Here is a 138,265-nt window from a genome sequence, read left to right on the forward strand (position 1 = left end):
AGCTTTCACATTGAACACAGAAGGATAAATAAGATATATTTATAATGTAAATATATATATAATATATAAATATAATAATAATGCAGTGTGTGCATATTACTTTATTATAAGTGGTGAGAGCGACATCCTTGCACACATTTTTTAAATCTGATTACAATCAGATAGCGATTCCACAGGGAAGCAGAGGCGTATCGGGGGTTGTTCAAGCTCATCAATGTTGGAAAAACGTCCTCAAATGTTAAGACCAAAAAATAAGAAAATAGGCGCGTTTGATTTAAATTTGTTCTTTATTTACCGCATGGGGGCTTTGTACAAAGAAAAATAAGGAAGTATTTAAAAAATGCCCGCTGTTTGGAGGTACTTCCAAGTAACGAACGCGTACACTTTTAGCATACACGCCTTTACTTTTCGCGCAGTTCTTTAGCTGAACGCAACTTGTTCCGTAAACGTCACACTGGCGCGTAATTCCCACTCCGCATCGGAACAGCGCATGCAACAGCTTTTGCTAACTATTTGACCCTAAATCTGGCGCTGGATTATCCTGGATATAAAATTGCCGGACCCCGTTGGTAACGCAGACATGGCTACGTCATCTGTTTCAAAGGTGACGTAATATTTCGTTGCGCATTTAAACCATATGCTTCCAAAATGTGGAAAACTTAGACGGGCCAAGTGTTTTTGTTTATGTTTACAGTCACTGTAACGCACCGCCTTTGACGTTTTAGGGCTGTTTCGTCTTCGTTCCAAGTGCTAAGAAGAAAAGGACGCTCAGTTTGGGTGAGTTTTGGCCTGTTTAGTGGGAGAGTATCTTCGTTTAGTCCACGGAGCTTCGCCCTCACTGTGACGACGTGCCTCCCGCAGTGGATCGTTTCACTCACGGCTGCGAAGATGCCGAGAACAGCCAAACAAGATTTCAAATTTTCCAGGATCTATGGGACAAAATCAAAACCGATTCGGAGGTAAGAGTAGTTCAAAATGGTTCAGTAAATAAGGTATTGTTATAATCCCGATTCATTTATGTTGGCCTTGCATTTGTTTAATTAGTTTTATATTTGAATATGACTCAAAACAAAAACCTTGTGCCGCTTGTAAAAGGCTTTACAGGACGAGCTCTACAGGCACATCTTGGACAGCTTGCTGGACTTCACCAGGAAGCGCTCCCTCGCCCGTCAACGCGGCGACTGGGCCTCACAGATGAGGGCCAGTGAGATTCCCACGGCGGCTCTTGTGCTTGGTATGTGGAGAATATTTGACGTCTGCACAGATGACTCGTTACTGCCGTCAGCCTCGCGGTGTCGTGTTTCAGAAAGCCGTCCTTCCACAGTATCGTCCATCTTCCCTCAGGTGTCAACGTTCCAGATCACGACATGGCGTTTCAGAGTCTGCTTGAACTTCTCCAGCAGTCTGTTACTCCCTTTGTGACCTCCTTACAGGCCAAAGAATGTGGAGGTTAGGGATTCATTCACCCAAAGCATGTTTCTATGACGATATTTATGTTGGCATGTACCCCCCCCCCCCCCTGTGGAGATTGTCTTTTTTAAGTCTTGATATTATCTGCTTTATTCTTACAGCATTGAAGCATTTGATGAAGAGGGTCCTGGAGAGGTTAATGGGTGCTGCCGTGGATGATGACGACGATGAAGACGAAGAGGCGGTTGAGCCGAACAGAGATCAGCTCCGCAATAAGGTGTACTGCTCCCTCGCTACGCTGTGTGATTGGTACGATTCAAAAACGAAGGTAGGTGCATGAAGCTCAGTTCGGGTAGATTTTACTATTAGTAAAACTAGTGTAAAAACCTGACATCACTTTCTCTACCTTTGCAGAAATCCAAAACTGATGCTCTCGGGAAAAAACGTAGCTCCTCTTCAGATGATCAGCAGCCCCCCGTTGTCATTATTTTTAAGGATTTGGAGGCTTTCAACCCAAATGTCCTTCAGGACTTCATACTAATCTGCAGGTAACGAGAAACCGTGAGCCAGTAGATTTGGACCTGAACTTTTCATTTTCACTTCACTTTCGTTGCTTGCTCAGCTTTTTCTGAAGTTTGTCTTTCCTCTGGGTTTCATCCTTCGTTGGAGTGTTTTTATTGTTCCTTTTTTTTCCCCTCAACATTTAAGCAAAAAAAGATGGTTCAGAATGAAGTGGTGTTAGTATTTTTTTTTAAAAACGTAATTCTGTTTATTTAGTCACATTAAAAGATCGTCATCATCCCCTGTGAGCCTCTCGGATGAATTAAAATGGTTGGATTATCTGATGGAGCTGATCCAGTGCAGCAAATTGAACGTTCCCTCCTCCACAGCCGGTACCTCGAACGCCTCCCGCTGATGTTCATCTTCGGTATCGCTACGTCGCCCAGCACCATCCAACGCATGCTGCCCCACTCGGTGTCCTCCCTGCTGTGTATCGAACTCTTCCAGTCTCTGGCCTGCACTCGGCACCTGTCCACGGTCATTGACAAGGTGACAAAGACGCACCAAGCTAATTACTGCCTCACCTCAATCATCGTATACATTGATCCTATTGGATTGTTAAAATGCTTGTCTATTTTTCTAGTTTATCCTGACGCATCGCTTCCCGTTTAAGCTCAACGGTAAATTGATGCAGGTTCTGATGAGCATCTTCCTCTACCACGATTTCTCAGTGAGAAACTTCATCAAAGGCATTCAGGTAGCCTGCTCCTGGATCAAATGTGTGTGTAGCGTGTGTGTGTGCTTTTTTTTTTTAAAGCCTGTTTTATCTCGGTGCAGCTCGCTCTGCTGGAACACTTCCACTCCCAGCCGCTGAGTGTTCTGTGCTGTAATAAGCAGGAGGCTCTGCTCAATGTGATGAAGCTCAGCAACAGCAACCTGGAGACGATCAGGCATTTGCCGTCCTTCAAGAGGTAGCGCTTAGTTTAAAGAAGGTTTTCTCTTTCCTCGTTCTGATGAAACGTTTAATTCACCCATCAAGTATAAATTCAAGCCGTTAAGTCTAACCTGTGTATCCCCCCAGGTATGTAGAAAAGCAGGAATCTCAGGATCAAGTTAATCTTTGGACAAATGACGATCATTTCAAGGTGTGTGCATTTCATTTATGCCCCTGAGAAAATATTACGCGTGTATACCTGGACAGGATGCTTTAGTCTTTTTGTCTGTTTTTAGGAAGTGTGTCAGCAGCTGATAAAAGACCTTTACAAATATCACAAGAACTACTATCCGGTCCTGAGATGCCTCCACACCCTGACCTCGTCTTTACCTCGATACCCACTCGGAAAACAGGCAAGAAAATTCTGCTTTGACATTGACTAAAGCAGAATTTGAGCACACGTTGTTAGTAATAGTGTTTTTTTTTTACTGGCTTGTGACACTGAATTATCCGTGTGTAACAGCTTAGAGAGCTCCATGTAATATGTCTGGAGAAGAAGGTATGGGAGAACGACGACTACCATACAGCCATGAAGCTTCTCAAGTAAGTCTGATCATTCAACCCACGTGTCAGGAAGACGGACCAACGCAGGTCGATTATCGTTAGCGTCCAACTAAGGACTTCATCGAGCCTGACTCACAATGAAAGTCGGTTAGGATGCACCACTAGGGGGCAGCATATACGCAGCGATATGTGGAGGATAATTGCCCCTCCTGGTGACCAAATAATGGTTTAAATTGAACCAGTACTGACCAGTCCTCAGCTAATTATAGCAACACCAGTCTCTTCACTTCTCTGTTTATGTTTTTACATCCTGGATTTCCCTCCAGGATGTTGGCGAAAGATGAGCTGGTCCGTTTGCTGCAGAGCTGTGAGGGGGTTCTGCAGCTTGTCAAGTCAAAGAGGATGAAGGCGGTTGTTGTCCGACTAAAAGACTTGCTCACCAGATTCAGACAATTAGACGGTAAGTAGTGAAAACTGGAGGTAGATTATGTGCTCATGTGATTCTGTCTATAGATTATTTGCCCAATTTTATTTCCCCAAGGAATTCGCAAATATTATTCAAGATGGACGAGGCAGTGGAAATGTGGTGCAATCCTTGAATTTCTTGTTTTGGTGTTTCGTTGTCAACGGCAGTTTCTGCTGAAGTTCCATCCTGTGTGGACGACGCTATAACATCTCCAGTAAAGGATCTTCAAAAGAAAACCGATCTGTTCCAGCTGCAGAAGGTTTTTATGGGTTTATGGGAATAGTGTCATCAAAGCTGTGAGCAGATTCTTCACTTTGATTCATAAATGGTGTGTTTTCTCATGCTTTATAGACGCTGCTGGAGATGAACCGGTCTAGAAGAGCCAAAAAACTGAGCCCATTCGAGGTGCTGCGAAATGAAGCTGTGGAGTTTATAGACAATTTAGTGAAGTAAGATTTACTTATGTTTTAAATTCTGCATCTCTAATAGAGATTCCTCTGGAGCTAACATCTTTCTAACACCCAGGAGTCACCTGTCCCCCCCTGAGTCTCAGGCGCTGAATGAAGTTTGCTACTACGGTTCTTCCGCTACTGTGAGGCGCCACCTCAATGCGACACCTCGCACCTCCATCCAGGCCGCTCTCAGCAATCCCTACTATTATCTTCAGGTGCAACTTCCTAATATCGTCCATTACGAAACTACTTTTGACGTAAAAGGAAGCTGAAAGCGTGCGACTGTGCTGTGTTGCGATGCTCGAAAGATTTCGTGGGAAAATGTGAACGGACCTCTCCCTCTCGCAGAATGAGATTCTGAAGACGGACGATGGAACCGTTTCCAATGCCGCCCCTGACATCTGCATCGCATATAAACTCCACCTGGAGTGCGGCAGGCTGGTAAATCTTTTCGACTGGCTTGAAGTGAGTTTTTATGGTATATTTTGCTAATAAAACCACGTTATCCTCAACTTTTCCCTGCAAATGTTATCGGCTGGAGAATGCATTGATCCTGAAGACCGGTGAGTCACTTTGGGCCAGAGTTGACTGGACCACGTTTGTTTTCAGGCTTATTCCATTGTGGTTTCTGCTGCCGACGGTAACAATCCAGATTCTGACGCTGTCGGCAAGGTGGACGAGATCAAGCAGTATCCTTCGTTATCTGTAAACTTCTGCTTTGGTATTAATGATCAGAGGAGAATTGGGTAAGCGGTATTAGTCAGGTTTCACTGCAGTTGAGATTTTTATTAGGAAAGATTACATTTTTGACCGAAGTACAAGTCACAATTTAAAAAAGCAAACGAACTGTTATTCCTCAGTTTGATCCGTAGCGCCCGCTTCATCCAAGCCGTGTCAGAACTTGAATTTCTGGGCTTCATCAAGTCCACCAAGCAGAAGACCGACCACGTGGCTCGACTCACATGGGGAGGGTGCTGACCTGTCGGCCAGAAACAAGACTGCACTCTCTTTTTTAACACAGATCTGTGACTGCTGTCTCCATAAACTCCTAGACTTAACTTGGATTTAAATTTTGTACATTTTCCCCTCTAATAAAATATGAACAGCACGTGATATCCTTGTTTTTCTGCACAGTCGCGTTTTAAAGGAAATCTATAGGCACTGAAGGTTCCAACACTCGTATCTGTAGCGATAAGGGTATTTTAGTGAGTAAACATGTTGCTCTATTGGAGGCTCAACTACACATGCATTGTGTAAAGGTTAACTGAAAGTCAAATACTGTCATGATTATCAAGTGTTGGGCAAATATTCAAAACCAAAAAAAATTGGCAAAGTATTTCAGATGGTAATTTTTTTTTTTTTTTTCATTTACTGTGAAAAGTTTTTAAGATCAGTTCCATCACACCATTTCTGTTCTTACAACTTTATTATTTAGACCAATAGGTACATTTGTTTTAAAGTGATACCAGCAAAAAAGTTAAAATAAATAAAACGGTAAGGAGAGCAAAGTAAATCATTTAGCCCGAGCTCAATGGGAGAGACAAGGAACAGGATGAACTGCAAGAATTTTGCCTACTCGGATGTGTGTTTTAATTCCTCAGATTGACCAGCAAACTTTAAAACTGTGCCATTTTATCATATTTACATGAAACAAAAAAGGTGACAAAGCCTGGAATCATTACAAAAGTAAGATAAACTGTAGATACACATACAGCAGGAGGAACATAGGCCACTGGTAGAGATATGGTCCATTCATTTACGTTAGGAAGCACCTAGTTTACAACAGTGGTAACACCTGACAACAGCTCCATGGTAACCATTGCCCAAGGACAGAAATATGGCACAGTAACAATAGTTCCTTTAAAGTAGCTAAACAATCTCACAAGGATGAGCTTTTTTTTTCTTCTTCTCCTTTTTTGAGATATTGCATGATAGCTTGCAGCAAGGGAAGGCCGTCTTGCAAAGATGTTTGTGCCCCACTCAGGAAACATCTGGAGATGAAATAAACTAGAGACATGTAACTCCAGACTTCAAAGGGAACATGTAAAATCCAACATCTGACTATTTCTAACGCACAGCATGCCAGAAAAACGGGAATGTGCACATCATTTTGCAATAAATGAAAACTCACAGCTAGCGGGTTGCTCCCCAAATCGTCGCATTAACTGGTCATGCGTGAACTTCACAAAGGTGTCGTATTGTTCTGGAACGACAGTGCAGGAAATCAGATTTAACGTTCATTCATTCATTCCTGTTAAACCTAAACGTTATTGGAACCAGCTTCGGTTTTGTCGTCGTCGCCAGAGACTCGTCTTTGAACTAAGACACAGATCAAATATTTCACAGTATCCGTTCGTTCTAATCGTGTACCGACCTGCCAGCTTCGAAGTCATGGTCTCTTCATACTCCTCCCGCACCTTCTCCTCCCTTTCTTTCAGCAGACGTTCACAGATCATTCCAACTTGTCTGAGGGTGAATAATGGCTGTTCTTTTCTAGTAGGAGAAATGCCTCCAGGCGATGATCCTGAGTAAATATGAAAATAATAATAATCACGATTCTACTTAAACAGGGTAGTCGTCTACAGTGTCACTCAACCAACCTGGCATGCTGGAAACATTCATGGTCGACAACTGGGACGGGGACTCTGGAGAATAGCAGCAATCTGCCTGGTGGCAGCCTCCATCTAGATGCTTCCTCTTCTGAATGCGTTTGTACTCCTGCTTAATGCTGTTTAGGATTTGTTCTAGTGGGACAGAAGCAGTAAAATAAAAATAAAAATGTGGCCCTTTTAGTAGGGATAAAGCTGTTGCCGTGTCGGAGTTCACAACTAATCGCTTGTTTTACAGTTTCTGCACGCTGTTCAACGTGTTGCTAAACGGGCCGGTCATCAGACAGGCCGATTCGGTCAACATTATTAACATTACCTGCGCTGACTGTTGACGAAGACTGGCCGAATGGCGAGGGCTCCATGTTAAGATACTTCCTAGGGGACGAGGATGACGACGATGGCGATACGGGGATGCATCTTCGTCTTTTAGGGGATGCAGGACTCATCAGCGGATCGAAATCCATGGTCCTCTTCAGGGTGGCTCCACACGCCATGGCTGGAGTTTGTTAAAGGCGATGCAAAGTACCGAAACAAACACAATATTCAAACGAGTAATTAGTTATTCCAGACAACTGCTATTCATTTAGCACGATTTCTGGATTATTTCGCTGAAGCGCACTGCGCAGTGAAGAAAAATATCCGCTAGCAAGCTAGTGTTAGCCGTGCTGTCAAGCTACTCATCAAAAAGAAAACAAAGCTAACGTTAGCTTTGGCTACCATTGGTATTTGAACAGTGCGCCCCGATAAATATCTGGATTAGCCCGCTTCTTACCTTCTGAAGGAGGTTTGTCTGTCCGATAAAGTTAAACAACTCGCGGTAATCTAAAAGTTGCTTCGGAAAAGTTGCGGCGCTGAAGCGCCGGTTGCGGGCCAACTATCTGCTCTCAGACAGCAGCGCTAGCTAACGCGACTTAGCTGCGTGTTATTGATATGAGACTGTCGGCTTCTCCGGTTCCTGACGTCACCCGTGAAATGCGCCGCAGTGTACACTGGGTTATGTAGTGAAAATGTAAAACACTAGAAAGGGAAGCTTCATCCGAATTAAACGGTATGATATAAATCGTTATTATTATCTTGGTGACATAATTGCCTCGTATACAACTCGAGGAAATACAAACAATATGATCAGTTTATATGAGAATGAATAGACAATAAATGAATGGTGTCTTTTGCATCCACTAGAGGACGGTGTTACCTAATTTATACAATAACAAACGTGTCTATATTAGTGATTATGTATAATACCGCAATGTTTCAATTGTTCTAAAGTCTCTTAAAAACTTGTAATTTTGTCAAATTAAACTATTTTTAAAATTCCTGTTATTGTTGACAGCCACTTTAATACCATAGTTTGCGCCCAAAAGTGAAATAGTCATGCACATTTTCATAATTTTATACAAATAGACCTATCTGTTTTATAGTAAATTGGCTACAGGTAAAATGATGTGATGATTTGATAGGATTTCTTTTTATTGAAAATAAAAATGTAGATTTGGCAACACAACATACACACTTACATTCAAATTACTTACATTTCATATATTTATTGATGTCACAATGGCACAACGGATGCTTCACAAGTGTAGCCTCTCGCAAAATACTAAACTATATCTTAAGCACATGTGTACTAAGCAGCTATGTTGCTTTCTTGAATCACTCCAGACTCAGGTTTTGATTGAATCAAAAAGCTGTTGACATTTCTCTCAACATTTTGCTTTGCAAAATACATGTTAAACTACATTAAATAAGTTCCTGCAACATCACCATAACAGCATGATGTTATAGTTTAATGTCTGCAGCAGAAATAATGCTATTACAACTAGTTTGTGTGATTTCTACTACCGTACTGAAATGCTGAATGAAAAACATATCTAAGCTCAAAGAAAACGTGTTTATCTTCACACATTCTCATGCGGATGAATACATTACATATTTCAGTTTGAAAGCAATATAACAGTTTTCAATTTAAAGTCATTTTTGAGCACATTTCACACCAACAGAGCGGGGCACTAAGAGGGTTAGCGCTACTCTACAATATCTTCACAGCAGTCTGTCTTTTAGACCATGTCTGCAGTAGAAGACAGCCCAGCAACATTAACTTGCGCTACTTTTACGAGCATCCTTCCAGAGGCGGCTCCATCCTTTCCCTCCCCGTCCACTGCGCTTCTCACGCTCCTGCTGTTCCAGTCACTTTCAGCGCTGTGGTCCAGAGGCTTTGTCACTGCCCGACACATATTGACGAAGGCCCGGCGCAGGTCTTTGCTCCTCATGGCGTAGATCACGGGGTTTACGGTGGAGTTGAGCAGGCAGAGCATGCTGCAAAAGGCAAAAATAGTCTTGATGAAATCATTCACCTTCCCAAAGAGATCGTACACCATGATGGCAAGAAGTGGGCCCCAGCAGATAATCAGGGCTACGAGGATCAGAACCAGAGTTTTAGCCAGACGGAGGTCCATTCGGGCCTGCTCCGGCCTCACTGTCTGAACTTTCGTCCCGTCTGCTGTGTAGACTATCACACTCCTCTGGGAGCTGCGGCTCAGCATGCGGACAGCGTGGTGGTGGGACTTCCAGAGAATGAACATGTAGGCGTAAATGATGAACAGGACCAAAGCTGTCGTGATCCCAATCCATGACATCAGGTAGTTCTGGTCGATCAGAGGGAAAATATCTGAGCAGACGGACTTAAGACGTTTGCAATTCCAGCCCAACAGTGGCAGCAGCGAGAATACGATGGAGATGGTCCACATTATGCTGAAGGCAATGATCGCTTTAGTCTTTGTGACAATGCGTTTGTACGCCATGGGCCTGTGGATGGAGATGTAGCGATCGATCGCAGTTAGAAACAGACTGCCAACAGAGGCCGTGAAAGAGGCGATGACCCCAGCCAGCTTGAAGAGGAACATACTGGGGCTGTCTTTCCTGCGGAGAACATGGAAGTCAAGGAAGCTGTAGACAAAAATGATGCTGCCTATCAGATCAGCCACAGCTAAGCTGCCTATGAAGTGGTAAGAAGGCCGAGATCGAAGCGTCTGGGAGTGTAGGATCACGCACAGCACGATGAGGTTCTCCAGCACCGTAAACGTACCCAGAGTGAGGGCCAGGATGACGATCGCAAGCTGCTGACCTGGAGTTAAGATCATAAAACACTCCATGTTATCCACAAAGTCCTCCCCACACTGATCGACCCCTATGCCTGCCAACGAGCTTCCATTAACCAGCAGAAAGTCTGATGTGTTGGTTGGGAAAATGGGAGCGAGGCCATTATGGATAGCCTCCTTATTTCCAGGCGTGAGTCTGGAAGAGGCAGAAAAAGGTTTCTCAAGGTTGAATCTGCTCTTGATTTGAGTTGAATCGATAGAGAGGTCGTTGTAGCCGGCGTCATTGGAGCTGAGGTATGGGACACCTGTTGTCAATATGCTCATTGTGGTGCCTGCTATTCCATGCAAGGACAACTTCATGGCTGGTTTTGTGGTTGTGCAGTCGCTCAGTGGAGAGGTGTGCGGTTTAAGAGCGTCAGACCAATGCAAAAGGCCATCTACGAAGAAAAAAGGACATTTGTCTCCATTCAGAAAAGTATTTCATGTGTCGTAATGAATTCATTCTGCAGATGCATCCTCGATCATCTGATGACAAACCTGTTCAGCCTCAGGGGAGCTCATTGCATTAAGTATGTAGGACAGCCGGGCTTTCTTATTAGTAAAAAGGGGTCATTATGCATTAAATCGTTTTTTCAACAATCAAATGATCCATTTTATATGTGCGTCTGTAATGATGATAGTAATTATTAACCATCAATAAGAATAAGACATTTTTCAGAGCACAAGCAGCAATAATTAAACATTATGTAATTACGTTTCAGTATAACAAATTAAAAATATTTGATGCTGCTGATTTGATGGTATAATTATATATATTTTTTAAACTCATAAAAACATGAATCACGCAGGAATTAAAAAGTATCATAAAGAGGGATTTAATTAATCTAGCTTTAAAAAAAATAAATTAAAAAAAGCCAAAAGACACGTACCTACCTTGATTTCCTTCAATCCATGTCGCAAAAACGAAAACAAAACAACTAAACTGGGAGTAAACCAGTTTGTTGCTGTCCTCGCTCTCTTCAACATTTAAAGTCCACAATAGAGCTGAGCGCCGGTGTCAAATTGTAATTATTATAAGTAATGCTGTTCACATGATTTGCCAGAGGACCTGCTGCGTTGACTCCCCAGTGGAGAGACGCACAGCCGGTGGGAGCGGGCGGAGAAACGCTGCAATTTGTGCGCCTGCTGGTCACGTGATCCGAGTTGAGCGCGTCTCCTGAGCGTTATCCATATTCACCGAAAAGAAACGCTCCCAGACACGAAGACCAGTCACTCCCCATGTGCTTTGTGCTTTGACGTTCCCATCGTTCCACTCTCTGCCTTCATGTAATAATTATTAGGCTCACATTTCAATTAAAATTGTCTGTTTAAATGCGTTTTGCTCGTCAAATGAGATGATTAAAATCCAACATGTATAGGAAAAAAATCCACTATATAAATCAACATTTATGTGTACCACAATCTCTCCTGTTATCTTCTTCTTTGTTTTTGTTTGTTTGTTTGTTTGTTTTAACAAAGCAAGGACACATTACAGAACACATGGGTTGCTCTATAAAACGCAGTTTTAAACCTCATCCCAACTACACACATTAGATTAAAAAAATAATTGAGACAACAAAATAAAAAGTAGCTCAAGTGAAGTAATAAAAAGTGAATGTATATTCCTTCCAGCCAGGCCCTGAGAAGGAACCACATGGGATTGAAACATGTCTTAATCAATAAAAAGATTATTCTGACACCCTTCACTCCATGTCACCGTGCCTAGAGTAAATGTGTTAGCTTCAACATATTGCTATCCTAGATGGTGGATGTATCAAAGTCACAATATAAACAACAACAACAAGATGCTTCCATCATAATTAACCAATAATGATAATCCAGTAATATCACTTTCATTGTGCAAGTTGACCACTTTTACTGTTGATACCGGACACATATTTAGTTGCTGAACTGTTTTTTGTGCAGAACTCGTACTTATAATACAGAACTTTTACATTATAGTATTCACAGTTTCAGAGTACTCACATCACAGCATTTAGAAAATGTATATTATGGCAATCTAGCATCGATAGTACTTTACAGTGCAATTCCAGGGCAATTTGAAAGCCATGGCGGAACTGAATATCCATTGTGAATATCATCCTTATCTATTTTCTGACTGCAGTCGACTGGGTCACTATTTAGAGTCTTCTTCCTGTCCTTTGCAGCTGTGCAATTATTTCCACTATCAATCCCAGCATAGCTATAACGTAAGTTATACGTATCTGGTTGGTGAAAATACACGAGGTTTAGGGATGCAACATCATGAGAAAACAAAGAAACACCCTGCACAAGATGACAGTGCCTCCGGGTTTTGCATAGATGTCATCCAACTTATTACTGAACACTGAACACAGACTGAAGCAGACATTGATCACTGATGAACTAACATGATCATTTGCATGAAGGCAGACGCACAGACAGGGAAACAATAATTCATCTTAATAGTTAAAATTCTTCTCTAATGAATTTAGTCATGCATTTCATTTTCATTGATCTTTCTTGATACAGTTTAATTCTGACTTTATAAAGCAGCAGCTCATCTCTCAAAGGCGAGGGCAGAGTAATTCACATCCATCATTATGATTATCACCAATATCTCAGTGTAATTGCCTCCCAAGCATCACCATGACACAAAAACCTGCCTGCGATGACAAAAAACATGTGAAAGAAACAGTGAAGTGTCAGTTTTTCCACGAGGGGTATCCTGCAGTGATGAGAGGCGTCTGCTGTTGTTTCATGTCTGTGTGTCTTTGGCGATGAATAATGCAATAGCAATTTACACTGATTGGTTTTTAACAGGATTCCACATGAAAAAGCACAATAATGCATGTCATTTAAAATTGGTCCTTCCCTGTTTACAGTTACTTACTATTTGAGTGGCAGCTTGCTTTACAAAATAGACACAATCCCTGCGATGCATGTAAAAACATGTGAAGCACATCTTACACAGACACCAGGCCGTTTCAATTGACATGCCAATTATTCCGTGAAATCAGAGAGCAAGGAGCGTTTTGAGGATTGATATTTTAGTAATTACACACACAGCATGTTGCACAAGGAAGCAGAGTCGGATGCGTTTGTGTCAAAGGGTTGTAAAATGGGAGAGATTGTGGAGGATGGGAAGGAGACCATGTGAGGAGGAAAAGATGCATAAATTGCATAGAGGAGGAGACGTGTGGCTGAACACTGGCAGCTCTTTACTGTTTCCTAATTTGCCACTTTACATCTCGTGATTTAACCAATGTTGCACAGGGAGTGCAATTCAAATCAGTTCCACTAAACTAAATTACAAAATGTATCCAATATGTTACATGTCTCTGTCATCTCTTTCACACAAGAGTCAGCACCGCCCATTATCAGTCGCCACTCGCCAGCATTATTCACCTCATCAGTTAGATGGCTTCATTAAGGAAATGTTGATCCATTTTCTCAGGATGCTTAATGTAACAAACGACTCCCAGGAGCCGCCATCAGAGAAATTAACAAGAAGACGTAAATCACCAAAAATGCATAATAACAATAAATGGAAAGTTGGTTTATTGTTCCAGCAAGCAGAATTAATGAAATGATGAATATGATTCAACAAACTTATTTTATTTCAGTTAATTAATTCAAGCCTGATCAAGCAGTGCATGCAGAAATGGTGGCTTCTGCATACTGGACAGAATGGCGTAATGGTCAGTGGGCGGAGTTCCCTTCATGCACCATTTAGTCATATAAAGACCTTTTTTATCTCAGCAGAACACGGTGGTAATCACGAGGATTTAGCGAGTGGTTCAGTGGATGCCCACTCGTGCACGCACCGTGTAAATGTGCGCTGCTGGCTCGGCTGTTTTCCTCTGGCAGCAGTGTGGAGATTCACAGCTCAAATGAACTTCCTGGATTTCAGGTGACACAGAGTCTCCAGCAGCATCAGAGCAGACTGCAGCCCAGAATAGTGGTGATCTGGAATGGCCGTGTCATTCACTGACTCAGAGCCAGGTAATAATTCATTTGCTCAACACCCAGCTGCTCGCTCTAATAGACAACGAGACCTCAAATGGACCCGACTGCCATGAGACCGACTGTCACCTCCAATCACGATTCTTTTTTCTACCAGAAATGACAGGAGCTGTGAAATGTGATGTACTTTTAGCTGTTTGTCTATTTATATATATATAGAACTTTGTGCTTTAGTGTTGTCATTATGCCAAATTGTTGCATTAAAAAAATAAATCTGCTTTCATTCCGAGTCATGTCTCCATCTCTGCAACAAATTTCAGCCTTGGCTGCATGCTGATGGACAGTCATGTGTTTGTGAACAACATTTCATAATTGTCTGACCCTTAATGGATAACCCTTAAAACCAACAAAGGAAAAGATAAAGGACTACCACGAACACAACTGCATATTCTTGAAAAACAGCTTTTTCATAACCAACAGAGTACTCAACCATCCTCATTCTCCTCACTGCATTATATGTATGCACCCATTTCCCACAAATGCATCCAGTAAGCAATTTCAGAGTGCTCTCACTAGCCCATCACAGCCTCAGCTTTTAGCTTTATCACAGGATTAAGAGGCATTAAGGAAGAAACAGCTTAAAAGTGTCTTGAGATTTGCTTTCTTGCATTTCTTGATCAATGCAGAGTTTTATATCACTAGTATCAAGTCCCAGTATTGCATTAATTCAAATTTACCCTGTTGCTTTTAGTGCAGTGACAAGAGCTGAGATGTGAGGTCAACGTTTTGTCACATGAAAGGGTGTGAAATGTGCTTTTTCAGTTGTACGGGCATATATTTCTTTGCTTATTGCAGGATAAACAAGCCAATTAGAGTCTCGCAGTGTCCATCATTCAACCCCATTTGTGGTAAACAGTAAAGAGCGTTTTGATGCAGCTTGGCCCATTCTTCATTCTTGATGGAAATTACATGTCATGCATTCGTAATGACTGTTGTAATGCGTGTAAACTGTTAAGGGTTAAGAGATGAGAATCTGTTTTACAACTCTTCTTTCATGTTTGGCATTTCCCCTTCTGTCCCTTCCTCTCCACTTTCATGCATATATGTAAAATCATATTTTCACCTCCTACAGCAATCAGAACCATCTGGGCTGGGAAATAGATTGATAGCGACAGAGCAACAGAGCAAAGGCAACGCCTGCTGGCAGGCTTGACAAACAGAGAAGAGTTCTTCACTTTAAACCTATAAATCCCAGCTTGTGGCTTAATTTAATTAACTTTTAATCATCACATAATTATAGAACACTATTACAGAACAAATGTCAATATATGATATAAAACAGAAAGACTAATTCCATCTCCTTTGCACTATTTTTCTATAGGAAAATTATCTTATATTTTTGCCTAAGTAGCTCAAAAGTCCAGAAAAGCTTTTTATTGCATCTTTTGTATTATTTCAGGTGCATCACCATGGAAACTCTTGTGCACTTCAACTACACAAGGTCACCTGTGTGCTTCTGTGTATTCAACTGCAGAGATTGTGAGATGGGTAAAAAGCACTCTTCAGTTGGTTTGATGATGTAATTTCCCTTTCTGCTTATTATTCAGGACTGCTGTCACGTCTGCGTGCCAATCTGTCTTCCCTCCCTCTCTTTCCCTCGGCATCGTGCCGAGTCAGACGCTGCTGATCAAACCCTTCTCTCATCAGTGTGACTGATTACTACAGGATTGTTGTGTATTTCCACTAACATTGTTCATTTTTGACTGATTTGTTTGCAACACCTACCCGGTATTTGAATTTCTGCCTGTGGATCCTTTGGGCGTTTTTTTTTTTATTCCCCAGATTATAATTCCTCTCAAGAGAGAAACAGATTACCGGTAAATCATTAGCTGCCCAAGGTCATGGCGACTCACTGTATTAAAGACTTGCAAGCAAATAAATGTGTCCATATTTCTCTTTCATCCAACTGTTTTATGCATGTTAGATGGTCTTTACATCACCTCTCCTTTAACAGCACAAAGCCTGCTTCTCAAAATATTAATAGGGTTAAACGCCATTCCTTTGGGGCCAGCTGGTTCTCCGGCTTGCTTCAGTCTTATCAGAATACGAGAAGTTGAGTACTGTGAGGAGCAACATCAGCATCAGCTCAGCAGCTTTAACCCAGTTTTGGGTTCACGTGGGTGTCAAAGGCGTGTTTTACGGATGGGGTCAGAGGCTACGACCGCTAGAATCAGGAGAACATTGCTGCGTTTCAGTTGATAAATGACGTGTCACGCAATAACACCTGTTCTTCTGAGGAAATGGAATATTATCTGATTTACTTTCTAATCAACTCTCTAAGATTTGCTGAATGTGAGGCTTCTGTGCGTTTCACAGTTGGCTTTGCCGCTTGTGCTCATCAGTGTAAGTGTGTGAATGTGTGAGAGACTCTTAGTACAAAGAGATCTGTGGCATCGGAAAAGGTGTCTACATTATTTTTTTGATGCATGAGCTCTGAGAGCTTTATTATACATTAATAATGAAGGCAGGTTTTTGCTATAATTGGTATAAAATAAATATATGTGATGTCCTAATGGGTGCTCTAAACCTGTTAGAAATTATTTGTTTTTCACCTCATCTTAGCATTTCATTGACGTCCAAACAGTCAGTTGATTCTGTTTTACAATCCTTAAAGTCTAACAGCCTTCACATACAAAGGATAAATGACATATTTCATTTAGAAAGAATAGAAAAATAATCATTTTATCTGCAAAAAAGACCTTCAAGTATGTTAGTTCCTTTTTAATGATGACGTGGCATTCTGGGCGGTCATCACATTTAGGGAGACGTTGACAGATAATGAAAACAAGATGGCATGTCATTAAAGGTTCTCAAGTGGGCTTGCAAAAACATAAATACAAATATGAAACCAACACTACGCAGATCAGAGGAAAATTCCTCTCAAGAGGACATGCATTTCCATTTAACCTAGTGACAGGGTAACCACCGCAGACAAATAACATATTACTCTGTCTGTTGTAGCCCAGTTCTTTCATTTGTGACATCTGAGGTGCAGTTTTTTTGGTTGATTAAATATGCAGAGTCTGAAAAGAATATTAAGTGTATTCATTATTCAGGAGAAGCTATGAATCCGAGGCAGCCGTGACAATCACATTAGCAGACAAACACAAAGGACGTGGAAGACGCCTGCGAGTTCCCGTGGGAGAGCTTCCAATTAACACTCGTAGATTTCTCCATCACATGAAGGATGGCTTGGAAATGTGATTAGATGGAACAAGAGAGACACAGTGCTCAGACACATAGAGAGAATCTATTAGGTATTATTTTTGAGTTGGATTTGTGGACACTGTGTGAGTTCACTACAGAATATTAAAAGGCACTAGATATCAACAAGCTTTAATTTATCTACAGCCTCAGAAATTAATTAAATCATTAAAAAGCTACTCTTTTCCTGCCTGTAACAAAACGTGTTGCAGGCATTTATCCTTGTCTCCAGCATTTTCGTTATGAGAAAACCACTGATCCCTACTTGATCCCTCTGCACGCATTCAGCCCCCCCATTCATACCCCATATTCTATGTTTTATTTAAACGGTTTCTGCTCCTGGTAATTATCAGACCTGGGAATCATCTGACGATTAGAAAGAGGTGTTACTTCCCTGAAGCGGAGTAGAACACTTAAATTAATCCTGACCCTATGGAACTGGGTAAATATAGAAGAAAACAAGTGAAGCTTGGGGTGTGGTGTCGAGAGCAAATGGAATACACGTAGGCAGAATCAAAACTGGGCTACGATCTGGTCCATTTGGGCATTTAATGTTTCATGTGGCAAATCACAGCTACATGAAAGTTACTGATGTGCAAATAAATTCAAATAAATTCTTCTGTTCCCACATTCTGTCCAAAAAGGTTGATGTTATTGAGGTAGACAGCGGCCTTTTCAGCGCTTTGAAAGAAAATACCCTGCTACAGTAGCACTAACGCCACAGCAGCGAGGTCGAGTATGAGCATAAACATGAAAATATGACTCGTAGAAATGTCTTCTATTCAAAGAGGAAGCTGGGATTTGCATTTTTCTGTTTTCTGCATTCACTGCTGGAATGCTCACATAACTTTCTTTCTGATATGTGCTCCTTATTTTTCCTTCCATCCATTCCAAGCAAATCACTTAACTTCTGTTGCAACTTCATGATGAGAAAATGTAGGACAGGTCCGCCGGGGGCATATTTTCTTTCAAAACTTTTAATTAACTAGAAACAAGTTTAATTTGTAATCAAATCTCAAATATCAATTTAAACCCAGACAAAATGTTTAGATGCTGTGGATGATGTTCCATCATTAAAACAACAACACACAGAGAGTATAATCCCGCCCTAGGAAGAGGCAAGATGACTCAATTAAACAAGGTGTTAATGTAATCCAGCTTCCAGAACTCACCGTCTGTGCTGTGGAGAAATTAATGACAGAAATGGGATTGCCAATTTACATATTTACCCACATATGAACGCTCACATTTCAGTTGCCCACGGGTTGATATTTTCAAAGCAGTTGGGTGAGTGAAATTGAAATGTTGTTGCTGGATTTCCAGGGGTCTATTTTAAGGGTGCCTTTTTTTTTTTTTTTTTTTATCAATAGCGACGCTGACAGGACACGCTCGACTGGCACTGTCAGTTTCCTTCAGTCAGACGGAACCTCTTAAAAATGTAGCATGTCAAGGTCATATTTATGTGTTGGAGAGAACATGAGATAAAATTAAGATTTGTCACCTCAAACATACGGGATCAGATGAAGTTATTTACACATGAAAATTATACCTTTATTTTGTTATATGCTTCGTTAAGATTTTTAGAATTTAAGTTCACTTGGGTATTTAACTTTTTGGGTGTGATTTTTCTATGCAGTTTTCATATTTATTCCAGGCAGATGGGACTCGTGGCCTGCGGTGACAACTGTTCTGTCCCTTCTCCTAACAAGGACAGTGTCCACTTGTGGCCTAATATATCCACTTGGTTGTCATTGTAACAAGGCAATTGCCTCAAATGCCATAGGTAGTAATGTTTTCAGTGTTGTCGGTGATATTGCTCTATAAATAACAGTTTGTGGGTCACAGCCCTGAATGCTCCCTTCAGCACGACGAGCACTTTGGTTTTCACATGCACATCTTCTTGTGCTCCTTTTTCTCAATGTTATGGTACATTACCACTTTTAAGATTTAGAGTAGAATGTGTCTCAAAATAAATATTTACTACTATGAAGGACAAAAATATCATCTATTTATTTTAATGGATTGTGCAGTATCTTTAAAAGCCACAGTTTATTACTGCAAATGCCCCATTTACTGTCCATATACCATAAAACTGAATTATCATCATCATTTTTATCTCTATCGTGATTTTCTTTAACTTGTGAGTAGAGGCTTACAAAGCCCACATTAATATGTGGACCACATTCTAGCTGCGAAAAACACATCCAAGCAGTTTGCTGTTTCATTTCTCATTTCAAAGACATGCTGTCATCGGGAGCGCATCAACTCACTGCAGCCATCACACCAGCCTTCCTTTGGGGCATCCTGCTGTTGTGGTGCCTGCTTGCATACATCATAAGTCATGCGTGACTTCAGCAGGGTGTGATGACTAGTGGGCTCAACCTTAAATAAACATGCTGCCAAAATGTGGCGTGCTTGATATTGCATGCGTGTGCTCGTGTGTCGCAGCGGCAGACAAGAGGCTTTATTTGCTGCATCACTCAGAGGATGCAATCACTTTGTTTCCCGTGCAGTTGGTTGTCTCCTCCCCCCCCCCCCAAAACTGATTTGGGTTTCATGCAGGAGCACCTGTATTTCATCATTGAACTCTCAGTGTGACGCATTGTATGAAATTTACTAAAAGACACATTCAAAGAATAAAAAAAAAAAAACTCAAGGTGTTGGTGGTTTGAAAAACATGAACTGGTGAGAAATTAAAAACATGCTCCCATGGCCAATCCGTGACAAAACGCTGAAGCGACACATGGCTGCCGCCCTGCGATGTCGCTTAATTGATACACGATGGTGAGTGTCAGCATGACTACCGGGGCGTAAAGTAAGCCGACAGACAGGCCCTGTCAAGAGGCAGTGTTGATGTCAGCTTGCTGAGCAGTGACTGACAACTGCCCCCAATTAACCTACGACTCAAAAACAGAAAGAAAGCACATATGTGGACACCTGCTCTCTTCCACTCACACAGCAGGGGGGGGGGACGACTTCATATTTATTCATTCAGTGCTAAGTGACCTTGTTTTCTTTGTTTGCAGCATGTGCACAGTCATCAGAGCAGCTTCAGGTAAATTAACAGAAAGTTATCCCCTGTATAGTTATGAAGGTCTATTGCCCTGAAGGCTTTTCATTCCAGGTAACTGCATTATGATTTTAGAAAATGAAAACAGTGCTTTGTGCAGAAGGTGCATTTGATCAAATATCACTCTGGGTCCCTCTAGTGTAATTTCACGCAGATGAATAAAGGATTTTAATATGCTCTCTCTCTCTCCAGTTATTTGTTATAGTAAGACACAAAGGCTGACAGCGGGCATATCATTAATTGTCATATAAGTAAAAGCATCCCTTTATTAAAGGTACCGGTGCATTGGTTTGTCTTGGGCTGCTTTTTTTTTAAGCTTTGTGATGATTCTATGAAAAGGTGATTTCTAATCAAGGTTACAGATCTTTTTTTTATTTTTATTTTTAAATAGAGTTTGATAGAATTAGTTCCAGGCTACTATTTTAACCAGTTTGACTAATAGTGTTGTAGTCATAGAGCGATTACCGCCGGCAGATGGCACTCTAACTTCAAAGAGACTCAGCTGCTCAACGCGCGGACGGCTCCGCCCACTTCTACGTCAGATATTGGACCTAGGGGCCCCAACTTCACGCCTGTCAGCGCATTTTCTGTGCGCCCACCAAACAAAGCGACATGGAGAGGTCGCAGCGCATGAAAGACGCACTCCAGTCGTGCGTCGACGCACGCAAACAGGATCTGCACACTCTGAGTCAGGACATATGGAGCCGCCCCGAACTCTCCAGTGAAGAAGCGCAGGCGCACGACGCGCTGGTCGGCTTCTTCTCCCGGGAGAAGGCGTGGACGGTGGAGGGTCACTACAAACTCCCCACCGCCTTCCGAGCCACCTGGGGGCCGGTCGGCGCCGTGAACGGAGAGCCGGTGTTGAACGTGGCGTTCCTGTGCGAGTACGACGCGCTGCCCGGTATCGGGCACGCCTGCGGGCATAACCTGATCGCCGAGGTGGGGGCCGCGGCCGCGCTGGGGCTGCAGGCTGCTCTGGACGGGCAGGCCGAGCTCCCCGCACCGGTGAAGGTATCCGCCGGGGGGGTTTTTATCAAACATCTGGAACGTCCACAAGAATGAGATGCAATAGAAAATTACAAATAAATAAATGGCAATAGTAAAATGTTCAAACGTATTGAATAAAAGTCTGTTCGTCAGCTAAACAGTGTTAATGAATGAAGCTGGGCAGCATGGTGGCGCAGTGGGTAGTGCTGTTGGTTCGAGTGAATGTGCAACCTTCTGTTGCAGCAAGATGCTTTTACGTTCTGCCCCCGTTTCTGTATGGATTCTCACCAAAACCGTGCAAAACTGTCCTTGGGTGAGTCTTTCGTGTGGCCCTACGATGAGCTGGCGTCTCATCCAGGGTGCGCATGAGCTGATAACTAAGCCAGATGACTAATTTAAACGGTTTATATATCAGATAACCGTTCTGGGAACTCCTGCAGAGGAACGAGGAGGAGGAAAAGTTGACCTGATGAAGGCGGGGGCCTTCGATGATATCGACCTGGTCTTCATGGCTCACCCCACCCAGGAGGACTCTCCGTTCCAGCCTTTCATTGCAATCCAGTCGTAAGTGTCTGGAGACATCACACATCCGTGTCTCGGCTGTCTCCTCCTTAACACAAATAATCCTTGACCCGCTTTGTTTCCGTCACGCAGAGTGACGGTGAAGTACCATGGGAAGGCGTGTCACGCGTCTGCGTATCCCTGGGAGGGGGTGAATGCCCTGGATGCCGCTGTGCTCGCCTACAACAACCTGTCTGTCCTCAGACAGCAGCTCAGCCCGGAGTGGCGGCTTCACGGTGAGGACGGACAGACAAAATGTCCTCAAAGATTACATGGATGAGAAGAATCTCATGTCCTCCAATTAACATGTATGACATCTGCTGATATTATCCAGCCCTGGGTCCTTAAAGCTTTGGCAGAAAAGTGGATTAACAAAGACATTTTGCATGATAGTGCATCGGACCCTGTTATGACTGTGAATTGAATGCATATTTTACAACACATTTTTTAAGCCTCCATCATAAGTAAATTGAAAAAAATCTGTATTTTCTTTTGGATCACTCTCAAAATGTAATTGAATCTAAGTTAGACCATGACCCGTCCTCAGATTTTTCCGTAGTCCTGCTAACAAACTATCTTGGCATATAAACCTGCTTTTATTATCTGTTCAGTTACAGTGCTAGTTATTCGTGTCCCGTCTTCAGTTGTGTCCTTTTGTCTCCATTACAGGGATTATCAAACATGGCGGGGAGATGCCCAACATCATCCCAGCCTACACTGAGCTCGAGTTTTATTTGCGTACACCAAAGGCAATGGATCTTTGTGACCTGAAAGCCAAAGCTGAGGCTTGTTTCAGGGCAGCTGCTGTTGCCACTGGCTGCAGAGTAAGCTTACCACCCCCCCCCCCACCCCCCCAAGGCTGGGCGCACATTATAACCCTGATATTAAAGTTGACTCAGCGTTATGTAGCATTTCCACTGTGAATATATTCCCTTAATTACGCTTTGAGTGCTTTACGACTGTTTTGTAATTCCCTGTCGTCTTCTCTCCTGTATTTGAACTTGCTTTCGGCATGTTTTGCTGACTTTACAGACCATGCGTGGAATTCCATGAATGTTAATCTAAATTAGTCATCTCTGTGTGCCGTCACCTCAAATGAGAATATGCTTGTGTTTATTATAGGAGGAGATACTCTTTTCAGAAAATGCCTACTATGACATTATGCCTAATGCCACACTATCAAGCCTCTATGAAATTAATGGAGAAGACTTGGGAATAGAGTTTCCAGAGATGCCAGTCAAAGTCTCAGGTGTGTAAAAATGAAAATGTCCTCGAGGCAGACATCACAGTTTAGTAAAAAAAAATTAGCACACTGTTTGTTGTTCAAGAGATCAATAAAAAAATGATCACAGAGAATTTATAATTACCTGGCAGGTTCTACTGACTTTGGAAACTTATCATACGTCATCCCTGGCATCCATCCTCTCTTCTACATCGGCACAGATGCTCTCAACCACACTGAGGAATACACCAAAGCAGCAGGTACGGCAGAACGTCGGTGCTGGGAACAGATGTCTTCTTGTGAAACCGAACTGCATGAGACAATCAGACTATTTCAGACGTCGTGTCTTTGCGGGTCGCTTGGTTTATCGGTTTCATCTTTATTTACTCGATGCTTTATTTTCCTCCTTTGCTTATTGATCATTTGCCAGGAGCTGAAAAGGCCCAGTTGTTCACCCTGAGGGTAGCCAAGGCTCTGGCTATGACAGCTGTGGATGTCGTTTGCTGCCCTGCTCTGCTGAAGCAAGTGAAAGAAGATTTCAGGCTGGCCAACTTGAAACAGAAGAAATGAAATCAAGGCTGTGATTTCAGAATATCTTTATATTTTAATAGTTAATTTTCACTGAGAATTAAACATCCATATACTAATGGTTGGAAATCTCAGATGCTTTTTGCCCATGAAGCTGTAGTTGAATATTGACCCAGAGAGCAAATTAATAAAGCAATACAAAACGAATTCATTAAATGCTATTGCTGACAAGGTCGTCGTGTTGTGTTGGGCTTCAGCTCAAGAGCGTGTTTGCATACAGCAATTCCAACGATTCACAAGGTTACCTTTTGAAGGACAAGCACTACAACTCGGTTTCAACATGGGTGCATGGAAATGAATATAATGAGATTTTTCATGACTAACTAATTCCAAAGGAGATGTCAAACAGTGACTGAGAAGGATTATTTGATCTTTGGAGTGGAACTGAAAATGTCCTCTTAGGGATAACCAAAGTGTTATCTTGTATTTCTTTTAAGTCTTTCTGTCCACCTGTCTATCCATGCATAGATAGATACATACCATTATGGTATCTGGATTAGTGATCTTGGCTTTCATGATCTAATTTATAATGTTAAGTTATTCTAACAAAAAAAATCAATGCGAAAACAATCACTGATGAATAATCGACACATGTTTGTCTGGCGGTGGGCAGGCGACATGACATCATGGATGGGATGAAATATCTGAACCACTTGGCAGAAGGCTTTGCCAAAATATGAGGCCAACTTGAAGAAGGGATAAAGCACAGAAAGATAATTTTTGCCTTCAACTGTTGGATTGTCGGCATTAAGATGTTCCATCCTCCCAATTCTAGAGCTGCCTTTTAAATTCGGGTAATTCTGTTGAAGCTCATTTCCAACCAATCTCTGTTTTCTGTCTACGCAATTTTGGGCTTATGATTTGATGAATAAATTATTCTATTTCCAAACATGACCTGCTACCTTTGGGAGGTCTCAGTTGGAGAGGGATGTCACGTTGCATCTTTTTGATGCTTTATCTTTGGCATGTTTCTGCTGCACTGATGTTTAATGTAACAAAAGACTATGATTTGGATAACAGTATAGAAACATAGCACACACACACACACACACACACATAATGGTATTATAGAATATGCATTTTGTATGATTTGGACGATTTCCTATGAATGCTTGTTAGTAATCAGACATGTGCCAATGACACTCTGCTACTGGTAGCGATCCAGCTTGTCCTCCAGCATGTTCACATACACTGAATGAGAGTGCAGGAAAACAGGATGGGAAAAGACAGATTTTAGATGTAATACCAGAAAAATGTCAAATGATTTTAATATTCTGCCATGCTTCTCAATCCATTGCCATTTGTACAAACTAAATGCATTACATGGTGGATATTTAAAACTGCACAGCATTTTGATTGTGTTATTTTCAGAAATTAAAACATTTATTGAACATTTCCCATATCCATTTCTTAAGTTAAATTTAATATCTGTATTTTTGTTCATTCATTTGCAATAAACAACCAAATAGTTTTTTAAAAATACATAATATGCTGAAAAAGACAAAAGTAGCAATGAAGAGATTGCAATGCCTCACAACAACAAACAGATAAAATAAACTTCAGTTGTACTAAAAAGGTAATGTCATGATTTTGGGATTTACAAAACATATGGCTTTAAATTTGACTTTCAAAAAACTGCATGACTTTGCTTTTTTATATTATCTCTGTGAAATCACACAAACACAATGCAGCAAGTAGTTTGACAGCAAAGTAAAGGCATTGATACAAAGAGCACAAATAAAGTAGGATAATGAATTGTATTTTTGTGCTGCAAGCCAAAATAAAGCCACAAATAATAATGAAAATAATTATATTAAGTTTTTAATCGTCTCGGTCCATATATTGGGATCTATTCCATTGCTTTCTCAAATCAAATGCATTATATATCCCAATCCTATGTCTATGTATAGAAAGTAAGAGTCAAATGTCAGGAAATAGTTGGCTATGCAAAGCAAAGTTGACTGGAATTAGGGCAAAGGTTAGCCTGTGACCCAAATGTAATATCTGTCTACAATATATTCACCAAGTAAAACTAAATGTTTTGGCTTTACCATGGGTTACCTCTAGATTTCATGCTTTTTGGGCTCTTAACCATAATAAAACACAAAATGTAATGTTTTTGTTATTATAATATGATTTATATTTGTAAATTATAGAGCTGCTTAAAGCCTAGGCTAACTGTTTCCCCCTGTTCACGGTGTTTGCGCTATGCTAAAGGAACTGACTGGACAGAGTGGATCTTCTAATCTGACTTTCTACCAGAAAGCAAATAAAAGAAAACACATTTTTAAAGTTTTGCCACTTGTCATTGATTGTCTTGTTATGAGCAAGCTGTAAGTGTATTTTATAAGCAAAGAAGAAGAATGCTTATCCATACAGTAGCAGCGTCTGATGTCTGTTTTCCCTTCACATATTTAACGTGGAAAATTAAAGAGCCAACTGCAGCCAGAACTGAAATGTCCATGTTTTTCCATCTCTCCATGCACGGAGTCCTCAGTCTGAAAGCAAAGTCCAAATCTTTTATCAACAGCACTATAGTTACAACATGAAATCACGTAAATCTGATTAAACCAGCGACGGTGACTGTCCTTTTTGTTGTTGTTACACTCTCCAGTTTCAAGAGGCTCGGTCTAAAAGGCAGTGCTCCCCCAGATCTTATCTGCAGTTTCAGTTTCAGTGTCTCTTTTCTGCATTTTCACGGAACGAATCATGGATGACTCTCTGCTTCCATGTCCTGCGTTATGAGTAGATGGACCAGTAGATGATGTTAAAGAGGACGTACGCTCCGGGAAACAGAACCCTCGAGTACTTGTCTATAGCATGGGTGTCTATCCAGATGTTGACGTAACCTCTGGATGGCTTCACTTGACTTGCAATCTGTGGGTCACTCAGCGCTACCCGGGCCAACATTCGCTCCTGGCGGCCCCCATTCTCTGGCATCCCATAATTCCCTGTGATGTTCATATCCATGGACCCGTAGCCAGTGATCTGGGGGTCGATCATCATCTCATCGGGGTGGCCAATGCCACAGGTACACGGCAGCTACGGAAGGAACGAAAACTCTTTCTGAGAAATGTGTGAAATCTCCTTATTCTAAACATTACTTTCTGCAAAGTCATAAAACAAACACTCACTCGCACTCAAGGCATTTAAATAACTTGGGTATGGAACATTTATAGAGGGATGTTTGTGCTGGAAATTATCCTCAGGGTACGTGGGCCATTTGGCTCCATATGCTGCAGCATTTGGCAGCTGAAGAATAGCGATATAGCACGCACGCTGTAATCCAGAAATAATTTACCACAGCCTCAGAGCCAAATCAGAACATTTAATCTGTTTATTGGAAATTCACATAACTTGCCGAATCATATTTCTTCCAGTTTAGGCATATTTAATGCTGCAAAATATTTTAATGTAGAATCAGGTCGGCAATGCATTCGCGTAATTGCTTTTAGCAATTATGCGATGCAAGAACTAGAATTTTATCTACCACCATTTATGTGTATTCCCTTTAATATTTATGATGTTTAACTACACCCGTAGTGCTTTAGAATTATAGCAAGCTTCATAGAAAGCTTGAGATTTATTTTATTATTTTTATTTTACTTATTAATAATTGAGGTATCTAATATAGTATGACCTCTGCACCACTTATGAGACAATAGTAAAATATATAATAGCATCAAACAAGAAACAGTCAATTAATTAAATACTCCATGCAAAACCAGAAATAGTATTTGATCATGACAAATTATGGTTTATTTACACTTAGAATGTCAAGAATCAAACTCATGTAGCTGCAACGTTGTGGCAATACAACGTTATTTTGTAATGTTGTCAAAGTCCCATCTTTATTGGAACACTGTGGTCAAAATTTCGCCAAAACATTATGCAACATGAGTTTTTTCTGTTTCTGGTAGTGTAGTTAAAGCAGACGAATGATTGCACTGGTTTGGTAAAACATAATCATTACAAAAGCAACACAAATACAGGAAACAATCTCAAGAAAGAACACTTACTCGCTCCCTCAGTTTCCTCTCTTTCCTCTCCTGTACAGTGGAGAGATAGTTGACCGCTGCGTACTCTATCACCGACAGGAAGACAAAGACAAAACTGACCCAGAGGTAAATGTCCACTGCCTTGATGTAGGAGACCCGCGGCATGGAGGCGTTGACCCCGGTGATGATAGTGGACATGGTCAACACTGTAGTGATGCCTGGAGCAAAACACAGCAACAGTTTAGTCACGTTCTTTTCTGTTTGGGTTTGGATGCTAAAACTAATCACTAAATATTATGTAAAGACTGAAGTATTTATATATTTATATATTATATGTTTGTGGCATTATTATGCAGTTCCTAACAAGGTCATGTAAATTTATCTAAGCAGAAAAGGGCATGACATAAATTAATGGCATATTTATTCTGCGGATTTATTTCAACATGTTTCTGAAGTATTAATTTTATTATTGTGTAATTAGAGGTTAAAAAAAAAAAAACCTTGCCAAAAGATGAATTAGATTATCGATTGTCACATGTCTATAAAGAAAATATTAGCCTATAATCTATGACCGATTAGTTTAGATCAGGAACAAAATCTGCCTATTAGCACATTAATTACATTCTCATCCCTTTAATCTTTGCAAAAATCAAAAAGACACATGATTTTATGAGGAGCTCATATGCTAGCTGTCTTCACTTGTGTACTGTCTCTAATAATAATGTAACCAGATGACTCCATCTCCTCATCTCACACTTGGCAAAGAAGTAGCACATACCATACACAAATGTTTGGGTCACAAATAGGAAACAGTCACTACGGTACCCGTGTTTTATTTAAACGATCTTGATGGAGCAAGTCCCGTCTTTGATGAGACCGTGCCCTGACAAGGAGACCTTACCCAGTGGCACCCTGGCAGGGACGGCCCTGCGATCAATCCAGAAGGACACCCAGGAGAGCATGACCATGAGAGTGGCAGGGAAGTAGGTCTGCAGCAGGAAGAAGAAAATGTGGCGCCTCAGTGTGAAGTGGATGTACAAACGATTGTACCAGCCTGGAAGGAGGAAATGTCAACATTAACACACGCTGTTATACATTTGCTGCTGATCTACCAAAAAGCACTTGAAGCACAGATCCCAGCTATTGCAGCAAGAAGCGATAAGAAACACAATCTTTTTTATACTGTTTGAGGTTATGGAAAGCTGCACAGATTGTAAGCCCAGCAGCAGACAATGGATGGCAGAGTTAGATGAACAGAAGTTGTAATTCAATTATGATCTAATTACTGCACGAGGATGAACATTAGCATAAGCAATTCTGTTACCTGTGCATTTTTAAAGTTATTTTTATTTTTTTGCTGTGGATTTCGTTACCTGTGCTGCTGTAAAAAGCCAGCTTGGTTGTGGTGTGAAATTTCTGGATGAGGAACTGCGACAGAGATATTCTGTCATCCGTGTTCAGGGATTCGTTGCCTTTCTTCCAGTATAACATCAAGTCGTCATCTGTGTACGCATCTGTCAGGAAGAGAAAGAAATATTCATACATATGTATCCTGTTCATATGAAAAAAGACAAGAAAAAAAATCCTTTCTAAAATGTTTGTATTCTAAACTTTGATTTTGTGAGTCGCATTAATAGAGAAGCTGAGGGGGGTATGAATTAATTTCATATGAGGTTAGTGTATTCTAACTGAAGCTTCAAAAAGAGCATGAGAGTTTTGTTTGGTGAAGAAAAGGTGCAAAAAAATTCCGAGCTGATGGTGGCGCCTAACAGAAAGTCTGATTCTATTCTCTCCTGAAACTGTCTGAATGACATTGAAGTTTGACATCAAAGTATTTAGAGATAGATTACTCAATTAAGCAATATTCTAACAGTGCATCTGTCTTGATTAGATATTTGTCCTTGTCCTTAATATATCCACTCACAACTCTCGATCTCCAGAGAGCAGGTTTGGGTGTCCAGAGGAAAGCGGCTGAGGTCCATGTTGCACATGGAAGTGACGGTGACTCTGCAGAGGGAAGCAGCAGTGGCATCAAGAGGAACGCACACACATTTTATCTCAATGTTCTCAAGTTGCAATCTGGACAATTTAGTGTAACCAATTCACCTAATTTTTATGTTTTTGTTGGTGGGAGGAACCCGGAGAACCCAGAGAGAATATATATATATATGGTTCTATAATTATTTTTTTTATATACAAAATCCATTCAGACACATTTTCTAAAGGCTGGGTCTTCTACAGTATTTTGAATTAGTCCTTAGTTAGCTTTTTGAAACTGTAGAGACAGACCTGAGACTGTAGAGGACGTTGCCATCGGGGTAAACTCTCAGCATGACGTTATCAGTCGTGGTGTCGTGGATAAAAGAGCGCTTAGAGTGGACGAAGAACATATCAGGGACCCAGATCTTCTTCACCAGACGGCTGTCAAAGGTCATGCTCTGGTTGTTGGTACTCGGAAAGGACAGCCGCTCGTCCTTCCAGTAGTGGCGCAGATACAGAGTCATGGTGAAGTCCTTCAGGTTGGGAAGTGAACGGTGCAAAAAAGGTGAACAAAGTACTACAATGGTTGGATTTTATGACATGATAGAAGTATTATCAGTTACTTAAAACAACCCATGTCAATGAACTATTACAGATTTTTTCATTTTCATTCATTTCAGCATTTTTTTTGTCATTCTGACAATTATTCTGTAGTGTGTCAATAAAGAAGGCACAAAAAATATTATTTAAAACATAAATAATTAGGAACCTCTGGATTTGCTTTGAGTCAAATATTGTATTATTAAAAGCTATTTCATATTTACCATGTCCACCTCAGAGATTGTGTCCAGACTTTCAACCTGGACATCCACTCCAACAGGAATTGGAGGGCCTGAAAGAAAATGGATAGTACAGCAAATCTAGAAGTGTTATTTTCAGGACTGGATTAATGCTTTTTCCTTTTGGGAATCAGAAATACAATGAATCTCACAATATAGAGCAACTGCTTGCGTCACGGCTGTGTTGATCTGGCTGGGATTCTGCTTATGACCCTGTTTTGGCCTTTTCTCCTGCATCATCATCCTCCAATAGTATACAAATATAAGTAGGTCACAGAAAGGCGATGCAGGCATGGAGCCAATCCTGCACTGCTTTACACATCAAATGAAGCGCACGCCAGTGGAAATCAGATGTACGAAGAGTGATGTGATCAAAACTGAAAAACTGCACTTTTCTCTCCTTAAATTTTTAGGTTAGATGCAGTTGCTTGTGAATGTTTCTTTTGAAAGACAAATAGAAATTTAAAGATGGTTAAAAAGATTTGAAACACGTATGTTCTTTTGTCAAGGATGGTGCCATTAAGAGCTGTAAGAGCATAGCGTACGTAATGACACATGCACACGGATCGTTTTCCAATTTATCTAACCCTACAGCATCCTGACATAAAATCTGAAGTATCTTTAATTCACAAACCTCCAAATGCTGGTCTCATGGTGAAATCGTGGTCGTCTATTCTCAGGAGCTGCTCAGACTTTGTCATCAGGGTTTTTGTCATATCAGGACTGCGTTTGTAAATTGGGCTGAACCATACACAAAAAAAAAAAGAAAGAAAGAGATGAGTTAGTCATCGTGGATGTGCCGTTTTTCATTCTCTGGCAAAGTTTGGATAGCTTAATAAAACTCACCCTCCGGATTTGGGGCCTCCGCCTCCATCCATTCTGGTCTCTCGTCGCATCCTGATGTTAACAAATGATGGAGATGCACATTTAGATGGGCAGATGGGTATGTGAGCTGATAACACAAGTATTTTTGATGTGAACTGAGAAAATAGCCAGAATAATTTGAGTTGTTAGGTTTGTTGTCCATTTCAAAATTTAAAACGACACGGTATGAAGAATAAGTTTGCAGTTTGCAGTTTGCAGTTTTGATGCCTCTCACTTTTTGCGAAGAACATCCTGTTACATCACACACACTTTATCCACAAAGGGCGAAATAGCACTTCCTCATCACGTTCACATTCTTCCCTGGTGCGTTCCTCTTAATACTTGTTTTTAAGCAGTCTTTGTGTACCATGAGTCATAGGGAGTGAAAAATAAAAGAATTCCAAAAACCCTAAAAGGCATTAGAGCATGATGTGACAGACAGTACCAAATCCCCATGACAACCAAAGACAAAGGAAGAGATAGGGGAAGTTAATTAAACCACTGCAATAAATAAATAAACCATAAAAAAACACAAGACCAAGAGGGTTTCACCGGATGCTAGATGCAGTGCTCCGGTGAGCAATGGGTGCTGCACGTCTGCATCCATCCAGCAGCTGGTTCTTAATCCTCTTGGCAGAAATGCCTCTCCAATCCCCCCTTTCTGCCTGCCTACACTACACAGCACACTGCTGCCTGTCTGTGCACTGCTGTGGCCCAGCATTGTTTTATAGACCTACATGCATGAATTGGAGCAGAGACAGACATTTCTGCAGAACTCTTCTGGACACATTAATGAATTTCGGCTGGCTCTGTACTGTAACAGATGAATAAATCACATTATTTTGAAATTCATAGTTAAATTCAATTTCTTTAACTGTGCGATTTGTCATTGGATTTTTAGCCATCTTAAGTCGTGACCCTAGACCAGTGAAGCCGTACAACCCCGCCATGTTCCAACCTTTAACAGGAATTTACTAATGACATATTTAAAATATATTGCAAAATAAACATGAACATGTTTGTCTAAATATCTAAGGCAGCTAGTTAATGTATTTTGACCTTGACAGTATGCTGAATAAATGGATAATAAATGATAAATAATAAATAAAAAGAATCCAGCAACCTATTGATTGTGTATTCTTCACCCCTCGTAGATGTTTTTTTCCCCTCAGATGTTTTGCTTCAGAGGAGCTCTGCAGTCCTACACAAATCCCTCTACCACTCCTCCTTCTCAAGGCACTGAGCAGCAAAAAAAAAAAAAAAACCCTCAACATCTAAGCAAAATAATGAGAACTCCCACAACCCGCTCCGGCAGCATCCAGATGCTTCAACAATTTTACACTCAGGAGAGGAGAAGTGGAGTGATGGAAAACAAGAAGAAGATCTTGACTTGAAAGATCTTTCCTCCATACTGAAAGAGGAATGACAGATTTACATTTCATTTGTATTCTTAGACTGTATGTCAGTAGAGAGGAGACAGATGTGAGAGGACTCCTAACTATCTGGGAAAAAAAAAACATTGGGTGAAGCCCAGATTTGACAGCAAGCCGACATTGGTGTTCTGAAATTGCAGCGCAGCTTTGAGCTACTTGTGCTTTCTGTATTCTGAACATTTTCCGCAGATGATTATAGCTGCGCTCCTCATCCTTATACGTAATTATCATAATAATCCCTTTAGGACTGAGATGATCACTGAATGTAATTTCATAGATTGTCTGGATTTAAAAAAAAACAGCTCCAACCTCACATTGTTTGACATAAACGGTGGGCTCATCCTCATACTCTGAAAGTTTGCCTTATTGAAGAAGCAGCAAAGTCGACCCATGTGAAGAGACAGACTGCTGTTTGAAGTCCTCTGTGATCTATAAATAATACTTATAGTGCGAACAGCGATACTGTATCTAAAAGCAGAGGGATTATAATTGTTGAATATATTAAGTGGTTGCAAATCATTCAATGCCGATAGCATTATTAAGCATACAGCACTCCGTAAAACCGTATCATCAGAGATTATTGCAGGGACAGTTTGTGACTGAGAGCCTCGAGCAAACAGTTCAAATCTGCACTGACATTTCTGCAAGAGAATATGTTGTATTTATAGATATAAATGCTGGAAAAGAGTGCGTTTGGGATTATTGAAGTCACAGTCATCACTACTGTCACTTAAAGACATACGATGATAACCAAACGATAAAGTGATTGGTCAAGAAAATAAACTTCAACTGATTGATTCATAAAAAGAATAATCAATGCAGTGATAGTTTATTATTCTCCGCTCACTGAGCTAACATGGCTCTTGACGCTGTCTTAAATTCATTTCGGACAAATTCAAATGAAGATACACGATGAAGCTGCGCCTCATCACGGATGCCTGCAATTAACAGCAACGGCTTTGCCTATTCTTATTAAACTACATTGCTCTTTTGAGTTTTTATGTAAAATGTTGTTAAATCTGAATATATATTTTTTTTGTCTTGCATGGTGTTGAACTGATTCTCTTTGATATTTGAACTTTTGTTCAGATCGAAATGAAGCAACCATCACCACTCGTTCTGACAGCTTGCAATGTTGTATTTGCTTCAGTTGGCACATTTTATAAATCAATGGATAAATAAAAATAAATTAATGTTGTTGTTTTTTTAAACTCCAGGTATATTACTCTCAAAATTAAATTTCTACTGATAAATCTATGGTGCATGCAAATTTCATAAATAACTGCGTGAAAAAAAAAATCAGGCGATGCCGTGCTTCTTCATGCCACATTAACTGTATTATCACAAGCAGTCAAGTCACAAATGTCCTATTGCTTATTCAAACTGAGTCGAAAGGCTTCACTGGAAGAATGTCAAGTTTTTTTCAAAATGAATATTAAATATTCTGTTGGTCTTTTCTATGTAAATTACTTCTGCTCTCACATTTAGGCCAATCAATAATATGCAGAATTGAGGACGCTTTATCGATTCTGTGGTCCAGTTCAGTCCAGTGGATGCATTAACAAGGCAGCAATTAGCCTAAATAATCACCTGAAAGGGGATATCGACAACTCCTGCCTTGAGGGAAAACATCTCTTTACTGGCCTGCAGCAGTTGAGGGGCAAGAAATCACAAAATTTACCAATAGTACAAAAATAGATGTGGGGATTTAGGTCTCCCTCTCTATCCACTCACCAATCTGCTGTCTGAATAAGTCTTTTTTTTTCAGAGGGGTGGGGTGGTTGGGGGCATGACAAGTGAGACAAGAAACAACATTCTCCTCCCAAAAAAAAACAAAAAAAACCCCTCAGAACATAAGGAGGCTTGCGGATTTTGCATTAAAATCTATTACAACCCTCTTATAAATCCTGCTCAGGCAATAAACGCATGCATAACAGTCGTTGTCTCTGATTTATTTAGGGTGTTACCTGCTCGGTTTGTACTTCTCCAGCTTGTTGCCCCTCGACTGGGGCATCCTCCCAGCTGCACCTGCGAGCCAAACACAGACGAGCACAAGAAGAGCATCCACCTGCATGGTTCACATTCCCCAGAGGACGGACCTCTCTTTTCAGTCAGAATATATTCCCCTCCAGGGTTTGGAGCTCTCTGCCTTCCTGAGACATTTTATTGTCCATCGCCAGAGCAAACAGGAGAGGGAAAATCAGCAACAGTTGCATCAGCAGCTGCACATGAGCTATTGTACAGCCCGAGATGAAAACATCCTACGGTGCTTAATCTCCACAGTGGGAAAAGCAATTTTGACTAAACCCGTAAATCCTTGAGCGTCAGATGGTACAGATTTGATCCCTCCAGCGGCGGATGTGCCTTCCTCTCTGTGGTCTGCTGTGCTCAGATATCCTCCTGCACTCTGATGTGCTCTACTCTACTTTGCACCGCCCAGAAACAGCAATCCTCACAATGATGCGGCGTGCTCATTTGTAAGGTCAACGGTTACAGACAGACTCACTGAGTCTGAGAGGAAGCTGTCGGTGTGTGTGTGTGTGTGTGTGTGTCTGATATGAAAGGTTTCTCAGCTCCCTCTGATGCTGCAGTCTCCTGTCTGTCATGTTTGTGCTCTAATCTACATTTCTGCTTGCTGATTTTTGCATAATTTCAACTCATTTTAATGCAGGTTTCATGATTGCAGTGATATTTTCTCAATGCCAGCAATGCAGGTTTTCTCAATTTTAATCTCGGGGATTCGGGTGTGGGAATATTTTCAGTGAAAAAAATACTAAATAGGTTGATGTAGCTGCAGATCCAGTAGAAATGAGACAAGGAGAGGTTTTAATGACCTGTCCATCATTTGGAAGAGCATGATAAGCAACATAAAGCAAATACATTATAAAATATGAATTTGTTTTATTATCATACATGTAGACATTTGTATAACAATAATTAGAATTAATAATGTGTGCATTATTTAGAAATACAGGAGGGGCTGCATCACCGTTTGTCTGTTTGATATGTCATCCATGTGAATAAGCCAATGAGAGCGAGCCACGGCTGTGATGTCACCCTCGCACTGGCCACGTGTCACACCCTCTCCCTCACTGCCCTTCTTTTTAGCAGACTGAACAGTTGGATTATAAGATCATGAATTTGGGTTAGCTCCACGGACGTCACTCCAAAATGGTGTAAGTAATGTTAAGCATCATTTGCTTTTCAGATTTGTGGGACCTTTGTTTTGCCAATGCCAATGGCCTATAAACATATCCGCTACATCACATCGAGCAAATGTCTTTTCTCTTCTTTGGTGTATATAAATAAATATTTAAACTCACTTCTAGTAGTCAGTGCACTGAATTGCAGTGTTGTCCTAATATAACTGCAGATTCACATGAAAGCCATATGAGAGTTAATTAAGTTTACTCCAACCAATCGGAGACTTTAGTTAAAGTTTACATAGAAGATCAGTCAGTTTTACTTTATTTTAGTTCCAGGGGTTTTGAGGTGATGAAGTGTACATGCAAGAATAACTAATACCTAAAAAACGAAATCCTACAGAATTCCTTGTTGAAGACTCTAAATATGATTACTAGAGTCATTGGATCTAGAATAGATCAAAAAAGTTACAAGATAAAATATATGTGGGAATCATGTCGTACCACACTTGCAAAAGGAAACCAGTCTATAGGATTATCTGAAGTTATTCTTTGACCAGTATGAATAATTGAAAATGTAAATACCCTAGAATGACATAACATTGATTGTTGACATCGTATCAGTCATCATCATCATTAGAGGAATCTCCTTTATCTACCTTTTTAACTTCACTGAAGGTTAATTCAGTCCAGTGTAGCAAAAATAAGCAGCCAAATGCCAATATTCAAAATTGCATCGTGGGGTATTACCTAGTGAGTGCATTATAAATATGTGCTGCTGATAATATCGATTTCCAATAAACTCATCATATTTAGTATAAATAGTATGCCAGCGTGAGATTTAGAACACATCCCCCCTATCTTAATCTAGTAGTTTTAATCACATGTTATTGCACTGTTGTATTGTTCTATGGAGGACGTCACACCGCCTCCACGTCTAAATACGTCATGCTTTGGCATGAGCCAATGAATGATCAGTATTTTTACACATCTGAAATAATACCCCGAGTTGGGTCTGTCAGACAAACGGGCGCTTTCAGTTTTTGCAAGACATGCAAAAACTGAAAGCGCCCGTGTGACTGCAAAACTAAACTACATGCTTTGCAGTCTTTCACGCACGATAATATGTGCAGGAATAAATGTGGACTCCTGAACGTGGCAGGCTTGCTGCCTGACAGGCTGTACTCAGGGTATAACTCCCCCCTAATACAATACGGTGCTCCCATTGGTTTACGCGTTAGTGGCGGGGCATTGTGAAGCAGGGACTGGAGGGCTGATTTGCTAAAACAAAAACATTGACTGTAGCCACCAGCTAGCTTTACTTAATCAATGAGACGCATCACCCGATCGGATCCGGATGACAGCGAGAACATCAACAGACCAGTAAATACGAGCGTCGCTGAAAACGAAGTAGACTATTGTTCGCTTGCTGCTATCAGCTGTAAGCTACCGCTAGCTGGTACCTAGCATAGGCCCAGAGCTGGGTCAAAAATGAGCTCTTCCCGGGAGATTAAACGTAAGTATCGGTTTCTTCTCCGACCTTCGGGAAGCTGTCGGGGCGGCTCATTTGTTTCAACTGTCCCGCACGGTGTTTTTTTTTTTTTTTTTTTACATTTTTGATCCATTCTGCAGAACTACAGAAAGCAAAGAGCAAAGCGGAGAACAGCAGCAACTTAAGAGAGGAAGCCACCATCTGCAATCAGCTGGGAGAGCTGCTGTCCAGGAGCGGTAAGCAGGTCATCGTGAGCCGCAGGATCAACGCAGATAGTTTACTTCTGAACCAAAAAAGTATTTATTTGGACTAGAATAGGAACACTTAGATCTGGAAAGTCCAACCCTTAAACCCAGTGAAAAGTAGGAACAAGAGGAATTACATGTAGACTAAATGTTCAAATTCATTCAAGCAGAATTTTAAATAAACACAGTGGCCCATTTGCAAAACTCTTAAATGTACATTTGCTTTCATGATTATTATTTTTTTTTTTTATAGGTGATTATGAGGCTGCCATCAGGGAGCACCAGCAGGAATTGTCTCTCTCTGAGGTGCTCAATGATGTGATCGGACGAGCCGTAGCTAATCGTAAGATCGGAGAGTGCTACGCGGAGATGGGCAACATTGAGGCTGCGTTGAAAGTGAGTAGATCGGCTTCTCACACCAAGTGAAGAGGTTGAATACATCCACTCGTTAATTGGCCGATGCCTTTTTCGTTACTTTAATAGTTCATGCAAAGGTTGTGTGTCATTTTCCTCTTCAGCACCAGCGGTGCCACCTGGAGTTGGCTCGCTCCGTCAGAGACCATGCTGAGGAGCAACGGGCACTGGCAACCATTGGTCGCACCTACCTCTTCCGCTATGAATCCGACCAATCGAGGAACAGTTTAGAGCAAGCGGAGGACGCCTTCAGGAGGAGCCTGGCCGTTGTGGATGACTGTCTAGGAGGTCTGCTTGTTTGCATCCTCAGGCATTTTATGGAGCCTAGTAAAACATCTGGTGCATAGTTTTTGATCTGCATTTCTATCCGACTTTTTTTTCCATTTATTTCACCTCCAGGGACTGTGTCGGGTCGAGAAATTAGCGAGATGAAGGCTCGTCTCTTCCTCAATCTCGGTCTGGTCTGTGATCATCTTGGGGAGCCAAAACGTTGCAGCGAATTCATCCGACGAAGCGTCTTCATTGCAGAGTCGGTGCATTCTGTCAAGCACGTGTAGAAACGGTTTGATTTATCCGCCAGCCAATACTGATTATTGCTCCTTCTCTGTTTCTGTCCTGTAAAGAAAGAGCCAGCTGCTTGAGGATCTATACCGTGCAAACTTTAACCTGGGCAACATCTTCTTCCGTAACGGTCAGAAATCAAATGCCGTGCGCTGCCTTGAACAGGCCAAAGAGTGCGCGAGGAAGATCAAGGATAAGTTCAGCGAGAGCGAGTGCTTTCACTGCATCGGCAAGGTTTGAAAACTGATTCTAGAGAGATCTGTAGCAAAGCCACTAACTAAATACTGAACATAAGCAACAGATGTGTTTTAATCATTTGTGTGTCTCCATTCATTCCGCAGGTGCAGCTCTCTCTGGGGGATTTCGTAGCGGCAAGACGATCTCTAAAGAAAGCTCTCTTGCTGGGTTCCCAGCAGCCACTGGACAGGCAGGCAGTGAAGAAAGCGTTCAAACACGGTGACGGAGCTATTTTTATTTAGCCACCTTTTGTCTGTTTCTTGCCCTTCTTGTGTGTTAAATAAAACTAAGTTGATGGAATTCCTTGTTTGAAATTCCACAGCGGATCAGGGCTGTAAGTTGGAGGAAGAGCTGGGGGAGGATCAGGCCAAACGGATAAACTCCCATCAGGCTGTGGGCCTAGCGGAGCAGCTGGGGGACCTTTACTGTAAGGTTAGCTGCTACAGCAAAGCGCTGGATGCGTATCACGCTCAGGTAGGCAGCATTTTAACGCTTTCATTGGCGTCAACCATTGTGCCAGCATTTCATACTAAATGACACGAAGCCTCTTTGTCTTTGCGGTGTAGCTAAAGGGCGCCGAGGTGCTGGGAAAGCCTGCGAGGGAGCTGGCTGTCATCCACGTGTCCCTGGCTGCGACCTACACAGACCTGACGCAGCACAGTAAGGCCGTGGAGCACTACAAACAGGAGCTGGCTTTACGACAGGGCAGCCTTACTGAGGTACTTTACCCTAACCCTAAAGGGTTAATCAGCCGAGTCACCCCTGGGAGAAGAACAGACTCAATAATTACATGAAATATGATTGACTAATATATGCAATCATCTGGATGTGTCTCAATCAGGAGTGTAGCACGTGGTTGAGCCTCGCATCAGCTCAGGAGGAGAGCGGCTGCTCCTCTGAGGATGCCGACAGCAGCTACAGTAAAGCATCAAACTGTGCTCTACGATCTGGCCAGGCCAGACTACAGGTGAGATGGGATTAGCCGATGCTTTACGCGCCATGCAAAGACTTGAAGCTGGAAATCGGGCGCGATGAAAGCTCGCTTCCTCTCCGTCAGAAACGTGTGCTGAGGCTCTGGCTGGCGTCCCAGAAACGTCTGGGTTCATCGAACGCTGACAATACGGAGTCCAGGCTGCAGGAGCTGTGTGCCGCTGAGGGCTGGAGCCTGGACGGGAGCGACGGTGAGGAGGATGAAGAGGAGATGGACAACAGTGAACCTCTGGATGATAGCGATGTTGTGCTCTCAGACTCAGGTGGCCCGTCGCATTCGTTCATTCGTTCATTTATACATTGCAACAAACTGGATTCTAAGATTCAAACTGATTTTTGCTTTCCAGATGATGACTTGGACGGTTATGACAGGATGGTGTCAGGAAGGAGGAAGGCAGGACGAGTGAGTTGTCACTTTGCACAAGCAATCGTCTTATCTGTGCATTCTCATTTTTGTGCAAACCTCTGGCCTTTTTTCGTCCATGTTGTTTTTCTTCTTTAGTGGAACAAGAGGAATGAGAAGGGTGAGACGTCTCTGCACAGAGCTTGTATTGATGGAAACCTGAAGCAGATCCAGTATCTGGTTGAGCAGGTGAGACGAGCAAAATACAAATAAGAATCGACATGCATTTAAATTGTAAATGTGCAAAATTGACACACAAAACACAATGAAAGTCACACAGATGAGAAAACAATGTATTCTGTCCACAAGCCGGCCAGAAACAAAGTCGGAGATAATAAAAATGAAGTAAACATTTTAGTCGCTGCGTGGATCGTTTAGAAGGAAAGGGATTGACTGCAGGCAAACTGTAGCACCCGTTGACATGCACTAATGATTTACTTTTTGTGTCAGGGTCACCCGGTGAACCCGAGAGACTACTGTGGCTGGACTCCCCTTCATGAGGCCAGCAACCATGGTCACTATGGTAACTAATTTCTGCGGTTAATTGCATTTAAATGGAGAACATTGTCTATGAAAATGCCCCCCCCCCCCCCCCCCTATTTTTATCTCCTCTCCAGACGTCGTAGCACTGCTATTGGAGCGAGGCGCGAACATCAACGATCCTGGCGGCCCTTTATGCGAGGGCGTGACGCCGCTCCACGATGCCCTCGCTTGTGGCAATTTTAAAGTTGCGAGACTCTTAGTGGAGCGAGGAGCATCTGTTACTCTAAGCAACTCCAAGGTGTGTGTGTGTGTGTGTGTGTGTGTGTAAAAATCTCTCGTGGTGAATGCGACTTGCTGCAGCAGAGGTTTTGTATTCATGCTTGCTTGCTTGTTTGTTTGTTTGTCCGAGAGCAAAGTAGAACTCGGGTTCTGATGAATTTTTTATCGGGATGGATCTTGTGTTGTAAATTCTGGATGAGTTCTTCACCTCCCTCAACAGTATCATAAAAAAATAATCGACAAATCCAAATTCAGCTACCCAGGCCTTGTATCTGGAATATATCATATAGAACTAGTTTTTCCATTTTTCAACTAATCTTGACTTTTATTGTAGCTTAAATGTAATTTGCTCTGTGACTGGATTTAATGTTGTTATATGTCAAACCTTCAAGTTTTCCTTTAAATAGAATATCATTTTGCTCTCGTTTCTATGAACAGTTGACAACTCAAATGCAATTTAATCTGGATCTAGTAATATTTCAAGTCACATCCCCTCCACGGAAATGAATACATGAAGTGTGCCGCTAGTTCTCACTGTCTTCTTTCAGGGTGACGCAGCTTTAGACACCCTGCGTCACTGGCAGAGGACGTACAGCCGAGAGCTGGACCAGGAAACCAAGCAGGAGAGCCTTGCTACAGAGAGGCTGCTGAGGAAGGCCCTCGCAGGAGGAGGTGCCGCCATTTTGTGTCCGCCTACAACACTTTTCCGACACTGTCTTTACCCACTCGTGTCTTTCTGACCCAGTGACTGCCGCTCCGGCCCCGGCCAGGCCGTTCGAGGCTCTGCAGGACAGCCAGCTGTTTGATGCAGAGAACTCTGAGCCGCTGTCGTATTCCAGCGAGGACTGGCCCCCAACTAACAGGAGCTCTGAGGTGAAGGTGGCACCTGGCAGCCCCAAACGGTGCCAGAGTAACGGTCCAACACAGCGCAGCAGGTCCAGAGGAACGGATGCTGCTGTCCTGTATGGGGTAAAGGACAAGTATTCATTCATAGGTGGATTAAAGTACCTAAATCTGCGTTATTTCTTTCAATACATCTTTGAGATTATGCTCATTTCATTCATAGGAGTCTTTGAGTTTGTGTAAATCTGTGTATCCTGTAGGACGACAGTAGCTCCGACTCTGACTGCCCAGTCAGTCCTCTTCGGCCCGTTCGCCCCAGACAAAGTTTCCCTGCAACCCAGAATCAAAAGGAGGCTCCCCCAAGCAAAGGTGCCAACCCGCTCCCCAACTTGGGTCGCGAGCGTGTCGGAGAGGCTCCCGCGCCATCTGTCTTCACTCGCGAGGAGTACCACGACGCCATCCGAGGCTTAGGCAGCGCCAAATCTCGACTCCAGGGTCTGCCGCAGCCTCCGTTTTTGAGCACGCCGGCTGTTTCATCCAGAAACAAATCAGCGCTGATTCCCGAAGACGAGTACTTTGCTGATGACTGGCTGGAGGACGATTTGGGGGAAATCCAGCCAAAGAAAAAGAGGAGGATTCAAGTGGAACCGAACGGGATTAGGGAGGATGATGCCGCTTTGCCTTCATCAGCAGGCGGTCGAAGCAAGCGTTTAAACTCTGATGCTGCCTGTAGAGGTAATGATTTCACGTTTGTTTTTGTTTTAAATTCTCATTCAACTCAACGTTTGTTCCTTCATCCTACCTTAATGTCTCTCCTCTGTTAGAGTCTGCGGCTCGCTTCTCCTCCAGCAGGAGCGTGTCTCAGAGGAAGAACGGCTCCCTGAAGCCTCAACAGGTGAAAATGACTCAGATGCCAGGCATGGTTAGGCTGGGCCGACGAGAGGTCGGCAGGTCACCGAGCCCCACGGTTACGGACGATGTCGAGGCGAGGCCACAGACTCCGCCCCTGCCACAAATACACACACAGGTAAGGATTAATCTACACTCAAACATTTACACAATACACACAACTTGATTACCTTCATACTGGAATTAATGTGGTGCTGCTGCTTCTTCTTCTTCTTCCAAACTGTCCAAAATGATCAAAAGAGAAACCCGGTTAGGACGGCAACATTCACAGGCTCGTGTTGGACGGCTGAATAAATTGACTGTGTTGTGCGGCACCAATATTTGACACTGCAGCTTGGAAAAACTAGCCTCAAGCAGAAATGAGGAGCGGCTTACAGAGAATTGCTGAGCTCCTGCAGAGTTCTTTTTTTTTAACAGGTCGATGTATTTTCAGTGCTCAGCCTTCCCCGTGTCGCTGCCTCCACCAATCAGAATGAGGGTCCGGGTTCAGGAAGACATCTTCCTAATCCCAGTTCCACAAAGGTTTGTGCCTCTTTCATTTTAGTTGTGTAAATGAATGAATGGCGTTTTTACTTTTGTTTGAAATACATCATGCTTTCGATTGATTGATTCATTCCGCTTTTGCAATTCAAGTAAAACAAATTTAAGTAAAAACGCAATTTCAAATTGAAAACGAGCATTTCATCAACAATCAAGCCCACGTTATAAAATCCTTTTTTAGCCTGTTATTTCTAAAAAAAAAAACAACCCATTTGAGCTAATGAGGTGTAACATTAAATGTACTGAATGTCAAATAGGATTAGCATGATTTCACAGTTTTTCATGTGGATCTTAGAGGCTCCTGCAGCACCAGTGATTTTTACGCTTTTAACATGTTGATATTTTTGACTCTACTGCTGTTTCGCATATTGTCTGTTTTTTCCTCCTCCAGCGAGGCCGACTCCTGCACCGTGTCGTGGCTGTGTGAGCAGGCCGCTCAGCGTTACTACCAGAAGTGTGGCCTCCTGCCGCGCCTCTCCCTGCAGAAGGAAGGAGCTCTGCTTTCCCCTCAGGACCTGCTGCTGGCCGTCCTGCACACCAATGAAGAGGTGAGAAGAACGTCGCACAAAGACCATTTTAATCTGGAGGGGATTTACAATCCCGTTTGCGTTGAAGGTTCTGGCTGAGGTTTGCTCCTGGGATCTTCCTCCTCTCCCTGAGCGCTACAAGAAGGCCTGTCGAAGCCTGGCAGTGGGTGAGCAACACACATACATAGACATGTACAAGCACGCGCGCGCAATTTAACAACCCATTCCGGAGCACGCCATCTCTTTGTCCCCCCCTGCAGACGAGAACAAGCGTGTCACCCGGCTGTGTGAGGTGCAGGACGGGAGCTCCTCTCTGTCGGTGTGTGGCCTCAGTCTGGCCTCCTCTTCTTTCAGGCCGCTCCTCCGCGCCCTGAAGCTTCAGGCCAGCCTCGCCGAGCTGCACATCTCTGGCAACCGCCTCCACGATGATCTCCTCCCCGAGCTGGTTGCCACCGCAATCACCCTGCCTCGTCTTCGGCTGCTGGATGTTTCCGCCTGTCACATTACAGGGGAAGGTTTGGAGAAAGCTGTAAATGCTTTAAAGGCACAGAGCCATCCGGCTTTTCCGGTAAAGATCCCAGCTGGACATTCCCGTCTTTATTTCTCTCTCCCTCGTCACAAGTCTTTCTTTTGATTTCATGCAGCTCACCAGCTTTTGAAAAGAATGTGGTCGCTGCAGTTTATTCTATCCTTAAATTCAGAGATATGAGTATTTTTATGTTTGTATTTCATGTTGACTGGTGTCTTGCTGAATTCAAACAATGTTATACTACTTGTAAATGTTTAATCAGATGAAAGCCAAACTTGATTCAGTCTTAGGTTTAACAGTTTCCCCTCACAGCTTCACACTGTTGACAGTTTCAGTGATGATTACTGGTTACTACTTTCGTACTTCGTTTTTACTCATCACGCAGTTTTTATTTGTTTTGCCGCTGTTGGAGGTGAAGTGTAAACACAGCCCCCCTCCCACAAGTGACAAACCACGGTGTTAACCCCCCCCCCGCCCCCCCCATAGACAAACATTTGTTCCGTCAGAAGTGAGCGTGACAGATAAAATAAATGTAGGACCATGATTCCTGAGGTTCTCCACGTGCTTTTCTAGTTGCTCGTGGTTTTTATCTTGCAGTGCCTGGAGGATCTCAACCTCAGCATGAACCCACTGGGTGACGGCGTGTCCGAGTCCCTGTCCTGTCTGCTGTCCCGCTGCCCCCTGTTAGCCAGGCTATCCCTGCAGGCCTGTGGCCTCACTGCCCGATTCCTGCAGCAGCACCGACTGCTGCTGGCCGGCGCTCTGACAGGTGACTCCACCCAAACGCCACAGGATGTTTAGATTCAGTAGTTACTGGGCTGGTTGAAGTTATCGTTGCTTCGGATTTGAAGTGCAGGTAAAAAGATGAGCGCAATCAATACAGCTGTCGGTGCCGGTGGCGTCCATGGAATCTGTTACCAATTAAGAAAAAGGTGTTTTAAGGGGTGGAGAAGTGATTAAATGAATGTCTGTTGATCTTCCAGGCACAGGCCACCTTAAATCGGTGTGTCTATCCCACAATGCACTGGGCTCCACCGGCTTTGAGCTGGTGTTGAAGACTCTGCCTCTCAACGGTCTCACACAACTGGACCTGTCGGCGGTACGCGGGGGTTCGGCTGAACACTTACCGCTGCAGCACCTCACCAACATCCTGTCACAGGTAGGCCTGCCTAAATCCTGACATTTGCACGCACAAATCTTTACACACACACACACAAAAACGAACTGCTCCTGCAGGACACATGAATTAAACGATATCTTCTCGTAGGATGAGTGTTCGCTGACGCACCTGAGTCTGGCAGCCAACGGGTTGACGGACAGCAGCGTAGCCACCTTGTCCGGGTGTGTGCACATTTTGAGTGACGGGATTCATGCTGTGATCTCGTGAAGGAATAAATCACTAGCTCCTTTTTTTAAAGGCTATTCATTTGAGATTTCAGGACCTTACTTCGTCATCTTTTATTATTGTTTGGAAATTCAGGTGTCTTCCATCGTGCCCGACTCTGGTGAGCCTGAACCTTTCTGCGAACCCTTCTGTCACGTCGGCAGGACTCCACAGCCTCCTCGTCTCCCTCAGGGAGGCGTGTCGCTCTTTGACCCTTCTGAACCTTCAAGGTACGTATACAATTGCGCATGAGTCAGAAAATTAGTGATAGATGGCGTTCACTGTTTTGCACTGCAGCACATCTGAGTACCTTCTATACAAGACAGTCATACTCTTGACCTTTATCGGCTCAGAAATATGAAAACTTATTATTAGCATGATTTGGAGCCTAAAAGTCAGACATGGTTCATTGCATGTTTTTCTACTGAAGTGTAAGGAGAGAGGTCAAGGTTCACTGTCTGACCTACAGGTTGTCAGGTGTCTGGACCCTGGGATGGTGCAGATTTGGACGGGTTGTCAGCGCTGGTCCAGGACCTCCGTCTTTGCTCTCAGGGACTCAACAAGCTGGACCGGCAGGCTTTAAAGCTGAGCTTGGTCAGCAGCCATTCACATGGGCGCTTCATTGATCGGAACAGCAAATGCCTGGTCTCTGCTGCAGCCTCCTCATGATGAGGGAATAATGAAATCGTCAGTTCTAAAATCACTGATCATGACTGAAACATATGGGATCCGTTGTAAACTCTTTATAATAAGACATTATTATTTTAAGGCTTTAGCTCGTAAATAATCTCTTTAAAGGGAGAAAGCTGCAGTAAAACGAAAGTGATGCAGAATCCTTGATGTTCTGTGTTACAGGCTGTAATATCTTTATTTATCTTTGTGTGTCTGTGAAAGTGGATAGATGTTCTGTCACCATTCAATCTAGTGAATTATTAAAAAGAAAACAAAGTGACTTGTGTACTGTGGCCAGTTTTACATCTACAGGAAATATTTTCTTTCTTTTGCTCTTGGTCTCTCAGCTTGCGGTTGTTAGGTGGGTGGAACGAGGTGCAGGCTGAGATCTGTCATCGGATTAGCTCTTTTCTGTATCCAAAAAAGTATGAAAGAAAGTGTGCAGCTTCATATAAATGTGTCTCCCTGCAGTATAGGTCCAGGGCCGCCAACATTAAATTCTAATAATTTAAAGTGACATTTCTTTGAAAAATTTATTTCCTTATTCTAGAAAGCAAATATACATGCTGAGAAATAGTGATATTTCCTGCGCTATTAACAATAATAGAAAAACAAACTTGAAAGGAAATATTCATTTTTATTAAAAGCAGACCTTAACTTTCCTTTGAAATTTCAAATTGCAGGCTTTGAATTTCACACCTCTGCTACAAATGCATCATTGATTTATTTTTTATTTTTTTAAAAGAAGGTACAGTGTTTCATTATTTGATACAAATATCAAAATGAAGCTACAGAACAAAGTGAAATGCAGTTATGAACAGAAAACATATTCTTTATTGTATGCTTTTAATGCACGGGCTGTGCACAGCTTTAGGGATATTTGTTGATTTCAATGTGGGTCTCTTTGCCGTTGTAGAAAAGCATGTTCAAGAACTCTTTTTCCCTAAAGAAAGCAGAGAAGGGAAGATTGTAATCATGCAGGATGTATGGAGGTTATTTAAGTAAACAATCAAGTAACATATCCTCTACATATATACTAATAATAAATGACTGGATTAGCATTATTGTATGAGAATTTAACATCTGACAGGTCTTGATGAACTCACTTGCAGGCTCTGACGTTGACGCAGATCGTTCTCACGTCATCGGTGGTGGAGATCTCCTCGATTAATTCTGCAAGGTGTCCCGATACAAATTTGCGGCACATGGATTTCAAGAAGCCAATCTGGTCGCAGACAGACTTAAGCTTTGACGATATGGTCTGTGAAAGAAAATAAAGAATCAGGCATTATTGGTCCATCCGCGACAAGATAAAATATATTTGAGCGTTTTTATTTTACCGCTGCAGTGCCGTTAGCGCCAATGGACTTCTTCACCTTGTTTATGGCCCACTTACAAGCCCAGCACACACCTGGAAGCTGTAGGGCAAAGTGATTTTCAATAAAATCCTTCTTAGTTATTACCAGTACTAAAAATATGAATAACTAATTGTTTATTACATATTTATAATGCTTCACAGTTCATACTATGCCCCACTGTGTTTCAGGGCATCTTTATACTTTTAATTTAACATTACTACTTTAACACATTTTACACAAGCTTATAAAGTAAAATACATCAGAAGCGATGAAACCAGTTGAATATATTTTTAATATTTTTGCCTCATGACAACCTTACAGAAAATAATTATCTTCCTGTCAAAGGACTTTGATCGTTTTAATTTGAACCCAAGATAGGTTTTCTGATCAAATTTGAGTATTCTTATATTATTTTATATTTTACAGCATTGGATTTTCCATTTTCCACCAGAGCTGCCCTTCTGGGGTGTCTAAAGCTGTGACATTACCATGCCGGCTTCCACGGAGGTCTCCACATGGTCCTGGTCACCAATGTCCACCGTTAAGGTTCTCCCCTGGACTGTCCAGACTATTAAGATAAAAAAAAGAATGAATATTCAAACAAGAGATTGTCATAGATGCAGATTCCACATTCTGCAGCTCACCTGAACAGGTTACCAGTATGCACACGAGGAGAACTGAGGAGGTTTCCATCATTGATGGTGCACGGCGTTCGTGTACACCTTTTATACGCAGCAGACGTTGGGGGGGGGGGGGGGGGGGGCTGCATGCAACATTCGTGCAAGGCCTTCAGAAACAAATTCAAACCACAAGTGCATAAATTCACACCTTGTGGTAGCACCGTCACATTCTTCACACGACCCACTCTTCTAGATACCATTTAGTCAATGAAGAGGAAATTATGTGTTGGAGCCTGTTTATTTGTCATCTATGTGTCGGATCCAGTTTTAAATGATCCAAACTACACTACATAGATTTTAGATTTAATAGCCTGGGGAGGTGTTCCAGGCACGTCCCACTGGAAGGAGGCCTTGGGGAGGACCTAGGACACGCTGGAAGAGTGTCCTAGGTCTGGAAGAGCTGGATGAGGTGGCTGGGGAGAGGGAAATCTGGAAATCACCTCGGGATTAGAAGAAATACCAGAAGATAAAAAAAGTGAAGGGCTGTTCAAATCTCTTCGCTGATCTAACTGGTCAAACACTCCCTTAATACATCCATGGAGCTGTTGGTCGGATTGAATTTTCCATCCCTGAAGCCATACTGTTAGATTTAATTATTATGGACACCAATAGATTTCCCTCAAACATTTCAGGCAGAATAACACTATTCAGAGAGAGAGCGAATCAAGCGCCTGCGAGTCATCTGTGCCTTTCCGGCTTCACACCTTCTGAAACCACTAACACTCACACTCGGTGGTTCGTGTCTTCAAAAACCAGACAAGCATTGCCAGTTGCTGTTTTCAGATGCGTCTGGGGTGTCATATTGATAATGTGAAGTAACAGAAGCCAAGCATGTCTACCGGCAGTGTTCTAATTAAACAGTTTTAATAAATCAATATGTGATGTTATTGCTGGGGTTGTTTTTTAATGGAAATACCTGCTGGAGCATCACATATATTCCCTTTATGTGCCAGCTTCTTTCGTACGACGCATGGCCGTTTGATCCATTTAAACATACTGACTAGTGTCACTTCAAAGCCTTGCTGCTGGGGACCGAGATCCGTGCTCATCTTTTTTGTGATTTCAGAAACAAAATGTTATAGATCATTCATTCATTCATTTATAAGTAAAGAAGGAAACAACGCGGTGAAAAAAAGTCAAATTCTGCTGGTCTGTCACTGTTGGTGTTAATCATGATCCAACAGGTGGCGCCAGAGTTAAATATCTGGAACTAAAGTGACAAATAAAACAGTGATTGATTGTCTCAGTATGAATAGACAGCCTGCACGTCCTGCAACAGTCTTAACATTGAGTATGCGAGACAGAAGATGCTTCATCTCAATCAGTTATTTTCACTGCCAGCTAAATATGTGCAACTTGCACTTTATGAGTGGTGGATAACTTATGAGCACGAGGGGGGAGAAGAAGCAGAGCTTCGATAAATGGGGGGAGATAAACCGGCTGCATTTTCAATCCAACAGTTGATCTATGTGAAGTGGATTCTACTTCATTGGGAAAGACAGACAACAATCATGATGGCATTGTGATAAAGAAGGAATTTTAATCTGGCATGTACAGTATGTACAATGTAGAATTCTTGAGTATTCAATAAAGCCAAGTTTCAGTGCAGAACAGCCTTTAAGAGATATACTATATCTAATATGATGCAATACCTTTCTATAAATGCACCTCGCTAGATTCTGAACAAAGTGTGCACTCTGTGACACGCTTCATCACATGCAGCTCTGCATGTTCACATTCCCAGCAGACCACAGGAGCTCTGAATGAATTATTAATATCAGGCCAGAGCCGTACCTTCTCTTTCAGCCTTTTATAGCGACATGGCAGCATATGAGAGGAAATGTAATCAAAGAGTAGACCAGAAAAGGCCTTAAACGGTAGATTATGCAACATGGAAATAAAGCAAAATGTTATGTTTGATAAATAACTATACCCCCATTAACACTGAGTTAAATTCTTAATTTGAATTGATGAGACACTTTAGTGAGGGGGACAGCAGAGAATATCTAGCCTTTGATTGTGTCTAACTCCTCTGAAAATACTCGCCCACATCTATTTGTTGTGTTTGATGTGCTCTGTTGTTTTTAGTTTAGTCATGGTTGACTAAGGATTGAATTTTAAAGTAGATCTGAAGCTTCAACGAAGATAAACATACATGGTTTTCCCCTCCTTCTATTTTTCATCGCTAAAAAATCTGACAGATTAAAGCCTAGTAAAGTACAAACTACATCCTTTGTATAAAAAGCACTGAAGCATTGAGCAATAATACATGTAATGCTGTTTTCTTTGGCTTAAACGGCCAGTTGGCAGTTCTCCGTCAATGTGAAATAAAACTAAAAGAAGGGCAAAAACCCCACAAACATTAGCTCTATATATTAGACAAATCCAGTGAAACACAGATCTCCTCTCTGTCAGGCCAGCGTTTCTCTCTGAGGAGTCCAGTTTTCGTCCTAACTAGTTCCCTGTGTTGGAGGCTCTACATCCGGCTCCTCTGACCTCCAGGTGACTGATCCTCCCTGCCGTCTCTTCCTCTCTCTTGGTCTTGGTCATTGGTCTCAGATGATTTCCAGAACATCACAGGGAACGTATCCTCCCTTCTTTCCACTCGCCACTCTGATGAAGCCGCAGCGTTCGCACTCGTTACTCACACAGATCTGAGGGAGAAGAGGAAGGCTGCTTTAGTTTGGAAACTTGAAATTTTACCAAATGATTCAATATATGTTTGTAATTTGGCTAATATTCTAAAATAGTTTAATAAATGCATGCATTTTCCAATAAATGTTTCCTTTCTTTTCATCTTTCCTTAGTCATTCAGAAAATATGTTTGCGTGTGTGTTCTCCAGAGAATCTTTCCACTCTGAATGACTGGAAAACAAAAGCATTGAGTCATTGAGGTTGTTCACTTCACGTCCCCACATACCCTTGAAAACATTTCAAGGTTTGAATTTATGAATTATTACTCAGATGCACTGGTAGTCTATTTGGTTTATTTGAATTACTAAAGCTAAGAAAGAAAATAACAATAAATGAATACATTTAAGAATAGATGGACTGAAAAGGAAAATTATTAGAAAGATTCGGGGGGGGGGGATTTATACAGGTAGTTACTTCCCAAACTCGTGATGACTGGATCATCCTGTTACTGTTTGCTCTAAATGAATCTTTAGCTTTGAGGCGCCAAGGGCTTCAATTAAGCCAAATAAATATCAAGTAGACTAAACACCTGTCCCTCCTTCAGGGTGATCTGGCCTTGCTCCTTGCAGCCAATGAACGTCCTGTTACACCTGAAGACTCGGTCACCAGCCTGTAGCAGATGAGCAAAGGCTGCTGGGAAGAAACCGATCCTGTCCTCAATTACCCCCTGAAAAAAAATGAAAAATAAAAATAAAAACATTATGAGTGGCGAAGTCCACAAAGGCAGTAGGGAAAATACAAAATGTTTCTGTTCTGACCTCTATAAAGTCATGTGGTCACATGCATTGTTTAGGTAGCCATCGCTCAAAGACCAAATATGCCAGATGTCTTTGTTTATGTTCAACCCGTTAACAACAATTGTGGCATTAAAATGCATAACGGGTTTCTTCAGGGTCTGGTGGCAGCTGATTACGTAGTCCCATTTTGGCCATCTTGGCCCCCTAAATGATCAGTCATATATTTGTGTCCCGAGGTGTCCCTGCTCCTATAATTTACATCTTAGCTTCCTGCCATTTATGAGTTTTTATGTGGGTATTTTATGGACGTTGTGATAAACACACAACAAACCAGCAGCATTATCTTTAAGTGCACCTTGAAAGGTTAATTATACTTATATAAGTAATACTTCAGTGCACTATTGTGCTTTCCCTACCTTCCACCAGTCATCATTGGAGTCATCAGCCAGTAAGATTCTGTCTCCAGCTCTGAAAGATGGCGAAAAATAAATAACATTAAATAAAATCACCCTTAAATTTTAGCCATGGGCAGTATAAAACATTTACCTAATCTCTGTGACACTGCATCAGATTTGTGAAGAGATAATGTGACATTTAGTGTAGCCTCTGTGACCCGGCTCAGCCTGATAGCCAGCGGCCAGCCTCCGAGGTTCCCATGTAGCACCAAGGCAAGAGAAGAACCAGCCAGCATGCATGCTTTCCGAACTGCAGACTGTAGTTAATGCAAAAGCCTTCGGTGATTTTGGTTTATTAGGATGACAACTAAAGGGACGTAATGGAAACACAGCAGTCATAGGCCCTGGGTCACACTGAAGCAGGTGTGGTTTCATTCATTGTAAGCTGGAAACACAAAACACACAGACTGTCAAGGTTTAGTTTTTTCTTCATGTTCAGACTTTGGGGATGAGGCTTTAATAAAAATAAAAAAAATGTTTTTTTTATATTATATGAGGATGCGGATGGACCTAAATCCTGTTTTCTGTAAGTAATTCTTCTTCATTCAGGAAACGCATGAATCATTTTACCCCATTGCCACATGTGTGTAATGGCTAACATCTGTTCTCGGGTATTGGCTAAACCTGACCAATAAAAGTCAACAACAGCGCAGCTGAGGTAAATGTTGGTTCTTTCTCTTGTGGTTCGGTTCCAACCCTGGCCGTGATTTGATTGGGACTTCCCACCTTGACTCGTGAAACGCCAGGTGTCGCAGGTGTAAAACTGCATAGCGCCCAACGCTTCGTGAAAACAGACAATAACAACGGCAAAAAGGACAGTGAGCTTTAAAAACGCAGAGCTCGTCAGTAACACAATCACCACATAGAAGGCGATAATGCAATCAGAACATGTAGTGGCAGTGGAAACTGATCACAAACCTGATTTTCTCGCTAGATAAATGGAAATTGAATCTTTTGATGACAAATTTTATTCCCCCTTGTGGTTTCTTTAAGTTTTGGTGCTTGGTGTATTGATTACTGAATCTTGAGAGCGCATTCAGATTAGACATTTGAAACAAAGCCTGGTAATCTTTGTCCTGCATAGCCGGAAATGTGTGTGTGTGGATCCTCATAGGCTCAAATCCTTGTAGCATTTTTTTGAACTCCAGGAGCATGCTGATGATGCATGATGTCCTATCAATGGTGGTTAAAGCACAGGATACAAATGTAGCCTCGCAGCCTCTTTCTCGAATCCAATATTCTCTCCAATTATCTTGTCTGCTAAACGCTACACTATGTTCACCAGTTAGTAGCTGCCCGCCCGGCCTCAGGCAACGGTCCGTCACCGCACCGTTAACACAAGCATGAGAAATGAATTCCTGCTCTGATGATTTTCAAATGTTCATCTTTAAAACAAAACAAAAACAAACATGCAAACTGATTCAGGACACCTGAAACTGCAGCTGCTCCCACCATCACAGACAGACAGATCAATTGGGTCACAGCAAGTGTTTTCATTTAATTGCCAGATTGAAAACACCTGCTGTGACAAAACTAATTAGCGCATGTTAAGAACTGCAACACGTTCAGAGTTCACGCCAAAGACTGCATAAAACATGGATGTAGCTCCTGCAACTGCTGTACGGTGACTCTCCACAGACTGAGTTGCTTTCAGGATAACTGAAAGAAAGAATGAGATTGAGTGATATTAATAGACCTTTAATACACACAGGTGCCGCTAATGAGGCCACATGGAAATAAATCTTAGAGGACCATCTTCTAAAAGAAGGAAGCTAATTAGTTCCTATAGCAGATTTATCATTTTGTACTTTGACGTCTAGTGCTCTGAACACAGTGATTATACAAGATGAAGGAAAGTACTCATCAGATTGACGGGTTATAGTATTTCCAAACATAAAGTGAACACCTTGATTGCATGCCTTGGTCATGGTATATGGTATATAAGATAACATGTTAACATCAAGAACATGCAGGATGCATTTCTTTTGATGTCCGTCGAGGAGTTTATTTTTCCCCTGGTTTCTCTTTGTCCGTGTGTTGCCGGCATGCAAATAACTGTTGAACAGATTGTCATTAAACCGAGTGGGAGGGTTGGGAATGTGGCAGGAAAGATCCCATTAAAGAGTCAGACAACGGGGTGGATAAAAGATGTTTAAAAAAAAGTTGCATCACAGATTAAAAAAACTATTTCACATAATGTTTCCTAATGATAGTTATTGTTGTGGTTATGATGCACATTTCACATTTACCGAAAGCAAACTGTATTCAAAGTATAAAATGTTTTCAATGAATATGAATTCATATTTTCCTACTTCTGTTAATGCAAATCACTGTAAATTGTTCTCTGTATATCTACTGCGTGTGTTGTAACTCTTAACGCTTTAGGTCAGGGCAGACTTGTAAAGGAAACTTTAAATCTGACCAACATTTTTCCTGGGTTAAATAATTAAACATTAGCTAAACTGGACTAGAACGACTGCCTCGGAGGAGGCTTGTGCTCTATTGAGTGCCCTCTTAGTTTGTTTGTGTGTTTGTTTTTTGAGCATGCATTGTGTGTGCTGCTAAACATTTTTGGAGCAGCTATAATGAGAAAAATAAATGTATCATTATTTCTACTGACAAACAGTGGCAGGGGTCACTTCGGGATTCCTTTTCTGTCACTGGCCGTGCAGGCATCTGCAACCAATCAGCCTCTTTGGACTTTAGAGTAAATTAAAAACAAGAGAGAACAAACCACGTTTATTAAAAATGATGTTGAAATAAACAGCACATCCTCATTAAATTCTATATCATTCTCGACAAGAAGACTTTGGAGAAATATGATGAATTAATCAGGCGTGGATTGAATCTATTTGGTCCTGGGGGGCAAACATGAGTCGTGTTCCCAATGAATTTGTAATTGCGATGTCTTTTTTCAAGCACTTCTTGGGCCGAGCGGTGTCAGTGAGTGCTGCAGCGGGATCTCTTCTTAATAGTGACAAGTGTGCGTGAGTTCACCTCATCTCCAGGTCGTGGCTCTCCTGAGGAGAGAAGCTGTGCAAGGCCACGTAGGTGTTGAGCTTGAGGACGTCTTTCTGCAGCTCCAACTAGACACCAAACACACACATGGCTAACAACTTAAACAAGCTCACAAACACGCAAAAACAACACAACACCATATCCCTCTTTCTCAGTTTTCTCACAGTCGTAATAGAAAGCAGCCTGTTGGCTTTAACATCGGTGGTGGGATCCCTGCTGATAGTCCACAGAGATGCTTAAGTCGTCGTGCAATCTGTTCTTTCTAATCCACTGTCAACATGAGTGGGAGAATTCGTGAATGCAAAGGAAGTTAAAACGGGACAAGGGTGTGGGTGGAGAGGAAGTGGCTGGGGAAGTGTTGACACATTCAGCACGGAGAATCGCCGGAGTTTTTAACACCTGCTCAGAAAACTGCCGTTTGCTTCCTTGCATCATCACCTATTCTGAATCTGAATCCTGATAATACATCTCGGAAATGCCTCGCCCTATTCCTGCACAATGCCTGCACGCATGTCTCGCTAAATACAAGGGATCGACCTCTTAGGGGTCAAACTTAAGGCCATTTCTGCAAGACAGCAGGGGGCATTTGGCATTTCCCAAGTGGACCGGCAACATAACTGATGAATGAGTTGAGTTAACTGTAGCCACAAAGAAAACTGCCTCTCTGTCCACAGGATGAAAACTGCATCAAGCATTGGCAATCCATTACAGCTCAGCCTTGAGAGGCTCTTGATGCTGTGGAAGTGTGAAACATCAAATGAGAGGCCAGGGACTGCCAAGACAACAGCCTCCTTTGTGATGGAGCTATTACAGAAGAGTTGGTGACTTGAGTAACAATTTTCTAAAGGAAAAATGGAAGAGAAATGGAGGATCAAGGGTCAATTTTTGTTTTCTGCCTCTTGGGGCTGCAAACATGACATGGTTTCAATTACATAAATTGATTGTGAAGGTCTAAGGCAGCAGTTGTCATCCGCGTTCAGTGGTTGGTGTTTATCATACGATGTTTTATCAGAGATATCTCTTAGCTGCCTGCTGCAGACGAAAACCAGCCCTGCAACAAAGCAGTAATCTAAAACAATAATCCACAAAGAAGAGAGGAGCTGCAGTCAAATTGTGATTCACAGATTTGCCACTGTGTTTATGTTACACGTCTATTGCTTTATAAAAATGATTATTTATTAATTCAGACCGACTAACCGACAACTGATTCTTGGTGCTCTTAAGTGGGAAGGTGTGAACAGGTGTGGGGTCCTGCGTGCATCTTTGAGCATGAACCTCTCATCTCTAAAAGAAGGCTCTCTCTCTGCAAGCTCCCCCCCCCCCCCACACCCATTATCTTTCCATCTGTCTGTCCATATCTTGCCTGAAATGGACATCAAAACTGCAGCATCATACTGGAGATAATAGTCAAGTGTGTTCATACATCAGCTTGTTTTTTTTTCCTTGTATGGTAAATTGTTCGTTCTTACATTTATTCTAGTATCACTGTTCTTTTTCCACTGCTTACAATGGAGAACCCCCCCCCCCCCAAAAAAAAGTTAAAGTAAACAGGATGGTTGGCTGCACACATGAAAATATGTGTAAAAAAAAAAAAAAAATGCTGATACTGAACTGTATCTCCCACAAATCCCACCACGGAAGTTGAAAAAAGTGGAAAATAGAAATTTTGGAATCTGGCCATGAAATATTCATCATTACTCTGCAGGGGATGGACAGAGATTCAAAGAGGTTAATCCTTTTTCTTCCTCCGGTGTGAAATTTGCACCATCAGCACTGCATCCATACCGCAGAGAATTAAAAACAACAGCTCAGACCGCAGAGCTGCAGATCCAGATAATACTGGACTGTCGAGCCTGCTCCCAGTCTGCCCTCGCCAGCGGTCATGTCAGCTCGAGTTTGATTCGGTACAGCAGGAAGAGAAGTTTTCCATCAAGTCCTGGGAATTTCAGCAGTAACGATTGTAGGCAGGGGGCCAAAGTGCTGCATGCTAAATAGACGAGGAATGGACTGGCTGCTTCTCAATTCTCAGAGTAACTATGCAGATTTCAGACACTGGTCAGTAAACAAGTGGATCCGCGTCTCACCGGGAACTCTTCAGGGTTTCTCTCTGGTTGGTAGTAATGTTCCATCCCGTTCTCAATGGCCGTGAAAACTGAAGAAAAAAAAAACTTAACTTACAACCATTGTTTCAGTTAAGAAGGATGACGACCACATGACTGCTGGAAGGACATTAAATATGTAATAGTTATGAGAATACATTTCCCCTGAGTCAGGTGCCAACTCAAATTATGTGCTCAAAGTATTTCATTCAGATTCAGTTTCCTGTTGTGACAGGAAGTGATGGAAGCATCTTCAAAGACCCAAGGACTGCAGCGCCTCTGCATCCTTTTAGTTCTTCTCTCACTGCTTGTCTGTGAAAGGTCAGCGCCTTGGCCCTGACTATAGAGGCTGTTGTGCAGCTGAAAGAACCCGACCAGTAATTCTATAACAGGGCCAAGGTGATGACAGCAACATGTGTTAGGAGCCTTAATCCAGAATCCAGGGTTGCAACCACTTTGGATTCTCGTAGGACAAACGACAGCAGTGTTTTTTCCTCGCCACATGGTTTTGATCCAAAATCACAATTTGCACCACAATACATACTCACCGTCGTCACTGTCTTTTCTCGTTAGCTCCTGCTTGCTGCTGTGAGCCACCAGTTCCTCTGGAACGTTATCCAAGTCATTGGTCTGCAGAGATTAGACAGAACCGATTAGATTAGACACAAGTGGAGACATAATTAAAAGGATAAAGGCCAAAGAGTAACTTCTGAGGAAAGGACCGGCTCATGCTCAGCTGCAGCCGTGGCCTCGCAAACATACTGTTTTTCACTCGTGTATTTGGAAACAATTATCATAACCCCCGCTGAGATCACATTGTCTCTGTGAGCCTCCACTGACACAAACAGAGACACACCCATTCACTAACAGCTGCACAGGACAGAACAGGATGGCCCAGCAGCGTTTAGATGTCATCACAAGGAGGCATGTTTCCAGACTGCAAGTAAATCTTTGCATACATTACAAGTGAAAAGCAATGAAAGACAGATTTCCTTGCATATTCTGTTTAGCGATGGAAAGCTGGACAGGGAGTGCAGAGCCCAAATCGACCCAGTCCATCTCCTGTAGCTGTAGCATCAGTGTATGCACTGGCATTTCCCTTCATCACACCGCCTGGATCAGACTGCCTTTACTGGTGCGATGGTAATCTATTTGGACCATCGGCTACACTAGGTCTGTTTCAGTGCAACAAGGATAAAGCAACTCTGGAATAATCTGCGTGTGTATGCAGTTTATATACGTTTGGCTTTGAGTGCAGAAATCAAAGGCATGTATTGTAAAGAGGGTAAAAAGGAGCACAAGTTACAACCGGACATGACAAATTATTCTTACCGAGTTTCTGTGTGGAGACTCAGATCCGCTGGCCCTCTTCGCTTTTTGGGCCAGCGACGTCCCAAACCGTAAGGCCTCATATACTGGGTCCACTTTATTACCACAGGCTTTAAGACATGACAGAAGCTAATGGTAAACCAATGTAAAGATAGCAGGGCAGATCATCTAAAACAACTCTAAGGTAGGCAGGAGATTAAAGATGCTCACCGATTGGCATGACCTCCTTAATGCAGCCATACTGTTCCTGGATTAGTAACGGAGAGCTGTAGTACCGCCGGAAGCCTTTGGGCTGAGGAGAGATTGAAGAAAAAAATAGAGGTGACAGATATCAGAGACAAATATCAGCAGCCTGACGTTGAAACATAATCCTGTTTAGTCGGACATCTCTGACACAATGACGTCACTGATAGTTCAAGATGTTTGAATTCAAAGACCTGCATGTTAAATTCCACTTGTATTAAGTTTTTTTTATTCTTGTCATGTTTTTTCCGGCTAAAGGTCTTGGTTCCATGAAAAACAAGTATGGCTGTAGTAGTGTACAAGTTTGGTGTAAGCTGAGTTTAGAGCTGCAGCACACTGGGGAAACGTCCCTTTTTATGCTTGACCTCTCGACCTCATTTTCCACTCCAGAGATCCGCTCTTATCTCCCAGCCTCATCTCTCGGCCCTTTGGTGGAGCGATATCTCCAGAGAAAAAGGCTGCTCCCCCCCACTGTCCGCACTACCTCGGCCTCATCCCCAAACGAGGACGCTTTTTTCTAGCCCTCTTTCTTCAGCTAATTCCTGTGGAATTTTCTCAAGGGAAGTGCAGTCAAATGTGGAGGAACAAGGTGGGAAAGATGGGAAATCATAAGTCATATCAGCCGGCAGTGCTCCAGTGTAGAAATGACAAGGGAGTCTCGGTTCACTCCTGAGTGACAGTTGCTGCTATGAGGGCTATGCCTTTCATGTATCAAACTAGAAGGCTGACTTCATTTGCCTATTCTCGCTGTATTGCCTCACTGATATCTCCTCTAGCAAGTCTCCTTTGCCCTCCCATCAGCAAGGGAGGAATGAGGACATCCTAAAACACAAGCTGGGTCAGATTGATTTCAGTATCAAATGGAGGATGACGGAGGAGAAGCGCAAGGAGTCAAAATCTAGAGAAACAAGAGGAGCCCTGCTGTGTCGCTCTCTCAACCTCCTCTGAGGTTTCTGCTCCTTAAGTTAAAAAGCACTGATTTAAATTAGATGCCTGTATCATGTTTAGCTTTAAAATTCCGTGTCACGCTTCGTACCAGTTTCCCCATGCAGCGCTGCTGTCCCACTCCATTCTCACATTTGTGGTGGAGGCTCATCTTGCAGGCTTTGCAGCGGAGGCCGTGCTTCGCTGTATTTCCCGCCAGGAACACCACATGCTTGGCTGTTGTGCCTGATACGAACACAAAAGGGAGGAGTGATTCGGATCTGGCATGTCAGGATATGGACACAAGTTGCATTGCTAAGCAAAAAGTAAATTACACACAAAGAGGCAGAAGAAATGGAAAATATTTTTCAGAGCCGCAGCTCAATTTTTTGGAGGTTTTCCCGGCATGCAAAGGGAAAATCTGTGAAGTGACATGTTGAAGAAAAGTAGCAGAGCAACAAAGAACATGCACTTCTCCAACACCTTTTCAAACAAACCGACGGCGACGGACCCGTAAATCCATCATATTAACCCATTTAAAACTGTTAATAAATTCAAATTAATCTGATTTGTGTGTGAACCGAAGTTACGCAACATTGCAAATGCAAACACGCAGCATGAATGTGCCCAGAGGTGTGTGAAAGAGCAACAAATACAGGGAGCGAGATCAAGAAGAAAGCAAAAGGGAGAGAAACAGTCCTTTCAGGGTGGAGATGTGAGACTAAGAAGAGAATGATGTTGGCAGAGAGTAAATCCCACATGGCAACAACAATGGCTCAGCCTTTAATGAAAATCACTGAACTGAGGCAGCCGCTGTGTTCGTTTGTGAGACGGAAAGGAAGACACGAGGTGAGGGACGCATTAGGCATGCATGGATGTGCAGCAAGTCGGTGATACTGGCGCGTTTGGAGAGTGAAAGTCTGACTGCCACACACACATTCTACTCTGAATATGCACATTGTTACGATCATGTGGTTGCAGACGTCACAAATATTCAAAAGGAGGAGTCGCTATTTAACAGGCAAACAAGTTTGGGTTCGAAAACGTTTTTTAACAGATTTAAAAGATCCTCACATTACAAACATCCTGAGAATCTAACCGATGAAAACATCCAACTGAGGGGTTGGAGAATAACTCCCCTCAGGTGCAAAGGCAAAATACAGCGCCTGCAATTTGCCTTTGTGGGGCAATATAAATGCTTTCTGCTACGACTATGCCGGAGTGATGTGGGTAGCCTTTAAGCATCAACTATTAATGTTATGCTGCCTGAGTCAAACTCAAAGAGACTTTGGAAGTGACTGGAGGAATTTTTATATCCCTAAAATATTGTGGAAAAACAGGAAGATGAGAGGAAAGAAGATGGAGGAGTGTTGTGTGACAAGAGCATCCACTCCAGTGCTGTTAATAGCAGCTGTCTGGCAGCGGTGGACTTTTAGTTCTTCATTGATTAATCAAAACGCATGTGCCTTGCTCTGGCAGCACTATAGGAGTGAGAATATGGACATCTCATATGGGATTCATTGATCGACTTCTGTTGGTGTGGAGAGAATATAACATCCAGGTTTCATGGCTGTCAAGTTGCAGATGAGCACTGCGACACCCGTGTCGGCATTTCAGTCCAGATTATCCAGGAAAATGTGAGATGTTCAATTTGCTGAACAGGGTTTAAATAAAATATTAAAAAGGGGACTTGGTGAGGAGATGTAACACAAAACTGTAATTGTGACACCAGGCAGAACACCTGATCCCTGAACAACACAACAAGCACAGATGGAACACTGTTAGCTGCTGGATGGAAGGACCTGGATCGGTGTGCCGAATAGCAGGACAAAGATGTGGTCGTGTCAGCAGGTGACGATGGAAGCAAAGCCAGCTGTTTGAGTTTATTTCAGTATTTCTCTTCAGCTCTCTCATTTCCTGTTGTAACTACATTTTTAATATTGTCTCATTGTACTCTGATAAAAAGGTTTTGCTTGAAGCTTCACTGGGTTATCGTGACACATAATCTGATCTCATCATAGAAAGGCAGTTTTAAGCGCCGTGAATGCAAATCTGATGTATTTGTCTTGTTGAGATGCTTTATTTGACATTCTAATCACGCGAATGATGGCGGGTGGTAAACTGACAACCATACATACCTACGATCATGTGGTTGCAGACGTCACAAAATGTGGGCTTCTTAAAGATGTGCTCCATGAAGCAGTGTCCTGCTGAGTCCACCTGCAGCGGGTTACGTGACTGGCAGCGGGATGTGGGTGGAGGAGCGCAGGGGATTGCCGGAGGGACCGGAGGGATGGGCAGGCTGGCGGCGTGCGGCGGAGCCATGCCGACGCTGCAGAGGTGGCCGGTGCTGCTGCTCACATCGGAGAGCAGCTCCGTCTTGTTGTCACTGTTGGCTCGGAAGAAGTTGTCCGCGCTCTTGCTGCGGATGCTCTTGGTCTTGAAGGACAAAGAACGCTTGAGTCTCTGCAGCTACAAAGAAAGGAGAAAAGTGGAGGGAGAGAGAGAGAGAGCGATGAGAAGCAAATCCAAGTCCAGCTATAACCTAAATGAATTCATCTCCAAAAACATTCAGGCAAACATTCAGTGGCCTTTGGCCTTCTGAGCCTTCAAGGTTCCCAATCTGGAAGGTAAAGTGATTATCAGTTAGAGCAGAGCGTCGTGTCATCGCTGACTTCCACATGCTGTGCTGCCATTTCGGGCCACAGCTTCCATCAACCTCATTAGTCTCCTCCGTTTACAGCGACACTATCCGTAACACTCTTTATTGACATTTCCTCATTTCACCTCCCAGTGAAAACTCCCTCCTCCCTGAATCCGATCTCATTTTGGGCTCAAATGTGCTACTGTTTTCAGGATGTTTGAAATACTGTGGGATTTCAGATTTCGGCTGGTCTCTAACAGAAGAAATAATATATCCTTTAATCGCTGATGAGTAGGGAAAGAGTCCTGTTGATTGATTACTTCTTTTCACAAAGTACTGCGGAGAGTTCTGGCTTTTCTCGCTTCACATGAAATCCCATTGAAGCACACATGGAATATCAGCTGCAAACTGTTCACAGCGCTGACCACTGCGGCTCTGTGGTGAAGATCGATCACTTCTCCGGGTCACTCTGGAAACAATCAATGAGAGACCTCTCTGACACTGCCGCTCATACACACACACACACACACACGCTAACGCATGATTCACACTGGAGCGAAAATCACCGCACAAGTGACACAAATGCAACTTTAATAAAGTTGTTTTTAAGCACTTGTGCTTTTTCTCTATTTAACTTTTCTGCAGTTCAACATGCGTTGAAGAAGCTGATGACACCAAATCTCGGTAATCCAAAATAAACCAAAAAGCCAGTTATCTCAAATTAAAAAGCAAAACAAAAAACGTGATGTCGACAGATATGGGCCATGACGGATTCAGACGGTATTTTCTTCAATATTTGATCTTAAAAAAACAGCAGAAGTTGTGATATGACACAACTTTGATCTGCATACACATGCTGATATGCTGGTATGCTATGGTGGTACTAAAATAAGCAGCACGGTTTGCGCTAGAGTGGAGCCTCACCTTGCGCTTGTGATGATCAGGCCTCACAGTATTCTTAAAGGAGGAATAAAAACACAAACACAGCTTAACGTAATGATAGTGCATTTATGCCACTTACCCTCGCTGTTGGAATGATTTAACACTTTCTTAAAGCACTTGTCTTTATGGGGTGTTTAACAACTAATGGCCTGGGATATTTAAAGTGAAGTAAGTTCTTCGGCAGAATTTTTTTAAGTTGTGTTCAGAAGTCAGCCAAAAGTCTCTGGAATTTCCAAGTGACCATGTCCTCATATTTAAAAAAAAAATCACAATGCAACAGTAGAGATTGTCCCCCACGGAAAAAAATAGATAAAATCAGGGAAAGCATGAATCTCCTCTGTCCTGCACAGATAAAGCCATCCATTGCCAGTCCATTTTACTGTTAATGGTCGTAGTCTGGGAAACGTGTCCCACATAGATGGCAAAACGCCTGAGGCAGCTGCGGATCTCTATCACACAGCCTACTTTATACATCAACCACGCACAAGCAGAAAGTCCAGAGCCACATGGCATTTATTCACAGTGACTACACACACAATTCCACATTCTTCACTTACCAGTAAGGCACACAAGCTGTTTTATATGCCAATCAAGAGCTTCAAATAGCCTTGCAGTCCTGATTGACAAATTTCAGCACCACTAACGCTTAGGTTTTTAATCCAGACATTGTTTCTCTATAATCTTCTGTGTCCCATTGCGTGAAGGGATGTCATTCTAATAGATTTACACCACTTTAATGTTTTGCTGTGCAAAAATGAATCTGTGTTGGCACTTTGCAAAAACAAAAAAAACAACAATCCTGTTTGTGAAGTTAATATTTCGAAGATTCCTTAAATTTAATCAGTCAGTAATTAATAAAAATGACAGGTTAAGTATATTGTATAGCTGTCAGACTCTTTGAAAGTTGGACAGAAGCGCTGAACGACCTTTCAGACCTGCTACTAAATGCAAGCAGCACATCCTACCTTCGTTTCCTGCTGGTTGGCGTTCGTTGTTGGGGATCTGGGTGTCTCGTCGAGGTCCCGTTCGTCCTCTTTGGCCCCGCTTTCGTCCTGATTCATGTTAGCCGGTGGGATCATCCTCCTTTTTTGGGAACTCTAACGCAACAGCTGCTCTGTACAGTTTGTCCCCCCCCCCCCCCCCCCCACACACACACACACACGCACTTTTTAAATGGTTCCCATCGCTCTTGAGTCACCGTGACCCGAGGACAGGAGGGGAGGAAGTCATTCGGACTCACCGTTGCTGCCTCCAAGGCGAAGTCTGCGTCTCAAACGCCGACTGGAAATGACAATAAAACGATTTCAAGAGGCTGCAGAAGAATGTTTTTATTTAATCTAAAGTGGGAAAAGTCTTCTTTAACCGCAAAGTGCCCTGTCCTTTTCACAGAGGCTTTTGTGTCTGTCGTGTCCGTCGCGCGTAATGATGCCAAGACATCTCCAAGTCCACGCTGTGCGCCGTGCGCCGTGCGCCACACACTGCCAATACTGTGACGGGTGAATAGCTGCATATGCAGAGAGAGAGAGAGAGAGAAGGTTGGGGAAGGAGGAGAAATATGACACGACGACTCTGTCCAGCCAGAGTCCCTCAGAAACATCCATGATGTAGTACTTGTAATCCCTGTACTTGTAATCCCTGTACTTGTAATCCCTGTATTTGTAAACCATGTATAATTTATTAGTTGTATCTTTTAGGCCACTAAATACCCTTTTTGAAGTTATTATTTCTCGACAGTAATATCAATCTTTTCATCCGAATCATAATCAAGCACCCGTGGCTCAATGTGCATGAAAACACGATTAATTGTGGCTTATGTTAGCCTTAAGGAGAAAATGTGACGTATTGTCCTCTGTGATAATAAAGGGGAGACAGTGTGGCAGCATATACTCAAGGTTTTATTTCGTGGAGAATGTGTTAACTTCTAGGTTTTTGTTTCCTTGGAGAAGAGACGCTGCTCTGCCTTTGGGGTTTCCCTGATCAGAGGAGAAGACATGTAATTTGTACTATCAATTGAAAAACATGCTTTGGTGCTCTATAGTTTGCTCTTTCAATGAAGAAAACGTTTTAAATGCTCTCTGGGGTGCCTGATCCATGGGGGGGGGGGGTCTTTCAGGGTCTCTTCCAATGGAGAAAATGCAATGCAGTGCCTTTAATCATTACCAATTTGGAACTGCTTGGCAATAAATCTATTATGGCTTTCCCTTTTGCCTCCAGATAGCCTGAAATCACAAGTGCAATCCATTTCTTAATTAACAAACTCGATGGTACATCTGTTGAAATAATGGCACATCTCTGTGAGAATGCGTGTTACAGATGCTGTCTAATTTAACACTGCAGTAGTTCTGTCATCACTGCTACTACTACTACTACCACTTTTGATATTACCACTATTGCTATTACTGGTACTATTACTACTACTACTCCTACTACTATCTATCTACTCACTATCTCTGACTGATAAACTGAGAAGTTGGACATTCTGTTTGTTCTCCTCGCTGTGCTGCCGTCCCCACTGAAGCGTCGTGATTTCACCACTAGATTCGACCCGGTGACGTACCGCTGACCTCCGCTGACCCTGCAGCTGGTCTCCAGCTGGTCATTGTGATGGCTCGGCGTGCCACTTAGAGCAAATGACACAGCGGAGGCTAAGAACAGAAAGGAACAGCAGCTGATCCTCTGACATGCTGAACCACATACTTGTCAGACGTTTTGCTTTTTTTTAATAGCTGTTGTTATTGGAAAATATATATGAAAAGGCTTTTACGGAATATGGAAATAATCGTCAGGTGTCTGTTTCAGGAATCACACCAATTTAATTATATAAGATAAGATCTGAGATAAAAAAAATGATAAAACAACATGATACAATAAGAAAAAAAGCATGTGTTAAATGTCACTGAACTGTAGCTACTATCCAACCTGTTACTCACAGACTGATGGAACGATATAGCAACAGGTGCACGGCAGTGCTACAGTGAGAAGCACTTCAGTGTGATTAACACGACCTCTTAAGAACCTAATTTAAGATGCATCGCGAAACAATCACGCTTAAAGGGGCGAAGCCAATAATGAGACAGAATCATTACAAAAGGCCCAAAAATAGAACCAATAGAATGGATTCAGTAGAGCTGGAACCACTAGAATAGCTGTTCCTGTTGTGAGTCACACGGGTTAGTTGTAATAATTTAGTGTAACGATGACGTGGGCGGCTGCGTGGGTGACCCCCGGTGGGGAGGGAGGGAGGGAGGGAGGGAGGGTTGTCAGGGTGGGAGCAGCAGAGGAGCTGTTTTTATCATCATGAAGCTGAGTGACTTTTGGTATTTCCTCTGGAATTTTCAAAGCCGATCGGCTTCAGAAGACTCTGGGAAATAGATTATATCTGCTCATACAGCAAAATAAGAATATACTTCCTAAACTAACAAAAACAACAACAGTTATTTCACTGTAGATTTGGTGAGACAGACAAAAACGTGGCTGGAAAATCTAAATATAGCGAGTCGAGGTCAGGAGATGGATGAATCGTGCAGTTTATTGCAGCATGGATGCATCAGGTGTCGATCCCAAATCTGAGTTTACTACCTGAACAGATTTTATTCACAAGAGCCGTGCTCTCGAATACAGCCTTCATACTGAACGTGCTTATTCTATATACCAGGTACTTGAGTTATGTCGTACACTTGAAATGTAATAAGAAAAACAACTTAGCTTGCATCCATGTGCGCTCACAGCCTGATAATATTACAAGCATCATCTTCAGGAGGAATACTTATATCCCCAAGACACATTTCCAGCATGGTTATTAGGCATTTTCTGTTTCTCCAAATCGTACAAGGAGATTCTAATAAAGAACACCTACTGGTGACCTCTTTGTGAATCCATTGCAGCTCAACATGTTTTTCAGACTGGTTCATCAAAACCTTGACAATGATTCTGGCCAAAGAAACACTTCACCCATTTTGGCGACATAATGCAATTTTTCCTCAATGAAGGGGAACAAAAAAGCAATTCTAAAAGTAACAAATTGATTTGAAACCTGGCAGCCTTTTGGGTATATTTTAGACACTGGTGATAAGTTTTCAATGACGGGTATCTTCTTGAGGGGCTTCTAGCTGCATAAGGCGATGTTGATAATTTCACTTTTCGTTTGGAAATGTGTCAATGTCACTTTGAACTTTGGGATTAATAAAGTATCCTGAACTAATGGCCTGCGTATTTCAGAGCCTAATTGCGACACCATTAATTGAACTCTCCACAGACATCTCCCTGTAGCTAAAATAGGGAGGCAGTCCACTGTGGAGGTGAAGAGAGACAAAGTAGGCCAAGGACTCCCACAGAAAATAGACTGCGACTCATTGAGGGTCCAGATCATCATGGGAAAAGACAGAAAACGGGAAGAGAGGCGGGTTGACAGTAGCACTAGGGATCAGTTTTAGTACAGACCCCGCCGAGGCATGCAGAGAAGGGATATAAGGTTATAACTGCATGCAGGCATTATATACGTCATTATAAGTATACTATTATAGTATAATCTGTATAGAAGTTAGAAATGACCACATACTTAAAATACTCCAGTAGAGCCTGTGCAAAAAAAAACACAAAAACATTTATTTTTCATATCAAAGTCACACTCAATCACATCTGAAGATTGTGGTAGAATAACTAGTAATCTTTTTGTACATTGAACTAAACATATATCCTCCTCCCACTGACTGACACTCAGATCAGACATTTCTAGATTAATTGATGAGATCAGATTATTTTAGATAGTAATTAAGGGTGTTTTATGTGGAAGTTACATCGCTCGAAATTCTGTGACAATCCATCAAATCTTTAATCTGCAAGACAGCACCGTCCCCATGTGGTGAACCTGGGCCATACACGGAATTGCTAACACAAAAAAGGGTCCCCCGCAATAGCCTAGTCTCAAATCATGATGCCAATCTTTATTTATAAGACCTCAGGAAACCAAACATGATAGTGGGTTTGATCCTCTGCAGCCTTACAATGGAAATAATCCTTTAAACCAGAGAGGAACAACAGAAATTCAGTAGATACTATTCTTACAGTGTTGTTCCTTCGCTAGTTGGTTTGTACTTGGATCACAAAGGCAACATTTAAATGATCCCCACAGAACTGGTACTTCATTTCGTTGCTCATTGAAACTTTGTAAGACTGAAACATGGCAAACTCAGAAAAGACGAGGATAAGGGGTACATTTGGGGAAAGGGCAAGCAATGAGAGATGGGCCGATCGACACAAATCCATGGCACTTCATTTATTATACGGAAAGGTTCAGGCATTTGAACAGGCAAAACATCTGTGATAAGGCGGCGACAGGAATATCGATCATCACGACTCACACAAGCATTCGACCTAAAGTCTACATACATTAAGATGTAAAACGGCTCTTACGCTTCGTTACGGTGAAACATTTCACTCCCACGCACAATTTCTTCGACAGATACACATCAAATTTTAAACAATATCGGCAGAATCTTCTTGCGCCGCTTTCACTGCGGGCTTCGACTTACGCCCAAAAGGTTTGGCTGTGACTGTTTGGGTGAGAGACGCTCCACAATATGCAACCAGCAAAATAAAACGAGGACAAAGAGCTAATTTCCGGACCGCAAGATGAAACAGTCTGCCGGGCCGTCATTCAAAAGGAATCTAAGCATAAAATAACTTCTCAGATGGATGCATTGCTGAGACTGTTAGTAGAAGAAAAAAACCTGGCTGTTCTCCTTCACGGTGCACCAGTGCTGTGAAGTTCACGTTCGGTTTTCAATGTCTGGCACTAAGTGTATTTTTGTTCTAACTGTGGCCATCAGGCTTCGGCCTTAGGTCTGAGGATCGAGGATGTGGATCCACGGGTACATTATCCACAGGCAAGGGCCTAAAAATAATAAGGGAGAGAAAAACAACTAAGAACACACTGAATACACGAGGTGGGATCGCATCACCATCACATGCAGTCAAAGGGTTTTCATTCTATCCCGTCCCGACTTACATGGAACAGCAAGATTGGGAATTGATGATAATCACGTTGGGCTACTTTCGTTTAAGGGAGGAAGTATCTTCTTCCTTCAGGACAAATTTTTTCCGTAGAGCTTCTGAAATCAGAGTGGCGGAGTCCTCTTCCCTGAGGGACGTACAGCCTCTGTTGTACCTGCATCCGCACCCACACCCGCCGAAAAAAAATGTTTTAGTTATTTAATCGATACAGCCACTAATAATTTGTGGTTTTCCATGGGGTACGTGAGCTACGTGCTCTCACCTGTCTTTGCTCATCTTCATGCGGTTCATGTCCTTCAGGATGTCCATAACATCGGCAAAGCTGGTGGACTTGGACAGCGACACTGTATCCTCCTCTGCCTCTCGGAAGTCCATGCTAGGCCGGTCCAGGTCAAAGGTCGCTGACGCTGTCATGGAAATAGGGGGCAAGGGGTCGGGAACAAGCTCTGACACCACAGAGACATCTTTCTCATCCTCCTCTTCCTCTTCTTCCTCCTCCTCCTCTGTGACGTCGCTGATGACAAAGGAAGCAGCAGTAGTGGCAGCTGGCTGGTAGGACGCCGTTTCGAAGGGGGCCATGGAGAAGCTCATGCTTGTGTCATCGGGGGAGAGCAGATCAGGGGTCATGGGGTTGGAGCCTGACAGAGCGAAAAGGATCAGGGCGGAGTATCAGTCGGTTGTGAGGGTGAGGGAAAAAGACGGGGCGGTGCAAAAGATCAAAAGGAACACAATCGCAATGTCATTTCATGCCAAATAAAAAGTACGCTTCTATGTATGTACCAAAAGAACAGCTTCAAAATGGGACAATAAATGTTTTTTTGTTTCGCAAAAACTCAGCAGTAAAAATACAGTCTCAGTAAAATAATCCTAAATCTAAACATATTTCTGGATTATAGTCTCCCTGTGCTTTAATGACAGGAGACGAACTAACTAATTACACTGTATAAAAACAGTTTACGTACTCAGCCCTGACTCCGGTTACATACCGGCATCACTCGCCACGATCTTGGCAATCTGCGCACGGAGTCTGCTGAGCTCGTCCTGCAGGGCTGTAGTGCGGTTCAGTGCGGTCGCCCCAGGCTTCTTAAGCCCCTCCATTCTTTTGCCCTCACGGCGGAAGTTGGGCACGGAGGAGTTCCGGTGGAGCACCAGGAGAGGCGTGGGCCGCCATTCATGTTTCAGAGGACGAGTGTCCGTCCTGAAGACAGAGGCAGTGGCATTGTCATATGATACAGCTCTTTTTTTTTTTACACAGAAAACAGGCTACCTAATACTTTACCTACAGTTTATTGGAGATACACCCCAATTCAACATTATCTTTCCTAATTTTATAGCGCTCAGTTATCCACCCTCTTTATGCAATGCAGAAATGAACAAATGGCTGACTCTATAATTTACTGACAGATTATATACAAAAACAGGACTTTCTTTAGGCTGGATTTGGCAGCCGGGATGACGGTTAAGTGATGAAGTGGTGAGTATTGACTTTGCATTGGTCCATGACCTTAGTAGTTGTCTCTTAAGGCTTGACTGGATACTTACCGCACTCTGGCATAGGTCTCTTCTTCATCTGCAACAATCCACGCTATATCTGCCAAGGTGGGAACTGATGGTCCATCAATGGGCCGATGAGGGGCCAGACCAGGTAGCTCCTAAAGCACAGGTTTATAAAGTCATGTAGCATGTACAAGGCATGTACAAGTATTGTGCTGAAAGTGTGGGATGTGATCTATATACCTGGAAACATGCCCTTTGTGGCGCTCTAATTGGAAGCGTGGAACCTATTCTTCTTACGACACTGCGGTTAGATCCGTGAGGCTTATTCTGCCAGATTGGAATAACTTCCTCCAAAACAAAAATGACAAGTACGTCGATTTCAGTGCATGGCTTTAAATTTACATTCCAGTAAAAATCCTGACAGAGAAATGTCGTGTTAAGTGAAGACGGGGGGAAAAAACTTACTGTCTCTGTTTCCATAGTGATGGTAGGTCAGTCTCAGTGGCTTCAGACAGAGTAGTTCAATAAACAGATGCCATGTCAGCGCGACTGTCACCTCTTGGGATGTAATTCAGTGAGAGGTTGAACACCTGTTAAGACAAAAATATGCAGAACATGAAGGTCAATTTATGGAAAACACAAACAATTCATTAACAAGATTCTGTTTCAAGCATATGGTGAATAATTATTAGAAAGGGCATCGTTTTAATCCATCTTTCTTTTGTTCTGTAATATCGGATTAAGATTAGGATGTTTGGCAGGGCTTGCAAACTGTAACCTAAATTATGCAAGTTTATTGGATAATGTCACTGAAACGCTCTTCACAATGAAGACCTGAGCACAGAACAGAAACAGGTAGGCTTAAGTCACACAACAAAACAGCCTGTGAAACCCCTACCTGCAAAAAGCACCAGAAACAGTCAGGAATCAATATAAATATCAATAGCACTAAAAAGTAAGTGGATCATGAATCAGCGAGCTTTCCTGAGCTCATCACTAACCGGGTGCTACAGTATGTGCATATAAACACCATGTTAGCTGTAGCGACACAATCAACGACCCCCATGACTGACCCCGAACTGTGGAATTTCTTTCTTATGAGTTTCGCCAATCAAGAAATACAATCAACGTCGCGACGTCGAAACTTACGGGCGATAATGGCTGTATGCAGGTAAAATAAATCGTTCAATTGTTAGCGCAAGACAGATTCTCCTCTCCTTTTTCTTCTTCGTCTTTATTCCTCTCCTTTTTCTTCTTCGTCTTTCTTCTTCTCCTTTTTCTTCTTCGTCGTCTTTTTCTTCTTCTTCGTCTTTATTTTTCTTCTTCGTCTTCTTTTTCTACGCGCCTTCTTTTTCTTCTTCGTCTTTCTTATGCGTTCGTCTTGTTCGTGTTTCTTCTTCTCCTTTTTCTTCTTCGTCGTCTTTTTCTTCTTCTTCGTCTTTATTTTTCTTCTTCGTCTTCTTTTTCTACGGCGCCTTCTTTTTCTTCTTCGTTTTTATTTTTCTTCTTCGTCTTCTTTTTCTACGGCGCCTTTTTTTTCTTCTTCGTCTTTCTTATGCGTTCGTCTTGTTCGTGTTTCTTCTTCGTCTATTTCTACGAAAAAGACGAAGAAAAGACTAAGAAGACGACCGCAAAAGAAGACGAAGAAGAATTTGTTTCTTCTTCCTCCTCCTCCTCCTGCAGGACGGAGAGGAACTATCTTGACAGGCGTGATGGACCTCAAAGAGCTGGGTGGAGCTTTGATATTTAACTTGTTAGTGTTGTCTGCAGTGATGTCGTAAGATCTGCTCACATGGCCGCCACCCATCGCCATCCCGAGGCATAACACAGGTAGAGCTCCGACCGTTCTCTCATGTCGCCCAAAATGCCTACTTCATCCGCGGTTATTATTGCACCTCCATCATTGACAGGAAGAGCGTTGTAATCATGTATTAATTTAGAATGACTTAGACGAGCTAATCGAGGATGAAGGGCAAAGCTAAGCTAACCTTGTTAATTCAGAAAAGGCAAGCTGGTCTGCGCAAATATATTTATATACTTAACAATGTCCTATGAACTATAAAGGCATGAAGCTGTTAGCAACGTTGCGTTAAAGGGTAAACTGATTACAATCACAGAAATAATTTATTTATATTTATCATCCTGCGTGTAAAGGCCATGTTTTGTGACTTAAAATGTTGTGCAGGTGATGTAATTGTGTCCGAAGGAAGGCATGGGGAATAAAAGGAAGAGGAAGGATGCTCGTTGAAAGCCTCACCCATCTACATCTGCCTCCACCGTCGGCGTCAAACTGAAGAAACAAAAAAGAAAATGGCCCAGTCTGTGAGGAGGCCCGAAACTATTGGACCCATGGAGCACAGTCCCCCGAGGGAAAACTCTCGGGCCGGCTACTTTGGAAATGTCAAGACCAGGTCAGGCCTCTGAATACAAGGATTTCTGTAAATCTGTAAGCGCACTTGTGATGAATTTGGCTGGCTTTCTGTTCCCAGATTCAAGCATGCTACAATTGGGCCTTTCATTGTTTTCGTAATAGTTGGCAAACAACGTACATTTTTAACCAGTGTTGCTATTCAGCCCCCCGAAGGGCTTCATCAAAAAAGCCTAAAGCGGCAGCGAGCTCGAGCGTTTTGACAGGAACGTCCTTCCCTGGCCGTCATAGAGAGTTCCCTCTCCTGCGCATAAATAACTCTGCATGCTCCACTAATGTTTGACACTTCATCCACTGTAAATGGAGCCCCGTAAACACGGAGCAGATATGTGTGACTCAAGCACAAGTCGGTATTGTGCGTGTGTGTTTCTTTCTGTAATTTCCCTCAGGCTGGGTTCAAAGCTCCCCCCGGGCGTCTCTCAGCCTCCACAGTTCGCTAAGCGGCCCTGGGAGACGACTCGGCCTCCGGGCGGAGCGTCGCAGGAGCCGTCGGTCAGCACCCGTCATCAGAACCAACCCGTTGTGGGCCGGCCTCTCGACCGCATCCCTCACATCAGAAACCCCAAACTGCGACAGTACTACCTACAAGGTTTTTGGAGTGGTCCTCATTTCGCCCCGGCAGCAAAGGGCCTGTTTATAATTCTCACACTGGGCAGTAACTCGGCTGTTTTCGTACAGGGAGGCGTGGCAGTGCACGTCTCTGAGGAAGCGATGATGAAGAACTGCTGTGCTCAGGATATTTTGGACAGTGATCGACATTTCTCTTTCTCGCAGGGACTTCATGGGATTTAAACAATCCGGCGGTGAAGCAGGAGGAGCCTATGGTCAGCCCATCTGGTGACATCGCGGGCTGCAGAGTGAGTCGCGCGTCTTTGCCGACTGATTTTTCAGATGTTCTTGTTCTTTGTGGCTGATGCGTGGAACCTGCCGTGGAAACAAGTAAGAGAAGGATGGGAGGTATGATGGAGCGAAAACCGGTTTATTGATGTGCCCGTACATCATCTGGTGATCTATTATGCAGCAGGCACTTGCGATTGGTAATTGGTTTCATGGTTTATGGTCTTGCTTAAAAAATGTACAAGGGTCAGAGCAACGAAGCTGGCGGAACTGTTCTCGACCCACAGTGGCGCAATGGCAATGTTTTTTTTTGTTGTTTTTTTTTACTGACTCCTTCTCTTATCTTATTTGCAAATATTTGAACTGATGAAGCGTAGAAACACAACTGAAAAGTTTCTCCCACAGGGAGCGATGGGAACAAATCACTTTTGAAGGTGGACTTAAGCCACACACGAATCCCGATCATCAGATTTGAGCTTCTGCTCGGACGTTTTTCTTTCTTTCAGGACCTCCCTGGGGACAAAGTGTCCAACAGCTCTGCTCTGCTCGACAACATCGGTGCATCCTCAGAAGAAAAGAGCAATAGCGGTCACCGTCTCTCCGACTCCTATTTGAAGTTACCCTCTTTGTCCTCCACCCTCATTCCCAGAGAGGTAGGAGTCAGCTGGGGGCTCGCCAGGGTGCCGCACACTTAGCGAGTGTGCATTGTGGGTTAAAGGATGGAAATGTCTTGATTTGACGTGCAAATCAAGACATTTTCTCTTCTTCTTGTTTTATAGCGTCCGCTGCGGTAGCTTTCAGGAAGAATGTGTATTTCACAATGTTGAACCTTCTTAGGCAATCAATATGTTATCCTGAATCCTACCTCTGTTAGCAAATTAAGAGCGATAATGTCTTCGCTGCCTGGGACTTAAATGTCATACTGTTGCTGTCAAAATATACCTCGTTCCCCTTGTGAATACAAACAAATGCAAGGGAGAGAAATGCAGGCCTGCGGAAAGAGGAAGTAGTCCTCCTTGTCACCAAGTCGTATCTATTTCAATGTCAGACCTATTCTTGTCATGGCTTCTGCTCTGAAGCAGCTGGCCGTCCTGGAGGGTAAAAAGACTTCCAAAGATCAAAGATTTCAGGCAGCATTACGCTCGGGTTCCGATCTTAAACAGAAGCAAGAGGTGCAGGCAGACCTGGACGCTTCGGAAGCCCTCCCTGATCAGCCTCTGTCGCCCTCACCAGAGGCAGAATATGACAAACTGCTGGTAAGTACAAAAAAAAACATACTGAATATGTAGTCAAAGTGAATAGAAGGAATATATTTACTTCAAGTACTGTATTGAAGTACATTGTTGTGCCTCACTGCGTTTCAAAAGGTAGTGACTTGCATCTTAAGTATCTGATTCTTTATTAATTTGTACAACAGTTACATTATTTACTTACTTACAAGTTTCTGAACTTCAGGGGTAATGCCTAAAATGTTTGTATGAAAATTAAACATTTACTTCCCATCAAAGTCTCATTTGGATACAAGTAAATTTCCAGATCTGTTAATCCATAATCTTTAAATCTGCAGTGCTCATTGTGAAAACAAATAATAATCGTTCAGACTTGCAAGCTGTTGATTAAACTGTGCCAAGTCAGTGTGTGTCGTCAAGGGTCGTGAAGAAAACCACCATTATGGTTGGAAAAAATATTCCGTTTACTACAATACAAATAAAATAAATATTTTGTTTTCATTAATGACTTAAATGGTTAATAAATAATAAGGTATGTGACTCTAACAGGATGTGGAGGCGGTACCAATGCCTGACGGGCAGCTCTGCTTATTGGCTCTGCCCCCAGAGTGTTGTCAAGGGGAGGGGCCAGAGGCTGTGCAGTACCTCAAACTGTTTTGCCGCTACATTACTGACTGTAAGGTGTGTAGACCAAATTTATCTCTGATCCGTTTTCAATGGCGGCCTACATTTTTTTGCCTAACGTCAACCGTTTTCCTCTTTTGGTCAGGGCGTGGTCTCAGGCATCCTGTTGGTGACCTCTAATAAGATCTTCTTTGACCCTTGGAAGACGCATCCTCTGGTTAAGGAGCACGGCTGTGAAGAATACCTCTTGTCCTGCTCCGTTGACACGTTAGCATCTGTCTCCTTCTTCTCCGACATCTCGCAAGTTCACTTCAGCACACCCCAGCAGAGGTCGGCAAAGAATCGCAGTTATAACGGCACAGACAATAGATCGCATGGAAAGTCAATACAAGTTTTTTTTTTTTTTATTTCTTATTAGGAAAAAAGGAAAGAGAATTTTCCAGAAATTGAGAAGAGCTAAAAGGGGAACAAGCTCCGTCCCAAATCGAAAGGGGGAGTCGGTTCCAGAGCTGGAGTCCATGGCTCCATCGGAGCTGTCCCGTCTCGCTTTCGGCCTGTCCGAGGAGGGTTCTTGGAAGGAAGATGAGGCTGAGAGAAGAGACGTGGCAGCGACTGAGACAGAGCTTGATGACAGCCCGTTGGAGGTGTCTGTAGGCGTCATGAGCAGTGCTGCCACCTTCTGCTGTGGAGGTCAAGATGCAGCGAGTACGGTTCTTCAAGCCGGTGAAAATGAAAAGTCCTCCGTGAAGAGTGAGATTGCAGGTGTGACTGCCATCTGGGAGGTGTTTGTTTGTTTGTTTGTGTTTCTTTACCACAGCTTAATCTTCTTTCTTCCTTTTCCAGCACCTCATAGGTCACCAGCAGGGGGCCTGATGTTTGTGCGGCTTCTGTTTCAGCCGTCTGCAGGAAAGAAAAAGGCTTTAGGGCTTCAGCTAGGTGCAACCATGCCTTCACCCAGAAAGGATGCCTGGCTTGCCCTTTCACAGGACAGGTAACTAATGGTGGAATAAAGTGAGTGAGAGAGTTGTAAAAGCATTGGGCATTGAAGAAAGACCAGGAGGGAGGCAGGCTTGCAGACCTCGTCCCATCAAAACGCATCCAGCTTGCAATTCAAGTTTTCTCTTCACAAGTTGAGCGTCTCGAGGCCAAGCAGAGGTCACCCCAGGGGTGTCACTGTGACCTTTTTCAAACTGTGGAAATACACTGTATGATAATTGTCATAGGCGTCATGGTATTTTGGTTGAACTGGTTTCTCAGCAGCCTCCAGTAAAAAGAACATCCTCTTTTGATGGTCAAACGAGTTATCGCAGTCAAATATTTACTTTCCGTGTCTGCTAATTTCTCACCACTCGGTGAACATTATCAAAGTCGATCATTTCCTCCGCTACAGAAAAAGCACAAAAGTGTTCGTAAGCTACCTTTTACTTTAATTTACTTGTGAGGTGCTTTTACGTGCGTCTTATTTAAACATGCAACAGCATGAAGCTATCGTGGGGAAACGCACTTGAAATAAAACATTAGAAATAACAGCCTCATTTTAAAAGCCCATGTATTTAGGAGCGTGCAGCGAACGAAAGAAGCCTTCACAGCTGTATCGACACATAGATGCTACATATGGGCATCATAATATATGTATTATTTTATTTTATTTTTTGCTACTTTCAGGATTAGGGTTATGAGCATAATATTACTTTATTAAAGTGTTAACTTAAATGCAAATTTTAATCACAAAATACTGAGTTGAGAACATGTAATGAATGGACTATTTAAATGCACTCCTGATATTCAAAATTGTCCTGCAGGTCACGTCTTTTTGTCCTGCCGTGTTGATACTGATTTTGACATCTCGGCATATTGGACGACTTATTTTCTCCCCATGCAGCTCCGATGAGCTCTACGCCTACCTTACTCGCTGTCGACCAGACTTGCAAATACTCCAGGAAGGGGAGGAGGAGGAGGGAGAGGCGGAGCATGACAAAGAGGAGTTTGTGCTCGTCAAGGACAAAGAGGAGGAGGAGGAGGGGGAGGAGGAGGATGACGAGGAGGTGTCCCACAGGCATCGAGGCTCGGGGGACGACTGGGAGGTGAGCAGGTTCATTTCAGTCTGGCAGGAGGGAGGACGATGAAGACTAAATGAAGTTGTCTCTCTTGAGGCTGGGCTCAAGCTCGATGTGTTTTGTTTTGAATGTGTCCGTGTTTTGGAGCAGATGGTGTTGATGGAAGGCAGCGGGGACAAGCCGACCCTGGTCATCGACCGGGATCCTGAGGGACTCCACAGCATCGTAGCGAGCAGCAGCATTTTAGAAGCGCCGCACGTCAGAGAGGTGAGTGGCACGCAGCGCTCTCAGCCCAGTCTGCCATGAACGAAAGGAATAAGTTAAAGGGTACTTCTGACTATTCTTACTTTAAACAAAAAAGCGATAATGCTAACTCGCCAAGCCGTAGCGGTGGAAACTTTGACTGTAAATACATATGACCTATTTTACTTTTTGACTCGGTGCACCTTGCGCATTACACTGGTTACACATTATGTTGTGTGTTCAGTCAGCTAACCCAAAGTTCTGAGGTGTAAATATTTAACAACTAAGCTCTCGGCTTGAATGTCTTTCTGCTGTGCCTGTTTTTATTTGCAATTCAATTTAAAATATCAATTCACTGATTAGAGCTTGTGAGACTGCTGAATTCGTTATTCTTCTGGGCTTTTCTATTAGAAAATATTTGTGTTTCTTTACACGTTGTCTTCCTTCTAAATGATTCTCCCATGCCCCCCCCCCCCCCCAGCTGTGTAAGGAACTTCCTCCCAGGACAGTCGGCCACAGCTGGCAGCTGTCTTACAGTACGTCACGTCACGGCGCCAGCCTCAAGTCCCTCTACAGAAAACTCCGTGCCACAGACTCCCCCGTCCTGATCGCTATCAAGGATGCACTCGATGAGGTATAAAACGTGTGTTCATTATAGATGCTGAATATTTATATATTTGTAATCTTATTGTTGCTTTCTCTCTTGCGTCTGCCCTTCATCAGACATTCGGGGCATTTCTGTCTCACCCTCTGAGGCCCAGCGAGACATTCTACGGCACCGGCGAGACCTTCCTCTTCATGTTGCATCCTCGCTTCAAGGTTCACCACCTGATTGTCACCAGTGTTAACTGTTCTGTAAAATATTTCCAAAGCATCATCTTCTGTAGTTTATGCTTTTGCGTTTTCTCTGCAGTGCTTCAGGTGGACAGGAGAGAACTCCTTTTTCATTAAAGGAGACTTGGATTCCTTCGCTATAGGAGGAGGCAGGTAATGTGTTTTTTTTTTTGTCTTTAATTTTATGTGCTTTGATCTGTCTGGATTCTGTTCATTTTGTATCTGTTTCTTCCCTGCAGCGGACACTTTGGTCTGTGGGTGGATGGGAATTTGTTCCTGGGTCGCAGCAGCCCCTGCCACACCTTCAACAACTGTTGCCTCTCGGAAACCGACGACTTCCGAATCATGGAGCTGGAGGTGTGGACTTTCAGCTGAAGAGACCAGAGTTTTCCTCCTCAACTTGTTCTCACTGATCGGTTTCTCCTAGTCGCCATTTATCTCTGAGCAAAAACAAAGCCTGTTTATTCATTTCATGGCATCATCCATGTAATAACCACAAACTGCTTGGCTATTTCAGAGAGAGGGGGGAGGGGGGGGAAACTGGTGAACTGGAATGAAGGCTGGATTTGAGCAGATTGGTGCTCCAGTCGGGTTCTGCTTCGAGGCTGAGACATTCCTTTGGGTTTGGCAACCAGACTTGAGTTCCACTGAACCGAGTGGCATTGAACTGTTATGAAATCAGATTCTTTGGGTCATTTTTAGAAAGAGGCTGCACTTAATGCTCGTAATGTAAATTGGTAACTTGATAATACTGCATCTCAGCATTTATCCTGTGAACATGATGCATGCTGCTCCTCTTATCTAACTGGACAATTAATCTTGGACGTTTGAAATGAGCCATTTTTCTGAGAGGATTTTTCTGTTGAAATCACAAGCGCATCGCGCAGTCCCACAAATACAAGCTCCCTTTGCTAGACAACTAAGGAAAAAGCAGAAATTTGCACTGAAGATATTTATGCAAGACTTGAAGCCCAAAATGTCTTCGTTTGTAGAATATCCGTACCCACACGAAGTCTCTCTTGGTTTTGCGCTGAATACTCCACCGTGGTTTCTGGTCATGATAGAAAAAGCTTGAGACGTATCTCATGTTAATGCAGATTTATCGCATCATCTGCTCTACTTTGCCTATGTTGTACAGTACTGTAGATTAATTAATAAAACTGTGTGTGAAACTTAAAAAACAGACTTTTTATTTATTAGATTTCAGTGCATGCAAAGTGTGGCACAAAACAAGTCAAACATTTTTAATTTCCCCTTAAATTCCAACCAAGTGCTTTTGTCAAAATCTTTTCATCCAATTTCAGATTTTCTGGATTCCTGTGTTTTATATTTCCACACTAATACTATAATGAGTGTGTGTGTGTGTGTGTGTGTGTGTGTGGGGGGGGGGGGGGGGAATAAGGTAGAATTGACTGAACTATCGTCTCATTGGATTTATTTCTCCTGTATATATTAAAAACAACGTTCTTTGGTGTGGTTACATCATCAAAACAGAAAAACAAAAACCTCACATTCGGTTCTAAACTCAAAATACAAGTAAAAAACTGAATCAATCCGTTTATGTGCCTGTTCAGCGGTTCCTGCTGCTCCTGTGCCCTAAGTCGGAGCAGGGCGTTGCCTCCAGCGACCTCAGCACAACATCTGGCATCGCCCAGCCTGGAGAGAGCTTTCAGGCAAACGCCTTCACAAACTGCTGAAAGATGACTGGAAGGGCAACGACTGCTCCAGCTCTGCCTCTTGGAACATTCAGCAGCACGAACGCTGGTTCAGTCATTAAATATTGCATATTGAACACCAGGATAAAAAGAAATGTGTTTTGGTGTGTATGATTTATCTTTGGAAGGGGCTTTATCTGCATTTGAGCGACATTTATCAGTCACTACACGCAGAGAAAGCAGATTTGCACACTAAGCAGTATCTCATTATTAAAATATACTATAGTAACAAGTAACTGTAGGTTTGAGAAGTGGTAGTTCATTTTACTGTTTATCACACTAAAAATACTGTATAAAACAACTTTGTGGCTAAAGACAAACAAATGAATGGTAACAAGGGGAGCAGGAGGTTAAATGTCTTTTTCAGCTGCCTCCACTGATAAGAGTCTCCTTATCTTGAATCCCACGGGAAATGAATATCCATTTCCTCCACACTCAAATTACTATGTTAGGTACTCCTTGGACTTCTCCAAGCCCTCCTTCAGGAAGCTGATATAAGTGGATGTGGAGGGGTCTTCAAACCCGCCAGAAAAGCTGAAAGTTGCTCCTTCCTCCTCTGGTTTCATGGCCGTTTGGTCCAAGAAGAAGTTGGCGTTGATGTGGTGAACCTAAGACCAAACACAGGTAGCAGATAGCAGATTTCATTAGGATAGTAAAATAAAACAAATGAAAGATGATGAAAGAATAAACTGATATTTCTTGTCTGAGTGGGTACTGTGTGGACTCCTCTGGGAGAGTTTCATAAATTGTAAGCTGGAGAACAAATAGTGAATATTTACAATAGTTCCATTGGGCAGCGCCACCATCATCTCAACAGGGAAGTTGTACTTCTCCAGATGTAACTGAGCCTTTTTACTCAACACACTGTTAAGCTCATCAGCCTGTGGAATTAAAAAAAAAGGTCTACTTAAGAATGGAAAGTTATTTAAGCAAATAGCAAATGTTCAGTCGTCTGTGTTGCGCTGCTCACCTGCATGAGCTCCAGCTCTCTGACCAGAGACCAGCTGCTTATGAAGCTCTGGTTGAGCAGGGCTAGGACGGGCGAACTTTCCAGGACTGTCTCCCGGAGAGTCCGCCCAGAACCTGCAGAGGGATAACCGAGAGGATATGTTAAAAACAAAAAATAAATCACAGAAATATACGATTCAGAAATAGTTTCTTTCAAGGACTGAATGTTTCCTCCTTTAAAAACTGACAAAAAAAAGTACCTCAGCAGGACTGGTCATCTAACGCCCCCCAAAGCAGAATGGAATGCACCAGTTTATTCTCTGCTTCAGCTTGCTCAAAGGCCTCTGAAAACGGCAGGTAGGACACCTGGGAAGGAGCACAATGAGAACGACCCAACTGTTAATTTAAAGTCATCGGCGTTGAACGACCGCTGCGCGGACGTTTACCTTCTTGAAGGGGTAAAAGGTCACATCCAGGCGTCGTGCAGCTTCTTGCCGACTGAGCTCTGAGGTCCAGTGGATGTCCTCAAACACAAACTGAATGGGCTCAGTACTGCCGTCTCGACTGTCAATGATGTTGCCCTCCTCATCCATGATGATGGAGGGAGTGGAAGGGCCAGCGGACTGCAACTCCAACTAGAGACCCAACAACAAGCACAGGAAGACAGTTCTTTGACACATTTTGGCTGTCAGAGAGGAAATAAACTTCCTGATACGTATGGAATGTAACAAACGTACAATAGCTGACCTTTTCATATACAATATTTACAGAATCTAACAGAATGATATTTCAGAATTATAGATATGCACATAATGCATTTTGAAAGTTGCCCCCCCCCCCCCCCCAAAAATACCAGTACAAGTGGAGGAAACCGAAAAATGGAATGCTAACAAAGATCAAAGAATAATACGTAAAGTTAAATTAGAAATAATCACATCAGCATTATCGCATTAAGATGAGAACACTCCCAACAAGTATTCAGTACTTCCAGCTTGGAAGTACTGAATAGGATTAATTTGAATTAAAACTGTGTGACTTATAAGTAAATACAAACATAAATATTATCTAAGATGCTCCCTTCGTGAAGCTAGACCATCACTTCAACAGGCTGCACAATAGCAGGAAACACTGGTACCCGGGGCAGGTATCCGATGTCCACCTCCATGTTGCTGCTCTCACTGGCCCCATACAACCACTCCATGTCCACATTCAGAGACCTGGGACACAACGGGACTATTTGACAGTGGGACTGCAGTAACTGACACCAACGCAACAAGCGGAGAATGTGAATTGAGGATTGACCTGTCACTTGGGACGTAGAGTTGAAAGTGGCGTACATGAGAAGCATCTTTAGACAGGATAATGTTGCCAGTGAACTGCCCGGGGGTAAACCAGAAGGGAAAGTCAGGAACATCATTGAGCTGGAATTCAGCGTGAATCCTGTCGAGGCAAACAGAGGAGTTAGTTCTGTTGTCAGTATGTGGCAGGAAATGCTTGTCGTTGCCCTTTGAAAGTGTTTTTCTAGTGACTTTGTCTCACTTATCGTCACTGCATCCATTTTTTGGGGGCAAACATTTTTTTTAAATCTCCACCTGAACTGTTTCTCACCTGAAGACAATGTCATAATAAAAGTCGTTGCTGGCACGAATGCAGGCGACCGCTCCTTGGGGAGCAAAACGTGACTTGATGAAAGGCCGAGGGTGGAACATGCTTAACAGGGAGTGAACGAGAACCTTCACGGGGAGAAGAACGGTTATTAATATGAATATTAATAATATGAACCCCATCACATACTCGACAGCGAGGCGTGTTGGGGATACCTCTTTCCCTCTCGGAGAGGGAGGGTGATAGCGATTGTTGGGCAGGTATCCGGTGAAGATGTTGAGCTCACTAGGAATCACCCACCATGTGTCTCCCACCTCAACCTTGTCCTTTGGGGGCAGGAAGACCCTGAACTGGCTGGCAGAGAAGGAAGAAGAGGGCACTGCTGGGTTCTTCCAGGAGCGCAGCCCACTCAAAGATCCGTGAGAAACCTGGAAGTGCAGGAAGAATTCCGCTTATTATCGATAAATTCTGTCTGTAGAGTCGTTGATGGAAGGAGAACAATAAGCCATATCTTACTCCAAGGAAACCATCCTTGCTTTTTGTCATGGAATCCAGCAGCAGAGGCTGCATTTTGGCCTCCAAGGTAAAAGTCTCTCCGTTGGGGTCATGGGCCTCTTCTTCCTCAAAATCCACTGGGGGTGATATTCCTGCAACGAAGCCAGAGGAATCACTCAATGTGGGGTTATGCAACTAACACAGATGGGGCTATTATTGGTGAGTGAAGATAATGTATTAATGAAATGAGACATCCTGCAAGAAAAATAAAGGACTGAACCTGTGAGTTTCCCAAGAATTGGTCTGAACTCCTCCGGGCTGAGATAAAGATCATGGTTGGTGTCTAACGAGGAGAAGAGGAAAAGCCCCTCGGCACCCAGCGTTTGAAAACTCGCTTCCTATTGGACAGAAACATATTAGATGCATCGTGTTTTCAATACAGTATCAAATCTGGGATGGTCCATCCATCTATTGTCTGTGCTGTGGGAGGAAGGATCCTCAGATGAATTTGAACAAAGGACCTTTTGCTCTGAGGCAAATGTGCTGCCCACTGAGCAAGAAGCTGTCCCCAAACTGCACATTTTTTATTTCATTGCCTCAAGGAAAACCCAAACATGCACACATCCACACCTTCGGGAAGTTTGGAATCATCAATTCCCCTATAAAGCATGTTTCTGGGCTGCAGGAGTCAATTTATGGATTTGACCCTACAACCTTCAGTGCCAAATTTTGCACCACATGCCAAGTCAGCCAGTGAGCTGTTCCATCACAAAAAAAGAAATAAAACAATAGTTATCGTAACAGGCATGGAAACACTGATGCAGATGTGTCACTTGCTGTCTTATTCCTATTCATAATGTGATCCTGCCTGGATAAAGATGAGCCCACTGCCCCATATGCCACGGATTCCTGCCATGTGTCAGTCAGACCCTTTGTCCTAAAGATGCGTGCCGACTAGCGCCTGTACAATGGGGGAGAGGAGGAGGGAGGGAGCAGGGAAAACTTGGAGACCCTTTTATTTGTGGGAAAAACAAGGACAGCTATGACACAGATCCAGCCACCTACTAAAACGCCATGTGGTGGAAAAAACTGCAGTACACAAGGTGCATTTTTATTTTCTAAAGAATACATCTCCCTTATGTTAAGATTTAAAGGACGTGTATATAACGTTGTAACACACTCGGACACTCACTTGACGTTTGAGTCGCTGCGCATCTTGGTGATATTTGAAGCCAAAGGCGAGGAAAGGGACAGCACCGACTAGAAGCACAGTCCACAGCGCCTTCAGAAGCCGGGACGTGTCGCCCGGACTGCGATCACCATTCGGCGTTGAGATTCTACTCCCATCCTCTGTGGTCGTTTTATCCACGTCTGCAGCCATCCTCGGAACTCCACGAAAGCTAGCATTTACACGGGGACATGTCATCTATATAACGTCCATAAACGCTATTAGCAGTGTACGCTTTCTTGTAAAATTGTTAAGAATATTTTAAAACAGTTCTGCTACCGTGTAAACACAAGGTCTGTGCGTCTTTTCCAGCCGTGGGAACAGCTGTGAAAATGTTCGCGAACCGCACGGACTCCATTAAAGTACGAACGTAACAGGATACGCGTGTATCTTTCAAAATAAAAGCACTCGTAGTATTGCTAGTCTTGCTTTCCTCATTAATTCGATTCCACGCAGGCTGCACGTACCCACGGTAGCTGAGGTGACGACGCCGACATATTTAGTGATCAGGGATAAGCCATACGATTAAAATGTAAAGGAAAAGTTCCAGTGGAGAGCTATACTGTGAAAATAACCGGATGTTGATTTATTATTTGTGGTATTTCACTCTCATTTAAAGGGGCAGGGCTGCTTTTTTCCATCCAAGGAATGTCTCGCAACAAATTTAAATTACCAGTACATGATGCTGTATATTCTGCCGGGGGAAACAGTCTGTACATTTTTATGTGAATTCATTTATGTCTGTGGAAAATAATGCGTTATTTTGAATTTAACATGTTTGTGTTATAATTTTGTAGTAAGCATGCTATTCATGATACACTTAAAAACAGACTACAAGACCGTGTAAACTATAGAGATTAGAAGACCGTATATTTTGTACAAATACATGGATTAATTGTACAAAGTGGTCTTGTATGCTCTTAAACTGTTGTCCGCTTTTTAAATTGTCAAATTCTGTGTACACTCAAGTGCTCACAAACATTTATTCTGATACGGTTTTAATATATTTTATTATGAACTGAGTATGCTCGTGCTCCTTAATGGATATGTCTGATGCCAAATCATATTTGATTAGTCACCACATTACATGAACGGACATATCAGCGTTCATTTTGCTTTGAGCACAAACATGCACTGAGTTTTGTAATCTGCTTGCACTTGAATCATGGTTGACAATCTGGTGAAGACCAGACGACTGTTATCCACTATGATTTCAAAGGACAGAGACATTCAAATCAGAGCTTCATATATGCCACTTTTAATTATGAACACGAACAATTAAGGAAACCAAACCTGAACTACACGATTTTTTAACTGAATTGATCAATGAGGATTTTAATGTTACATACCCTTAGTGGTGTAAGAAACCTCATGCTGATACAATCCGGCTAAATATTAAGGCCTATTCACATTCCAGACACGGTATTTACATGTTGGATTATATTTCTCAACAGAAAGCAGTGTGTCACAAAAGTAGAACCTAAAATGCACTCAATAATTGTGACAATGAAGAATATCAAAGGTGTTCAGGGAATGGAGCTCTGATTTATCAGCCCAAGGCCGAAGCGGGTCGCTCTTAGTCCATGTCCTCTTCCACAGGCTGTGTCTTCACTTCAACTATTTTTGGAGGGATGTAGGAACCCATACCCGCTGCTCTCTCTGCCTCTGCCTGGGTATAAGGCTCTTCTCTGAGCTGTTTCAACCTGGGCAGACAAAGAAACAGAGGTAGATGCTGAAACTAACAGTGGCATTCAAGCAACTTACAGATAGCTCATGCAAAGCTTTACTTCTAGTCAATAAATGTTCATATGTAATGAATACAGTAGTATTTTTAGAGACAAGGGTCCTTACCTTTTTTTGTGCACCTTACTTTTAAAGTGCTCTTTCAATGCTTTCATATCAATAAAATATCTCCTGAAAAAAAAGAGTACCACAGGCATAAAGTTAAGAGCAACAAGTGGCAGCATTGTTTTCCCTTAATTACGATACATTTTGTAACCAAATTTATATGTCTTACAATTTATTTAAATGATAATTAAGTGGCATGTCTTACGCGCAATGCAAACAGTAATGTTGTGCACATCCTGTAACATCGTAGTCCACTTCCTGATGTAGTAGCTTGGCTGCGGTCTCGGGCTTCATATCCGAGTGGATCTGGTCGAGATCTTTAGTCCGACGTTTAGTTTTCAATGTTTTGGCAATTTTATTGCCACACTTCGGATTTCCTTCGGATTTGCACTTTCCCATCGTAGCACGACTAGATAAAAAACAAAAACAAGGATCGACATAACAAATCTCCAAGCATATTTGCTAACCCGTTTGCCCAACTCAAGTAATTTGTACCTTTACATCTACTGAATGCTTTTACTTAGCCGTCGAGTAGAAAACGAAAACTAGAGTCGATAATCGAGTTAGCTACTTTACCCTAAAGAATAAGGTCTTCTAGGCTAAATTTATTTGCCAGATTTGCTTCAGATGTCAGTTTTTGCCCGACTTACCTTTCGCACGTGGAGTCGAAAAGTGACGCATTTTACTTCCGGGTCAGAAAAAAAACATTAGTTATACCCAAAATCGCCTGCAGAGGGAGCCGAATGTAACTACAGTATTTGGACGCAAACAATAGGGGACCTTTCCCCCTTTCTGTTGAAATCCAATCAACCATAAAATTAAATATAATGACAAAAATTCTAATAATACCTAATCGACGAAATCCTGTTGAAATGGAGATTTTTTGAACAGTAGGCATTTTGGAAATGGCCAAAACTAGACGTAAGAAAGAGTTCTGTTTATATAGTTTTATTTTTTAGACCAAATATTTAAGAACATCGTGAGGAAAGAAGGACAGGTAAGATGCATTAAAAAAGATATATACTTGCAAGGCACTCAACTTCTACAAGGATGAACTGAATGCTAGAAATAGCTGAATAGATAGAGCTGAATATCCCGACTGTCCTTGAAAGCGGCGCAAGGCTGGACTGCATACGCGCCGTAGCGGAGCACGAAGATGGCGGATAATAGTGTCGAACCAGAGCAGGAATGGAGCGACCGGGGCCTGGACGCGGCTGAAGACACTCTGGTTGCAATGGAAACCCTGCTGGCCACGCTAAAAGCATTCGAAGACGTGCTCAGGCAACAAGAGTTATCTGTAGCGACATCCACGGAGTACTGCGACAACTTCTGTCAGGTAATGCGCCTCTGCAACATGGAAGCGAGCGCTAGCCTAACGTTAGCTCACCCGGGATTGTTTTTCCTCGTAGCCCTGCGAGCTAAATAATCTTCTACGGCTGCTAGCTCGTTTAGCGTTCCAAGTAAGTTTAGGAATTTGGTGTGTGTGTTTTTAGCCAATACCTGCAGATGTAATATTTCCGTCCCAGAGCAGTGTAACTTCCTATAATTGGACCGATTGCAGCGTGAATAAATCGATGCGTGTCTCTTATCTAGCGTTACATCAATTGGTAGAACGCGATTGAGCTAATTTAGCTGCGCATTATTTCAAGAATCAGCAACTTAACTTGAAAACAAAACGTATGTTTCGATGCACATGACATGACACGGATGCAGAGTGGTTATATTTCATGTGTTTGGGGCTGGGCGGTGGCGTGACGTGACGTGTTTATCCACATTTCTTAGGGCGTAAAGCAACAGCGAAATGTCTGATTAATCATTTACTAAGTTGCACTTATGTTCTACCTATTTAAAAATGTGTATGAGCGTTCCCTGTCCTTTTTATTCTTCACTCAACAACAAATATGTACTGTCCAATTTATTAGTTATTCTCTGTAATATTTAGATTTAAAAACAATCAAACGTCAAGGTTTTTCTTAAGGAAACAGGGAAGCCTTTGTTTCGTCCAGCGATAAAATGAGAGTGATCATTTTCAGTTTCAGTCCAAGCCAAAGTTAATAGTCGCAAAGATGAATTAATCTGTCTGCTAATTGTGGCTGCAGTTACCTTATTGGTGCGGTTGAGTAACTTTTCTATATATTTAATTCAAGCCTATATGTATGTTTGAGAAGTTGTTTTGAAAAATCTGTAATTGTTTCCACAGTGATCTAAAGTCTTTTGTGACTCAAAGCACGATGTTGTTTTGTATATCTAATTCTCCTTTTTTCAGTTTAGCTGAATGAGTTGATGCTGGCCCACAACGTTTATAATTGCTTCATAACAATACTAATCGGAAGTGGTACAGATATAATTACTGCACTGATTTAGATCTCCAGGGTTGAGGCTATTTTTTGGCTTCCTTTGAGAGTCTATAGTATATTTAGACTGGGGGGAATTAATTTGGATTCTCCATCCAGTATGGCTCCTGGCAAATGGGACTCGTGGGACTTTAGTAGTGGTAATGACTTTGTGTGCGTGTAGCTGGCTGTAAGCAGGTGATGCACAAGGTTAGATGCAAGGATGTCTCCTCTGGGGCTCGGGACGCTTGGCAGTTAAGATAATATGAACCAAAAACAACGCTGTGCTTTTTAGGAAAGATAAATCTGTATGCCTGATTGTTTTCTGTAATTGCATTTTTAGCTCTTTTCTAGGGGGAACAAAAAAAAATCATGTCAGTGTAATTCTGTTAAATTAGCTATTCGGTTTTTCAAATGAAGACGCAATGAATCTCTGAATTATAATTATTTACAACAAAAATACATTTCAGTGAAAGTATTGGCCATGCCATGAAATAAAAGTATAAATGTAAGAAAAAAATGATGGCACAGTATATGAGTCAGGATTTGATGGGCATGGTGGCTTGTTTTTGGAGGTTCAGGGCTGTCAAGTCCCCTAAGAATCAGTCAGGAGAATCCTAAACCACAGATCCAGCTGGGATTAGTTGTCTTCATCTTTCGTTTCTCCCCAGGTGGAAAAAAATCCCTCTTTATCCAGACGGTCATTCTGATCACTGTTTGAACTATAATCAGTATGTTCTTTTGCGTTGCTTTAAAAAAAAAAAACATTTCCTTCATTTAAAGGCACTGATGCACTATGCTGGAAGCAGGAACTCCATGGAGCATGGTCTCCCTCTTCTGGAGGTCTACTGTTTGTCCATAACATGCTTTGCGACGGCCCGATCCCATCTCAGTGGAGAGTCGGACAGAGTGGCCCTTGTTTTGAAGAGACTTGCTTTGTGAGTACTGGCGACACCACTGTTTCTAGCTTGACTAATGTCGTGTTTTTCAGGTATTTGTTTCTGGCATTTCATGCAGATCACACTGCAGAATCATGTCTTCTATTATTTTAACCTTTTATAGTGTTTATTTAGCTGTTTCTGCTGTGGCCAAAATGCGTCGTTATCGCGTCCTGCAGTGCGTCTCTGATATAATGTCTGAATCACGATAAAGGAATCCGAATCTTAATGTGGTGAGATTAGCCTTCAAAATCCACCTGCAGGCGATTCCATTCCATAGTCCAATAGTTGTGAACGCTTATTGGTATTTGATTGCTAAAATTGATAACACAACTGTTGCTTTACTTGTAATATAGAAATGCAGACACATTCTTCAAACCAAGTCGGCTTTATGCTCTTTATATCTGACGTGGGTGTGTTTCGGGTCATGCGACAAATTGATTAACATGTCAAATGTATTGGCCTGATTGACCTGCTTTCCAGTATTATTTTTAAAGAATAAAACCACAGAATTATTAGAATTAACAAGATCATTTTAATCTTGTTTTCTATCCAACAGGAGCTGTTTTGAATTGTTGCTCTCGGTGCCTGAGAATGAGATTCCGAATGAGGCCTGGGTTCAGTTCCACCACTCTGTTCAGGTACTGCGTCTCGTTTTCCAATCTTTGCCGTCGGATTGCAGATTTAATTCTTATCTGGACAATTAAAGTTGGCGCATATAACCAAAACTATTAAATTATTTTGTTTGATCCCTCAGAACCCATTGTGGTCGTAAAACGATGATTACCTGTATGGAGTTTGATTTTTAGATTTTCCAGATAGGGAAGATACAAGTAGAGTTTATGAGTTCACTTGCCAATGACATCACATTTGAAGATCATCATTACTACCGCTGTGCAGAAAAAATATGGCTTGCTATAATTTGCTCTATTTCACATAATTTTCAACGAGGCAATGAACATGATTTATTTTTATTTAGATATAAAACTCTTTGTGTATTCTTCAGATTTCCCATGATACCTTGTTACGGTATGGCAGCACAGACCTCCAAGCTTTACTCCAGATCACAGGAGAGGGAGGAGCGTGGAGCAACCCCGTCCTCACTTTGCTCCTCACCGGCCAGCCCACCAGCCAAGAAGCAGGTTGGAATCAAGTTTTTTTTTTTTTTTGGGTTATCTTAGTTGATTAGAACAACTTGTTGTCAGATCAAACTTGTCATGGCAGTTTGGTAACTATATTTTCTACATTTTGTCGGTAGTTGACGCATACATCAGCTTGGAGGGCGAGGGTTTCATGGAGATGCGAGTGAAGCACCTGGAGAAGATGGGTGAAGTGGCCAAGGCGGTGGTCCTGGCCAAAGCCTGCGCTGAATGCAACCTCATCTCAAACCAAGCTACGTTTCGTCAAACTTACGTCTCCCTGCTTTGTCACCTGCTTCCCAATGAAGAAGCCATTATGGAGGTATTTCTTTTTTTTTTGTATAGAATGAGTGAAATACATTTATCGCACAGATGTTTGTGTTTGTTAAGCTTTCAAAATTGTGTTTACTCCGCGAACAGATATCCAGGCTCGATTGTAAAGATGTGTTGGAGATCACGTGTAATTTGGAGACTGAGGGAGAGGAGAACACGGCCTTCATCTTGTGCACAACGTTCCTTACACAGCAGCTTCAACAGCAGAGCCTTTCCTCCTCTTGGTGAGTCATCCCTATTTGACCAGCGGTGTCAGTTAGGCTGGACGTATGAGATTCCATGCTTTCACCACATTTACACGTAGACATTTGTTTCTTTGATTTACTGTGGCCAGTCTATATGTGTATTTTTTTTTTAATAATGTTTTCAAAGGGAGTTGATTCTTTCGTGGGGTAAGCTTCAGAGAAGGATTGACCCTTCGCCGGCATCTCTTCTGGAAAGATGCCTGCAGCTTGGTGCCATTGCCAAGACAGTCCAACACTTGCTTTACCTGGTCCGTGTCATTCAGACAGAGGTGAGCCATCCTCCCTGCTTTTGGTTTGGGTTTGTACATTCCTTTTCCATGATTTCCAAGGTGGTCATCTTCTATATGTCAACTATACACGACTCTAGGCTAACCACAGGAATGAAGGATGCTCCTCTTAGACAGGATGTTTGACTTTATTTGTACTGTAATACATGCTATTGTGTGGCTGTACTTGTACTCTAACATTCTATCTAATAAATATATTCAAGGATGTCAGATACTGTTACAGTTGTTTTACTATTTTTTGGAAGGATTTCAGGAAGATGTCATCTTCTGATCTTCTGATTTAACTGTTTATATTTTAGATTATTTACACCTCACCGAATAATCTTAATCCCCTTTCATTGTGCTTTTTCTACAACCAAAGGAGCTAAATGCCATGCTTATCGCATCAAAACCACAACGGATTACGGGTTACTGCAGAAGTGCGTTCTGTATTTCCAAACCCACAGAGTGTTACAACACAGCTACACGTTCTATCAATGTGCATTTTATTTTGCAACGGCATTGAACATGGAGGTTTTATGACGTGATACTCGTCATACGGCGTGTTATTTGAAAGTCGTTTTTTGTGGTTTGCTAATGTGTTTTTTTTATTTTCAGGCAGAGGAAATTGGCATGCCGTCCTCAGTCGAACTGTGTGTCAAAGCTCTTCGACTTCCAACGCAGGACGATTCGGAAGCGAGGGTCTCTGTCTGTAAGACAGTGTCTTGCTTTCTACCAGGTGACCTTGAAGTATTGCGTGCATGCCTACTCACAGAATTCCTGCTTGGCCCCAACCAGGAGGTCTTTGGGTGCCTTGAGGAGCTTTACCTTAAACCAGACCAAAAGTTTGATATGGACATTGAGGTTATTCCCAACTCCCTGCGCTGTGAGTTGCTTCTCGCACTTAAAGCTTATTGGCCTTTTGACCCTGAATTTTGGGACTGGAAAACTCTAAAGTATCACTGCAGCTCCCTTTTAGGGTTAGTGCCGGAGTCAGAGGGAGAAGTGGAAGAAGATGAGGAGGTAGATAAACAAGAAATGAGCAAACAACCTGAGCCACAGAGAGTCACAGTAAAAGTAGAATGTGAGAATGACGAGAGGATAAATGGAAGTCTGGGCAGACACGAGCAGAAGGACAAACCAGAGAGCCAAGGAATATCTGAGAGAAACAAACGCATGTTCTGCTGTCAGATTTGTAAGAGATCTGTCACTACCGGCCAAATCATTCACCACTCGAAAAGACACGGCGAAGACAACTACCACCCCTGCCCTGTGTGCTTGGAAAAGTTCAACAACAGGAAAGAACTTATTCCTCACATGAAAAATCACTTCCAGAGTGAAACGCGTCTTTTCAAAGACGTTAAAAAAGAGGACTTGCAAAATCTGATGGATGAGGAGGATGATGTTGAACCAGGGGAGATCACCGTTGATCCGTCCTTAATGCTGTATTACAAGTCCACCCGTGATCCAGATGTGCTGCACCACATTGTGCAGCAAACCAAAACGGTGAAAGCCAAGCACGTGGACGATGATGAACATGTAACGTTTGAGTACATTGAACAGCACTTCAAGCTACAGAACCGAGACGAGTATCCGTGTCCAGGAACCGGATGTACGAGGATCTTTAAACATTCCAAGTACCTGTATGTGCATTTGAAGTTGGAGCACAAAGCTGATGAGAACGTGAAACATTTTCATCAGATGAGAGACAAGCGAGAAAAGTGTATTTTTTGTAGACGCCACTTGGCTTCTGCTTACCATCACCGAAAGCATCGAAGAATTCACAACGGCGATCGACCTTACTCGTGTGTCGTGATGGGTTGTGGCGCTCATTTTGGCACATCCAATGAACTAGTGACGCACAAGCAGATCCACGGCTATCATCTCAACTATCAGTGTGAGCTCAAAGGCTGCTATGCCACGTATTCTGACTTGGGACAAATGTATCACCATGAAGCACAGCACTTCAGAGATGCAGCGTTCACCTGCTTCAGCGCCGAGTGTAGAAAATACTACTTATCCAAAAAAGAATTCATAGAACATTTATCCACTCACAATATCACCTTCTCTGAAGACGATGTCGATGCTCAGAGGAAAGCAAAGCGCAAACTGCTTAAGACTGTCACTGAAGTGAAACCCCCGTTGAATAAGCCCATTAAAAAAGAGGAGATTGTAAATGAAGATGTCCCAAACGCTTCCTCGGTAAGATATGCCCCTTTGAAGGTGTCCGCTACCAAGGAGCCCAAAGCGACAATGACCTTGGTGGCCGTGTGTTTTGATGGAAGCAAGTTCACCTGCGGTTTTGAGAAGTGTGGCATGACCTTCTCCAGAGCCAGAGATGTTCAGCGACATCTAAAATGTGCCCATCCAGAACACCTTAAACTGGAGAACAAAGAATACAAGCATGACAAAGAGAAGGGCCCAAAATCCAAGGGTATGAACACTGAAACTGAGCCAGACGGGGAAAAACGGGGAACAAATGAGCGCTCTACTTCCTTTCAAAACACAAAGTCTTGCAATGAAAGAAAAGCATCCACTCAGCTCAAAAGCAATGAAACAAATTCCTTAAGCCTTAAAACAGAAAGCGATGCTGTGAAAGAAATTCTTATTGGGCTCAGTAAACTGGATTTGAATTCCTCATTGCCTCAAAAAATGTCAAGTGAGACACCCCAGTCCAGTGGTGACTCTGTCTCCCCGGTATCTATTCATCAGGCGATTATGGCGAAGCCCCCTTTTGTATTACTTCAGAAGAGATCGGCACACCGCGAGGAAAGGGTTAAATCTGAGAGTGAAGAAACTTCAGGAGCTGATGTCGTCGGAGTTGAATCATTAGCTAGTGCAAAGCCATATATCTGCAAGATGAAAGGGTGTCGCTTTAGGACTGCGCAAGGTTACAACTTGGTACGGCACTATAACCAGGTACACGGTCGCACTCTCGAACAGGCCAAAACGCTGAAGTCAGCCTTTAAGCCTTACACATGCCATCTTTGTTCCAAGAATCACAGAGAAAAACGTGTCTTGAGGGCCCACTATATTCGGATGCACAACATGAGTGAGTCTTTTGTGGACAAAATAAACTACGCATCCACACGATGTGAGGGAACTAAAGACCACGGCATAATAATGAGGAAGAAAGAGATGCCTGAATTGCAACACCAACATGAAGAAAAAAACGTGACCGCGAAAACCGAAAATGCACAAAATCCTGGCAATCAACCTCCATCTGAAGAGGAAGGGCAAGATGAACCAGAGAGTCGAGAGGAAGGCCCTGAGCCCAAGCAAGAAGGTGAGGATGGCACCACTCAACAGGTCAGAACTACAAGGCGATTGGTAGCCAGGAGTAATCTCTGCTACATTCTGGATAAATTCAGTAAACCGTTTCACTGCGTGGCTAAAGACTGTGACGCAGCGTTCTCCACCCAGGGAGGCCTCGTGCGCCACCTGCAGCTAATACATCATTACAATCGTTCACAGCTCTTGTTTGAGAAAGATTCTGATCCTCATCGCAGTCCAGAGTCCAGAAAAGAACCTGCCAAGAAAAGGCCTGCCCCAAACTTGGACGAACCTCAGCCTCAATACAAATGCCACTTTGCAGACTGTCAAGCTTCCTACCACCTTAGAAGCAGCCTAGTCCGCCACACTCGTGAGTTTCACTCACAGCCGTCTGTGCTACAAAGGTGCAAATATAAAGGCTGTAAAAAAGCGTTTAGTCATGAAGAAGCGCTTAAAAAACATATGATTTACAGTCACTGTGAATACTACGATTCGCTGGTGGTTCGTCTACAGAGCACTCACAAGAAATCGGTCACCGGATGCCAAAAGAAACTCATCGTTGCAGGACAGAGTCCCGAGAAGGAAGAAACTGGTTCAACCGCCGCACAGGCTGAGACGCTGAGCGCGCAGCCTGAAGAAAACATCCAGTCAGAGGAGGCGGCGGAGAAAGCTGTTGTGTTAAAGCTAGTTTCAGGGGAAAGAAAGTCAAGAAGAAAACCTTTCGGCCATGTCTTTAAATCTCACGAAGAAGCACTTCAGATGTGTCAAGACCGCTGTATGACTGTGGCCTACCCATGCATGGTTCAGGACTGTGATTCTGTTGTCGTGTACTTGGGAAGCTTGAATCGTCACTACCGAACGGTTCATCGCATGCGGCGAGATTATCTTGCTAAGAATGACGATAAGCTCGTCTTTACTGCGGAACAGCTTGATGAATTGATTCAGAGGAAGTCGGCCAGGCCGACAGTTGCAGGAGCGCGTACTACTAATGGCGTGCACGTGATGGAGTATCAGTCCGGGGAAGGGAGCGTAGAGGAGCAGCCGGCACCCGTGAGTCTACACTTGCTCACGGCAGAGTCGCAGGAGGAGGATAATCACGATCCGCTGGGATTTCCTGAGGAGGAACAAAAGGAGCCGCCGGCTGTCGAGAGGAATGGTGTCCTTGTTGGTGCAGACGAAGTACTTTATGGCGAACCGAGTACTGGTGGGCACTCTGAAAACTCAGCCATTGTACCCAACAAGAAACCAGAGGAAAGATTAAGCTGGGATCAAATCAAACCTCTCCTTCGCCCTGTCACTGTTGACCTCTCACCACCATGCTCGCTGCGATGTGCTGCCGATGAGGGGAACCAAGACGTGCTGAACGCCAAGGATGGCAGTAAAATGTCGACTGGCTCAGTTCCGTTGCCTGCTCCTCCTGTCCGGCAGCCGCTAAAACGGAAAAATGAACTGTCCGAACACCCAGCGAACTTGAAAGAAACTCGGTCTCACAGCCCTTCGCCACACCCTTTTGACATCGCCACGTATAAGCCCATTGGCTTTGAGTCCTCGTTTCTTAGGTTCATACAAGAGACGTCCCCGAAAGACAAAAACGCAGTACAGACGAAACGGCGAGACGCATTCCGACGCAGTTGTTCTGTTAAGGAGAACAGCCAGTTGGGAATCTCTCGCACTCGCAGCAAATGCACTCATCCCCCTATGCTCAAGCCCCCTGCTGTGACTGGAGACTTCACATCAGTCCAAAATTTGAAATCCATCTTGGACAAAGCCTTGGCTGGGTGTGGGGACCTGGCCATTAAGCAGCTTCAGTACCTCAGACCTGTGGTGGTTCTGGGCAGACCTGTGTGCAGTACTGCCCCGTCCAACCTGATGCCAACAGCAGCAAATTGCTTCTCGGAAGTTAGTTAATCCGAGCGTTGTTTTGAAAGCTATGGCAAATTATCTTGGGTTTTCACATGATGCGTTATGGAATGTTTTAATTCTTCCAAATTGTTGAAAGTATGATGTTTGTTTATTGTGTAAGTTGCCAAAATCATGAAAATGAGCATAAACTGTGCAATTTAAGATTCAGAATTATTGCTTTAGACATGTATAATGAAAGCATTAATATAACACCTGTGATGTTAACTCATTATATACTGTATAGCTCTCTAAGGTAAATGTACATATTTTCAGATTGCTAGGAATGATCAGTAGCTTAATAAAAGGCCTTTTCATTTGTGAATGTGCGATAGAAAAACACGTCCTCACTCCAGAATACATGAGGAATGTTATTTTTCACCTGTTTCTATTACACCAGCGGATGAAGTGGCCAAATGCTGGCGGACATGTATGTAACACTTTCTAATAAATGTGGAATCTATAAAGATTTACATTCCCAATTATGTTGGAAATATTTATTTGATATGAACTTGGATAATCTGTTGTTTATATAATTGTAGTACCAGGAATGTGGTACTGAAGTATAGTTCTATACAACGAAGCATTATCAAGAAATTGGTCATTCATATTATTGCTAGATCCTATCCCAAATAACTTGGTGTGTGTGTGTGTGTGTGTGTGTGTGTGTTCCATTTATTTGTGTTTTAATTGTGGCACTTTCGGGCATCCATACTTACTGTGGTCAATTCATGAACATCAAATGATTGTTCAGCATAAAATATATGTGTCTGTCTCTGGAGATCAACCATGCCTCTTATCTGAATTTTTATTAACAGGGTGTGAGGACCCATACAAGCAAATCTTGGTAGAAAAACTATTTCTGCATTTATACATTTCTGAGTATAAACGGTGTTCACCGCATCTCGTATGTGCTTCCGGTTTAAAGGTGAAATTATAGCAATATATCTTCAGTGACTGAATTTGCGTTAAATACGTATGTAAAAGAAACGAAAAAACTTGATCCAGAGATGTTGTAATAATATATATAGTTTGAAGTTTTACACAGACTTTATTAGCTTTCTCTTAATTAAATTGATGAGCTCCGGAACTGAAGTTGTGGTCGTTGTTTCCGGAGTGGAAGAAGTCGTTGTCGCACCCCTGCTAGCCTCGCGCATGAATGGAGTGATATTAGCCTTAGCCTTGTCTAAGGAATGGAAACTGGATCCTAATATTTCCGCGTTAGTTTTTTTTGTTTGTACCTGTCGATATAACTTCCGTCTTAATTAAACTGTTATCTGAGTGTATTGAGAGTCGATGCTAAATCGCGTCCAGGTTGAAACTGCTATTTAGGCGTGGTATCGTTATTGTTAGCCTCCTAGCTAGGCATTCCTGCTCCAGCAACACAGTCCAGTGACAGCAAAGATGGTTGCGTCGATTTCTGACCTCCCGGTGGAAAAGCTCATCTTCTATGCTGTGTTGGGGTTTTCGTGGACTGTGTATCTATGGGAAGCATATCTTTCTTACAGACAGGTAAGGTGATCACTCATTTACCAACGTTTCTGGCTTGTAACGAAACAGATTTTTAGTAGCAAACGAGGCGAAATCCACCACATCTTAACATAACCACAAATTAAGAAACTTTTATTTAACAGCTTGTGTAACCTGAAGGGTAGTGTCAATGGAACTTAATTTGACAGTGCATGAAACACTTCTGCGATTGCTTATGAACTTGCTTGTAGCCAGTGTGTGTTAATCTAGATTAGCTACTTTGCAGTCCTCATTAAAAACAACATTTGGTATGGAATATTGAATTAAACATGTTGTTTTTCCAAGCATAAATCTGCACAGACAACATCAAAAAAGATTATCATAAAATTTGATATGTTGCACCTTTTTAATTGTTATAATTATAGCTATTCAAGTAACTGTCTAAATTCCATAAGGTGTGACGATGGTGCTGATTTCATTCACAGAGGAGGATTTACAGGTCGACAACACACGTGCCACAGGAACTAGGGAAGATCATGGATCCTGAAACATTTGAGAAGTCGCGCCTTTATCAGCTTGACAAAAGTAACTTCAGCTTTTGGTCTGGACTTTATTCAGAGACTGAAGGGACGGTAAGACGAGCAGTACATTCATTTATGTTTTTGGCACGCGGTAACTTAATTAAAAATTAAAAAATACTTTTGTACTCTGAACATTTTAGCTGATCCTGCTCCTCGGTGGGATCCCATTTCTGTGGAGCTTTGCTGGTTGTGTGACGGCTCGCTTTGGATTCGGTTTAGAGTACGAGATCACCCAGTCTCTCGTATTCCTAATCCTCGCCACCCTGTTCAGTGCCTTTACTGGACTTCCCTGGAGTTTGTACAACACATTTGTCATTGAGGAGAAGCATGGATTTAATCAGCAGGTACACCAAATCAACAGCACACTGTGATTGCGTGAATCTATTTCTACCATTATTTCTTTTTTAATGAATGTCTTGTCTTCCTGTCAGACATTAGGATTCTTCCTTAAGGACGCTCTAAAGAGGTTTGTTGTGACCCAGTGTATCCTGCTTCCTGTCACCACGCTGCTGCTCTACATCATTAAGATTGGTGGAGACTACTTTTTCATTTACGCCTGGCTCTTCACCCTGGCCGTCTCGCTGGTTAGTGCTGCACTGCATACGTTGAACAATGTGTGAGAATGTAGGAACAGTACTTGTGTTGTCTGGGTGCATTGTGGGTATTTGATGAGAACAAAAAAATAATAACTTGGCCTAGTTATGCTGCTAACAATTCACCGTAATGCGTCTTCTCCCATCTTCTCCTTAGGTACTTGTCACAATCTACGCTGACTACATTGCACCCCTGTTTGACAAATTTACTCCTTTACCCGAAGGAGCGCTGAAGACAGATATTGAGGATTTGGCGAAAAGTATAAGCTTTCCCCTCACCAAGGTTTATGTGGTTGAAGGTAAATTCTTCTTCTTTCTCTTTCGGCTTGTCCCATCAGGGGTCGCCACAGCAAATCAACCTTCTAGTCGATTGCGTGCTTAATTCTGGCCTAAACTTTTACACCGGCTGCCATTCCTGCCGTTGAAGGTAAATTATTACAAATAAATAATAAAAGGCCATTCTCTCTTTTAGCATCCAGTACATTCTCGATAATTACGTAATAGTAAAGCTGTGCTTGGCATGTCTACATTTTTATTCTCTTGCATTTTCCCACTATTAACAGGCTCCAAGCGTTCATCGCACAGCAACGCCTACTTCTATGGCTTCTTCAAGAACAAACGCATTGTCCTGTTTGACACTCTGCTGGAAGACTACTCACCCCTCAATAAGACTGGAGAGGGTCCGCCTGCACAGCCAGACAGTGATGAAATATCCAATGAATCAAAAGTCAAGCCTAAGGTCTCAAAATTAGAATTATCTGATGCCACGCCTGATTTCAGACATGTAGCGGTTCTTAATTCATATAATTGAATCCAGTACTTTGTCTTGATTTCCTCCTTATTCAAATTTGTTTTTTTAATTAAGCCTGATTTTTGTAAACTTTAGAAAAGATATTGCATTGAAATAAACAAGCCAGGTTTGTGGTTATAACAAAAACAAGCAAACCCTTTTTTAAAGAATTATAGGTTTGACAGCACTTGATAATTGTGTAAATAGATCCCAAACCCATTATTGTTGTTCTCTCTGGAATGTTTTACAGAACAAGAAGCAAGGATGCAACAATTCAGAGATCCTCGCAGTTTTGGGACATGAGCTTGGCCACTGGAAGCTTGGCCATACTGTCAAGAATATCGTCATCAGTCAGGTGATGAATTGTCTCTATGATTCATTGTTTTCCTGATTGATTTCCCTAAAAGATTGCAACAGAATTTCCATTTACTGAATACACCCAATCACAATGGAGACATTCAGACGCAAGTTGATGTGTGCCCACGCCATAAATGATGGCAGCCTTTTCTTCTTTCTGCAGATGAACTCCTTCTTGTGCTTCTCACTATTTGCTGTTCTGATTGGACGTAAGGAGCTGTTTGTGGCTTTTGGCTTCAATGGCAGTCAACCCACGTTGATCGGCTTGATGATCATCTTCCAGTTCATCTTTTCCCCGTACAATGAGGTGCGTGGGATGAGGAGTTATTATTTCAGTGGCTTTGTGTATCTGTGTCAGCTGATTTTGCTTTTATATTTTTTTATCTTTGCAGCTCCTGTCCTTTTGTCTGACAGTCTTGAGTCGCAGGTTTGAGTTCCAGGCAGATGCCTTTGCGCGCAAAATGGGCAAAGCAGCTGAACTCTACTCTTCACTGATTAAGCTCAACAAGGACAACCTGGGCTTCCCTGTGGCTGATTGGTTGTTCTCCATGTGGCACTATTCCCACCCCCCCCTTCTGGAACGCCTCAGAGCGCTCGGCAACATCAAGCAGGACTGACGGGGCTGGAAGCGGGAGTGGCAGTCCTGTCCTCCTCCAAAGGGCCTCCGCAGACCTCTCCTGGCCCTCTGATTCAACCGTGACTTTTTCTTTTTTCATCAAAATATTATTTTGTTTTAGTAATTTTTCCGATTCGCTGTACTTTCTATTCTGTTATTCCCGTTCAATGTTCTTTTAAACGAGACCCAAATGAACCAGCCCAGAAAACTGAATTAAAGCCTTCACAGATCCGCCGGTCACCTTAAGGCATTTGCAAAAGCTATCATCAGAGCAGCGGTCGAAGGTGCAGATTGGCCTTAAGTTATATTTTTTTAAATTGTTCATGTACAATCTGTTCATAATTATGTTGCTGAGAGAAAATATTACATTTCAAACCCATTTTACTTCGTGTTGATGTGTAATTAACACTCAACTGTTAAAGACATATAAGAGTTTAAAAACAAAAGTTGTTGGTACTATAGTATATACTTTAATTTGTTGTCGGTTTCAGAAAACATGTTGCTTGATTTTTGGCCGGACAGACATCTTCATATGTTGTCATGACAATTATTTTTACATATACACAGGTCAGAATTGGATTTTGTTATCCTCAAGTGCAGATGTTGCCTTTTCAAATGCATTTTTGTGCAACCTAAGATCATTCAGCTCATTCTCACCTTTACTGGAAGGTCTACATGAATGAAAATTCTGAGGATTTCTAATTATATGTTCATTTTATGGACATTTTTTGAGCAGAACAGTGCAGGAATGTTAATTTTAATTAATGTTTGGCTTGTGATTTTTATTCTAACATAATTTTTTTTTATTTTTAAAACACTTGCTTGGTGACAAGGGCCCAACCATACCTGTATATATGTAACTTTGATCATGAGTAATGGCATCTGAAAAATGTTGATTGTGATTTGAAATTTCAAGTTGATTCTGTGTTTCTTAGATTATTTCTGATTTTGTCTCAAAAGCCCAGACTTGCCTGTCAAATTATTCTTTAGGGGCGTGGGAAAAGGAGCAATTTTCCTTTTACCACGACTCAGTTCTTGGCTTGTTCAAAGAAGGGACTACAGTATTTTCATTGTTTGCAACCTTGAATAAAATCCTGATGAATGAAGGAAGTTCTCTTTTTTAAAATTTATTTTTTAAATGTAAGTCAAATTTAAGTTTCAATGCATGACTGAGAATAGTCACATTTTGTCATGTCCAAATACCAACCTTTAAGAAGAAAATTCCGGGTCCTGTGGGGAAATTATTGTTTGTCTATTTATATACAGATACACACAAAGGGCCTGTAAACATGCAAGTTAAGAGGGAGAGAGCTGTGAAGTAACATGTGATAGTTTCACATTAATATTACTATGATGTCGGATAACACTTCATTAATGAATCGTATATTATGTATGTCTGCAGTCCAAAATGTTTTCCTTGTACCTGTTAACAGGCACAAACAATTTTGGCTTTTAAATATTTAACTTTTTTTTTAAGGTTTAAAATAAAATATTCCAGGGCATGTCTTTGTTAAAGATCTTTGTGAACATTTGTTAAATTGATCGATGAAATAAAACACAAGGTGATGAAAAGCTGCAAGAAGCCACTTTACAGACTGATTTTCTCAATACAACAGTCCATTATTTTTCTTCACAATGATTTTATGTGAATAATAGCAAAGGAGATTTTAGCGCACTGAAATAATCCACTGAAGACATCTAATAATAACACTAATATCTAATAACCCCGCGTCAACCAGTCTATATTATGGGATGTCGACGGATCCATTCACCTCGGCTTCTCATTGGACCGACCCGATGATGACGCCGCCGTCACACCCCCGCGCGCCTCATAATGGCGCCGTCCTGTGGCGTATCTTCATGACAAGGGCACGTTAGCTTGTCTTGTTGACGTGTACGAGCTAAACATGGCGAGGTTCTTCAGGCCTAGCATTCGTAGTTTCGTCACCTCTCAGTTACGAATGTCATCCGACCAGGTGAGCCGTTTATTGAAGGACAGGTTATTCAGAGTCGTATCTTTGTAGCGTATCTTTTGTGAATAATTGTAGGTGAGCTAGCCTAGCGCTAATATCGGCGAAGTGAAGCCATTTATTTATACCTGTTGTTGACTACAGTCATTGGTTAGGATAAACCACAATGTATTTATTACAATTGCTTTAATAATACCAGTAAATCGTTTATAGTTAAACATTTAAAGACGGAAAATGCTCTTGGAAGCTTTCTGATCTAGTCCAAATGGCTCTTTTAGCATCTGGCATACATTTTGATTTGCCTGCTTATGATAACCTTCAGAATTAGTTTATTTCCACGGGGTCTAATGTAACATAGCATGATTTAAAAAAAATAGGAAGTAACATTAGCTTTGTGTAATTGTTCTCATGTCCCTCTTGACTGCACCCCTTGCCCCGTGTCAGCTGGGCGAGCTGGGTAAAGGTGCAGGTAAAGGTGGAGGTGGTGGAGGGTCCATCAGGGAGGCAGGTGGAGCAATGGGGAAGAAACAAGCCGCTGAGGAGGAGATGTACTTCAAGTATGTATTTCTGTGGTACCAAGTGTAGACAGAAAAAAAATAAATGATGTATTATTGTGTTATTGTCATGACATTTGTTTATTAATATGACTCATTGTTTGGTGTTTGTTCTTCCATGCATTCTCTGTTCCCTCCCTTTCCTTACCGATGATTATTGACCCTTTGTTTTGTCACTCGATGTTTCTTCTGTCTGTCTGTCTGTAAGGCGTAAGGAGCGGGAGCAGCTGGCGGCGTTGAAGCAGCATCACCAGGAGGAAATTGGCCACAGCAAAAAGGAGATTGAACGTTTGCAGCGGGAGATTGACCGTCACAAGGGGAAGATCAAGGATCTGAAGCTTGATGACTGAAGAAACGCATCTTGTTAAAGGCTGGCCCGATCTAGCAGAAGTCTGGTAACCTTTACTCAGACTTCTTCATGCTACACGGGTGAATGTTCTGTACTTGCTTGAGAGTTACTAATGTTAACATTGAAATGTTAATTATATGCCGTGACCCAGGTTGTAGTAGGTCACAGAGTGTTTTGGAAAAGTGGGGAAACTTAATTATCTTTAATGGTAACATTAAATGATCTTCTTATGTGATGTGTCAATAAATTTGTCACACAAACTGAATTTCGTTTTTATTGTATATTTTTTCTGACTTCGTAAACAGATCATGATAAGAATGTTTGAAATGTTTAATTCAACCCTTATATCTGAAATAAAACATTACCCGAGAAGTTAATTACTTAAAAGAACAATTAACATTTTTGACATGTAGCCCTTATTTGTGAATATAAAATTTCAGGAACTGTATATGGTACGTTTCTCTTAAATGTCCAGTTAAATTAATAACAATTGGTGAGTCTCAAATTACAAAAATCCATCTTGGATTTTTAAAATGCATCAAGGCGAAATTACGGTACAAGCGAGTGGGTTTAAAATAATGCATTTATAGATAGCACACAGTTTCATATAACCCACTTCAACATACGTCTTAAAACATTATCAGGTAAGATCAGTTTCGTTAAATTTATGGGTGATTAAAAATGGTCAGGAATGGTTATTTGACTTTATTCCAACTCAATATTTAAGACAACAGAAAATGTGATATAAAAACATACGAATCGAGGACTCAAAAGAGAACGCATTTCCCTCCAGACCGCAGCGGTCGCTCAACAATCAGGCGCGACTCCATATGACACACGAGGACGGTGTCGTCATTTCCGCCTACCCCTGCCTTATTCCACGGGCAACCCCGTTGCTCTTTCTTTTCGCTCATCATGGCGGACCGGTTCAATAAGGTTGGTGAAACGCTTCGTAGTCTCGGCTTCTGTTTTCTACTTGTAGATTGAAGTTAAGTGTTTTCTTGGGCAGTTAGGCTGCGGGGGAAGCTAAGCGCTAATTAATTTTATAGTTATTTGGTTGAGGGTTCCTTATAATACTAAATTAAAGCGTATTGAGTGCAGCCGTAGCTGAGTGGACGTGCCTTCAACATGGCAGCTTCCCTAACCAGTCAACGCTGTTAGCATGCTATACGTTAATGCGTGTCATATATTTGTGTAAATATGGATTAATAAATCCATCTATTGGTTAAATTTGGCATCATTGTTGTTCTTAAATGTCCGTGCACATTACTTTAACCCAAAACACAGGCATCGTGCCGTTGTGCTTTTGCGCCGACGCTAAGCTAACATGTCTTTATCGGGATTTCCACTCCGGCCTGTAGTTTATTTAAAACTATTTGGCTTCAACTTTGCGCTCTTGAAGTGCTTATATTCAATTTGCAGTGATTTTACTGGCTTTAGTTCACATAGCGTAAGTTTCATTTGTAGGTCCATTCTTTCTATCTGAAACCTGCAGGTTCTGCTGATTGATGGCAGGGGGCATCTACTCGGCCGGCTCGCTGCCATTGTGGCAAAACAAGTTCTTCTGGGTAAATCTGATTTTAAATGTCTTAGTGAGAACTTTCAGTAAAGCCATGCAAAGTGGCGGCGAACACGAGATGCAGATTCTGAACGCCCCATCGAATGCTCTGTTGCTACTTCTGTCGGTGATGATCAAATGTTATCTTGCTTGAGTTTAACGACAATGAGGAAACTCACATGCACTACCATCTGAGACGGGGTGTAGGTTACGAGCACACGCGATTCGTGCCACCCAAATGGTAAAAAAAAAAACACTATTTTAAATTATTTTCTAGGACATAAAGTGGTGGTGGTGCGATGTGAAGGCATCAACATCTCTGGCAACTTCTACCGCAACAAGCGTGAGTAGGATTTGTCCGAACAATGGAGCTGTGAAGTACTTATTCGTACGTTGTCGATGATGATTTGTCACCCTTATTCGAGTTTAAATGACCATGAGAAGACTTTACATGCACTACCATCTGAGACATCGGTGTTACATTTTTAGTCTTGACCGATGGTGAGCATCCCAACGCGAAACTCAAAAGTCACATGTTGTTTGCCTATACAGTGAAGTATCTGGCCTTCCTGCGTAAGAGGATGAACACCAACCCCTCCCGTGGACCCTTCCACTTCAGAGCTCCCAGCAGGATCTTCTGGAGGACCGTCAGGGGTGAGAATGTGGCAATACTCATGGGAATACTAATGCCCAGTTGATCTGTGTCCTTATATGTATAACTAGAACTAAACAGTGTTTTGAATGTTGGTCTACCTTTCGTTCATAAGCTGACAGTCCGTGAAGTATATTAGCATTCATTTGTCCAAACACAAGTCGTTCTTGCTTAAACGATGATGAGCTCGGAATGCACAGCTGATCATCTATTGATGAAACCACTTTGCGGATCTGATTGCTGAGTTGAGCAAGGATAAACACGATGTGTTTGGACAACGTTCTTTCCGTATGGTTGCAGTAATTTGAAAGGTACTGCACTCTTTCTGCTCACCAGGTATGCTGCCCCACAAAACCAAGAGAGGACAGGCCGCTTTGGAGAGGCTGAAGGTGTTCGACGGCATCCCTCCACCCTATGACAAGGTGATGAATATTAATCGGCTGTCGGGGGCTGCATCGCATCATCTTTTTTGTCCCGTACGCAGCTGTCTGTGATGTCACTCAAAATTCCCTTACATACCTTGTTTGAGTAAAACTTTGATATAAAAAAATTCTGAGACGTGCTGTTATTAATTCCTTGGTTGTATAGTTTGCTTCTTTATCCGATCTTCACCAGATTATTATGATTATCTTTTTCAGAGGAAGCGCATGGTTGTTCCCGCTGCTCTCAAAATTGTGCGCCTGAAGCCCACTCGTAAGGTGAGCCGTGAATGTTTGATTAATAGCCGACTTAAAGGTTTATATAAGCTGGGTGGTTGATAAACAAATTAACGGTCCTTATTGACATTGAGCGTTAAACGGTGTTTGGAATATTGATTTGAATTTTAGTCTACGTTTCGTTCATAAGTATTAGTATTAGCATTCATTTGTCCAAACGCGTCGTTCTTGCTTTACGATGATGAGCTCTGAATGCACAGCTGATCATCTATTGATGAAACCACTTTGCGGATCTGATTGCTGAGTTGAGCAAGGATAAACACGATGTGTTTGGACAACGATCTGCTGGTGACATGCATTTGTATTTGCTTGCTGAGCCACGTTGACTGTTATAAAATTTAGGATGCTTAAATATTTAACGCGATGTCAAAGAACACACCAAGTTGTTTTTGTTCTCTGAAACTTGAATTTTCTTTCCCCCCCCCTCAGTTTGCCCTCCTTGGTCGTCTGGCTCACGAGGTCGGCTGGAAGTATCAGGCTATCACAGCAACTCTGGAGGAGAAGAGGAAGGAGAAGTCCAAGATCCGCTACACCAAGAAAAAGACAGTGGTCAAGCTGACCAAGATAGCAGAAAAGAACGTCGAGTCCAAGATTGAAAAGTACACAAAAGTTCTGAAACAATATGGAGTCCTTGTCTGAGCTGGTTACCGCTGGCTAATAAAGATAAATAAATGTTTATAGAAAGTGTATTGACTTTGTTCTTTTAGCGCTTGGTTTTAAGCTAGCAGTGGAGTGGATGCTGGTGCATTTGGAAATTGTTCCCGTTCGCAATTACACTATAGTATAAACGGCTGCAGTTCATGTGACCTGGTCCCAGTCTGCACGCACTCGTAGGTGGTTGAGGAGAATTGAGCAATTGATGTATACAACTGACTAACGATGTACCCGGGTGGCTGGGTTCGTCTCGTACACCTTGCGTAGCTTGGTGTTTTTGCTTCTGTAGCGTACAGAACTAAGATCATTTTGAAAAAACAACCGGTGTTTTGTCACATCGGAAAAATGACTTTGATTTTATAGGATCAATAGATGGATGCATAGACAGATTAGAAGTAAATGGTCAAATTGTTGGTCTGCTGTGCTTAAGATAAGGCTGCTGGAGTGATGTACCAGGAGAGGGCAGTGTTGTGCTGTTGTACAGAAGAGGCAATAAGGGCTAATTAGGCATCGTATTCCACTCTACAATAGTGAAATTAAAGATTCTTCTGAAAAAATTCATCCCTTCTGGCAAACTCGTGAAAAATCTTCCGTTAAAAGAAATTCGCAGGCTGATTCTAGACAGTTAGAACAAATGTCTTTTTGTCATTTGACACTGACCAGTACAAAATACAATGTTGTTGAAGCTGACTAAGATTCTCTTGATTTAAGTTGCAGTTGGTTATTATAGTTGGTTCTACTATTTTACTTGAAGCCACTGTCATCTGTGTCGTCCAGCTTTGTTTGCACGGCTTGTTCAAGGTGACAACTCTTAAAATGAGATTTCTGGATGGTGCAGCCTGGATTACATCACACTCTAGTCACACCGTCTGAGGCCGATCGAAAAGACCAGTGTTGTACTTTCAAGTTCTAGCTTATGGTTAAACTAACGAAGGTCTTCATCCTCCTTCCCACCTCTCCCCTCCTTTGGTTGGTGTTCAGTTTTCTGATTGAAAATGCTTGTCCGAGTTGCAAATATATTATTGAGCAAATGAAAATGAACACAGAAAGGATGTGTCTGCTGGAACGATATAGATTTCCATTTGTTTTCAGAAGAGGATAAAGTATATTTGTGCCACTGCTTTTCAGGGTCACCTTGTATTTCTCTCTAATGCCCCCCCCCCCCCCCCCCCCCCAGAAAATCCAGATGGTGCTGGTTAAATGCTGTTTATGCTCATGGCTTCTGATATTTGAGTACGGTAACCCAATTATAATTCCATGAAAAAGATTGCAGTTTAAAACATTTTCCCCTCTGAGGACAGCAAGCTAACCTGCTATCCTGTCTCATTTTATTGAAGAGAAAGTAGACATGCCCAAAGCCAATATCTACAAAACTTGACAACCGACAAGGATTGATTGCATTCCAGGTAATAAAAAAATATGTATTTCATGATTACATGTATAGGGTAAAATGTCCTTTTATGCGGGTGTCGTTGGGAGCAACACATTTGAAAAATCATCCCATACTTATTTCAAGCAATGGGCAAAGCATACAAAACACACGGGATGTTTCAGTTTGGTCTGATCGACCGACGAGGTCCGTCGAGTCTTGGTAGTGGAATGTGCTTTGGCTATTATAATTTTGAATTTAGCTGTTTTTTTATTTATTTATTATTTTATAGAATAAGTGCTGGAACAAATAATCTTCACCCAATGCTTCATAGATACGTAGGTGTGTAGATAATGACTAAAGTTCCGTTTGACTTTACTTTACTTCGGTCGGTTAAAAAAAAAAAAACAACCTTTAATGCAGTGAGTGCGCTCGCAGCACTGTGATGCATTTTTATAAACATGAGGTGGAGAAGACCTGCTTAAATTCCGCTAACCTCTGAGTCCAATTGAAATAATTTGGAATGGTGCAACTTGATTTTTTTCAGTCACGTAGAAGTCATTATATCCACTTAGCAGACGAGAGCAGCTGTAAATTCAGAAGAGAGACACAGCATCAGAGAGAGATTGCTCCTGCCAACGGAGAGTCACAAATTGAATTCAGAAATTGAGATCCCCGAGGACAGAATGACCATTATCAGTTTTGTTGTAATGAGGCATGGCTGTCTCAAGCGCACACTCAAAACACACATTCACAGAGGACCATTACACAAAATGGACAGTTACTGAAAGGCTACATGACTTATCTCTGCGACAGCAAGTGTGTGCGAGTGGGATAAAACTTCAGCTGCTGCAGACACTGGGCTTGATAATAAAGAACGAAACTGTAACTACACAGTGCAACATTAAGTTGGTCTGTCTCTTAATACTGTAGTTTTTGAAAATGTGTGTGAAAATGTGGACATATATATAACATATGTATTTATATAATCTTTTGGCATTGAGCATGCTTTATGCTGCTGACTTCAGGTTCTGAGACCGTTTGCCTCATTCTCATAAATTACAGCGTTCTGGAGTTTTGATTTTTTGAGAATCTAATTTCTGCCTCTTTCACTATTTACTCGCTGAGCTTTTATTATTGAGCTTTGACTTATCTCCTCTTGTGTAGCAGCTCCATCTTGAGCACAGAAAATACTGCCGGATTGTGTTAGACAGTAAAACATTGGTTCCCAGTTGTGCATTTCAGCTGAGACATGTTGTTCTCTGATACTTTTATTATCTAACGCCTTGTTGGTTGTATAATTTGAACACCTGGCTGCACAAATATGTCGAAGTGCCTCCGCTATGCAGCAGTGTTTTCTAAATTTCAGCTTTTATGGAAAGGATGTTTTCTGTCGGTTGACTTGTTCACTTAGTTTACACTTTAACGATTCTCATAAAACAATAAATGCACATTTAATGGTAAAAATAAAGCTTTAGCAGTCATTGCATAAAAATGTTGTCTCTTCTTGAAGTGCTTCTCCTTTTCTTTCAGTTTGAACCACAGATTTGACCTTTGCAGAGCATGAATAGTAATACTAGCATTATCATGTAGAATATTGCATATCTTATATTCATAGTCATTGGGGAGAGAGCCTATACATCAACTATCACCTATATAGCATGAATCAACCTTTTGAGGCAGCTTTAAGTGTCTCAATTTAAAAGATGCAATAGAGAGGAAAAGAAAGCCATTTGAAAAACCTATATTAGTTAAAGAGACAGGAAATAAGTGTGCTGTGAGAGGAAAAGAGAAAAAAAATGTTGCTCATTAACGACATAGAACTTCCACCATTGGGATCGTATAATGTCACATGCAAAGGCAAGAACAAAGAAAGAAAGCCTCTCGGCATCACAGCTTGAGGTTTGAAGCTGTGAAAGTGTGGGGATAACAGAGAGACGAGAGAGGACACGACCACTAATGAGAGGAGAATAAATGAAAATGGGTTCGGGGAACGTCGGTTCCGCTTCATTACGAGCAAAAACGGAGAAGCAGTTTCAAATTGTTCCTGAATTCTCCCTTAATCTATTTGTATCATTGATTTTTTTTTTTTTTTTGCTGTTATGCTTCGCTCTGCTGTTCCATTGATCATGCGGAGGAAGGTAAAGAGCAGTAAGTGTGCCAGATGATGAAAGCTGATGAAGAGATGCATTTCCATCAATATTGATCTGGGAAAAAATACATTGCTGTGTATTTTCCCTTGACTGAACAGTCACAGGGTGCTATTGGCCGACTGTATAAGTACATAAAGAAATATAAAACTTCAGTAATAGCGACAGCACACAATATCATCTCTCATAAGAAAACGCATTGTGTGCTTTCCTCTAAGAAATATGTACACTGCAAAATGGTTTTTAGATTCAAAGGCATTTACAATGCCAAACAAATTCATTACACATGGAGTTATTACTTTGGTTAGAGGCATCTGGAAGGCTTTCCTGCTGCAGTATTCAGTCTCTATCAGCAGGAACAGGGCTTTGGGACTGGAGTGTGAACAAATACCCCTGTATTTGTCTGTCCGGCTGCACAGCGGACCTCTCAGCAGCACAGCGCGCAAGTCATTAAGTCCTCTGATATAGCCACCCACCTCTGAGCACACACACATGAACCATCTCAACTGATGGAGCTTAAGTTAAAATACCAGAGGAAATAAAATATGCACAGGTAAAACCCATCATTTTAACTGATTTAATTTTGATGATGATGGGATTTATTGAAATTAAAATCTGAAGTTAAAAAGATTACTTTGCACCCCAAATAAATTCACCTTCTGGAACTCTTCCTCTGCTCAGCCCACTGGAATCTCACGGCACCCGAGAAAACACATATATCGCTGCATTCCACCTCTGTTTCTGTTCGTGGCGGGCCGTCTACAGCTCTGAGTGGTTTTATCATGCTGACGCAGCCCTGTGACTTGCTCCACTTGTCTGTATAATAGGGGTGTCACCCCAATGGCAGCGCACAGCTAAAGTCTATTATTGAGTATTGTTCCAATACAATTTTCTTAATCTGCACGTGCCTGTTAGCATTTAGCCAGAATAAGATGACACACATGCATGGATTCTTAATCACATTTGCGCAGAGAGATTAGCAGACAAGGAAGGGGACACAGAAGGTGAAGGACAAAAACACATAAATATAGGTAAACCGTCTCTCAGTGAAAATTATTACAATCTAGGCATGTCTTGGAAAACGGAACCTCCACAATCAATGTGACCCACTTCATCTCAGGGACAGACATTAAACCTTATGAATTCTCATTCCATGTTGAGTGGAGCAGAAAAACCATAACGTGAGAGAATGAGTGGAGAGATCGAGCACCATTGTTTCAGTGCATTCATCACCATGAGTAGATCTTCTTCTGCATCTATTCTTTTTTATTAATTTGTGCCTTTTCTCCCTTAATGTCTCCTTGCCGTTCTCTGAATCTCTGTTTCTCGCTCTATGCAACTGCCTCAAGATGTATTTTCATCAAGATCTCATCTCGAACCCATCACGACTCCGTTACACCGCCTCTCCATCTCGGTCTGTCTCGCTTAGGTAGGGTTCAGAACAAAAGGAGTGTTCTGGGGCTGAACCCAGCAGCAGAACCCTATTATTAGGACAAAATCAGTAAGGAAAGGGGGCTATTTCAACTGAGACATTTAAATTCTGAGTGCAAAATTGAAACTCCCTCCAGCCCTACCTGTCAAACCCAAAGAAAGGACAAAAAGGTTGGGCAGGACTTTGAAAAATCTCCCTGGAGCATCTTTGAGCATGCCCTGAAAGCCCATCGTGGCCCCATTAGTGTGAGTCACAGACCAAAAGGAAGTTTTTAGCATCTCTCTCAGGGCATTTTACATCTCTTTGTCTTTTTCTGGTCATTCTGTATCTCTACAGTTTTTCTGTTCCCTTATTAAATTCCTGCCCTGCACCATTGAGTAATCCATCCATATATTTTTATTCTGTAGAAGAGATTCATTTAATTTTTGAATTTCATGTCATAAAATTACAAATAAGATGTAAAATGTACCTACCAGCTAGACTTAATTGTCAGTCATCACATTCAGGAGGAGGGACATGAAGCAACCATTTCTCCTCCTGCTATGAGGGACAGGCCCGGCACCAATGGAGGGACAGCTCGGAAACAGCATCCTATTTCTCTTCAGGGATTTCCACTTTACTGCTTTCAGTTTTTGAGCAAATGTAATTTTGATGCGTACCTTCCCTTTACACCAATCAGTGCTATTACTCTTGCTCAATATTTAACATGCATGAATCGCTTTTTCTCAGAAGTTGTTTCTTGACTGTAACTTAGCTGTAACTTATCATTTTAGCTGCCACATATCCTTCTTCTGTGGTTTTATTTGTCGAATTTTAACCATGGGCCTAAATAACATTTACAATCCATTTATGTTCATAATATTTATCTGAATTAACTGACTATCATATGAATCATTCATTTTAAGATTCATATCTGGCCAGGAAGACTATTCTGCATGGGTTAATCCATATCTAAGTTCTTATTTCACTCATCTCTTGCATGATCGCTCATCACATTGCTATCATTTTCTGGGGCTGCCAGTTGAGATATCAATCCCTAACAGCTAATCTCATCAAACAACTTTATCTTGCTTCTTCCCGTTCTTTTAACTGTCTTTCTCTCTCTGCCTCTAATTAGTTCATGTTGCGGTTCACACTCGCCACCTCCCCATTGTCATGAAATCTTTGCAAATCTATCCGTCACCATCGAGTTACTTGACTCCATGGGTGGAGATGCACTCCGTGATTAAAGCTATTTTCAACTATACACCATCAACTATGCAGCCGAGCTAGAACTGAAGAAGCCTATTGGACGAGAGGTGAAATACCTTCCAATCTTGTTATAGGCGAGAGGCAGGGAACACGCCGAATGCATCGCCAGCACATTGTGGGGGGCCACACAGAGACAACCATTCATACACTCTGTTGAGAAATACGCAATGTGTGTCTGCTGTGTGTCTGCTGCTGGCATGAAAACACATTTGATTTACTATCCTAAACATACATCCAGAGCAGACAGCGCTGTACTTGACAGAGGGCTTGTAGAATAGAATAGAATAGAAAGCCTTTATTGTCATGGCATAGTAGCTACACAATGAGATTAAGCTCATTTCGCTGTATGTGCCTCCACCTACACGAGTACGCCATTATTAGCTTTGGGTCGCCTCTATACACTGTTCAGCTGTAAAACTGTCAGCAGCAAGTGAACTCTCTGTCCAACCATCTCAGAGGAACACGGGGAGAAAGTTGAAATATTGCCCCTGCAGAATCATGACTCATATTAAAGCAAGTGTAGAGAAAATCTACTGCATGTCTAATCTTTGTAAATAAATCTCAATGCAGCACATTCCTCAGGATGAAAAAATGCATGCAAAAAAAATCTTGAATAATGCATGTCTTGTGGAAGTAACCAAGAGGAACAATCTGAGGTGGGAAGCGTACAGTATGTTTTCGATCTATTCCACCTTTTTGTTCTTTTCTCAGATTGATGTGAGAGCAAAGACAGGCTGAGTAAGAGGATAATGTGTGCAAGCTCAGTTTGCCACTGCAGTAAAATGTGACAAGGATGTAAATTATTTTTACCTCTGCCGAGTCTTAACTCTGGAAAGGGATCCATTAGCTCCCCATTGATGACACTCATTATTATTAGTTGGACAGAAACTCATTCAAACACTTGAATTTTGCGTTTGCTTTCAACTCCAATGTTGCCCGGCTGTTTGTGGGGATATTTTTTTCTCACAGAGGATCTTGTTTTAGAAATGATCTTGTTTGAAAAGACTTAGTGGAAGGAGTGTCGATAGAGCTGAGGACTGGTGGGTGGAGTCCATGGAGGATGAGGAGGCTGAGGTTAGATGACAATCAAGCATGGGTGGCAATGCCTGGAGTCAGGAGTTGACACTAAGCACAGGACAAATGGTTAGCTGGAAATGAAAGGAGGAAACACAAGAAATGAGTGAGGCATTGTTCACTGAGCAATCGAAACTAAGCAAATTGATCAGTGTTGACGAGTGGGAGGAGAGGTTCTTCTATTGCCTGCTTGGTGAATTTATTTTGGAAGGGTGAGGAGTTGAGCCAGGAGCCAGGTGAGTGGAGCCGTGCTCGCAACACATACACCCACACACACCAGCTGCGGAAGGAGGAGACATGGGAGAGGGATCGGGGAAAACACAGATAAACACCAGGAAAAACTCAAGTCCCAGTGAGATGTACGTCTTTAGTCATGGCATGGATACAGCCCACAGTGGCCAATCAAAACCCACTTGTGTTTGGGGTCACCTCATTTAGAGAATTTAGTATTTTCAGGAGCCAACTAATAATGAGAATAGCTCACGCATATGAATATGCTCGCCCAATGTTAAGTACTGATTAGAAATTAGCTTTGAGGCAAAAGGTGCAAGTCATTTAAAGATATGTCATTGAAATTTTGGGTCTGTCGGATTTTGAAATGGCTTAGGTGAACCTTATGTTAATACAGATAAATGTAGAGTTAATATTTAGTATGATCAGCATACAAAACTTCAGGGTGAGCTCAGTTTGAATCAATTAAAATATGTGCTCGCGTTTCACCCTGTTTATATTCACCTTAAACTGGGAGTTGGGTTAATAAGGGATGAATAATGCATTGTGAAGCACAAAATATCTGAATACTTATCAACGTTGGCAAGTATTACTGTCTTCTGTTCTAATAAGAGGGAAAACAAGTGAGTGTAATACACATGATACGGAGCGTAGCTAACTGCTTTTAGGACAATTAACTTTGCAAGCCTCAGAGATTCACAATAAAGAAGTTATTTATTCGGTGATTCATTTGGGTTCACTTAGCTACGCTAGTTTAATCAATCAGACAGAAACATTTGGAGGGTTGAAGAGCCAAATATGTTGACAACAAATTAATGGCTCATATCCAGTGATGATTGAGGTGTCTATTTGATCTGTATTCAATATCGCAGCTCTTCAGCTGTGTTTAATTATGTATGAAAATACCTTGATGATGAGGCAGACAGATGTAAAGGGAAACAGTCCTGCTGGTAATAGATTTTCACAAACTGCGGCCGAATTTCTGACTCATCGGTGCAGTAGGCGTTTTTGAATTGTATTTTATTTTTTCCGATGCCGCTGCTTTCTGTGTGAGTCAAGGTCAGAACAGCACTTAGAACACAAACAGAAAATATTCCTCTAAAAGAAGTAATACAAATGCCACAAGAAATGGTGTGATTGAAAAGAAATGCTGAACTTGAACAACATTCAAATGAATGGCTGCCATTCAGAATGGACTTCTAGTTTCAAGAATTTAAGTTCAGCTCCAACAATATCAGAAAGTGTGGTTTTGACCTTGAAAGAATTATTTGTACAGCAGCTCAGTCAATACAAAAGGTTTTACCAACATATTGTGTGATATTATATACAGTACACATTATTAAATCAACATGAATGTTTAATTGCATTGGCAACTGACAGTAACTCTTAACTTATTGATATCAAGCAGGCTATTTTTTAGCATTTCATTCTTGTTTCCTTTGGGATTTTTTTAGAAGAGGGTGAAGAGATGTTCAATTGATTATATGGTGATTCTCAAACTTTTTCTACAGCAACCTTGAATATAGTACACCAGGGACCCCTATTCATTTACATTGCTGCCACTGGTAAGAACTATTGTTGATACTGCATCTGACTTATGTTGTTTTTAATGCAAACATATAACCAGATATTTCTGCTAAATTACGTATGACTCAATTTATGAGGAGTACACTTTGCCTGAACTTCAGCCTCCGGAGTCGAGCAGCAGGGGACGGAGTTACACTCAGACTGGGCTGAAAGGCCTGTAGCTCATTTGCTTGTGCCATTATTAATAGCTTGGATTTATGAATGCTGATACAAACTCATGTATATTTATTTACCATGGTGAGGGATGCTGTCGAACATGCAAGTGCTACGGATTGACAGGCCACATGGTGAATATACTAAAAATGGAGCTAATTTATGTGCATCATTTTAGATCCTCAAAGAGGTAAAAATATGTAATTAATCACACACAAACTGCGACGCACTGCTCAGTAATAATGTATTATAGAAGAGAATCCCATTGGCTGGGTGCCTGGAACCACATTCACAGGAGATAACGGCTTGTTATTTGATGAGCATGCTGTCATCAAACGCTAACGGAGCATGAAAACACCCTAATAACAAGAAGATGATTACTGCTGGGATTTAGGACATTAGGATTTCCCACCCGATTTCCCACCACAGTACCTTCCAAACTGTTAAGTTTATCACGGTTTAGTTTTCAGTGTTCCTATTTAATGTGTTACGTCATGTTTTGCTCTTAGCTCAGAATTTATAAGTAGATCCATTACATCTTAAAGAAATATTGAACGTTCTGATGTAGAGAGGGAGGACATGAGAGTGGCTGTTGTTGGAGAGGACGATGCAAAGGACAGGGTGAAGTGGAGACGGTTGATTTGCGGTGGCGACCCCTGACGGGACAAGACAGATTCCTTACTATGTTGTTTCGATGCCATGTTTCCAAGTTACCCCTCTGGGGACTTATGCAGCGTCCCCGGCAACACTGTGACTTCATGATGTAATTCTTATTGCTTCCCCACTGATGTTTCACAGACACGAACAGCTTCACAGGGAAAGCCGGAGAAGCGTGAAAAGAGATGGAGACCGCCATTGGTGGCTTCACACACTTGAATGGTGACAGGTGTAGCGGGTAGATGGACGCACATCAACCAACGTGCACACACACACATAGGCTGGTGGGGATTGAGTTGACAGATTGCCTCCAGGGTCTTAGACAGAAAGGAAGAAAGTACATTTTCCACGTTGACTATCACATTGCCCGGAGATTAAAGAGGAACTGAGGAAACACAATCAACTGCTTCCTGAAAGGGAATAGAAGAGAGGAATATCAACAATGCGGATCCCTTTCTATATATATATAAATCCAAAGCACAAGGCAATCAATCAGGAAAAGTCTTCCCATCTGATTGTTTGCAGTGAGGTTTAAGAGAAATAAATTATGAACACAAGCATCGGTGCTGACTGCAGCAGAAACAGTGATGAAGGGGTTGGATTTTCTGTGACCTTGAACAGAAAGGCAGTTTGATGATGTTCCATAATCCAACTTCTTTCTTTCCAGTGAATAAAACTACTTATTATCGACTCTCTCAGTGATGAAGAATAGTAGGCTGATAGAGATAAAGACGCACTCATCGAATCCACCATTGGCCGTGAATAATATTTTCGAATGGAAAGTTTTGGATCCATATTTGCATTCCACAGTTCAGGAATATGTTGTGAGCTTCATGGTATCACATCTACAGAAGGATGTTAGCCTAAAGGCAATGACATCCAAGAACGGGCAAAGACTGCAGCTCAAATAACGCGCTCCATAATTCATGTCGTGTCCGACCCTCTCACCCCATCCGTCTTAATTATACATTATGCTTTTCCCACCCAGATTCCACCATAAAATACATACAGCGCTATCAAGCCAAAGGAGATTAAAAAATATGTTGGGAGTGGGCTCTGGATCAGCTGGAATCACTTTGTGGACATACATGAGAGAGTAGAACTGAAAGTTTTGAATGTAAACAGATTTCCAAAAATTTGACTTTTGGCTTCTTAACATGTCCTTCGCTTTTTGAAAAGAAATACTGCAATCAGCCACAAAGTAGTGGAATGGGTTAAAGCAGGGGTCCCCAAACTACGGCCCATTTCCACATTTGGCCTGGCCCCCTGAACAATACCAGAGACCCAAAATAGAATTTGCTTATTTTCCTTTCCATACAACATGAGTAGCCTCCCTTTTATTTGGGACAATTTTAATGATGGTCACATACGGCCAGAAAGTTAATGTTCCGGTGCTCTGTAATATCAACTTATGACATAGTAATTACTTTGTAATAACAGGGCAAGTTTTCTCACCTCCACGGTGGCATAGTTGGCAGCATTGTCGAGGGGGGCAAAATGGCCCTGGTATCGAATCCCACTACGGGAATGAGATGGAGCAGGGGCAACAGGGTAGGTCCAGGGCACACCTGAGCGGAGTGGAGCGGACCAGTGGTCCAGTTCACTCCGCCCAGGCAAGGCCCTGGGCCTACCCTGCCGCCCCTACTCCACCCCCGCTCCCACAGCTGGATGCGAACCCAGTTCCTCTGGCAGTAGACCGGTAACCCTACCGACTACGCCACCGTATAGGTGAGGATGCCCGAGGTATTCTCAGACCACAGCGTGTTGTTGTGTTGTTGTGTGTTGCTGTGTTGTTGTGTTGTTATGTTGTGCTTTTTCCTTTTGTGTTATGTGGAGTGGGCGTGTCTCCGACCAGGTGACGTCGTACTGGATTCAAAACCAGTGCCTCTGGTCTAAAGTCAACAATGCTACTGTCTATTTATCCTAACGCCCGGTGGGATAACATCTAGGTGGTGTAGTGGGTAGCACGCTCGGCTCCCAGCCAGGAGGTCCTGGGTTCGAAACCAAGGCGTGCAGCGTGCATATTTCATACAAGAATTTGAGGTTTGTTGTTTGCTCCCCTGCAGCTGTATTGGATCAGCTGATTGATCCAGTCGTTCTTCGCCTCTGCACTTCGTGATCAAAAAATGGACTCGAGGAGAAAGGAAAAAAGAAAACATGACCGAATAAGAATATTGAAGATGTTGCGGCACAATTATGGTAAATAGAATACTGTGTGCTCAGTGCTTTGCACGTGGGGCACATCAAATTAGTGATTCTTAGATGAGCTAAAACAGCACCGTAGGGTAGTTTCTGCAGCAGCATTTGTCAAATGATCCCTGGATAAGCTACCTGTGATAACAGTGAACTCTAATTTTAATGGATTCTGGATAAACCACTGCTTAGACCATTTCCAATATTTTTCCACGCCTCTCTCAGAAGCTTCTTGTAATTGCTGCTCAGTCATCTGTTAACATTCAATTACTGATAATGATTCTTGCAGTTTCTCTCCCATCACTGCTGCGACAGCCATTTGAAAATAGTCAATTTAAGTAAAGAAAAAAGCACATGGGCCAACAAATGCTTCCAAAACAAGTAATGGCCATCTCATTCACAAAAAGAGCCTAGATCAAGAACTACACAATGTAAGTGAAAGTAATCTGTATTCATCGGCTCACAGAGCTCAATCCGCCGACAGCCGATGGGTGGACAGACTTTCCTGTGGTTCGGGGTCAGGCTCCTGATCACGAAGTGACTCTCTGGTACAGGTCACTATTGACATTCCTCAGTGGCTCCCAGCAGAGACCATATCGACCCTGTCGTGACAGAGATGAAGTCAGAACAAAGGCTGTAAGTTTACTGTACACGTCTGCTGTCTGCTGTCCTGAAACACAAGAGGTTCTATCTTTTACCTGGTGTGCAGTGGCACACAATGCATCGCAAATATCATCTTGCATTTCTCATTTTCATTCTCAGTCTATGTTTTGTAAGTGGCAAATGTACTTCCATCCATCTGTGTGCCCCTGAGCTGTTGCCAGGTGCAATGCGACGCCGAGGCAGCAGAGAAGCAGCCGTCACCAAGGAACGCATGCATTATAAATATAGATGAAGTGTCGGGAGAGTTTCTCCTGCCATTTAAGGGTTAGGGTTAGTTTTCAGATAGTAATACGCACGCCACTCAAAGATGTTTATACGTTTTGTTGTTGCTGGGTTTGCAGGGCAGGCTCGACTCACTGTTACATAATTCAGGTGGACCCCAAGCCTCATGCAGCAGTCTGAGACCCCTGTTTTTTATTTTTTGCTCTCAATTTATGAAAAAGAGGGGCGACTCAGTGTCTGATGTCTTCTTCTATTGTTGTTATTCTTTGTTTATTTCCCATTGGAAGTGAGGTTTGTTCAACCTTCCGTTTTTGAAGATCATCTCCTTCATACATTAAGAGGAAAAGTTCACCCGTGTTCTTAGAAACATTCGACTGCTGAACACGTCGTAATGCATGGCACCCCCCCAGATGGCAACCTGTTCAGATGCACTGATTATTGCTCGGCTCAGTTTATTGAGACTGGAGTGAGAGCTGCCAATCGACAGTTCAGGGTCAGTAAAGTGCAAAATCATTTTCTGTCAGTTTTCAGAAATGGTATTTCCTGTGTGGGTTCTTGTGGAGGCCATGAAGCAGAACAGCAGATGCCAGAACCATCAAACTGAGGAGTTTACTCGTTGGTTAATGACTTCATCCTGGAGGTTTCTTTTGTGAAAGATCAGCATGAACATAAAGAGAATACACTTTGTCCTCTTTCAATTTGACAAAGCCGAAGCCGGTCACTTGTGAACTACTAAAAAGTCAAATCTTTGCTTTCCAGTTTATACTATTTAATGCATCCAGACCTCAAAAGTATGCAATGGAGGATATCGCTCAAAAAGAATGAGGAAGCCTGGAAGAGGCTGGAAGAGGTTCACCCTCATTACAAAAAGTAAGGATTACCTCAGCTCATTTAGTAAATTGTATTGTAGTACAGTGAAGCGTACTGCTTTAATACCAGCAACAGGAACTTTATACATTCATATCTTGTTCTGTTCACACACAGGCCATCAAAACAACATGCTTTGCTTATTGTGTCATTGATGCTGGGGAGAGAAAATACAAAAGCACACACAGACGCACACTCAGAGACTTACACTTTCTTCTCTGGGGCTCAGTCACACTCTGGTGGTGACACAGAGGGCGTAAATTGTGAGCATTTATGCCTCCTCCTGCAGCAATACCAAGCTCACATCTCCTCTCTCTAAAGGAGGCAGCTTTCCTCGTCTCCCCAAGCCTCAGCTCAAGTAGCCCTCCCTCCTCCAGAGCCGGGGAGCTCTGTCTTAATACAGCTCCAGCTCTTCCGTGAGGGGACAGGGACCCTCGGGGGACAGGAGCACGCAGACTGAGGACAGAAAAGGTATGCGCAAGTGTTCGATCCACAGTAAGAAATAAAGATCATTACACTGACTATTTTCAACAAACACTGAATGTCATAACCTTCATAAAAGTTCTTTATCGCAGCACTGCTGCCTCAGACATTGCTTTTAACCGGTTGTAGTTTATAGCAACTGTTTATTTTATTTTCTTCTGGGTAGCTTTACTTTTACAGGATAACACTGTGTTCTGCAGATGGTGCCACCCCCGTGACTCATAAGCACATCCATCTGGCACTGGCGTGTTTACTTTGTTTACCCTGTGTTGCATTCAAAATGTGAAACAGCATATAAAAGTCATTTTAAATCAGAGTGTTCTCTGCAAACTTTTTTTTAAAATTATGGATGCAAATACAAAAGGATTTTGTCTGAAAACAATAATTGCAATGATTATTTGGGAGAGACTGAGTTAGAGAATTGTCTTAGTTGTGGTTGCCGCCTTGGAACGAGGTACCTTTTGTGCTTTCATTATTTCTTTTCCCTGTCTCCTCTTTTTTCCTCCTTTTTGTGTTTATTGATTGACTAAACATCAGCATTATTTAACATCACCTGTAGTCGTGGGGCTGTATTCCACATCGCTGTAGACTCTTGGGCTTGTTTAATTCAGAAGAAAAGGAACCAAATTTTATTATAATGCAAAAAAAACCCCCAAACCTCAGGATATCTCTCTTTACAGGGATTAGAAGGGCTGCTGACACCGCAGTATTTTGCAGCACAGAGGACCAAATCAAATAGCTGATGATGTGGGCCTCACTCTGAGATTAAAAATTCAAACACAGCATGCAAAGCGGCATGAAAGTCAGATTGTGTTTTGCTGGAGTACAAGTGAGGGAAATTACCTGCTGGGCGCTAAAACCGGTAATCTGTGCCGTATAATTCTAAATTACTATCTTTATTACCTCCATTAGTCATTCAAAGTAGACACGTGATGATGAAATACAACTAATTTAGCTGTCATTGTGCTGAGATTCTTAAATCTAACCTTCAGTACAGGCCAGCTAATGGCAGAAACACGGAGATCCCTGACAGGAGGCGCTCGGCTGTGATGCAGCACGTCAAGCGAGCTTCCGTGCAACACAATTAGAGAGATGAAAAGGAAGAAAGACAAAATAGTGAAATCCTACAGGAAGATCAAAAGAAAGACTGGGAGGCTGTAAAAGGAGCTGGGAGGTGGGGATATTAAGATATATGTACATACGAATAAAATATGCAATGCATGATCTTTACTGATTAAATAACCTTTTCTACTTGCTTGTTCGGTTATTTGTCTGTTTCTGTTATTCACAACCACGGATTAAGGAAAGTTGGAGGCAGGGTTTAACCCTTTGCTCTCTATGGTGGTTCAGTTCAACACACTAATACCAACTAACATCCATCAACGGTCAGGCTGTGGGGAAAACTATGATTTCTCAAATCCACTCTCACTGAAATCACTGGCAGAGAAATCTGAGAATCTTTGATACATTCTCACATGAAGAATTAACTTTCACTTCGCCCAAAAATATTTCAGAGATTGCATCTTAATTTGTGCCGTATCATGCCAGAATGTGGAACAGACCGTGCCAGACTGGGACCTTCACCAAAATCATTTTGTAGCTTCTGGCACTCTGTTACAAATCAAATCTGAACATGAATTGTCTGTAATTCTGCATTTTAATTTCAAAATGAAGGTGTCTGCACACAGAGCTTAATTTTATCCACTGTATTTATCTTTATAATGGAAGCTTAAATCTGCATAACTGATACCTGTTCTATGCGTTCCAAAGGATGGAACATTTGTTGTATTAAAAATGCAAATGTAATATACATTTTTATGTATGCAAATGCTTTTGGTGAAACAGACAGTCATTACCCGAGTATTCTGAACTTTCCCTGATTCATAATTTGCATGAAGTCAAGAAGTGAAGTCATGCAGCAGATGTTGGAATACATTTAAACAAATGATGTATAATCATAACTGTGGTTCCAGAATGCTGCTATTTGTAATGCCCTCACACCTACAACATTGTTGAGCGTCAAGCATAGTTGTGCATATTGTTTCCCAAGTTAATACATTATTGATGTGGTGCTGCTGAAACATTGGATCTTTAAGATCAATTCAAAATCAATCTAAGAATTTAAGGAATTTAAATCTGGTAATTTATTCCTCAAGGGCCCCACCTTCTGTAACGGGAACGTAGCGCGGACGTGTGCGTGTGTGCATGTGCGTAAACAGGTTGTGTTGTGCAGCCAGACCCATGAAAACCTTGGAGACGTGAATGCAACCTGTTGACGACTTTCTTTTTTAATCTACCCCGGTGCGGAATGACACAACGAGACAACAAGCTGCGTCTTGATGCTTCATTTGACACTTTTCACATATCCTTGCAATTAAACTCCGAAAATGGAAGATCGAAGCAACCGCTGCGAAGTCATTCTGTGAAGATGATGCATAAATTCAACTTTGCTGTGCGTATAAATGCGCTCAAATACACACAGAAGGGGAAAGACAGACGCGCTCATCTTTGGAGACGAGACACGAAGCAATCGCGAATAAGGCAGCAACACCCACAGCAGCTGCGCGCTGGTACAGTCTGAATGTGACCGGTCCTTATTCCGCATGTGTCTACTTGGATGTGCGTAAAACGAAGGACGCCGCCGCCGCCCGGATGTTTTACGCTCCGCGTGTAAGAGCCAGAAACGGGAGAAAAAGCTAAATGAAAGACGCGGTAAGTTTTTTTACTATCTTTCTTTGACTTTTATCATCACCACCACTCCGTGTTTGTTACCATTACGCGCGGATGTGAAGGCGCAATATTCCAAGTCGGTGTGGAGTTAACAAAGAAGTACGTTTACGCGCAGAGAAAAAAAAATCACGGGAAGATGAAGATGCTGCACAGCTTGATGCTGTCATGCGAGATTAAGTCTGGCACCAAGAACCATGTCGCGTATAGTGGGCTCTATGGAAACACCTGCTGGGGGCTCGGGTTTTAATTCCACGTTGTAATGTCTGCGAGTTCTATACGTGGGTCCGTGCGTGTTCTGTTCGCACATTAAAGTCTGCGTGGTGAAATTGTCAGGACGCTCCAGCGCACCTGAACTGACACGCAGAATGAGTACACTGTGCATGGGAGGATACTATCTGCGAGGAAATGTTCAAACGCATCCATCTCTGTTCTTCAAGGTCATTTGAATGTAGCATCATGTAAACCCCCGACAGGCTCCTCGTGCAGCTAAACATTCTGGTTCCTGCAGATATTCCTATGAAAATAATGATCATATGAAGGTTATGTGGACTTTTTTCTTTCTGACTTCTCATCCTATCACAGCTGTTAGATTCACAGGCACTGTAGGATATAAGTTGAATGTGATCAAATATATTTAATTTCACTAATTTGGGTTTCATGTGAGCTGACATGTGTAATGCAGTACGCTCCTGTATGCCAGAAATGTCAGAGAGAAGCTTCTGATTGAAGGTGTTTCTGTTAAAACCAGTGTGGCCAAATGCATTAAAAACCCTTTATTGCATCAACAGATATAATCATTACAGTGTTAATGGTAGTTGTTGCTATTTTGCCTCAATAACTTTTGATAAATTACATTCTTCGGTTTGGAGACTAGAATTGTAAAAAGGACAGATCGGTGTGTTTTGTCTGACATTCTTTATTTTAAGAAGAAAATATGTGAATAAGATGAGAAGAGGAGGCTTTTGCCTTTAGTAGCTGTTGGTGAGGAAGAAAGATGAGCAGCCCTGCAGCATTAAGTCCATCTCAGGTTGTAAAAAAAAATAGAGTTAGAGAGAGGGGGAGTATAGCATTTTCATTTAAGCAGCTGAATAATGTGATATAAAAAAATCAGAGCAATGATTGCCGTCACGGTGCTCCGATAACATATATGTCCCTCAGCAAAAAAAAAAAAAGGTCTCTCTTTTGTAGCCATTGAGGGATTTCTTCTGTCACTTCTCACCCTTTTCTCTCCAATCCTCCAACATTCAATCTGACCTGAAACACATAAAATGAAAAATTAGAAGCCGACAACTTATTAAAAGGACACAAACGTGCCATCCCCTCGCTCTCTATTTACTAATGACACTGAACTCAAATAATAAGCACACTGACTCTTAGACTATAATACTGCTGAATATGTCATTTATTCACACATTGATGGAGGAGTTTTCTCTTCTCATCTCCAGCCTGAGAGATCATATCACAAAAACAACTCATTTGCAGCTCATTATGACAAAGCATGACATTCTGGTTTAATAACTGATGTTGGAGAAGGTAATTAATTTCTGATGATTTGTAGAAAGCATAACACAGCTCTTTCCTATGCAATCTTCACATATAAAAGACACTGCTCTCGCTCGCTCTCTCTCTCTCTCTCACCTGGAGCTGCAGCTTTTTCTCACCTACAGAAGGAAGAGAGCAAACAGAAGAGTGACATGCGGTTTCTGCTCGATTCAGCTCTTTGAGAACAGTATTAAACTGCATTTGTTGGCATGTGTGACTAATTTTTTTCCTCAAGAGTGAACTACAGAAACGTGATTTGGATCAAATAAATGCCCGTCGGTGCCGAGAACCTCAAGGCACCACAGCTACCATTATGGACTACGTGTTTGCTTCTCTTTTGCCACGCTTGACTTGCAAAACTGAGCTGAGGGAACAAGAATTTAGTTCAAGCTTTATTCCAAAATTTAGCATTTGTCCGTACTTTGTGAAAACCTTGTAGACCAAATCCAAATGCTCACTTTTTAAGCATCTGCTGAAAGACTAACAGCTCGCGCACGAAATACTTGCGTGAAAGTAGTCCCATCATTAAAGCGCTTGTCCTGCCGACTGTTTACAGCACTGTGTAACACGTGAGTTCACCGGGAAGCAGCACCACAGCGAGCAGATGGCGAGGCGATGTTTTTGAAGAAGACTTTGGTGTTTGACTGTAAAATACCCAGCCTGAATAATCTTTGTCTCAACTCTTTGAAGTATCAGAGACGTGTTGGAAATGTAAATATTTCAATAATGGCCAGGATATATTGGAAGCACAATGAGGAAGAATACCAACATCCTGCTCATTAAATGGCCCAACTGCTGACACTGTCAGGCTTTCAGGCGGTATGACAGCAGGCCCCGATGCCTCAGTCTCAATGTAACAGTAATAGCACAAAATAAATATATACAACCTTGACAAAATGTGGACTACAGAGACAGTGAGATCAAGTAAACAAGTCAAAACAAAGTGCACTTGCAAATCTTTAGGAAGTAAAAGGTTGAAACTGAACATCATGCGAACATCAGATGTTAAACCGATCACATTAAACCAATCATCAGTGGTGTGGGTGGCAGCATATAGCTGACGCTGGGGGTGCGAGATTGTTTGTAGGAAAAGGAGGTTTGGCAGAAACACTTTACATTTGATGAAAGCAACGTATCCTACAATTTAGAGCCTTCCATTGTGACCACAAAAAATACTATATATTATACAGTACTGGTACATGTACATGTACATTGCAGCGTTTTTACTGCAGTAAGATCTCAGATCTTAGACTTTGTGGTAATAAATTGACCTTACACACAAATTCCGACGACTGCTGTGGTTCACTTTTTCTAACATTTGATTTACTCCATGAAAAGCTGTTAAATTTCATTCATATTAAAGCTGGAATAAAATATTATTTCTCAGCAAAGGTTTTCTTTGTAGTTTACAGAGCAAGGGAAAGTTTTTGACCGTCAGGATAACACAAGGGGAACTTTATCTGGAATAGCTGGATGTAAGTAAAGTGCACATTCTCCCCTCTTAAATCCAGCAGCAGAGGTGCAGCTGCTCTGCTTGCCCTATTGCACAATGAGTAATGCTCAGGCAGCTTTGATCAGTGACATCCAGAACAGGATCCAGCCGCCATCACGTTAACCAACATCTAAATACCAGCCTTAAAAGAAGCATCACAGAAAGTCTGACATGGTTCACAAAGAATAAAAGGCACTAATGAGCATGCTGACGGAGGCAAAAACTGTACATGAGAGCTAGAACTATGTGGATGGCCAGTTGAAACATGTAACACACAAAACATGTGGGACACTTTTACGAAACGGTGAAATCCAAAATCAAGAAAGCAATTAGGAGGAGATGCATTAAAGGCAGCAACATGAGGGTGAGACAAATAAATTGTAAACATTGCACGTATCTTAATCTGCTGACTTTCATTAAATCCTCCTGTCAGTGTTTATGGGGCTGGATTTTCTCTTTATATTGGAATTAAAGCAATTCAGAACACCGAGACTCCTATCAGTGGTAATCCCTATGGATTTACAGGCAGGATTATTCTCAAGGGATTGGACAGTGTGTGAGGAAGCAGTCTTCCAGTCACAAAATAACATCTGCTTCCCCCTCTTTCTTGCTTACAATCATTATTCCCTACGTAATTAAATAGAGAGGTCAGTCCACTCATTAACGATGCATTGGGTGAATAGGAATGCTTTCTAACATATGACACTTCATTTTTTGCCCTAGGGTCTAAAAATCATACTTTCTGTCTCATCTTTGTCATATTTGTTCCGTTTTAGCCTTCTGTTTTCTGTTTATGCTTTTCATTCCACTTCAATTTATTCCTTTTTCTCGCATTATTGCATTGTTTTTTAACAAACTTATATCCCATTTCTACCATCGCTCATAAGGATAACCACATAATTAACGCCGAATCACTGGGGCCGCCTGACAAAAATCATAATAATAGATCAGAGCAAGTCACTTTGAAAATGACTTCAAAGGTCATCCATGGAACCCAGCAGCAGTTTGATCAGTCAGACCCTTAGCAGTTAATGCTTCAAGACTGACTGCTTGTGAAATGATGCTTGGTTCTATTGCTTGAAGGCAGTGGAAGAAGGAAGCTGTTTGTTGTGGAAAATACCACAATGCAGTATAGTCGACTGTCGAATATGAAATGGGAAAAAAAAGATTTAAATATTTATAAAATATTAGTAGAGCTTTTGATCCTCTTTCCTGTTTTCATGTGGAAATTAAACAAGTTCAGAAAATACCTGAATTTCATCATTGAAACCAATGCAGTTCTCGATCAGGCTGAATATTATGACTAAATTAATATCTGATTATATCAAACATTTGCCAATGTTAACACTCCAATCCTCCAATTTTAATTGAATGCCCGGAGTCATCTTCATATTGAGGGGTTCCAGGGACAAGGACTTTGTGTGACCGATGCAGTGGGTCAAGATTGTGCTCAAGATCGAGATTGCTCTCTGCTAAGTTCATTCCACAGTAGTTCATATCCTGCCGTACTGTTCATCTCTCACCACTGCATCATCATCATCATCATCACTTGCACTATGCTGCAAGGCACGAGTGTTGGTCTTGATTCAGAGCATGCAAAAGCTCGGCAATCTGCATCCTCACGCTTGATTTCACCGACATGTTGATGATAATTAACTATTTCTCATGTTACCCAAATTGAGGAGGATCAATAAGGTATTCATATGATCTTTTTTGATCAGCCATTTATAAAACAAATTAATCAATCTATATTTTGTAGCAACTACAAATAACAGCAAAGAACACAATGACATATAGTGAGAAAGAGAGGATGCACATGCTTGAGAAAATGTAAACGTATTTTAGCACATGTAGCATCTCTGGTAGATGCCGTGTCCCGGCGCAGGTGCATCGGTCGGTTTCTGGGTCACACAATACGATGAACCTGCCAGCTTGCTTATCAGGTGGAAAGATATCTACTTCTTTTTTCTTTATTATCCTTCTTCTACTCGTTCTGGCTTTCGTCACTCAGTCTGGGATAGCTGAACCTCTAGTAGGCGTTAATGCTCTCTTCTCCAGCACTTGGGGAACAAACATCCGCTGTTGTCTCCTGGATGGATCACTGTTTCCAATTCTCCGCCTCTCCACTTTTATGACTCACACACTCACTCAAAGATAGGACTCCAGGATAAAAGCTCTCCTGTTTGTCGTTATCCGGTCGTACAGTTTACAATTGCACAGTTTCTTTGCTTAATCTTCATCGTATTTAAGTGTATAGATCTTGTTTGCCAGATGACTTTGATGATATCCAAAGGTTTACTGATGCATCTCACCACTCTAGTATCTTATCGTTTTAGTAAATGAAATAGATGAAAGGAGACTAAAGTGGAGAGGCCCATAATGTAATGCGACTTAATACAAATATTAATAGGCAGTGCTCAGGATAAGATCCTCTGCGCTTGCCTTCAGTCCGGTTCTTGTGAGCCATTGGTCTCATTTCTTGCCTTTCAGCATTCTTCAATCAGCTGGTGAAACATAACATGGAGTGGCTTGGCCTTCTTCCTCATCAACCTCTGCCTCTTCTTCCTCACCACCCTCTGCTTCCTGCTGCCTGAGGCATTCTCTTGCCTGTTCAATCTTCCTGATGCATTCAGGAATATCCTCGTTTAATCCTGGACCATGCACCTGACACATTAATCCTTGCCCTCTTTACATCTTTTTGGGTGAAGCCCTGCATGCATTGTGGAGAGTCTTTATGTCTCGACGTCTTTATCTGGAGAGCATACATGGATCTTTGTTCTGCCACTGAGCTGATTTTTCAGCACCTGTCTCATCCTATGGAAGTATTTAGCTTGGAATTTGTAATGTTGGTCTTCTCTTCATCCATCATTTCCATGATCCAAGTTCTTCATTTGTGTCTTGCTTGCATTTAATTTATTTTCTCATATTCGAAGGCTTGTATAGCATCCTGCCCAGGATGTGAACCCCCAACCTTCTTTCCCATGCCACAGCAGAGCCATTTTGTTGCTGGGGCACACCCCTGCTTCAATGGCTTTTCTTTTATCTTGCCTGGAGAGGTGATTTTAAGGTGATTTTGAAGGCTTGGACAACTTTTCCATAGAATTAAAATGAAACGAAATGAACTACCCTTGGCTCATCAATGGAATGGAGGCCATGTCACATACTGATGCAAGAGTTGCAACGATACATGACTGTCTGCATCACAGTAGTAGCTTAAATATCATGTGGTTAATATGATAACTGCAAATGGATTGCATTTCTATTGCACTTTTCTCATCTGACAAAGCCACTCAGAGCACTTTAGAAAATGAGCCACCACTGAGGCAATCACACACATTCCTTACAATAAAAATATTTCTGGCAAATGTCTCTGGTGGCTTTTCAATGCATAATTTCCTCCTACCTCTAATCAGGATTACTATGGTGAGCTCAGACACTCTGGATTTAATTACTTGCATGATGTTAACGGCTGAATATACTGAATTTGCAACCAGTTTGCAATGCTGATCCCATCCATTCTGCATTATCTGGCACCTACTCAAAATGGAAGTCAGTATAAAAAGGTTCCTAATCTTCTTTCTCTTTTCGGCTTGTTCCGTCAGGGGTCGCCATAGCAAATCAACCTTCTAGCCGATTGCATGCATGCTTAATTCAATCTCTCTCTCTCTATCTCTCTCTTGATAGGAAGGGATTTTGTTTCTTTGTTCCTGAATTTAAAGGCTTTGTTGTGGCAATAAAGTATATTTCAGGGGAAAAACAATAAAACATGTGACGAGCTACATTTGAAACAAAATAAATTTAAGGGACATTTATTTACAAAAAATAATACAAATCCTGCCCAAGAGGCTTAATTGTTGCATTTTCAAAATCCGTTCCTGTCCTATTGGCTTAGAGAGGGGCTGAGATTATCATTACCATGCAGCCTCTATAATGAGTCCTGAGGTTTGGACCCAGAGGCTTGGCAAACCACTGTCACTGCTGGTTAACGCCTTCTTAGCATCTCCGCAATTCATTCGCTAGCAGAGGAATCAGCCACCATAAATCAACACAAACCTGTGAAGCCCTTCAGCGTCCTCTGCTCGTAACTCCTGTGAGGATTACTTGGTATTTGATGTCTATTCTTTCATTTGTGTCTGTTGCACATGTGGGTGGATTGCTGGAGGGTGGGGCACATTGTGCACCAACATGCGCATGCTTCTGCACACAAGTAGCCCACACAACTTTATGAAACACCCACTCTGCAGCTCCAAGGTGCCTGCAAACAATGTAGATGAGATAAACCCTCTGGAAATAATGTGATTTTATTTCACTACGGCACGCCTGCAAGTTTCAATTCATCCTCGCCAACCATTCATGAAACGTGTTTCCATTATTCTAGTACAAAATGCTGGTGCTGCCAATGTTGAATCTGATTTTACGGCTCCATCTTTGCAACTGTCTGTTTTTACTGCACTTTAATGTTACGGTTGACGGATGTGAGTTCTGAGTTCATGTTTCATTGTTAAAGCATTCGCACGAATCAACATTTCATAGATTATAATCACACACGATGCAAGCCATCTATCCATAATGCATTATTCAAATGGTGCGTCGTAAAAACACATTGTGAAATTTCCTCTTCCATAAATTTTTTCAAATCCATTTTAAGCCTGGTCTGTAGGTGTTATTTATTAAATTGGTTTGAAGTGGGGGCAACACACTAGAGTGATACATGATATGCTATTTATCATAACATGACATCATTAAGTGATTTTACTTTAGTTTCCCACAAATGATTCTTTGATGATGCTATATTTATATCCTTGCAATAAATAGCGCTGTGCTTTAGCATACAATCTTCTTATTGCTGATTTCTACTGTCTATGTAGAGGAAATAAAACAGTGATATTCCTTTTACAGGAAAAACAAGGTTTGCATGTTCTCCCCTTGCCTGCATGTTGTCCATAGTTGTGAATGTGTGCGTGAATTATTGTCTGTCTATGTGTGGCCCCAACAATGCTCAACAATAACATCAATGCAGTCATTATGTAGCCTGTCAGGCAAAGCCCAGGGCTACAAGAATCTGTAAAGCATTTATGTAATAGCATATCAAAAATATTTATGAAGACAGATCTCCTCCTCATCTCCTCCATCTGATCCTATAGAAGAAAAAAAGAACATCCTTTATAAAGACTTCATGAAAAACATCAATGTGAAAAAGTAAAAGTCATCAGTGTTCATCCTCTGTGGAAAAGTATTTCCCCTGTTTGAAGCTGAAATGGTTCCAAAATGGTTCTTTGTAATGCTGCAACACCTAACTCATTCTTCGGTTTACCTCTTCACACATACACACCTCTCTCCCCATCGATGTGAACACCCACAAACACACGTGCACACACACACACACACACACACACACACAGTAAGTCCTTGCTCACCCACCGTTTAGCACAAGCTTGAGTGAACACCAGACAATTAGCTGACAGCGGAGGCAGCGATGGCTCTAGCCCCCTCTCTGCTAAATCAATCAGCCTATCTCCAGCGGGGCCATGCAGTGTTTGCAGGCCTGCCAGGTTCTGGGGCTAAAACTGTTTCACCCAGGTCAGCAAACAGGCTACCACATACAGTATGATGCAGCATCTGCTTGGATTTGACCCAAGCCTTTAAGGAATGAATTGGATTTGTAGAGAATGATGTGTGATGTAATTGGGCCAAGTGGTCAGGGCCGCGATATGGTATAGCCCTCAAGTGTTGCTCTTCTTTAGACCTATGTTTGTAATGCTTTTTTGTGTGACCCTGTTCTTTTATACCTTCTCCTTTCATTTCCCCTTGTTTAAAGGATAACAACTGCATGTCTTATCTCCGGGCAGAGCCGTGCCTCCGTGTGTTAGAGCTTCAATTTCAAAGCCAGACGTAGAAACTAATATAGTTCACACAAACAGTGCACAGTCCAATTTTGGCAAGGTCTGTTCTTGATTGGAAATCTTTTCCTCTCATTCAGTCATTATGAACCTCATTACCTCGTTGTGCTGCAAACCAGACCCTTAGGAGATAAGACTCGTCCTCGTCTCGTCTGATGGATAAACAGATAAGTTATTCAGCCATCTATCACGCATGCTCCTGTACGTTTGCGTGCTCATCGGAAATGAGACATGATTGCACAGCAAAATGACAGCTTCAGACAACTGAATGAATAATTAATGCTGTCTACCACAATTTTCTTACTTAACGCACTCTGAAGTCAACTCTAACAATGGAGTTGCTGAGCACTGCACTCATCCATCTCTTCTCTACTGATGCAATGACACGTGACTGTACGCTAGCCAAGCTGTGTGTTGTCTCACCCATTAGGAGTCACTAGCTCTAATGGATCTGCACACCATGCAGTTTCCTTGGAATCTACAGTACATGCAAAACATACATATAGCTATAAGTAGAGAAACGTCTTGATGCTGCAATTCACCCCTTTTAGTTTCTTTAACTTATCAAGGCATGTATTGTGAGTCGATGAGCCCATTAATCTCCTTTGAATTAAAAAATAAATAAAGTCAGTATCCATACTGCTACTATTAAATAATAAATGAAAGGGAATGTATTTTATACAAAGAGAAAGCGAAGAATGCCTTCTGGGGTGATTAAAAGTCATTTGATGTCCTGCTGGAACAGAAGACCACGTTTCTGTTCCCATCTCTTTCATTGTACTTGAAAGCGAGCTAGCTCGCCCTCCTTTGATAACGTTCACTTACTCTTACCTAGAAGCGGCACGATCAGTTTCTTTTTGCACCTCCGTGCTCCGGTTTCCGATCAACATAGCATGACTGATAATTCAGTGTACGATAAACCTTCATGTGAAAGAAGTTCAACATTCACAGTTTTCTGTTCATGAAATGTATGTGCTTTTGATGCTCTTAATAAAATTGTCTTTTGTCTGTTTTGGAATATTTAAAATAAATCCAGATTTTCAGACATGGAATTAAAGTGGCAGCAGCTTCCTTCATACAGCACCGTAGCATTTTGCTAGTAATAATATTTTAGTGTTTCAACATCAGGATGTAATAAATTACTGGAGCTGTGTGGGTGTTAAATCCATGTGTCAATTCATAATGTGCCAGTCAAAGTTCCGTTACGAGGCTGTTCAGGTGCATATTCTGCCCCTAATGTGTCAAAAAACGTTTGTTGAGAATGCATGTAAACATCATGTTGGCAAGTTGAAAATAATGCCTTTCCACTCCTATTTGTTTCACCTCCAGGTGAAGATCCTCCAGAGGAAGCTTCACGAATGCCTGACAAAACCTTCTCAGCCGTTTGGACACAATGGCTGAGTGAATCTGAGTGAAGAAGAGGAGCTGATACATTTAACACTGGGAACCCGAAGAAAGATCTTTGCTTGACTTCTTTTCAGTCAACTTCTATAAAACGGATATTTAATGATTATCTCATGGATGCCCTCCAAACTTTCCTCATCTGGTTTTTCTGCGGTTCAGATAAATCTAATGTGCTGGCTTCCCAGCCTCATCAAAGACGTTAAGAAAAGCAACGTTTTAGTGGAAACCTCAATTTAGAAGCCGTCACGTGGACCTGAGAACAGATAAGAGAGACAACGAGCGAACATCTGTATCCACTGTCAACATCTTCTTATGTGCAACTTTTCCCCGCGCTTTACTGAAAAGAAGAAGCCCATTAAAGCATTTGCTAGATAGGAGGGCTCGGTTTGAAGGTGTTGTTGCTGGCCGGCTGCCGGTTGGAGATGAGATAAGAGCACTGGGAGGAGAGGAAGAAGTGCCTGTCTGACAGGTGCTGAATACAAATGAGAATTCGTCTCTCCTGCAGCTACACCAGTGAGGTGGATCAATAATGGAGCAGTGAAATGCACAAACTCCCCGGCTTCGGTTACAGGGGCAATAGGTTTTTAACTGAAACGATGGAACTAGATATTTGCAAATGGATGCGATGAAATTCTATTCCAATTCAAAGAGAGGGGAAATAATGGAAACAAAAAAACAAAAAGTTAAAAGACAGGCTTCAGTATTATCTAGCACAGAAAAGGCACTGCACAGCCTTCACCAGAGATATGCCTGAACTGATTGAAGGGTAGTTTTAGATGAGGCAGCTCTAATATTTGGAGAAAGCAAGGCGATGGAGCTGGAGCTGGGTAACAGCTCATTGGACTACTTTACCAACAATTTCACAGAGATTCCCGACACAACTGTAACTCCACCCTGGAATGAAGTCACTCTGCTCGGCCTCCAGATCTCCCTGTCTGTGATTTTAGCTCTTTTCACACTGGCGACTGTGCTTTCAAATGCCTTTGTCATTGCCACCATCTTTCTGACCAGGAAGCTCCACACACCTGCCAACTTCCTGATCGGCTCCCTCGCCGTCACAGACCTGTTGGTGTCTATTTTAGTCATGCCGATTAGCATCGTCTACACCGTCAGCAAGACCTGGTCATTTGGGCAGATCATTTGCGACATCTGGTTGTCGTCGGACATCACGTTCTGCACAGCCTCCATCTTGCACCTGTGTGTGATCGCTCTGGACCGCTACTGGGCCATCACAGATGCACTGGAGTACTCAAAACGCCGAACCATGCGTCGGGCAGGGGTCATGGTTGCAGTGGTGTGGGTGATCTCCATATCAATTTCAATGCCTCCACTTTTCTGGCGGCAGGCCAAAGCCCACGAGGAGCTGACAGAGTGCATGGTAAATACAGATCAGATCTCTTACACCCTATACTCCACCTTTGGCGCCTTCTACGTCCCCACAGTGCTTCTCGTCATCCTCTACGGAAGGATCTATGTTGCTGCCCGGTCCCGAATCCTCAAGACGCCATCAGGCTCTGGGAAACGCTTCACCACAGCACAGCTAATCCAGACCTCTGCAGGTTCCTCTCTCTGTTCTCTTAATTCTGCCTCCAACCAGGAAGCACAACTACACTCTGGCAATGCCGGAGGAGGAGGATCGCCTCTGTTCACGAACAGTGTGAAAGTTAAGCTGGCCGATAGCGTGCTGGAGAGGAAACGTCTGTGTGCAGCTCGGGAGAGAAAGGCAACCAAGACCTTGGGCATCATCCTGGGCGCCTTCATTGTTTGTTGGCTCCCGTTCTTTATTGGCACGCTTGTCACGGCCATATGTAAAGAATGCTGGTTTCATCCAGTGCTTTTTGATGTGTTTACCTGGCTTGGATATGTGAACTCCCTAATCAATCCTGTTATCTACACCGTGTTCAACGATGAATTCAAACAGGCTTTCCAAAAACTCATCAAATTCAGACGGTGCCCCTGAAAATCCTGGATTGAAACTTCACTTCTAAAACAGGGAGTTAAAGACGATACGTGAGAGGACAACGACCAAAACGAGAGTACTGTACAATTAAATGTCCCATCCCGTGAACACACGATAATTGTGACATGTTTCTGATTTGTATACCACACTGCTTCGTGCCATAGCTCTTTAGATTCATGCAGACTATTCTTCATATAGATTTATGGATGCATGCTACAAAATAAGAAAATCTTTAACCCTAGGAGTTGTGGAACTCATCTTAATTAAAAAGAGCATAAAATTAAGTCTAAAAAGAATAAAGGTACTGTATGGAACAAGCAATCTCAGAGTGGCTGGACTTAATCCAGCAGAATGGAAAAGCCATGCGCTATATGTTGTTTTAGTCGTTTCGTCAGAATATATCTGCTGTGCACATTTTATG

General features: G+C 42.2%; 17 protein-coding genes and 2 non-coding genes across 22 annotated transcripts; 11 read left to right on the forward strand and 8 right to left on the reverse strand.

Moving 5' to 3' along the window:
• Positions 1-525: 525 nt before the first annotated feature.
• On the forward strand, positions 526-5,331 carry orc3 (origin recognition complex, subunit 3). Its single transcript, XM_068752437.1, has 20 exons — positions 526-604; positions 726-777; positions 862-959; positions 1,096-1,234; positions 1,345-1,449; positions 1,572-1,738; positions 1,825-1,958; positions 2,301-2,460; positions 2,555-2,668; positions 2,749-2,882; positions 2,993-3,056; positions 3,142-3,258; positions 3,369-3,448; positions 3,736-3,869; positions 4,043-4,134; positions 4,227-4,324; positions 4,401-4,542; positions 4,676-4,792; positions 4,937-5,016; positions 5,200-5,331. The coding sequence occupies exons 1-20, from the start codon at positions 581-583 to the stop codon at positions 5,303-5,305; spliced, it is 2,157 nt and encodes a 718-aa protein (XP_068608538.1). The 5' UTR covers positions 526-580; the 3' UTR covers positions 5,306-5,331.
• An 851-nt stretch (positions 5,332-6,182) lies between these two features.
• On the reverse strand, positions 6,183-7,822 carry LOC137908076 (akirin-2-like). Of its 2 annotated transcripts, none has more exons than XM_068752439.1 (6): positions 7,709-7,822; positions 7,253-7,432; positions 6,928-7,071; positions 6,702-6,836; positions 6,459-6,530; positions 6,183-6,318 (listed from the first exon to the last, which is right to left on the reverse strand). In XM_068752439.1, exons 2-6 carry the CDS (start codon positions 7,428-7,430, stop codon positions 6,308-6,310), a joined length of 540 nt encoding a protein of 179 aa, XP_068608540.1. In that variant the 5' UTR covers positions 7,431-7,432; positions 7,709-7,822; the 3' UTR covers positions 6,183-6,307. The 2 variants fall into 2 exon arrangements, with proteins under 2 accessions (XP_068608540.1, XP_068608539.1); XM_068752438.1 differs by having other exon boundaries at positions 6,702-6,851.
• A 1,171-nt stretch (positions 7,823-8,993) lies between these two features.
• Positions 8,994-10,394, reverse strand: LOC137907926 (cannabinoid receptor type 1B-like). Its single transcript, XM_068752288.1, has one exon. It carries the CDS (start codon positions 10,392-10,394, stop codon positions 8,994-8,996), a length of 1,401 nt encoding a protein of 466 aa, XP_068608389.1.
• Positions 10,395-20,949: 10,555 nt separating this feature from the next.
• Positions 20,950-23,902, forward strand: LOC137907786 (peptidase M20 domain-containing protein 2-like). The gene is made up of 7 exons (XM_068752144.1): positions 20,950-21,363; positions 21,755-21,903; positions 21,994-22,136; positions 22,570-22,724; positions 23,023-23,149; positions 23,275-23,382; positions 23,553-23,902. The coding sequence occupies exons 1-7, from the start codon at positions 20,965-20,967 to the stop codon at positions 23,690-23,692; spliced, it is 1,221 nt and encodes a 406-aa protein (XP_068608245.1). The 5' UTR covers positions 20,950-20,964; the 3' UTR covers positions 23,693-23,902.
• Positions 23,903-26,449: 2,547 nt separating this feature from the next.
• On the reverse strand, positions 26,450-34,898 carry LOC137907303 (gamma-aminobutyric acid receptor subunit rho-1-like). The gene is made up of 12 exons (XM_068751618.1): positions 34,792-34,898; positions 33,681-33,697; positions 31,705-31,732; positions 31,374-31,424; positions 31,162-31,268; positions 30,513-30,580; positions 29,998-30,221; positions 29,633-29,715; positions 29,082-29,222; positions 28,610-28,762; positions 27,730-27,926; positions 26,450-26,752 (listed from the first exon to the last, which is right to left on the reverse strand). Exons 1-12 carry the CDS (start codon positions 34,896-34,898, stop codon positions 26,450-26,452), a joined length of 1,479 nt encoding a protein of 492 aa, XP_068607719.1.
• Positions 34,899-37,458: 2,560 nt separating this feature from the next.
• tonsl (tonsoku-like, DNA repair protein) lies at positions 37,459-46,472 on the forward strand. The gene is made up of 28 exons (XM_068752267.1): positions 37,459-37,483; positions 37,600-37,695; positions 37,958-38,100; positions 38,223-38,406; positions 38,518-38,647; positions 38,742-38,913; positions 39,021-39,135; positions 39,239-39,390; positions 39,483-39,635; positions 39,758-39,883; positions 39,974-40,169; positions 40,254-40,309; positions 40,409-40,498; positions 40,760-40,832; positions 40,927-41,090; positions 41,620-41,743; positions 41,817-42,040; positions 42,175-42,649; positions 42,739-42,941; positions 43,257-43,345; positions 43,755-43,911; positions 43,979-44,057; positions 44,151-44,458; positions 45,017-45,188; positions 45,403-45,578; positions 45,687-45,760; positions 45,900-46,033; positions 46,273-46,472. Exons 1-28 carry the CDS (start codon positions 37,459-37,461, stop codon positions 46,470-46,472), a joined length of 4,290 nt encoding a protein of 1,429 aa, XP_068608368.1.
• Positions 46,473-47,314: 842 nt separating this feature from the next.
• On the reverse strand, positions 47,315-48,526 carry nkl.4 (NK-lysin tandem duplicate 4). Its single transcript, XM_068751896.1, has 5 exons — positions 48,478-48,526; positions 48,322-48,401; positions 47,816-47,893; positions 47,582-47,736; positions 47,315-47,418 (listed from the first exon to the last, which is right to left on the reverse strand). The coding sequence occupies exons 1-5, from the start codon at positions 48,524-48,526 to the stop codon at positions 47,346-47,348; spliced, it is 435 nt and encodes a 144-aa protein (XP_068607997.1). The 3' UTR covers positions 47,315-47,345.
• Positions 48,527-50,308: 1,782 nt separating this feature from the next.
• stac (SH3 and cysteine rich domain) lies at positions 50,309-64,677 on the reverse strand. Its single transcript, XM_068751938.1, has 12 exons — positions 64,564-64,677; positions 63,581-63,613; positions 62,151-62,484; positions 60,125-60,258; positions 59,056-59,137; positions 58,849-58,955; positions 58,065-58,146; positions 57,502-57,569; positions 55,397-55,485; positions 52,361-52,412; positions 51,737-51,874; positions 50,309-51,167 (listed from the first exon to the last, which is right to left on the reverse strand). The coding sequence occupies exons 1-12, from the start codon at positions 64,675-64,677 to the stop codon at positions 51,069-51,071; spliced, it is 1,332 nt and encodes a 443-aa protein (XP_068608039.1). The 3' UTR covers positions 50,309-51,068.
• A 4,181-nt stretch (positions 64,678-68,858) lies between these two features.
• On the reverse strand, positions 68,859-71,587 carry mtfr1l (mitochondrial fission regulator 1-like). The gene is made up of 6 exons (XM_068752075.1): positions 71,573-71,587; positions 71,348-71,455; positions 71,153-71,262; positions 70,597-70,808; positions 69,873-70,248; positions 68,859-69,764 (listed from the first exon to the last, which is right to left on the reverse strand). The coding sequence occupies exons 1-6, from the start codon at positions 71,585-71,587 to the stop codon at positions 69,647-69,649; spliced, it is 939 nt and encodes a 312-aa protein (XP_068608176.1). The 3' UTR covers positions 68,859-69,646.
• Positions 71,588-73,417: 1,830 nt separating this feature from the next.
• Positions 73,418-80,537, forward strand: si:ch211-15d5.11 (oxidation resistance protein 1). Its single transcript, XM_068752001.1, has 15 exons — positions 73,418-73,518; positions 73,925-74,124; positions 74,310-74,392; positions 74,879-75,025; positions 75,452-75,628; positions 76,151-76,282; positions 76,371-76,555; positions 76,644-76,975; positions 77,069-77,216; positions 78,108-78,309; positions 78,433-78,549; positions 79,007-79,159; positions 79,249-79,344; positions 79,439-79,512; positions 79,599-80,537. The coding sequence occupies exons 1-15, from the start codon at positions 73,418-73,420 to the stop codon at positions 79,732-79,734; spliced, it is 2,283 nt and encodes a 760-aa protein (XP_068608102.1). The 3' UTR covers positions 79,735-80,537.
• Positions 80,538-81,517: 980 nt separating this feature from the next.
• Positions 81,518-85,503, reverse strand: selenon (selenoprotein N). The gene is made up of 12 exons (XM_068752201.1): positions 85,315-85,503; positions 84,403-84,520; positions 84,144-84,274; positions 83,843-84,055; positions 83,631-83,755; positions 83,325-83,462; positions 83,158-83,239; positions 82,469-82,657; positions 82,283-82,388; positions 82,045-82,157; positions 81,854-81,955; positions 81,518-81,682 (listed from the first exon to the last, which is right to left on the reverse strand). Exons 1-12 carry the CDS (start codon positions 85,501-85,503, stop codon positions 81,518-81,520), a joined length of 1,671 nt encoding a protein of 556 aa, XP_068608302.1.
• Positions 85,504-86,524: 1,021 nt separating this feature from the next.
• On the reverse strand, positions 86,525-88,710 carry znf593 (zinc finger protein 593). Of its 2 annotated transcripts, none has more exons than XM_068751774.1 (4): positions 88,699-88,710; positions 87,404-87,607; positions 87,202-87,264; positions 86,525-87,053 (listed from the first exon to the last, which is right to left on the reverse strand). In XM_068751774.1, exons 2-4 carry the CDS (start codon positions 87,595-87,597, stop codon positions 86,927-86,929), a joined length of 384 nt encoding a protein of 127 aa, XP_068607875.1. In that variant the 5' UTR covers positions 87,598-87,607; positions 88,699-88,710; the 3' UTR covers positions 86,525-86,926. The 2 variants fall into 2 exon arrangements, with proteins under 2 accessions (XP_068607875.1, XP_068607874.1); XM_068751773.1 differs by lacking the exon at positions 88,699-88,710 and adding an exon at positions 87,849-87,858.
• On the forward strand, positions 88,355-98,100 carry rlf (RLF zinc finger). The gene is given in 9 exon segments (XM_068751772.1): positions 88,355-88,534; positions 90,315-90,469; positions 91,029-91,110; positions 91,476-91,611; positions 91,728-91,930; positions 92,029-92,165; positions 92,314-92,455; positions 93,071-97,589; positions 97,592-98,100. Coding segments are annotated over 9 exon segments (5,592 nt in total). The 3' UTR covers positions 97,630-98,100.
• Positions 98,101-99,028: 928 nt separating this feature from the next.
• On the forward strand, positions 99,029-103,131 carry zmpste24 (zinc metallopeptidase, STE24 homolog). The gene is made up of 9 exons (XM_068752046.1): positions 99,029-99,136; positions 99,580-99,726; positions 99,816-100,019; positions 100,107-100,259; positions 100,426-100,567; positions 100,832-101,007; positions 101,309-101,413; positions 101,579-101,722; positions 101,808-103,131. Exons 1-9 carry the CDS (start codon positions 99,029-99,031, stop codon positions 102,030-102,032), a joined length of 1,404 nt encoding a protein of 467 aa, XP_068608147.1. The 3' UTR covers positions 102,033-103,131.
• A 719-nt stretch (positions 103,132-103,850) lies between these two features.
• On the forward strand, positions 103,851-105,164 carry atp5if1b (ATP synthase inhibitory factor subunit 1b). The gene is made up of 3 exons (XM_068751939.1): positions 103,851-104,007; positions 104,446-104,558; positions 104,764-105,164. The coding sequence occupies exons 1-3, from the start codon at positions 103,939-103,941 to the stop codon at positions 104,903-104,905; spliced, it is 324 nt and encodes a 107-aa protein (XP_068608040.1). The 5' UTR covers positions 103,851-103,938; the 3' UTR covers positions 104,906-105,164.
• Positions 105,165-105,775: 611 nt separating this feature from the next.
• rpl13a (ribosomal protein L13a) lies at positions 105,776-108,517 on the forward strand. Of its 2 annotated transcripts, XM_068751622.1 has the most exons (7): positions 105,776-105,840; positions 106,400-106,472; positions 106,740-106,805; positions 107,015-107,116; positions 107,451-107,536; positions 107,753-107,812; positions 108,260-108,517. In XM_068751622.1, exons 1-7 carry the CDS (start codon positions 105,820-105,822, stop codon positions 108,467-108,469), a joined length of 618 nt encoding a protein of 205 aa, XP_068607723.1. In that variant the 5' UTR covers positions 105,776-105,819; the 3' UTR covers positions 108,470-108,517. The 2 variants fall into 2 exon arrangements, with proteins under 2 accessions (XP_068607723.1, XP_068607722.1); XM_068751621.1 differs by lacking the exon at positions 106,740-106,805 and having other exon boundaries at positions 105,808-105,840.
• Positions 106,583-106,663, forward strand: LOC137908110 (small nucleolar RNA Z195/SNORD33/SNORD32 family). The gene has a single exon (XR_011105956.1). It is a non-coding gene; the product is annotated as a small nucleolar RNA Z195/SNORD33/SNORD32 family (small nucleolar RNA).
• Positions 106,855-106,935, forward strand: LOC137908109 (small nucleolar RNA Z195/SNORD33/SNORD32 family). Its single transcript, XR_011105955.1, has one exon. It is a non-coding gene; the product is annotated as a small nucleolar RNA Z195/SNORD33/SNORD32 family (small nucleolar RNA).
• Positions 108,518-136,695: 28,178 nt separating the features above from the next.
• On the forward strand, positions 136,696-137,844 carry htr1d (5-hydroxytryptamine (serotonin) receptor 1D, G protein-coupled). The gene has a single exon (XM_068752104.1). It carries the CDS (start codon positions 136,696-136,698, stop codon positions 137,842-137,844), a length of 1,149 nt encoding a protein of 382 aa, XP_068608205.1.
• The last annotated feature ends 421 nt before the right edge of the window (positions 137,845-138,265 follow it).

Source organism: Brachionichthys hirsutus, chromosome 18 (genome assembly GCF_040956055.1).
Source record: "Brachionichthys hirsutus isolate HB-005 chromosome 18, CSIRO-AGI_Bhir_v1, whole genome shotgun sequence".
Classification (NCBI taxonomy): Eukaryota; Metazoa; Chordata; class Actinopteri; order Lophiiformes; family Brachionichthyidae; genus Brachionichthys; species Brachionichthys hirsutus.

Coding starts and splice junctions, on each gene's coding strand:
- zmpste24 (XM_068752046.1), top strand. CDS start 99,029: ATGGTTGCGTCGATTTCTGACCTCCCGGTGGAAAAGCTCATCTTCTAT. Junction 99,727..99,815: donor ATTCAGAGACTGAAGGGACG/GTAAGACGAGCA, acceptor TGAACATTTTAG/CTGATCCTGCTCCTCGGTGG. Junction 100,568..100,831: donor CAAGGTTTATGTGGTTGAAG/GTAAATTCTTCT, acceptor CACTATTAACAG/GCTCCAAGCGTTCATCGCAC.
- LOC137908076 (XM_068752438.1), bottom strand. CDS start 7,430: ATGGCGTGTGGAGCCACCCTGAAGAGGACCATGGATTTCGATCCGCTG. Junction 7,072..7,252: donor TTCGTCAACAGTCAGCGCAG/GTAATGTTAATA, acceptor CTGTCCCACTAG/AACAAATCCTAAACAGCATT. Junction 6,531..6,701: donor CATGACTTCGAAGCTGGCAG/GTCGGTACACGA, acceptor CTGTCGTTCCAG/AACAATACGACACCTTTGTG.
- rpl13a (XM_068751622.1), top strand. CDS start 105,820: ATGGCGGACCGGTTCAATAAG. Junction 107,117..107,450: donor CTTCTGGAGGACCGTCAGGG/GTGAGAATGTGG, acceptor TCTGCTCACCAG/GTATGCTGCCCCACAAAACC. Junction 107,537..107,752: donor TCCCTCCACCCTATGACAAG/GTGATGAATATT, acceptor TATCTTTTTCAG/AGGAAGCGCATGGTTGTTCC.
- nkl.4 (XM_068751896.1), bottom strand. CDS start 48,526: ATGGAAACCTCCTCAGTTCTCCTCGTGTGCATACTGGTAACCTGTTCA. Junction 47,894..48,321: donor CCTCCGTGGAAGCCGGCATG/GTAATGTCACAG, acceptor TTTGCCCTACAG/CTTCCAGGTGTGTGCTGGGC. Junction 47,419..47,581: donor GTCAACGTCAGAGCCTGCAA/GTGAGTTCATCA, acceptor TGCTTTCTTTAG/GGAAAAAGAGTTCTTGAACA.
- atp5if1b (XM_068751939.1), top strand. CDS start 103,939: ATGGCGAGGTTCTTCAGGCCTAGCATTCGTAGTTTCGTCACCTCTCAG. Junction 104,008..104,445: donor TACGAATGTCATCCGACCAG/GTGAGCCGTTTA, acceptor GCCCCGTGTCAG/CTGGGCGAGCTGGGTAAAGG. Junction 104,559..104,763: donor GAGGAGGAGATGTACTTCAA/GTATGTATTTCT, acceptor TCTGTCTGTAAG/GCGTAAGGAGCGGGAGCAGC.
- tonsl (XM_068752267.1), top strand. CDS start 37,459: ATGAGCTCTTCCCGGGAGATTAAAC. Junction 38,648..38,741: donor CGAAGCGTCTTCATTGCAGA/GTCGGTGCATTC, acceptor TGTCCTGTAAAG/AAAGAGCCAGCTGCTTGAGG. Junction 40,310..40,408: donor GAAGGAGGAAGGCAGGACGA/GTGAGTTGTCAC, acceptor TTTCTTCTTTAG/TGGAACAAGAGGAATGAGAA.
- stac (XM_068751938.1), bottom strand. CDS start 64,677: ATGATCCCACCGGCTAACATGAATCAGGACGAAAGCGGGGCCAAAGAG. Junction 62,485..63,580: donor CTGATCATCACAAGCGCAAG/GTGAGGCTCCAC, acceptor CTTTCTTTGTAG/CTGCAGAGACTCAAGCGTTC. Junction 58,956..59,055: donor TAAGGAGGTCATGCCAATCG/GTGAGCATCTTT, acceptor CATGTCTTAAAG/CCTGTGGTAATAAAGTGGAC.
- znf593 (XM_068751774.1), bottom strand. CDS start 87,597: ATGGGAAAGTGCAAATCCGAAGGAAATCCGAAGTGTGGCAATAAAATT. Junction 87,265..87,403: donor CATTACTGTTTGCATTGCGC/GTAAGACATGCC, acceptor CTTTTTTTTCAG/GAGATATTTTATTGATATGA. Junction 87,054..87,201: donor AGTAAGGTGCACAAAAAAAG/GTAAGGACCCTT, acceptor TTGTCTGCCCAG/GTTGAAACAGCTCAGAGAAG.
- si:ch211-15d5.11 (XM_068752001.1), top strand. CDS start 73,418: ATGGCCCAGTCTGTGAGGAGGCCCGAAACTATTGGACCCATGGAGCAC. Junction 74,125..74,309: donor GCGACAGTACTACCTACAAG/GTTTTTGGAGTG, acceptor TCTTTCTCGCAG/GGACTTCATGGGATTTAAAC. Junction 79,160..79,248: donor TCAAGGATGCACTCGATGAG/GTATAAAACGTG, acceptor GCCCTTCATCAG/ACATTCGGGGCATTTCTGTC.
- htr1d (XM_068752104.1), top strand. CDS start 136,696: ATGGAGCTGGAGCTGGGTAACAGCTCATTGGACTACTTTACCAACAAT.
- mtfr1l (XM_068752075.1), bottom strand. Junction 71,263..71,347: donor CACAAAGGGCATGTTTCCAG/GTATATAGATCA, acceptor CCTGTGCTTTAG/GAGCTACCTGGTCTGGCCCC. Junction 70,809..71,152: donor GAGACCTATGCCAGAGTGCG/GTAAGTATCCAG, acceptor CTCTGTCTTCAG/GACGGACACTCGTCCTCTGA.
- LOC137907926 (XM_068752288.1), bottom strand. CDS start 10,394: ATGAAGTTGTCCTTGCATGGAATAGCAGGCACCACAATGAGCATATTG.
- LOC137907786 (XM_068752144.1), top strand. CDS start 20,965: ATGGAGAGGTCGCAGCGCATGAAAGACGCACTCCAGTCGTGCGTCGAC. Junction 22,137..22,569: donor CCCGGAGTGGCGGCTTCACG/GTGAGGACGGAC, acceptor TCTCCATTACAG/GGATTATCAAACATGGCGGG. Junction 23,383..23,552: donor GGAATACACCAAAGCAGCAG/GTACGGCAGAAC, acceptor ATCATTTGCCAG/GAGCTGAAAAGGCCCAGTTG.
- orc3 (XM_068752437.1), top strand. CDS start 581: ATGGCTACGTCATCTGTTTCAAAG. Junction 778..861: donor GAAAAGGACGCTCAGTTTGG/GTGAGTTTTGGC, acceptor TGCCTCCCGCAG/TGGATCGTTTCACTCACGGC. Junction 3,449..3,735: donor ACAGCCATGAAGCTTCTCAA/GTAAGTCTGATC, acceptor ATTTCCCTCCAG/GATGTTGGCGAAAGATGAGC.
- LOC137907303 (XM_068751618.1), bottom strand. CDS start 34,898: ATGCAGGTGGATGCTCTTCTTGTGCTCGTCTGTGTTTGGCTCGCAGGT. Junction 30,581..31,161: donor CATGAGACCAGCATTTGGAG/GTTTGTGAATTA, acceptor ATTTTCTTTCAG/GCCCTCCAATTCCTGTTGGA. Junction 28,763..29,081: donor GGCTTTTTACAGCAGCACAG/GTAACGAAATCC, acceptor TCCTCCTTCCAG/GCTGGTACAATCGTTTGTAC.